Source organism: Corapipo altera, unplaced genomic scaffold, assembly GCF_003945725.1.
Source record: "Corapipo altera isolate COAL_440 unplaced genomic scaffold, ASM394572v1 113, whole genome shotgun sequence".
NCBI lineage: Eukaryota > Metazoa > Chordata > Aves > Passeriformes > Pipridae > Corapipo > Corapipo altera.
In genome coordinates this window covers 7,515,594-7,659,772 of record NW_020884895.1, presented here as the reverse complement: position 1 = coordinate 7,659,772, position 144,179 = coordinate 7,515,594, and the positions used below count along the sequence as shown (strand labels likewise).

Sequence of the window (144,179 nt, the reverse complement as noted above, 5' to 3'; positions counted from 1 at the left end):
CCACATACATCTGCCCCTTTTCAAGCTGTAGCCCACTGGGCATTATCTGACTAATCCTGCAGCAACGAAACCCCAAAAGTTCCCTTTTCCACAAACAGAAGTTTCTTATCGTCACAGTTCAATGACTTAAACAGCAAAAAAAGTCACAAGGAGTCACTGTTGAAAGTCCTTTCAGAAAGATGCCCAGTTAATTACCAAACTACCACAGAGTCTAAAGTCATCCCAAATGCATCAACATGGCAAGAGATGAGTCATCTCAGGAAATGCCAGGAGCTCCTCTGTCACCAGCCAGAAGGCAAGGCCAGTTTTTGCTCCAGACAGGAAGAAAAACACTAGATAATCTGAAATGGACCACATCAGTCACTGGACAGGAGGTAGCAGAACATTAGGATGGCCTGCAAAATCTGTTCCTATCCCTGAAAAAGAAGTGGAGATGTTTTTCAATGTGCTGTTGTGCAGGAGAAGCGTCCTACTTCCTTCCTCATCACTGCTCCAGAGAGCGCACAAAGAATGCTCCTCCAAGAGTAAATTATTTAGGGAGTCATCACAGCAAGTTATTTCTGCTCATTTCCGAGGAACAATACAGCTCAACCTGGAATTTAAACCAGTAGCAGTGAAATGGTGCCCAGTTGACTCCACCTCCAGAAAACAAGCAGAGGATGGACAGAGAACACCACAAAACCACCACTAGTAGAGGAGGATGCAGTGTACACCTGATGTGGGTTAAACACAGACACGTAGTCACAGGAGCTGTGGCACTCCATAAAAAACTGCTCCATCTTCACATCCTGTGAAGGAATGAAGGAATACACTTTCCCCCTAGAAGACAGCTGGGTTTTCTACTTTCACATGAATTACTCTAATCTTGTTGTGACAGTGCAGAGCAACCAGAGGATGCTGCGAGTTAAACGTCAGCATTTGTCTGTAAGTTTTAAGAGGGAATGGGGCTGCCAAATCAGACCACTGCAAAGCAGGAATGTGACAGCTGTAACTAGGGCAATTTCAGTCAGAGAAAGATCTAAAGAAAGAAAGAAATGGGAAAAAAAAAAAAAAAGAAAAAACCAGAGAAATTATTCATTACAAGAGGGAAGGGAAGCAAGAAATGTAAGTACTACGTAAGACAAAAGTTGGCCATTTGCCTATTTAATGCCCTCCTCAAACCATTATCATGTTCCTCACGTACCTGATGCACAATTGTTTAAGAGCAGCCTGGAAGAGACAGAAGAAAAGAAAGAAAATTGAGGTCCCAAGCTCAGCACCTGCTTGTCCAACTGCAGGCTTTTTAAAAGATGCAGAACTCCAGCTAAGACTTGGTCAAAGCCCCCAGCAGCGCTGATGGAAGCACACATATACCTTCCAATGTTTATTGAGATGGTTTCAAGTCTCAAGCATGAACCCTGCACAGAAAAAGTCTGTGCTGTGACGTGACAGCTAAGGCAGGCAACAGCCTGATACCCTGACCCTGATTCGCTCTGAATTCTAGGAGAATCAAATAGGTCCTGCAATTAAGGAAACACAGGAAAATTAGACCCACCTGAGCATTCTCCAAAACAAAGGCCAAGTGTCTCTGCTGCCACCAAACTCCCAATGGATTATAAAACATTAAGCCAGAGGAAAAAAAAATAAATTTGAAAAATCTCAGAATTGTCAGTAAATTTAGATGTGCAGCCATTAAAAAAAGTTGCAATTCTTTTCAAGGAATATTTTCTCAATAAAGACTCTGGGAATTAAAACTAGATTCCGAGTCCATCTAACTCCTTTATCCTTCAGTCTTTCTCAGCATTAAATCCAGAGTCCAGCTCAGGCAGTCAGGCACCAAGGCTGGCCCCCATCCACCAGAGGAAACAGCCCCATGACAGAGGCCCCTCTTCTTCAAGGTACCCAGCTGAGTGTCCAAGAGGGACTCTCTGCTGCTTCCTAAGAAGAGTATTCAAGAGACTGCATTCCCTATAAATCCTTTCCACTTTTATTTTCATCTCAGAGGCATCTACATTTAGAAGTTAAAAATGTAGAAAGATTCCATGCTCTGACTATTTTTTTCTTCTGAAAAAAAGGGAATCCAGCTTTAAAGCCGGAGAGCTCTTGGTGTACATGGATGGTCTGGAAACAGAGCTGATGCCTGGTGGCCAATAAGCCAATGCTAAGGAGTGTATTTTTAAAACCTGCATTTCACCAGGTTTTGGCAACAATTGTTTTTGCCTTTCTGCTCAAGACCAGCTCACCACAATGGTCCCCATCAGGACCTCCATTGTCCTGATAGATCTATGATTTCTAGAGTCAAGATCTCTCATAACCAGCCACCAAATAAACACCATCATGCAGCAGAGCCTCCTCCCTGGGGATGGCTTGGGCAGCAGAGCTGATGCCTCCAGCTGCATATCCTGAATCCAGAGAGACTCCACATTTGCCTTCCAGTAGCATCCACACTGGCCTAATGAAGACATATATCAAAGACAATTCCTGTCTGACCTCCTCATCTGCTGCACACACCAATCCCAGTTGTAGGACTGGCAGTGCCCATCAGGGTTGAACAGGAACAGCAGTTGAACATGACCTTGAGCTGTCTCTGGGCACTGGGGCTGCACCCACGGGCACATTCCCAGTCACAGGCAGCAGCGAAGCCTCCAACACGCATTCCTGCGCTTCCCCATGACCCAGTTCCACACTGCAGAATTAGATTATGGCTCCCATTGATCCACTCGGTTTTCCGCTTCAATTTTGCTGGTGAAGCAGTGAAAGAGGTCATCCCTCTCTGCCACTGCTGAGGCAGCTTCCTACCTACCAAAGAGCAGAGCTTATCTCCTTGGAGCTCCTTGCTAGTAACCAAGGGCCAGACAGCAAAAATATCTTGGAACTGTTAAAAAAAGAAAGTGTGAAAAACAAGATGTGTTCCTGGATACACAGAGCACCTTCCCAATCTGTACTCACAGGGCTTAAAAAAGGGCTGCCAGTACGTACTACAGACAGTATTTTATATTATCTTTACAGTGTAGTCCAGAGCATCCATCACCAAGATGCTGCTGATGTGCTGAAGGACAGACATTTATTGTCAGCAGGGGATACCCATCACAGCTGAAGTTTCTGTAATTACTGTTTCTTAAGAGAAAGTGGAAGATTTATTGTTCACATAATAGTCAATGAAAGTCTTTTCTGGTGTAGAATAGTGGTTTACTTACAGGCCTTCATCTGCGTGTCACATTGTATTATGCAAGATTAAATAATTTAATTTTTTCAAGCTGTGATTTTAGGTAATGTGTGGATTGTCCAGCAGTAATTATGAGGACAGAAGCTACTTGTAGTCTCTGCTGTGCCTCCCAAGGTAGCTGGTACAGGGGCACCAGCGGGGACTCTCTCTTCCTACCCAGATAGTTTCTGACTGTATTTCTTTAAGTCATGAAACCACAGGTAGAGAAGATTTATATTCTGTCATTAGATAAGGGTCTTCAGCTGAGATCAAAGCAGTTAGCTATAATTGCAGAGAAAAGGTTGCAAAACAAATCCTAATTTATCAGTAAGGATTTTTCACCCCCTAAAGTACATAGCATCTACAGCAGGCAGCAGAGATAGGAAAGCAGGAAAAAAAATCATCCATCATTAGAGAAGCTGCCCTCATTCACAGTTTTGCCATTAGCCACAAGAGAAACTCTAAACAATAGACAAAATCTCAGTGCTGTGTGCTATGACGTCTCCCTTAAAAAATGTTTTTTAAATGAACACTCCATGCACAAATCCCACCAATGTAACGTTTTTGCCTTCTCTCCATCTTCTTTCTCCCAGCTTCTTGATAAAGCCAAGACCAGATTGTTTAATTCCTGCAGAAACTTAAAGAGAAATCACAATTCCAGAAAGCGGCAGAAAATGGCAAAGACCACGAGAGCCACTGACTCCAAACTGAAGATGGACAAAGACTAATGGGAAATAAAGAGCATCATTTATAAGTGAGAGAGATTAATCACCAGCAGGGATTGATGAACAGTGGAACCGCTGATGCTTGAAGGGTTGACACCAAAATTAAAAGTTTGATCTGAGTAAGTTGCCCAAGCTGCAGCTGTGCCACATTGAATGAATTAACAGGTGGAGTCCATCATCTGCCAGTTGGTAAGGTAGGTCCAACCACCTTGAAATCTGGGATTTCTCACCAAAAGAGAGACTGGAAGCTGAGGACCATCCCCTCCCTGTTCTAATCCACACCACACCGTCCTGCTGCCCAGCAGCAGGGAGGAGATGTAGCGTAATCCATCTCCTGCAGACAGATACCACCCCATCACTTCAACCCTTCACCAAGTTTCAAGACTAATTTAAGTGTTACACAAACTTTTGGGACCAGGCTGACTTTCCACTCGTGGACATACTATGGGAGTTTGATCATCACTTAAGCCGTTCTTCAGTGCAGGAGAACAAAATAAAAAGAGAAAAGAGAAAGCACATCCATCGTACACTCAACCACCAGAAACATGTAAGGCAAAAGGGAGGGAATAAAGGACAGTATTCTCTCCTTTCACCTCAGCCTAGCATTAAAAAGACAAGATACATTCCCAACTATAAGCCTCTATGAATGAAAAACTGGCAGAGTCAATAAAATGTAAAGTAAACCTAATTCATTTTTACTATATGACCTACTTTCAGCAGGTTTTGATTCACATGAGCAGCTAGAGCTTCAAGGTGGTGATTCGGCAAGGTCTGTTCATTAAAGTCATTCTTTTCTTTATGGCTTTCAGCTTCAAGGGATAAGAAAACACATTTCTGTCAGAGGCATTCGCCAAAAAGGTCCCCTCGGCACAAACGCTGCAGCAGCCAGGGAAAAAAATGGATATGAATGTAAATGCTGCTTCAGAACTGAAAGATGATGGGAATGAAGAAAAATCTAATTGCTGGAGGTGATGCCTTCTCCATTGCCCTCAAACACCCACTGGGTCCCACTTGGAGCCCTGTAGGGTAGGCAGGGATGCTCGGGGGGGGGACCACAGTGACCCGCTCCCTCAGCATCCCCTTGTTGCAGCCATGACTCAGCCCCTGCCCTAGGAAGGAACAACATCATTGGTGCCTGTTTGCTCTGACAGGCCAGAACGAGGCCCCAGGGTACAGGACCAGGACCCCAGCAACACCACCCCGGCAGCAGCGAACCCCCTGGGGCTTCCCCACAGTGCTCTCTCCCACTCTCTCATACTTTGATAATTGATACAGCCCTGACAGCTTAAAAATCACTTCCCTTCCTCCCCCGTCCCTAGAGGGAAAAAAAAGGAATTTGAAATAATCTGCTGGCTCTGAGTTCTTCATCACATCCAACTAGTCCTGGAGCAGTAACTGGGACTGGATCTGAGATAAAATGCTGCAGAAAGTAATTTTCCATTTTGACTGGAGCACCCTCTCCCTCTGTGCTGCATTCTCTCTCCCTGGCCACCCCTTCTGCTGAAGGAGATGGTTTTCTTCTTTGTGGTACATCTATATCTATCTGTCCCTGGCCCCATGCAGTCTCGTGGAAGAAATATATAATTTTATCTAACAACCATGAGAGGGCCAGTAAAATAAAGGGGAACACAATTAACCTGGATCAGGCTCGTAGGCACCAAACACTTCCACAATACTCACCCAAGCATTTGATTCCAAAAGGGCTGTTTATATGCTTGGGCTGAGCATGTAAATAACCACATTAGGACTTAACATGGATGAGATTGAGCCAGTCATTGCTAAATAACCACAGAGGTGATCTCTCCTTACTGCCACACCAAGCAAGCTGGGTGCCTCATCTCTACACAGCCCAGATTTTGTAAATCTGTGGGGAGCTCAAGTTAACCAAAAGCAGTTGTTTGTTTTGTAAGAAGATACCTCACTCTGTTGAAAATAATATCTGTTTTGACATTTCCCAGGCTAATCCTGACATCAGGATAGCTATTCCAGAATAGCATCCCTATTACCTGCGCTGCCTGGGGCTGCCAGGGATCTCGGGGCCAGGAAGGATGGATGAACATAAGGATCTCTCCACTGCACTCTTCACTGGCTCTCAGTCCCAGCTTCAAGTACCTCCAACATTACACAAAATAGTAAGAAACAGTATTATGACAAAGGCTGTGAACACTGTACCAGGACAACAAGGCTCTGCAGGCGAGGTTGGAGTGAGCCACCCCTTGCCAAAGTCACCACAGCAGATATCAGTTACCCTTCAGAAGAATCTGGCAAAATAATAGTAATTAGAAAATAAATAGTTCATTTCTGTGCTCCTCTTGGGCCACTGGCTGACAGCTTTCCTCCAGCTGAAACCGGGGGCACCGTCACCTCGGCAGGCGCTGCCACAAGCTGCTCCCACAAAGGGCACTTCACATTCCTCCAGGAGCAGCCACACTACACCTCAGGCCAGGGTACAAAGGCAGGAAAAGGCATGTGGCTGAGAAAGTGGAGCCTTGGAAGACCTGTCATTAAATGTCTCCGTGTGGAGTAAGGAGAGCTGACTGGAACAGCAGCAGCTCCCGCTGCAGAGACACAGTAAAAACAAAGCAAAATCCCAGAATGGGAACCCAAGCTCAAAAATCCTGCATGTTCCCCAGGCAGGTATTATGTTATACACACATTTTACAGTGAAGGGGGGGGGGAAATTAATTTTTTCTACAGGGAAACCATCATTTGAATATTTTGGCTCAGAAGAGTTTCCTTCCCTCATCACCAAAGCAAAGGATCTGTGAGAAAATGTCCTTCCTCCAAAAAGGGGGAAAACAATTTCTGGCTCAAGCCTAGAGAATGAAGCAACGAACCCTCTAAAGCTCAACTGAATAAAATGCCATGAGAGCTTTTAGGCAGAGCTGAGCCTGACCTTAAGCCTGGCCTGGCTAACCCTGGCCTTCTCACGAGGGAGATTAAATAAAAAATCATGCCCTATGCCTTGGTGTTCTGACAGACACAAAAACCCTCCCGGCATCAGCCCTGGCTTGCCATCAGTCAGTACATTTGAGACTTAACTTACTTCTGTTCACCTTGAAGCAAAACATGCAGCTATACAAATGAGTATTTTCCATATTTTGAATGTAATTGGGGGATTATTAAAAAATAAGTTGCTCTCAGCCTCGTAGGAGACATGAAAAGGTCACGGAGCAGGCTGCAGAATATTTTCCCAGCCTTCCTCGGAAATATTTAAACTTACATGATTTCTCTATTTTAAGGCCTTCTCTGAGACTTTCCCCAAAAGTTCCAAAAATAATAAAATAAAATGAAAGCGCTCCACAAAAAGAGGACACATAAGGACACCAAGTGTGGGCAGGAAAATAGATTTCGGTACTTCTATGAACTCTGGCAGCAGAGACACGGGCAGATGGGAGCAGCAGCGAGGGAGCTCAGCTCAGCATATCATGTACCCAGCGGGAGGGTGCCCAGGAGTGCCACCCAGCAGCGGGCACCTCGCTCCAGCGCCACAATTCCCATTCCTCGATCTCGCTGGAGCAGAGGGCAGGCTCCCTGCGGAGGCAGGGGATGGGCTGGGCACTGCCCGCGGGCAGAGCAGCAGTGCCCGCGCCGCGGGTGGGAGACACCGGGCTGGAAACCAGAGCGGAGGAGGGACGAGGGGATGGGGAAAGCAGGGCAGCCCTCCGGCCTCGCTGCCTCCCTGGCTCCCGGGAAGCTGCCAAGCCTGTCAGCGGAGATGCTGCAGTATTGCGTTCGCTTGGCTCCGCACGCGTCGGGAGCAGAGCTGCCGGTGAGTCACAGCTCTGCACCACTCGGCCCGCTTCCCTCCCCTTCCAACTGGCTTGAGTATTATATGTATTATTAATCCTCTCTCCTTTCTTTGTTTTTCCCCCCCCTCCTCCTTTTTTGACTCACTGTCTGTTTCACTGCTAGCCAAAATACCTCCTGCTCAAGGGAGGGAGCTGCGGAGGGCGAAAGATGATGGGGAGCCTGCCAGCCCCAGCCCCAGCCAGCCCCCACGGCCTTCTCCAGTGGAGAAGCATGTGGGTTGTGGACTTTTATTTTCCACTCATTCAATCACAGAAACTCCTTGAAGGAGATCTGCTGGTTCACATAAAGCTGCAATAACAAAGCAGGTTTTCGGTGTTTGATTCACGACACTGACTTGGGCTCTAAAAGCTTCTAATTTTTCTGTGAGCTCCTGGCTAATAGGATATGTCTCCAATATTGCCAGTGGGTTCTTTTGTGCACAGCCTCAAGTAACCTCTGGCACAGCCTGAGGACATTCTTCTTCTCTCCTTTCACCTTAAAAAAATAAAATAAAATCTACAATAATTAATACTGAACTGAGTTTATAAAGCCAGGAAGACTAAGTGCCCCCACTGTAGCACTCCTGCTGATACCTACAGGAATGTTGGATACACCAACGTGCCAGGGTTTGAAAGGGCAAAGGAGTGTAAAATCATCTATGTTCAGTGTTCACCTGTGATCCACCATGTCCCAAGTTATGGAAAGAGCCCATGGGTGGTACCAAACGTTAAGTGATTATTGAGAATGCACCATAAAAAGGACTATTTGAAGCTACTTGAGAAGAGGAGATGCCACAACTCTGAGCAGCCAAGAGAAGCAGCCTAAGCAGGCACATACAAAGCCTTTAGGTCTTACTCCCAGCAGGAAGGCAGTACCTAAAGTCAGCTGGGTAATTCAGTCTTGTCTCCCCATCTCAGCTGCTGGCAGAGGGGTTGATGAGTTACCTTCAGAAAAAGAGATCTGTGCCATTCCAACAGCTTACAGAGGCCACACAAAGATGCCACCAGCAGAGTCAGGCCAGGCTCTGCAGAAAGAGGTTTGCTGCTCTGACTGGCAGCTATGGTTTCCATGGTTAAGCTTTCATTCAGAAGACAAAGCTACCCATATGCAAAGTGAAGTAAATCAGTTTAAACAGTGAACCCTGTAGCACTACACAGTCACTCTCCTCTTTTGAAAAAACACTGCTCTTCACAGATGCCTTCTACTTGTTGAGATCTAAGGTGTGTCTGCATCCTCTGTAAGAGATCACAGCCGGTGCCAGGCCCTCAGAATGCACAGATTGTGTGTGACGCCACCAGGAACCATCCTGGGTCCAGGTAATCTGTGTCCACAGCTGCCCTCTCACTCAGCTCCCTTTTATCCATTCTTCAAAGTCTCCCCTGATGCTGCTAAACGTGATCTCGTTCCTGTGCCAAGCCAATCAAATACAATTCACTGCCACCAACTCTGCACTCATGAAGGCTTTCTCCTCTGCTGCTGAAGACAGACCAGCATCTCTGTAGGACCTCAAGTCCTGCGGGGACCACAGCCAAATCTGCAGCTACCGAAAGAACTCCTTCCTTTGCACTCTTTTCACCAGCAAAAGGCTCTTTAGGTGATGGAGGAACTGTAAAGCTCATTCCCTGCAGCAAACAGCCTTCTCTGCGCTGAATGTTGAACTGAAGATGTGCTGAGACTCATCTATTTTTTTCTGCATCAGTTTTCCCTCAGTCCTGATCCCAAAGCCAGTTTCTCCTTCCTTGAGGACTCAAGGTCAGTGAGACCTTGGGAGAGGCAGAGGGTATCTGCTATAGGATGCTTTGTGTACACACAGGGCACATATCTCAGGTGAAAGGAGTGATCTGGAAACTTCCATAACTGAGTTGTGCTTACCCACACATATCCCACAACCCTCATACCTCAACCTCTTTGCTAAATCCAGTGTTTCCTGCTTCAGTTGCACCTCTGCTTTTCACTCTGGATGAATCCTTTTCTTTCACAGCATCCTCTGCACTTCCATTCCTTTTGCTAAACTCAGTAGTATATCTTGTGGTAGCCTTTAATGGTGAGCATCAATAAAACAGATCAGCCTTCCAAGTCTTTTGTTTTCCAGTCAAATACATATCTGCTTTCTCCCTCTCAGTACTATTTTCCTCTAAGCACTGGCTCAACTGAGGGACTTCTGCATCACTGCTTCTGGGCTGACATCATTTAGATGGATGCTGTGGGGCCAGTCACCCCCAAGAGCTGCCTCACTCCTCCATCATTTGGAAGTGCTCATCTATTACAAACATTTCCCTTCACATTTTCCTTCACCATTCTAACAAAATATTAACACCCCTATCAGACACATTATATTTGCTACACATTTCTAGGTACCTCTGTTCCAAACAGTTTTATTAGAAGCCTTTGTACCCATTAAGGCCTGAAAGAATGAATGCCAGCGGCCTTTTGTAGGTTAATCCAGAAGAGATCAAAAGAGTGCAAGACATTCTGTCTATTCAAATTACTCATTTTACAGTATAATAGTATGAATATTAATATTGTCCATTGAAAAAGTGTGTTAATTAGGATGCTGGCAGTTTTCTGGACCACTGCCACCCAAAGTAATCACTCGAGGGTATGTGACTATTCAAGCTGAGGTCCCAAATCGCCGTTAATGACAGTGGCACACTCAGCTCAAGAGCCAAATAACCAAAATAATTAACAAGGGAACAACCTACAGAGGGTTAATGTTATTTATTTCTTCTCTACTAATTTCAGTTATTCCCCTCCCTAGTAAAACAGTATTTAACCAGACCACAAATAATTTGCATAGCACACACGTGACAGCTGCTGGGAGGTTTTTCAGCAAACGGAACAAATGCCTCATTAATAACTAAGTGCCAAGAAATGCTGAAAGAATTTTGTACCAGACCATCGAAAACCATAGCAGTTTATTCTTCTGATGCTTGCCTTGGATTAAACACTACACTCCTTTGATAAGACTGGTTTGGACAGATGAGAAAATGGAGAAGGCAAGGTCCGCATATGTACAAGAAGGACACAAACTTGGGAAGTTCATCATAGTTCAGACACGACTTTTTTATGCAGGTAAAGGTTCCACAAGCTCAGGGAAAGGCCTGGTCTCTGGTACATTAATAGCACACAGATGATCTTTAGCAGATATGATATTCCCCCCTTTCCAGTTTCCGTGTCTATTTTTATCCTGCAGCATGGGTGTGCAACCTTCACTGTAGTCTGCTGATCTCAAGGCTAATCTTAATTTTCTGCCAGCAAAATGAAAGGTCAGCTACTGACCAGACACCAGGAAGGTCTCCCAGATGCCCGAGTATTTACAGACCTGACAATCCTGATGTCAGCAAGCATCTGCCACAGAGGAAGCAAGCAGATCTGCAACCCCAGGCACCACTGACCCCAAGACACCACCACTGTCCCCCAAAATGCTTGAGATTTGCAAACACACTTTTTTCCACTAAGGAAATAAACCCAAAAATTTTGGAAATTTTTGCAAAAATAAGATTTTCACCAAGGGGTCTGATTTGAATGAAAAACCCATAGATTTTGTTTGGCTGGGCTGTTTTCTCCAAGGTGGAAGAAAAGCCCACTAGGTCACTTGGACCTTGCTCGTTCTGCTTCAGGGGAGGAATTTTCCTTTGGGATCACTCTAAGTTGGAAACATGAATCCAGGTTTCCCACCTGTGAATCACTGCCATGGTTATAAAGGGCCAAAGTCCTTCTACTCCTCAAAGATGTTGTAGCCAAAACCTATTTTCACGAACTGGGGTTTCTCAGCATGGTGGGACTGATAAAATTTAGTGCCACGCTCTTCAGCATCTCAAGATATGCTAATTTTGGCTCATACCCATCAGTCGAGAGATCCGGTTTCTCCTGCAGGACCTCCAGCAAAGCCTCCCAGCCCCATTTATGAAAGTAGAGACTTGAAAACATCTGGCAAGGACATGAGTATTTCATTTTCAGAAGTTCTCAGCGCCTTGACCAGCAACACAAGTCAACAAAAGCCTGAGGTCCACCAGCATATCTGCAGGTCAGGTCCCTTTTTGCCTCGATGTAAACTAAGGCAAATTAAAGCAGACTCCTGCAAGCACAGACGACCAGGGCCTCTGGTTTTTGCATTCCCACCTGACCTATGGGCCAGGTGGGAATGCATAAAGATGCAGAGGAGACTTTGCATGTGCACATACACACCCAGGCTTGGGGTGAGAGAGAGGTTCAAACACAAAGAATTTCTGGCTGCTAAAGACCATTAGTTGGAAGCAGCTGCAGAAACCTTTGATAATTCCCCAGGTTACTGAGCACTGTGCTGCTTAAATCTCTCCCTGGCCAGAGCTATTGCTTGTCACCCACCAAAAGCTAATCCTCTTTTTTCTGATTTTGTCTCTATCTTCTCTTTTCCCCCCTCTCCATATGAGTGCAAAGAACCTTTAATCTTAATTTCAGATGTACTTTTCATGATGTTGCAGATGTGTTATCTGCCACTGACAGTATTTGCCACCTATTTCTCCTTAAAGGACACTGCTTGACCTTGTAACAGCTTCCATGCCTCCAGCTTTAGAGGCTGAGCCTTTCTATTTGAATGGATCACAAGTAATCACTTTTCTGTATCCATTATTAGCAGTGAACCAGCTACCCAGAGAGCTTCTGCTTTGTTGTTTTTTTTTCCCCTCCAAATGCAGCATTTTTCCCAGGCAGAGACATATTATGGCAATTCAGACACTGACAACTGTGTAAATCACACCCAGGCAAAAGTTATTGATGACCTCATTCCAGTAAAGCATGAGATGATCAGGCTGCCCCATGGTATTTTGATCATCTGAGAACCCTGAAATTGAAAGTTGCAGGCTCCATTTTGCTTGGAAACCTAACAAAAGGCATTAAGTGTGACAAAAAGGCACTTAGAACATCTCTTAAATTATCTCATTTCACACCAGCAGTAACAAATACTCGTTTTCCTCTATTAATACACTCTCCTTGCCCATAACTGTTCTCATTTTTCTAATTTTGAATTAAAATGCTTTCAAGTTATTGATCCCCTCTGCTAGAATCCTTTGCTTCTGTTTTTATTAGTTCTTGTACACGGCCTAATTTGAATGATATGAACAGTGCATCCAACACAACCACCTTTCTAGCAGACCTGTCTCCCAGGAGTCGACGTGATTAATCTCTCCTGTGCAAGACAAGTCACGTTCCGCAGTCTCAACTCCTCCACACTGCTGGCGTGCTTAGATTGGTACTCTCACATCTTTTATTAAATTATGTAATTAGCTTGTTTCTTCTCAAGTGCCTTCCCAAACAGGTTGTAAACGGTCACCAACGAGGGAACGAGAAAACCCAACACTCACAAGTGTATGCTGGAGCTTTCAAGAGCAGTTGCTCTTGCCCATCACTGGATTTCTCCCCGTGCCGACTCATCTGCGGGCTCACACAGCCCAAGAGACATTCCCTAGTATCAGAATAGTGCTGAAGGTAGTAATTAGCAGAGGCTATGGCACAGACTGCTGTAGCTATGCCAGGAGCTGCAACCCCTCCCAAGGGATGTAGGGTGCCCTCACAGCTGGCTGGGGCTTCTTGGACCCTTACTGGCAGGCACACCCCACCGCTAGGGGCTCAGCCAGCTGAGGGACAGGCCTCACATACTGCCCTGGCACCAGCTTCTTCCCTCACTGTATTTAAATCCAACTGGTGATATGCAGAGTCCTCCCTAAACACCACCCCAGGCACCTTATCACAGGTTTAGGACTCTTTTTGAAAGAAAGACAGCAGATTTGGAGAAAGGCTCATGGATTAACCCAAAATTGTGCTCTCACTGTCAGCCCTTTGGCTAATCCACGTCACTTGCTACATGCCCTCAGTGGCTGCTGGCATCTGGCTGCTCTGCATGCAAGCACCATCTCCTGCAGCACAGCATGGGAAAGGCACCAACCTTCCTTGGCCATGCCAAGCTTCAGCCAGTATAGGCAGATTAAAAAAAAACAAACAAACACCAAAACCAAACCAAATCCCCAAGTTAGTCACAAGGGAGAAAAAGGCTGTAAGATGGAGGTGGTGCTGTAGTGCTTAAGCTGGATAAACAAACGCGTAGTGCACAAACAAACTGCACAAAGCTAAATGCCAGTGATTCACAGAGCCCAAGTCAACCCAGGCCAAAGACCCATGAACAGCTTGAGAATAAGCTTCTCCCTGCCCCTGTGTCCTTCCTGAAGCAGAAAGCTGTAACCTGGCTCTCCCATGCCTGGACTGTCCGGCACTCCAGCACAGCAGCACATGTGCGAGTCCATTTGCTGTCCAAGGAGTCACATGGCAGCCAGCATGAAGGAACAATCTGCCCCATCCACATTGGCTTTCAAAGGCTGGATAGTGACAGATCTCAAATCCAGCTGTTCCTGTGGGGAATGAACCCCGTGGGCAGCATCACTTCTGGGGAATGGCCATGCTCTGGACCCACCGACCAGCTGAATGAGATCTCTGCAGTGCCTACCACTCCCCTAACCCACCAACTCTGTGTGGATGCTAAAGACTGAGGACCCCAAACTACACCACAACTGCCATGGCTCTTCTATCCCAACAGATGCTGGGGTTTGCCGGTTAAAAAACCATGATACTGGAGGAGCTTTTAGTAGGTATTTGAGGGCCCAGCTCACTGTTTGGCTGCTACAGGACTTCCAGCTGATGCCGAGTGTTTTCTGTGTGACCAGGAGGACTCACCCATCGGACGATGCCCTTCAGTGCCACAGATCAAGACTTTTCTGCATTTTGGGCAGCTTCATGACTACAGCAAACAATGTTTTTGCAAAGTCCAAAAATGTAATTCGATGTTGCATTTCAGAAGCCTGTTCCTCTAACACAAGATTTCCATTTTCTTTGGCAAACCACCCCTCGTGTTAGCCCTATTGGCATTCAGATACACAATTCACAATTCATCTGGAACAGGCTATTTACAGAAATTCTGCTGAACTGGCTGTCTTTCCATTAGTTATGTAGAGAAGAAAAGGTTTGGCCTCAATCCTCGACCTGCTGAATTAAAGTGTGAAAGAGAAAATCTCTGAAGCCCAGGAACGCAAAGGCATTTCCATTGGTGCTGCCCACTGCGGCTACAGCCATAATTGCTCTAAAAAAACCAAGAGACTAATGGCAACTCCAGCGAAATTTGGAATTTTTCCTAAGCCCTGATCGCTGCTTACATGTGAATTTTTACCTCTGTAAAACATAAAGATGCAGAGAGTTCAGCAGCAGAGATTCCCATCCCATCCCAATCTTGGGGCAACGACCAGATGGAGGAACCACCCTGAAGTTCACACACCAACAGTTATTTCAAGGAAAGCACAATGACAACCTTTGAGGAATGAATCACACCTTTTAAATAATAAGGACATATCCACAAGTTAATTTTTTTTTTTTTTAGTACAGCTGGTTTACCATACAATCCTGATCTCATTTGCTCTAGATACCATGCAGGCAAACACAAAATACATTTCTCCACACTGACCCTGTTAATAAGCATTTTTCAAGAGAGCAGAAGAACTGTAAGGAGCTAACACCCGTTTTTTATTTGTTTATTACAAGCTAGACTTATTGAAACAACATCCCACCCAGCACTAACTGGGAAAAAAAATAATTACATCAAGCTAAGGCCACATCCCCTGAAAGGAGATGAGATGGGAGCGTGGTGCATCGCCCGTTCCCTGGTGAAGCATCACCTCCAGGACGAGAAGCATGTCACACTAATGGGTCTTGCCCAGGTAAGGTGATCCTGCCTCTCCATCATTAGAGCCCATGGAGAGCTAACAAAGACAGCACAGCTTCCAGACCAGTCTTGTGGGCAGCTTTGTAAAATTAACTGTGGGCACCTGATACCCAATTCTGTCCTTCACACAACTCTCTCCCCCTCCAGCGCTACCATTTTTAAACACAGTGGGATGGATTACATCCCTGTCCCTTTCTGCCCCTGCACGTCCAGTTCATTTAAAGTATCATTTGCCATCAGGTTCAGTGGGTTAAAAAAAAAAAAAAAAAAAGGATGTGCAGAAGGCTATTCCTTTTGAAAACTCACTGCCATGGATCACAAGCACCCCTGTAAATATTAGAAACCAGAGCAGAGCAGCATCCCTTCCACCCCAGGGTGCTCCTCCTATTCATGCTGCTGAGACCCTTGGTGAAACCCCCAACCACACAACTGAAGTAGCCCAACAACCCAGGAAGTTCCTACAGCTCCCAAGTCCAAGCACCGCACTAAAGCAGAGATTCACACCAAGAGAAAACCCACTAGCCCCCACCTAGCACTTAAATTTCTCATCCTCATGCTAACAAAGGCTCAGGTTCCCCCACATCCCTCTCCAGCTGATTGCAGTCCTGTCTGCAGCCCAGACTCCTTCCCAGCCACCTACGCATGAGCCAAAGGAGATGGGCTGGGGGAAGAGCACAGCATGGTGGGGATGTGGGGATGGACTTGGGCTCCTAGCCATGCACTTCCATGTGCACATTCCAAGACAAGAATTTAGAGACCTAAAACACACACAAAAAATTTAAAGACTTAAACAAAACAGAAAAAAAAAAACTTTACACCAATCTGCCATTCTTATGCAAGGAGAGGAAAAAAATCCCACAACATTTGGAAGCAGGCTGTGTTTGCTTGGCACTTTCCATCTTTAGGTAATTAGTGTAAAGGGCTTCCCAGGTAAACCTAAGAATAAGCTGCAGATTTCAAGAGAAACACAATTCTCTGCAGTGAGCCTTCAAAGCATAACCAGAAGTTGCAGAGCTCCAACTGGCTCCCCGTAGGCATCGCTTGCCTTCAAGTCTTCAGGGTCAGCCACAAGTCAAACTGCATCAAAATTTGGAAAGACATAAAAAAATGACAAGCAAAAAAGTCTCTGAAGACAAACACTACAGCAGTAGAGAATGCCTCAAATCCACAGCCTGGACAACATTTACAGGCTGCTGCTCCTCCCATCCCCTTCTCTAAATCTTCTAAAAAGCACCCTCCTAGCTGAGAGTGGCACCTTCAGAGCTGGGAGGAACAAAACACCTCTCAGCTCTAAAACCTACTTTTCAGTGCTTCTCTCGGTTCTTTTCCTCAGCTGACCTATCAGCAGCTGCTGTATTTGCTCCTCTGGGAATCAGCCTCACTCCCAGCCTTTTGTTTTCTCAATGTTGGTGCAGGGGTACCAAACCCCATCTCCTCATAGATTGCTTTCCAATGCTGGTACCACCCAGCAGCTCCCAGTTCTGCCTCCCCAGACCACCCCAGCATTCCTCTGTTTCTGATTTCATGGGGAAAGGGGTGAGGACAGGGATGGGAAGGAAAGGAGAACAGAGCAGTCATTAAGCAAAGGTCACCAGAGAAGTCCACAGCAATGAGGACCTGGCCCCAGGCTTCCTGTGCAGTGCACCAGAGCTCCAGTTCACTAGACTATAACCTGTTACTCCTTAAATACTAGAGTTAACAAATACAAAAAAACAGCAGGTACCAGCTTCTACTCGGAGCAAGGAGCTCTTCACCTGCTGCCCTGCAGCCCAGGGTTATCATTAGAGTGACATATCTTAACAGCAAATGCTTTTTGTAACCCACCTGAGCCTTAGACCACCCTTACCGACCGGCCACAACCACACCCTTGTAACATAGTACAGGTAAGATACTACAGTAAGCAGAGCAATGCAAGCTTCAGCAGCACAAGAAGCCCCTTCTGAAAGGGAGAGTGATGCTTTCACATGCAATAATCCCAGTTCTAGAAGTTGCCTGTTTTCTAAACAGCTCCCCCACACTGCACTTCTACCTCTCAGTGTCCTCACACAAGACTTGAGAAAAGATGGGTCTGAGTTCCCAGTCCAGCCATTCCTATGGGATAGGAGAAGGTGGTACTGGACATGGGGCTTGCTCATATCATCTGCAGAGCAGGTGCTTGCACAGAGCATCTTCTAATCCCCACAAGTCAAGGACAGAACTCTCCCTCCATCCCTATCCATGCCTGGCACGCACACGAACAGCACTACAGGACCCACCATCATGTTCCCCATGCTTTTCATTACCACTGACTTTATTTGGCATCTTCAAAGGCAGCTTTTTAACCCTAAGCCATTGCAGATATCTTTTGTGCAATGTTTACAGAATCAGAGCATCCAGCAATGCAGGGGAAACTGGACGAATGTCACTTCACAGATGCAGTGGTCTGCTCCTGACCTCCCCCTGCCCTTTCCCTTCACAAACTCTGCAGGCAGGGAGAGGGAACATAGATTAACAGGGAGGCAACACAGGAACATTTCTAATCACCTTTTATAACCTGCATTCTATAGGACTGAAATGCAAAAAGTACCTTTCCCTTATATTATTCAGAAAGCAGCGAAGCTAATGCGACATATTGGTGCGTAGGTGTGTGTGGGCTGGTTTCTTGGGGGGAGGGAGGGCTGAGGGCTCGCTCTGTGTTTCAGAGAAATGAAGCAGCACAAGATGTACCAGTTGCTCTGGTAACAAAGCTTTTGCCTTTTTTTTTTTCTTTTTGGGTAAGAGTGAAACATCATTTTAAGCGTTTTCCAGTTCAGACTTCCTTGTCTGTATGGCAAAAACAAGTTCTCATTTCAGAAACACACACACACACTCCATTTGAGTCAGCAAGGAAAGGACCTTCTCTTCTCAAGATATTATAGCATCGTAGGGAAGCTGATAAATTGAGGTCGCCCGTTTCCCTCCTGATAATGCTCGCAGGCGTTATCACACACCAGAATGCCAGCCCAGCCCCTTCCTGCAACCCAGTACGAGCTGATAAAACCCCAGCATCTGTGAGCTGGTGCCTACAGAAGCAGGGGAGACACCAGCCCTGGTGAGGACCCTCACACGGCAGCACCACCACCCTCTCTGCCGGCACACGGAGCCACCACAGCGGAAACAATGGCTTAATATTTAATACCGTGCTTGTAATACGGAAGGATTATAAAGCAGCTTGTCAGGGTTTTAAATCCATTCACACTCACACAGACCATGTGCAACCTTGGAGGTGCCAAGCGGCTGGTGCCCACACACATGGGTCTGCGTCTGGATGGGGGTGTGAGCGCTCCAGCCACCACCAAAACCATCCCAGCAGAAGGAAAAGCCCTGATGGGACAGGATAACTGCTCTGCTGCCCCAGTGGGTCAGAGGCAAGGTGCTTCCCTGTCCAAGTCCCATGGAGCAGGCTCTTACTGCAGCACCAAACCCCAGAGAAAGCCAGAGAGCTTCCCAAACGCAAAGGGCCAACCCCTCATCTGCAGCAACCACCAGACCAGACGAGGGATGGCTACACACATTCACACATGTGGTTACACTAAGCCTGCCCTGCCATGCAGCAAAAGCAATCCCTGAAGACCTTGAAAACACAAAGAAGGACCCAAAACCGAGGACTTGATGCTAGAACCACCAATACAGCTCGAGTCACACCCAGCCTCACTGCGGGTGAACATCATGGTTCATTTTATAAACAAGGAGGTGGAAAAAGGCAAATGCTTGCAGTGGACCTTCAAATCAAAAGCTGGTTGTCTAGGGTTAGAGCTGCTTCTTTAGACTGCAACATGATGGAGCTCTGAATTCCTTCAGCAGCTGGCAAAAGCGAGCACCAGGTGTCCTTGGTGTGCTCAGGACCAGCACACAGCAGGCAGCACCACAGGACAGGTGTTTGGACGAGGGTGGGCAGCAGCACAACCTGGTCTGCAGGCACTGCACATGGTGTGCACACATTCAGTCCGGTCTCTCAAGCAAGGCACAGCAGTCAGTCTGCAGCTATAAAAGCTGTGTACGTAAACTAAGATTAATTCTTTACAGCAACAATCCCCAGGAAATATTAATTGTGTGCAGCATGGTAGCTTCTTCCACACGGCTAAAAGCAACAGTGATTAATTATCGAACTATTGACCATCAGCCTTTCAGAAAGGGAGACAATAAACCAACTGATTATTAAAAACAATTACTGTCATTCTTGACTCAGCCTAATTACCTGAGCTGCTAATAATGACCCAGGAACCTGCAGAGTCTCTGTTCTCACCAGGGCTGATGCAAGGGCTCAGTGCTTGATTGGTAGCAGCCACACCTCAGGCAGGCTAAACATGGCACAGATCCCACTTTATATTCTCATATCCCCCCTCAAAAAATGTAAAAGGAAAAAAGAGTCTTCTAAAAGCCTTTAGGATATTCACCTGCTACCCCACCAGCCTGCACTTCTGGAATGCCCAAAGATGCCAGGAGGAAGGATGCCACTGTGCAGGGAATGCACAAACAGAACCCAGGAGGGCAGGACACATCTTCTGTCTTCTTCTCTGGCATGTGCAAACTCTGGGACAACATTATCAGTAACTGGCTTGTGCCTGGGACATTCTCAGGGGTTTGACTCAGGGACCATATTGTCCCAGCAGTCCTGCTCCTCCCAGCCCTCCAGCAACAGGTGACCTTGGATTTCAAATATTTTATTCACTTTCTCATACCCACACATCTCAACATCTCCATCTACTGGGTCAAACCTGGGTGTTTGCCTCCAGGTGGATCAGTCCTGGCTTCTGGCAAATGCCAGGTTGGTAGTAAATAAGTTAAGTCGTGACTAAAGACCTTGGGATGCATTTATTTACACTTCTCCCCTATGTATTGTACCTCAGACAGACACACACAGTGCAACAAAGAGCAACTGCATAAACAGTGTCCTCTTCAAACAGCTGCCTAACTTGGGCTGGCAGGGGACAGGGACAGCCCATGGGCAGCCACCCTGCCTGGTGGCTGGTGGCACCCCAAGCTGCCTCCTGGGGTGACCCAACACTCTGCTCCATCCTGTGGTGATGGAGGAGCTCCCTGGAAGGCCACAGCTGAGAGTGGCGGCACGTGGATCCCACACACTCTAAATTAGAACACAGAATACTGCTGCATAATGGCTTAGTGATTATATGGCATTTACCAGATAATTAAACAATCAATAGTTATTGTGCAGTTACAGAGTTGCCCACATACTGTATCTTGTACCCTGTAAAATAAAACCTTGTTGAAGCTGTAAATGGAGAGCCACATCCCCAGGGCACAAGGCAAAGCAGGACTTGGCATTTATGACTGCTGTCCTCCTGGCACGGTTGGGAAGAAGCACGTGAGTACGTAATCTCAACATCATTTATTTCAATGTTGCAAAACTACACAAGATGAGAGGGGCAAAGGTTACCATCTGACCTATTTCCTGAATTTTTGTTTTCCTCTATTGCAAAGGCTTGTGTCAAAATCCTTCTTGGGTGATACCATACACAGGCCAGCATGTGATAGTCCATGGCTGAGCCCATAAAAACATCAGGGGAGTGCTCTGGTTTTCAGCATATTCAGTGCACAGTAAGTAGCCCACTGCATGTCTGCCCCAGCCTTGTAACCATCTGTTGGACAGGTATTTGAGTAACACAGTGTACTTTTGCTTTGAAGCCGCGTGTTTATTGGTGCTGGACAGCACAGCAGTTGTGGCCCTGATTTATCCAGGCAATCTAGGCATACAGAGTATTTTAAGGAGTATTTGTCTGCTCTCTTATGCAAATTAGAGATAAACAGTAATAATAATGTTCTGGAACATAAAAGCAGCATTTCTCTACACTTTGGATAATGCTTTGAAGGGTCTTAGTGAGCTTTGTGTCTACAGTTTTGCTTTCAGCCATCAGCTACCTGCTAAAAACCAGTGAGGCAAAAGCCCAGTTCCCCAAGTCCAATTCATTGTATTCCTGTTAGTCATTTCTTTAAACACCTTAAATTAAAAAAAAGGAAAATCCAAGGACACACTAAAATTCACTACTGCAATAATGTCTGGCACAGAAGCTAGCAAGCTTTCAGTCCTTTATCAAAACCAGTTTACAATCTGTAACATTAGATGCAGGATCATTAGAAAATAAAGAAAAGCTTCCGATTCAATTAGAGAGATAAATCATCACTGGTGCAGTCCCTCATTAAAATAAAAATCAAGCTATTCACAAGAGATCATTATGCAGCGAACAAGGAATGTTATTTCTCTCTGCATTTTTCTGAAGTGAAGAGCTTGTGGTCAGGGATAGAGAAGTGAGAGCAGAGCAGGTCGCTGCTGAGGGCTCCTGTGGCGCTGAGGTGTCACTGGGGTACGGCCAAAGCTGGGGAGGACCGAAGGGATATTTTAACCTGCCATCCTGAGCAAAGACTGACCTTTACTTGAAAACACAGAGGTCAAACCAAATCAGTCACCTTTGCCTTGAGCACAAGGCTCAGAGAACAAGGCTTTGATTCACAAAAGCACTCTGAACCACCTGAGAGGAACCTTCAAACCATGACCCAGAAAGCAGGATCAAAGTGACTTCTACAGTGGAGCTTCATCCCAGTGCCCGCACTCCAGCAGCCCTCCTTTTGGGGGATCTTAACGTGCACTGGGCTTGGCCAGCACATCTCATCTATGAGCAAGGAAAAGGCACTGGCAGGGGCTCCCCAACCTCTCCAACATAGCAGATCTGGAAGCTGGTTCCATGAATCCCTGCTCTCTGAGGGCTCCTCTTACTGTAGTACTACCAGACACTTCTCAGCCTGCTCCCCACTGTCAGGCTGCAACACCATTCAGTCATCAGAACAAGGTAACTGTGCACTTTATCCCACAGGATCAATGGGAACTTTGCATCCTGTACCTGCCCCTCTAGGTCCTGTGCAGGCCAGCTAGCTATCACCAGGACACCTGTAGTCTCTAACACAAACATGGCCATGTGGCAGTGTTAGACCTGGCTGCTAAATCAGGTTTTCTGGGGAAACATCAGGGCTGCAGTCCTCTTCCGGCAGTCTCACGGCACAAAAACAAGATGTTCTCCCCTGCCTAGAATAAACATCTCACTTCTGCCTCTTCCCAACAGGAAAGCTGCTTTTCTTGCCTCAAGAGAGGGATCAGCTGTGAGAAGAACAGGTGACGCTCACCAGGTGACCATTCCTGGCCACAGAGCTCGGGCTGGAAGCCAGCACCAGAACCTAAAAGCACAACCAGAGGCACATACAGCCTCTGTGAGGACATCGATGGTGCTCCCAGGGTAACACCACCACAGAGGGGAGGATCACCATTCCTGCAGGGATTTAAAAGACATGCAGATGTGGCAATTAGGGACATGGTTTAGTGGTGGACTTGGTAGTGCTGGGTTAATGGCTGGACTCGAGCTTAAAGATCTTTTCCAAACTAAACGATTCGGTGAACCCCAGCCCTGCCTCAGAGGGGTTTGAAATGGCAGTGGAACAATCTAATTAGGGGGGACAAGGCTCCTAGGTATGGATCACTTCTAAGGGCTGATTTAGAACGGAGCCAGAAGGTCTGTGTGTCTTGAAAGTTGATCCATTTGTTTTGCTGCAAGGGATAAATACAGCGGTGGTATCTGGAGAAAAAGAATCACAGAGATCTTATTTCCGCGCTGGGTTTTAGGGTGGGACACCATAAACATTTATGTATGTTTTATATCAAAGTCTCCTTTTGTTTACAGAGTGTGTGCTACTCCAAGACTTCAGTTTAAGAGAGCTGTGAAGTCAGCCTTAGCCTGAGCTCATACCTCAATACTTACTAATTTGGTTTGGACAGCAACATTTTCCCCTCCACCCCCGTCACCATCCCGTCTGGCACCGGCACCACGTGAATCACACCGGGGACAATCCAGTTACTCCAGCAAGTTAAAAACAGTTCAGAGGAGGATTTTCCCCGTGTACAGCAGGGGAAAAAGGAACACAGAAGTGTTCACCTCCCAGAAAGCCTGCACATGGACACTTCTGGGTGGTTTTTTCCCCCCTCTGAGGTAACACACAGACACACTGAAAGAATCAAACACAGCAAGAGGAAACTCGATCAGCTGAGCCGCGCGACCAGCAGCGCCAGCACCAGCTTATTTCCCTTTTCTGCTCTCCACAAAAACATGACGCTTTCAAAAGGCCGTTACAGGCGCATAGTTTCCACTGATTGTTAGAAATATGCACCACTTAAAATTAGGTCACCTTCTACCATTATTTCAGCAGCTGAGAAGAAAAACAGTTCAGAAGGGAGCTCCGGCGGTGGGGAACACATGGTGAGAAAACAATGAATGCCAGAAGGGAAGGCTCCCTGGAATATAACCTTGATAAGAACAGTTTTGGGGTGGGGTAGTTTTTCCTTTGTTTTTGTATTTTTTAAAAGCACTTATTTCAGTTCAAAATTTCATACATTTAAAACTCCAGAAGTTCCAGTTCATCTCTGGTTCACTTCAATCCCTTGATCCCTTCTACCGATGGATTAGCCTACAGCTGCAGGAGGAGGATGGGGTAACTGCAGCTCTTTAAAACCTTTCTCTTCTCTTCAGCAGGGGCAGCTCACTGTCTTTTAGAGCATGACAAGCAAGAGCTGTGCCTCCAAAGCTACAGAGTAAGAGCACATGGCTATATTCCTTTCTACAGTCAAAGGATAATACGTGCATGATGGGTAAACAGGATCTCTGTGTACCCACACACACACAAGTACATGTGTATACAGCACTTATGCCCACACATACAGAAGTTTTTTGGAGAATGAGGCCCAGGGGAACTATTGACTCCCAGTAGAATCAAAATATTTAGCAAAATCCTCATACAACCATGCCAGAAAACATCTCCCCACCACATATTAAGTGCAGATAAACCCAGACTTTGAAATAATTCTATCGCTCCCCAACCGCACAAGAATCATCCAGAAGACTCCACCAAGATGACAAATTCTGGAAATCCTCCAAGCTAAGATGTGCTTGAGACAGGTGATATAATTTAGCAGAGGGTGGACATTTTCAATATCATTATAAAGGAGTTCATGGGTGTAAAATCCTGCTCTCCACAGCCCTTCACTATTGCTGCATCCCGATGTTTACAGAAATTTAAAGCAATCCTACTGCCTTTAACAGGCGCTTTAACAAAAACATTTTAATAGTGTTTTTAATCCTGCAGCAGGTTTCTGCCAGTGGAAAGGACAGCAGCCAGCCCATGTGCAAGCAGAGCACTAGACTGTAGCAAACTCATTTGGCAGCCTATTGCAGCCGTAAACTCAGCGCTTAGGAGAGATCGAGATTTAGCTATTAAAGCACAGACTTTTCACTCCCTCCTCATCATCTAATCAATAAAAAGCGACTGGGGGGGAGAGGGGAAAAAAAAAAGCTATTTATATTTTTGTGGCAGTATCAGAACTAATATGAATTGCTTATTACAAGAGCTGTGTGTTACACAGTACTTGCACACAAAAGGCCAGAGATCAGAAATGCTGCTCTTCAGGCCTGAAAAAGTTGAAAACCTAACCAAGGTGATGTGTTGGGATGCTCTATGTTCAACACACAGCCAAGGCAAACTGGATTACTTCAGGAGGAGCCCTTACCTTATAGACCTGCCCGTAGGTACCATTGCCAACAAGCTCCACCAATTCAAAGATTCCTGCAGGATCCTAGGAGAAATGAAAAGAATATAATTAATAAGCAATACTTACAGATCTCTGAAAAAATTAACATTCTATGAAGATCAGCATCTCACTGACAAATGTTTTGAGCAGTTTAGGTTTTCAGGCAGATCTGGGATCAGAATTACAGCGACAATGAGCAGAAGTATGGCACCATCCCAGTGACAGCCCTGCCAAGGCTCAAGCTCTGCCCAGCACTGCCCATCTCCAGCATCTGGGCTGGGAGATGCCAGGCAGGTGAGTGATCATCAGTCCATTATAATGTAATCTGCTCAATGCATGAACACTCAGTTTATGTTTTAAATTCAACTGCAAGTGTTTGCTATTAAAACTTAGGTTTTCTTATGCATCCATTGGCTTTGGAATAAAACAAGCTCATTGGCAGGATGTCATGGGGCTCAAAACAGGGTTTTTCAGGTCTATTCCTGATGTCAGTAGAATTAGTGTTACTTGGTCTAAAGGTCATTTTTTGCTTGGTGCCTCCTGGTTGTTGACATCCTGGTTTGTCATCCGAGATGAGCAGACCTAGGGCAGTGCTATATGAGGACACAATGACTTGGAGGGTGGCAACGAAGCACCAAACTCTGTCCCCAGATCCCCCTCCACCAGGCATGTGCCCAACCAGGGGAAGGACAGTCACGTGAGCCCGCTGGCACAGTTAAAGGATGATATGAGCAGTGAGGTACGAGGGAGGGTGGGGAAAGAATACACCAGCGCTGCTATTTTCTCCTCTCGGTGGGTTTTCCCCTTACAGAGGCTTTATTTATACTCTCCTGCTCCTCCTCCTTTTCCTGTACTCATCACTCCAATTTTGGATAGTGCAATCCCCCTGGAAGTCGGCGGATGCGGAGGCATCCTGGCATCCCGAGGGCCTGTGTACCCCTGTGCCCACCCAGCCGCCACAGGGGTGACCCTGGCTCCTGTACCACCCCCATCCTCATCCTCCCTGCTGGGTTTGGAGTCACTTGAGCTATCAGACAACTTGGCATCCCAGTGAGAAAAGGGATGCCAGCTGCAATCCCAGAGGCTGCAGACAGGTCAATTGCCAGCTGTAACAGGCAAAAGAGATCAGCCAGCAGCACTCCTTGGGAGAGAGGAGATGGACACCCACCACTCTGTTATGGACACAGAGGTTTCATTCATTATAAGGCTGCATCAGCTCAAGATGCTTCTGGGTCCAAAAGTCAAACACTGGGTCTTTGTGAGCAGCTGAGCAGCAAGGTTTAACCCAGTAATAATGTCCCAAGTAAATTAATCCAAATCTTGACGTGACTGGAGCAGCTTTCCACCCATCCCAGAACACACACTGCCGTGGGTCTGCTGGGGTTCGGCACCTCTCTGCAACAGCGTCACAGCCACCCCTCTGATCATTCAGAAATGCCACATCCCCCTTCTGCCTGTTTCTGCATCATATGCAAGCAGCTTCCTCAAGCTGCCTGGAAAACCCTGGGGTGCTCCAAGAGGGGAAGCGTGACTCAGTCTTCAGTGGGACCATCCACAGCAAAGGGCATGGAAGCTGTGCTGGAGGAGGCTCAGAGACCACTGAGGACACACCTGCCCTGGTGCACACACACCTTCAGCTGGACACTTGGGCTGGACACAGGTGAAGCTGCAGCACAACAGGTTTCTACCATGCAGCAAGTCAGCCAAGTGTGGACAGCCTGTGGCTTTGCTGCCTTGGTATCAGGCAGGGAAAAGCCATGAATGGATGGGAAAGGGAACCGGGACCAGGTTTCCACACTGGGTGAGGAGGCGGAGGAGAGGGAAACATGGCAGCAGCTGCTGTTTATTTTTTGAGTTTCTTTCCTAAGGGTTGTTCTCTGCAGTGCTGAAACAACTCAGAAAGAGGCTTTTCCAGTGCTACAAGTATATCTATTTTTGAATATTCACTAGGAGATTAAGGCAGAAGAAAACTGTGCCTAGGGCACATGCTCAGGAGGTTTGGAGAAACATCTAGGGATGCAGCTGGCCATTTCTGATAAAAGGAACTCCTCCTTGCAATGTGATTTCCAACTTCATTCTGCAAATCCTGAAACTGAAGAGCACCCCCTCCCACCATCCCATGTCACTTCTCGCTCCTCTAATGTGTGTAAATGTCAGAGGTTGTGTGGCTCCAACAGGTTTCTCTGAGTCCATCTATCACCTGGTTGCAGATCTGACAGCTCCACACCTGCCTCTGCAGCCAGGGGAGCTTTGTGCCAGCCAGAGACAGCTGTGCACACCAGGAGGGCTTTCCCCCATTGCTCCCATCACCCACTCCTTCCACTACAGCTCCAACCCACCAAGCAGTTTCTCTGCCGCACTGTCCCCTCTCCACCCCGTTTCCTCTTCACATTTTTCCAGAAGCATCGCCAAGGTAACTGGGCATCTCACAGCACAGCAATGAGTGACGCTTCTCCCCTGACTGCTGGCACAGGCAGCTCCAACTCAGCACAGCCCTGATAACACTCTGGGAGCACCAGCAATGTCAGGGAGCAGAGGGGGCTGATCTCTCCTCCCAGCCACACTGCCGTCCTCAGCTGGGCTTCTTCCCGTGCAGCAGGCATGGGACAAGCTTCTCCTCAAGAGCCACAGTTCGAACTCAGGAACAATGTGCTGTTAATGGCCTTTCCAGAAAATACACAGCGAAGGATGGGGCAGGGCAGGGGAAAAAAATCCTGCTTCTCACTGGCCTCCCCTGGATGGGTTCCTACACAAAACAGAGCTTTGCATCTTAACAGCTGCTTTGGAATAGGGTGTCCCTGGTACCCAGGGCACATCCTGCACATGCCACAAAGCCCCAGCTGAGATGCTTCAGGAGGGTACCAGTGAGCAGGGACAGCATCTCAGGCAGGCTGGAGTGGGCAGCAAGGGAATAAAATACAGAGGCATGTTAGCCAGGGGAATAAGAAATCCACCCTGCAGAGCCCAGACTGGGACCAATCCAGGCCAAGCAGGGAGTAATCTCAGACCAAATATAGCCTGTGCTGCAGATCAGGGCTCACAGCAGTGCTGGGCTGCACTTGGCTGGGGGTGGCTGCAAAGCTCATCACACACGGGTGCCTCCAGCCTGGCTCCTACCACCTTCTGCTGATGCTTTCTCCCCGATCCAGGAGGGACACATGGGTGGTGCGGCTGCTGCAGACTCTTCTTCCCACACCCCACAATGCCTTCACAAGCACTACTGTGTTTTTTATAACTGAAAACATCTGCACTAAATAACAAGCACACAAATAAAAGGAAAAGAAAATGAGGTGAGTTTTGCTTACTTTAGGCAAAGAAGATGCACTGTTTAAAATGGGGAGAGAGAACGAGCATTTAAGACAAATGCACAAATAATTTTCAGCTCTAGATTAGCTTCACACAGAAAAGGATTTGTGTGGTTGTAGTAGCAGCAGGACCTAAGGTAGGGTCCCTGCCTCTTCGTTGCTACTGCTTAACAAAGGAGGGGAGCAGAAGGGCAGGGGCAAGGGAAGAGGTACTCACACACTGCAGTAAGGCAGGGATCATTTCAGACCACATTAACTACAAGCACCAGAAATTAAAACACTGTCCCAAGTCTGTAGAGGCCAGCAGCACCCATTACCCCCACACCAGCTCCAGGAGGGGTGGACAGGGCAGGGGCAGCCCCACAAGCCCAGGCAGGTGCCTGCAGAGCTGCAGGGACACTGGTGGACACTTGCACATCACCCACTACCAGCTATTCCTGTTTCAGACCAGCACTGATGCACAGCTCAATCAATTCCTGCTAAGGAAAGAATGGGCTTATTTCTAGTTTAAGCTTTCTGGGGTGGTGCTGGCTCACCACCCCACTCCCAGAAGAGCCCAGCTGTAGCTTTCTCCATAGGAAGGTGCTACTGGTCGCAACGTGACTGCTCACACACAAAGCCTCATTGAGGAGGATGAGTTACTTGGAATTTGTGCCAGAAGACACAGGAGCAAACTCAGGCTCTCCATAAAGTAGGCTCTCCATAAAGCAATGAAACACTGAATAGGATCTTTCAGCTGCTCATGGAATGGGAAATGTTAGTAGCACCTGTGGCAAGGGCTGTGCAGACCCAGTGGTCCTTCAGGCAGGGACAGGCTGGCAGCTGAGCTCTCCCGTGCCAGGATCTGACCCTGCTTCCACAGCTGCAGCCACAACAGGCTCAAATTCAAGTGGGAAATCGTTATGTTCCTCACTCACCTTTCAGGAAAATCAGTGTTACTAAAGTCTCAGTGGCTAAAACCAGTCTGAAGCACAGAAAAAGGCAGGAACATCTCCCTTTCCAGCAATTATCATGGGGGGTGGAAAAAAAGTCCACTATATTTCAATGAACAGTATATTTAAAACTGGTACATTATCAGAAAAGGGACTTCTGTATGTGGATGATAAAGCAGGATATATTCAAATTTCAGCAACAAAACAGGCATCCCTTTTGAAAGACTTATCGGCGTGGAGCATGCAGCAGGCTCGCAGCAGGAGCACATTCCTGGTTAAAACCACTCCACTCTGCCCAATCCAGACCCTGCAGAACTAAAGCTGAAAGACGTCCTTGCCTACACCATGATGTCTCGACAAGTCCAAGGCACAAAAGAGCAGTACTTTTGTTTGAGGAGACTATTCAGAGAGCAGTATCCATACTCAGGGATAGGTCAGTTAGGGCTGCAGGTGTGTATCAGTGCTGGCTGTGGTGACCACCAGGTTATCAGAACACAAGTTAAATATGGCCATGCAGGTGTCCATAAACACAAGAGGCATTTATACACAGTCTATACACCAAACTTGATTGTTTTCCTTGAAGGAGCCTCATTTTTCTCCCTTCTAGCCCACACAAAAGGATGTAACAGGAAAGGTTACATGAGGAGACAGTGGAGAGACACTCGGGAGAGGGGAACCAAGGGGCACACCAATTAAACCACGACTGCCGTGGATGCACAGGAGGGGAAACGGGAGATTGGAGTCTCTGTAATCATTGTGCACTTAGTCCCCCAATTCTAGCAGCTAATGACAACTTCCAGCCAAAAATCATGGAGCTACCCAGTCATTAAGCAAATGTTATAAACCCAGAGAAGGAAACGCGCTGTGTAGCTGGAGGCAGAGCTCAGTTACGGGTCAGTAACAGAGGAGTGTCCCCAGGCACTTGTCAGCTAAAGCAACTCCATGGCACTAGGAGAGTTTTTTTAATCTCCATAGAGAACAAAGTCTGTGCAACTAATGCTCCCAAACATCAGGATTTTATGAGCCTTTGCCTTCCAGCTCCGTAATAAAACAGCCTCAACGGGAGATCCCATTAAACTGATCAGGCACCCAACAAGAACCAAAGCAGGCTTCCAAAGCTGTTTACTCACCATTCCAAACAGGAGGCCCAATGAGCTCTGTCTGTGTGCGATTGCCTCTGCCTAGAGAAGTCCTGACAGTCACAGGAAGAGATTTTGGCACTGGGAAGCACCAAACAGTTTGCTCTTTTAAATTAATGGCAAGGCCATGGCACACAGACAGCCCAGGAGAGCTGCAATCCCACCCAGTATCACATAGCTTGGCATGACAGCACCCTCAACCCAAGTGGTTGTGTTAAGTCGTCAGCTGCCTGGAAAAGTCTTCCAATCCCAGCGAGCTCCAACCAAGAGAGGAAGACCATTAATTCAGAGTGTGAGGAAGACTTAGAGAGGAATGAAGCAGAGACAGAAAAGCCCTTCAGCAGTACAGTCTGATATGTAAAACTGTCATCAGGGCAACGTATTTCTGATTATGCAAAACGTCACTAGAAGGAACAAGTATAAGGATAAAGCCTTTAGTTCCCATACTATACACCTGCTCAGATTTTAATTCCCCAAGGCCAAATGCCCAAGCTGGCTCTTTGAAGCCATCCTTCACATTAGCCAAGTCAGAAGCTCTGTAGACAGCCCTGCACCTCTCAAGCATTGGGACCTGAGTAACCTCAAGCTCTACAGAGTCAACTGCTATTCCTTCTGAAGGCACATCAAGTCACTTATTTTGCCATACATTCCACCCAGGTTTCTAGAGCAGGAATTGAGGCACTTTATGATTTGACAAAACAAGGTCCAGATAACCTTGGGGAAGTTACCCCAAATGACATGCAGCTCAGAGAAAAACAGAGGGGTTTGAAGAGTACTTGAAGATACAGCTGCTTTTTAGTAATCAGCTGGCTGCCTCCATCTCCAAGGCACTTCTAGTTAACAGTTATGTGAGTAATATGAAGATGGACTGCACAAGCCAGAAGAGGATTGCTAATACAGCTGCAGACAACAGCAAACGAAGCAGGAAGGCAGAGTCCAAGGCAAAAAATACTGATGGAGTTACTTGGAACTTCCCCAAAAAGAGGCTGCAGGCATTACCTTTCTGAGCTTCAATCACACAGGCATAGCCCTAAGTTCGTTCATTACTTAAAGCAATACCAAAAATCTAACAGGTTGCACAGGTATTTTTGAGGTAGATTTGAGATACAGGTCAAGCAATAAAGCAGAACCATGGACTAGTGGATGCTATTCAGCCCTCAGAGGGATTGCTTAATCTTCTCCTCCTAGCTTTGGTACCTTCCCCTCCTTCACCCACCCATGCAGAGACTCACAAGACAAGCTATCATTAATGCCATCTACCACTGCACCTCCTGCCTACTCAAGCAATACAAGCTGCTCTACTTAGAAGAGTAATAATGAACTCCCCGAGGGCTTTGTTTTCATTTTAAAGAAGTTGTTTGTCCTCCCTCACCCCTAAACACCCAGCTCCATAACTTAAATGAAGATGTTAGTCAAGAAACAGCATTACTACACAGTGTAAGAAAAACTGTTGTCAAGGCTAAGCTGTTAACAGAAGAAAAATTCCCCCCCTTGACAGCTGAGAGAAGTCTGTTTATAAATCTATTTGAACCTCTCCTCTTCAGCATCTCACCAGGAGCTTGTTCCTCTAGGCCCTACCAAGAGCCACTTTTGTGGTCTGTCCACCTCCCCTTTCTAAACCATAAATCCACTTTTGCAAGTTTCCAACACTCCTCTCCCCAGCTTCTCACTGCAGTAAAGCTCCAGTCACCACATGTGAGTCTCTTTCCTTTCCAGAATATTAAGACCTGCCAATAGTTGGCAGCAGCAAAATTAAATAAGAACTAATCACCACACTGGGCTTTTCAGTCAATAAAGCCGGATTATTTCTTCAACTATTACCTGTTCAATTTAGGATATAAGTGCGGATTTGTAGCCCCCAGCCAGCAAAGGAATAGCCAACACCAGTGCTGAGAGAAGAAAAGTAAAAAATTCCCCATGCACATATGCAGTCCAGTCCCACTTGGTCCTGTTGAGGCAAAGCCATTAAAGCTACATTAAATTGACTATTCCAGATTTCCTGCTCACAGACTCACACTTGCACATACAAAATTAGAGTTCTTCTGACCTAGTTTCTCCTTCCTAGTATGTCAAAAGAAAAAGCAGCCATTCTGTACCCTCTCCACAAATATGAAATATGGGAGCTCCAGGCTAGTAACATACGGACCTGGAAATAAGGCTTTTTTTCAAACCAAAATGATGCATTTGTACCACTGCAGAAGGTGAGTCCCACAGCACAAGATGCAGTAGCAATACCAGCAGAGGACAACAATGACAGCTAACCTTCCCCCAGCACTGCACACTGAAGCAGCCCGGTCCAAAGAAAAGCTATCCACAAGCTACACACATTCACCAAAGCAAGAAGGGTCCAAGCCTACTCCCCATTCCTTCAGAAGCATTGCTAGCAACACGTTGACTCCAGCTCATCCTGATGTCATTCAAGGAAGGGACAATGAGTCTTGACTTAAAGCTAATGAAGATCAACATCTGGCCTCCATGAGTCTCACCACGGTAAGAAAATGCTGAGATATTCAATAACCCTTAAGACAACACAATTGTACATATCCTTCATTGGAAGTTATTCTCCCTCCAAATCAGACAACCCTCTCATTTTTAAAGCTCTACAGCACATTTCATAGATCCCCAGGACAGATTGCACAAATTATTTGCAGTTGTATGACAAGCCCTCCTTCCAGTCCACAGAAGACTGTTCATCTAGAAGAGTCAGAAGTCAATCAGTCCACAAGCATCAGCAAAAGCACTACTGCCAAGCGAATCCCGAGGTTTTCAATGCCATGTTAGATGAATGCAGCCTCAGCACAATCAGCCACTTCAACATATGCCTAATTCAAGCACACAGCTTCAACAGGACGATATATAAAAGGCTTGGCTAAGCTCAGTGTCTCTAAAAAGCTACAGTGCCAATTATAAATCATATCTATAGTCCCCAGAAGATCTAAAGTCACTACCAGCATTGTACCATGTTTCTTCAGATGCAGACATCAATTAGAGCACAGCAGCTGGACGCTCTCCTCACTGGAAGTCACTTATCTGCCATTTCAGACCAATAAGATATTACTCCTAAATGTTTAGATCTCAATCGTCCGAAAAATACAGAGTTTCAACCTTGGCCAGCAAATGCTTGTGTCAAGATGAAATTGTTACCCTACTACTAAATGCTGTCAACGGTTTATGGGGTCTTGGAGGAGTTGGTTTAATTACTTACGAAGGCAGCTGTTTCGGGAACCACGGCCTCTTAACATCCCACTCCTAGAGATACCCTGTGTAAAGCAGGGCTGCTGCCAGGCTCACACCAAAAGCAGAGGGAACCCTCTCACACACAGGCAAACATTCAGCCTCCAACAGCAGGTCACGGTTGTGGCTTTGTCTGTGGATGTCTGCAGGGGTGACAGCTCAGAAGCCAGGCTGCACCTTTCCGACTCACTGCAGACTGGACACCCCGACTTCTGCAGCCCTCACAGGAGGCTGCTGGGGTCAGTTATCTGGGATTGCCTTTGTCAAGAAATGACAGCCTTGCTCCCTCCTTGCCGCGAGAGTTGTGGCCAGAGGGACGCCTTTAAAATGGGAGAACATCTCACTCCCAGATGCATTTTGGAGCAAAAAAAAAAGAAAAGCAATCTTAAAACTCTTTGCTTTTTAAAACTAGAATAGTTTTGTACCTCTATGTCTGTTTTTAAACTATAGTTGCTGAGCTGACCAGAAGAGTTATCAGGGATTAAAGCATTGTGTCATTGTGACACCAACAACCCAAAGACTACAGCCTTCAACAGCAGGGATCTGTGCAACAACCAACACACAGGCTGGGCATGTAGACAGGCATTCCAAGGAGCCTCAGGGAGACTCAAAGCCAAGTGAGAGATGAGAAGGCATCTGGGCCAGAGCTGTGACCATTCCTGTTCACCCAGCAGCAGATAAGCATCACAGCCAAAGACATTGCACTTGGGAGGGCTTGGTCTCGTGGGGCTGCTGGAAACCCTGCACACCACCTGAATAGAGGAGTTACAGGTGGGCCTTGAGAGAGACAACTCTGGTGGAGAGCCTTCCCCATCAGAAATCCCTACATCCCAGTTTTAAACAGCTGCCATTACTTTTTAATATTTTCTTGTCCCTGTATACGTGTCTGGAGAAACAACACCTCCCTACTGGATTCAGTCAAGTTTCTCACATCAGCCCAATTTTCACGATCATCTGGAGATGGAGTTTTCTCCTGGTTTGGTGCTTTTTGAAGAGTTAACTCACAGCTTGTCATCAGCTCCTCATGCTTGGCTCTACAAGGCTCTTGGTTAGGAGGAGAGGATCAGATAACTGTCCAGCAGCAAGAGTTTCAAGAAAGGACAATGGGGAGACCAAATCACTTCAAATTATTGAGCAGAACTCTGCAAGAGAGGCTGTAAAAAAACCAAAATCCACAACTATACCAACAATCTGCCAAAACCATGTACTATAAACTCATTTTTACTTTGAATTGTCTTGACAAAGCTGCAAAATTATTTAAAAGAATATCGAAAACATGTTAATTTGCACATTTCTTATCTAGAAATACCTTTCTCACCCAACAGTTAACGAGCTGTGGGGAAGGGGAGGAAAGGCTTCTCACCTTTTTTCCTACATTTCACAGACTGTCTCCAGTAATGCCAGACCCAGCGGGGAGTCTGAAGGTTTGGTCTTGACAGACACTCAAACTGGGTAGAAAACAAGGACCCACAGCAAAAAGCAAGCTCCTGCCTGATGCATGCCAAAAAACCAGCCTGGAAGTCAGGGACAATCCACAGTTGCTGAAATGATTTGCAAGAATTTTTTGCCAGGGCGTAAAGCATTTCCCATAGCAAGACTTCTGTATTTCTTGGTGGCTTCTTACACTGTGAAACAATCCCATAAATTCAAGGAGATGCTTTTTATTTCAAATCCCAACGTCCAAAATTACTAAACACGGAGGGTGGGGACAAGAATTATTTTAGTTCTTTTCATATATGCATTATATAATTTTGATATAAGCATTTTGGATAAGACAAAGCAGAGGGACCTTTCTCACACAGACATCCCAGGAAGATGTTGCTGGTCTTGCTTCGCAAGTCACCACGATGCCCCGTAAACCCAACCACCACCTTTTGCTTTCCGCAATCAGCTGTGTTCCCTGTCAAATTACAGCCCCATGACACCTCCCTGCCTTGGGAGTTCTCTGCTAGCTCTGGTCCCTGGAGCCAGCCATGACATTATCTGGCTCTTTGCAGAGCTCCAGGGTTTTTTATTAGCCCACACGAGCAGGCTGGAAATGTTAACACAACATGCGCACAGCAGCTAAGCAAGCCCTGCAGGACCACGGGGACCAGCACGCTGAAGGCCAGTACAAAACAGGAAAATAAAGCAGGTAGGAAAGTCTGGACTTTGAATTGTCAACTGAGAAATCCCATCCAGCAGCAGTCCAAGCCCTCCTGCAGGCACAGGGTACCCCAAGAGCCCAGCATCCACCAACCACCCATCTCACCCCTGCCCACAATCCTTCCCCATACTCAGGAATCGGGTCAGCTCTTCAGGTCCACCTTATCCAGCCCAAGCGAGACACTGCACATCCCCACACGGGATTTGGCCTGCAGTCATAAACTGTGAGATTAATCAAGTGGGTGTAGGGATGTGAGAAGGGGATGGGAAACATTCGTAACTGCTTCTAAATTAATTGCCGTTATTGTTATTTGATTTGCTAAACTCTCCGGGGCTAGATTTTATTTTAGAAAACTATGAACATATCAGATTAATCAACTTAAAATAAATGGGCTTGATTTATTTATTTCTGCTGTATCTACTCCTCTTTAAGCTTGGCAAGTCACTGCATTCTTTCCACCCTGTGAAAAGAAAAAGAGCAGGGGCTTTGCTTTATTATTATTTTAAAGCAACCTCTATGAAGCTCAGCAGTTCCATGAGTTTAAATCACGGCAGAGGTATGTTGTGAAGGAGGACAAGTGCAAGGCTGGAGCTGGTTTCCATATGTTGCAGATGCTGGCTTTGCACTGGGAGCCCACCAGCAGTCACATCCCACAGATTTATTCCCCAATACTTTACACATCCAGAGAGTTGAAAAAGACACCCTACCAGATTTCAACAGGGGCCATCCCAGTGGCAACACCCTGTCCAGCCACACTTCTTGCAGAAAGTCCTGCCGGAGAGGGAGAAGTTTAATCTCCTCTAGCCAGACTGCACTGTTCCTGAATCCTCTGGAAGTTGGGTCAGCATCCTTCCCCCCTCCTAATCCCCTGCCCTCAGCTTTAGCAATGCAGCAATGCCTCTGCCAGCAAACTAAAAAGAAAAGCCCTCACATATATTATGCTGAAGAATATTAATCTCATGTTCCACAGAATATTAAGTGGATTACATCTGCAGCCTCCAAGGAGAAAAACATTGATTTCCATGTATCTTGTGCTATTATTCACCCCTATTAGTTTTTCTACCAGCCTAACGTTAGTCATGACAATTTCCTGTTAATCAGTGCAGAGCTCAACTGGCTCAACAGACCAAGAAAGGACAGCAAGTGTGACCTCTCTGTGGGCACAAGGAACATCAGACCACTGTGGCACTGTTGATTCACAAGACAACATTCAAGGTGAAAAACAACGTCAGCTTCTTTTTTTTTTTTTTATGACTTCCTGGTGTGATTGCCCGTGAACATTAACATGTCTTTGTAAAGGTAACAGAATAGCACAGATCCTTCAAAAGAAAATTGCTGACATCACTTGAAATTTTTCCTTAATTGAGATATAGCAAACATGAAGAGATGGACATTTCTGGCCTGGAAAAAATGGCGAGGAGGGGACTCAACAAAAACTTGAGGTTCCTGTTCTCATACCCATGGGCACTGCAGCCACCACCAGCACCTTCCCTAAACACCCCCTCCAGCTCAGGAAACCCAGCCCTTCACTGGGTAACCATTCAAACCATTGCAAAGTGCCACCAGCTGACTTAACTAGAGTTTTACACTTTCTTTGCAGAGGTGTTAATGACTCTAAAAAAGCACAAGACTCAAATAAGCAGCTTTAATACCATTTAAATGCTTATGATTAGGAGAAACTGAGAGAGCCTGCAAGGGCCAGACTCTCAGAGGGCGGCACATCCATTGAAGCTGCTGCTCATGTGAGAGGAGTGTAAATTACTCAGCATGGAGTAAGCAAGATCAAAGCCACTCCAAAAGGATTCAACCCACTGACAGCCATGCAAACTCAGCCCAAGCTTTTCTGAATATTTCACAAGCAGGCTGATGAGTTTAAAAGGCCAAAAGGGGTGTTTTGATGATGCTGCACAAAGCAAGGAAGGAAACAAAATCTCAGGACATATGTTTCTCTCTAGACACGTTACACGACCAAGAACTCAGCTCCAGCTTGATACATGGAGATATTCATACTTTCTGTTGACATCCTGCTGGTCTGTGCGGGGAAGAGGCACACAGCTTTCCTGCTGTAATTCCCAGGCTCCCTCCCCTTTTTTATAGGTCTTACAGTAATTTCAATTCTACACAATAAACATCAGAACTGATAAGAAAATCCTTATCAGATGAAGTAACTTACAGCTTCCCACATGGGCGAGACAGAGAGCTAATGGCTAGAAAAACAGATAAGGGTGCTCACAACCAGGAATCAAATCCACATATTCCAGCAACAATACACCGTCTCAGAAAGTAAAATAAACAGTAAAATGAACTCTGCTAGGCCACCCTAAATCCTCAGAGAGCATCACCTCACCCCAGCTAGCAGACCCAGCTGGCCCATCACCACCTCTGTTGGTCAGAAAGAGGGCAGCTGCTGTCGTTTTATTGTAAGCCAACTGCAGTGCGTGCCCAGCTGAGCTCCAGTCCACCTCACAGCCCCAGGGTACAGCAGGAAGATAAATTACTGCAAAACCAAGAGTCTTCTGCAATTCTTCTCTCCTCTGAAGACCTGATGTATTGAAAAGGAATAATTCACTATGCAGGGACACCATTTCAGCTATCAGTTTCCCCAGACTCAAAGTGCTCTAAAGTCAGGATGGACTTTTTGTTCGGGGTAACACCGACTACCATGATACTGCAATCCCTTCAGCATCTATCCTGAGGCGCAAACAAACTCCAATGCTCCATCTCATCCCTGCCAGAGATCCAGACTGTTCAGCAGTATTCAAACTCATAGCAAACTGCTGGCAGCACAGTTGCACCTTGGGTTCCCCATATCACTTCGTCTAAACCAGAGACGCAGGATGTGACCCTCACCACTGAGTCTTTCCGAGAGCTCTAATCTAATGGGTATTATCTCTCCATCTGCTTCATCTCCTGAAAATTGACGCCTGCAAGTTATTTCCCTTCCCTCATGTCCCAAACATCACTGTATTGGCAAGTATACAAGAAAAGCATTTATCCAGAGGAATTTGCTCATCAAGCCTTGCAGACGCTAAAACCACAGGTTATCTAATCTTAGGAGAGCATAGTTCAATGGCTACAGCACAGGATGAGAGGCCAATTTGACTTCTACTCTCAGCTCTGCCAGAGCTTCGTGGCTTGTGAGGGAGTCTAGGGAAGATGCTTGACCCCTCCTCACCTTGATTTCCCCTGCTATGAGACTCTCCTAGAGCTCCTTTCCTCACAGGGGATCTTATCTACAAAGTCCTCATTAGCATGTGAAAAGAGTTACCAATCTCCGGATGTGTATGTAAAGCAAAGTCTGAAGGAGTGGAGAAGCAGCACTGGCCAGGGAGCCTGGAGACACATCCTCTTCAGTGCTCAACAGACTGAGCACACTGCACTCCACATCTGTGCTTAGAGGAACGTTTGAATCCTTTCCCTCTACTGGGAAGGGAAACCCCAGCAATTCCCTTTTTCTTGAGAAAAGAGGAAAGATTAAATTCCATGTCTCTATAAGTCAAGGAAATCATGTGAGATTCTTCCCATGAAGTACTGAGAGAACCCCATCACCTCTAGTCAGTCACCTGCAGAACTACCCCACAGGCTACCCTGCCACAGAACAGGATAACCCTCCCAGGCATAACCCTTGCTCTGGATGCCAATGAGTGGCAGAACCAGACTGATCAGAAGAAAAATTAGAAGTCTGCTCTCAGTGTTCAGCAAAATCTGGATGAGGAGGTGAGGAAATCCAGAACCAGTACAGATGATCCCACAGGTATGACCAGAGCCTCACTCCTAAGGGTCTTGCTTACAGCTCAACTCCTGCTGGGGTACAGAAAGGGCTTTTTTGGTATTAAACAGAAACTTCTAGATGAAAACCAACTGATTATCAACAAGTAAGCTAATATTTCAGTTCTGTTGCGGAGGATGTAGAATTACTCCACTGGGCCTGTTCCCATCTTTCCCAGTTGCCTCAGTTAACCTTGAAGGCAGATCACATCAACCACACCAGTGCCAGCAACCAGCTGGGACTGCTCCAGTTCAGCAAGACCTTTGCCCCTAAGATACATCCACAAACTTCCTGCTTCCTCCCAAGTGGTAAAAGACAGTGCAGTGTCCACCCTGGTCAAGCCACATGGAACAGAAAGGTCTCAGACCAGCAGCTGGCTCAAGAACTTGAAGAAAAAATAAAAAAGGCTCACGCTCTTTAAGCAAAAAATGTCCTATTGTTCCATAACTAATAGAAAGCAGAAGAGGTTTTTATGGACTTACTGAGAAATGAGGGTGAGCATTAGAAAGCACATTTTGGTATTTCATGATCACAAGGTGAGCTGCTTGCATAATACTGACAAAGAACATGAATGCTGATATCACAAGGCAGTTATGAAACTTGGGTTTTAAATGCTGGATAACAATAACACAGCAATTAAGTCTCATAAGTGATTTTTTTTCCTTCCTTTTTTCTCCTTAACTGCTAAGGCTGGTTTCCCAAAGATTGGTAGATGCTGCAACCTCCAACTGTGGTATGACTGTCCTCTCTGAGGAGGTGCACACGTGATGGATGCCCTCTGCTCCCACCTTCTCACAGCACCAGGGATCCATCCCACCCCACAGCCTCACCACCAGTCACATCTCTTTTTCAGACCTACCCCAGGGGAGGCTTCAAGCTCACAGCAAGAGACAGGCTCTGACCTTGTGAGGAGCAGAATGAGGGAATAAACCTGAATAACTGCATTCTGTGAGTTAACTGCTGAACCCCCAGTGAGCTCCTCAGTCTTCCTCCCTGATGGTTTTTGACACAAGCACGTGCTCTTGTGAATTGCTCCGGTGTGACCAGGGCACACCACCTCCCCTACAAGAAGCATAATATAGAGCAGCAAAATGCCATGAAAATCAAGGGCAAATGAACACAGAAGACAATCCCTCCCCCTAACACCACTTCTATTTTTAGGCAGCCATATTAGCTTGGAGCAGTTTTACTCGTTTCTGATAATGAGCAGAGCTTTTGCATCTTCTCTCGAGGACACTTCCTCCGTGCAGGCACTTTGCTTTACACCACAGCACGGAAGAGGTCACGTCAGCTGGCGAAAGCAAACCCACGGTTTACTGTGAAAGGGCCCTGGGAAAGCAACTTCAGCTTTGAACTTATGCCCCTTCTCCCCTGTCAACCACACTGCTCCCTTTTTTAAGCAGTGCAGCCCATCCACCTGCCTTTCAGTCACATGATACAGCCTTTGCCTATTCAAACCTGTAATGCTTTCACTCCACCCAACCCAGGTGGGATCCATCTGCTCAGTGAAAACCAACAGCTCTGGTTTGCTTTATCAAAGAGCAAAATCCCTCCTTAGTGTGGGTCCCCTCTGGTGCTGAAGGTGACAAGGACGGCCACAGGCATGACAAGAGCTACCAAGAGCTGCCATGGTGGCAGGACCACTGGGCTAAAGTGGGAACTTGCTAAAGAATAGGATGATAATCATCAAATGAGCAAGACAAAATGAAGATGTGTACAAGATCTGTGTCCCACTGCACTGGCAGGTTCTTTTCAGGAAGTGATGTTCCTCTGACCCTCAGAGAGCTATTCCTAACTACACACCAATTTTCTGCAATGCAACCAGTTGTACATTCAATGTCCTTTAGTTGCTTCAGATTGCCTTGACAGGAATATCTGTCCTTCAAGTCCATCCCTTCTCATCTCTTCAAACCTCAGCCTTCCTCCACAGCCCTTCACCACTACCCTCCTGTCTCCTTGTGCCCACACTGGTGCTGCAAAAGGCAGTAGGATCTGTCAGTCCTGTCTGGACTGCCAACAGGTAAAGTCCAGAGGGCAACAGACACCGTGGTACAGGTGGCAGAGATGAGGGGCAGTGGAGGTAGGCAGCTTCTCCCCCAGAAAATGAAAGTGTGGCAGCCCGGGGGTCTCTGGCTGTTGTGATGCATCACTTGGGGGAAGAGGGAAGGCAAGACCTCACATATTTATCACCTTTTTTTTTTTTCCTGAATTTTCAATAAACTACTTGAAGTTATTTGCCTTTGGGATAATGAACTTTCAGGAAGGCCTTTTTCCATGCTTCTCTACAATTATGAGATCTAAGGAAAAATACTCCTCTCTCAAGTTAACGACTTGTGTCAGCACTTCAGAGGATTGCACGACCACAGACAAAACCATCAGACTTTTGACAAGTGAGAAAGCCTTCCCCATGAGCAAGGTGCCCCTGTGCAACGTGAAAGGGCACCGAGCCACAGGCTGAGCCCAGGAGTCAGTCACTTCTTGGTGAGCTCTCGCCCCTGGTCACAGGCACCTTCACACCAGCTCTCACTTTCTTCTGTGGATTGTGAAATCTCATTTATAGAGGAAAAGTACTAGTTCAATAAGAGGAAGCATTTAAGACAGGTAGTAGATGATTAACAAGTGAGTCCTCAAGTGAATTGCTGCAGGAGCACCACTGGTTCCTTAAGGCCATAAAAAACTTCTCATCCTGTACCCACTTGGCAGACATCAGAGGAGCTCATGGAGGGACAGTATCTGGCAAACCCCTGCTGCAGGGGCTGACACAGCCACAGACTACAGTTCTTCACCTTCTTCCCCCCACCCCAGGCCCCAGACTTTTAACTTTAAGTGTCCAGCCCAGGGCTCCTTACCATGGGTATCCCAGGAGGGGATTCCCACAGAGGATCCGTTCCTACCTTCCTGCTCTGCCAGCAGCCAGGCTGCCTTAAAGACCTCCCTCCTCATGCTGAGCCTTTGCTGAGGTGGCCATGGTTTTCCAGGCCCATCGCACAGCTGAGCACCCACCCACCTCCCTCCCACCAGCAGGCACTTGCCCTCCAGCCAGCTCAGCCATCTGGCAGGAAGGAGAGTTATCAGGGTCCCCACCCTTGGGCAACATCACATCAAGGCAGCAGCTTGGGGAGGAGAGGTACAGAGTGCTGTGTGGCTCTTTTAAACCGAGGCCAAAGAAGAAGCAGCATTTTTGCTCAGAGCCTTTGCCTTTTCATGCTGGAGTCCCACAGAGCCAAGTAAAGGTGCTTCAGTGCTCTTAAGTATCAGCTGCTTTTAGGCAATAATACCCTGAACATCCTTCTTCACCCTGGCTTTTATAGCACACCGTGAAGAAGTTACAGGGATTTGGCACTTTCTCCTTACCAGGTCATCACTAACAAGTGACTCATATTATATTGCAAGAGTGAGTCATCTTGGCAGAGGTCACAATCCTAAGTGACAACTACTCTTCAATTATTTCCTTCAAGTTGAATTAAAGGTATATTGTTATGCTAATTTTACATCTGTTCCATCCCATCTTTCCTTCCACTGTCTCCAGAGCAACCTGGGATTTCAGCTCATGGTCAAAACCACCTCTGGAAGAGCTCTTTCACCACGGTGGAGTTACAGGTTGTCACAAAACGTGGATATGCCAATGGGAGGTGATCTGGATGGGCTTCCAGTTATAGCATTTAATAGCTAAAGGAGCTCCCCATCCATCACTTCTCCCACTGCTGCTCCACGGGGACAATGAGCTGCTGTCCCTGCCATCTTCCTGCCCTGTTCATGCTTTATTGTAGCAATTGCTCAAGGATCCAGGGCTTGCCCAGAGCTCAAACACAACCACCTTCAGGCTGACACATCACATCGTTGCCTCCACGAGGCAGGGGCAAAGCTCAACAAGCAAAATCACTTTGAACTATGCCCAGCATCACATGAATATTGAAGAAATTATCACAAGCCATGAACAGGGCTGGTATAAAGAGGGGCATTTTCCATTTGCTAGCCAAGCAGCCCCACATTTCAACAGGACTTCAGCTTCTCCTCTCCACTCCCCCTTCTCTCACCCCACACACAACACCAAGCTCATCACACCCATTACAGCTCCCCAGTCAGTGAACCAGAACAGACAGCATCCTTGCCAGGGCAGGGCACAAGTCACTGCAGGACACTTGGCTCAGGGAACACGGTTTTGCCCATTAGAAAACACAGTCATTACCAGGCTGGTCACCAGTGGAGCACTCTGTTTACATTTACAGCAGTCAAACACAGTCACACTGGCTGCGATGATCACTTTGGAGAGCATTTGTAAACTGCTCTCACTACTGGAATCCCATTTAGCTATTACAGCCTCTTCAGCCACACTAACACACCGATCCCCACAGAATAGCAATGGGAAGAGCAGAGTCATCGCACTATTTACTGAAGCTAATCAATACATAAAGGCTGAAGATTTATTGCACTGAAGACAGCCTGTCTGCATGGCCAGAAAACACATTTAAAGTCCTTTTCATTTTGTTGCTTTGGCCTCTGGTTTTATTCCAAGAACAGCTTCCTGGCACACCCATCTTTCTTCCCTCCCAAAATGGTGACATCTGCAGGCACACTAGAGAAGCCCCCTCACCCCAAACACCTACTCTGAGTTTTCAGTGGGAGGGTAAAACACAAACCCCACAAGTTTAAAGCCATTACACCTTCCCTTCCAACCACATTTCATGTGCAGTAACAGGTCCATGGCTATTTTGGCATCTCCCATCAAAGTGAGTAGCTTGGAGAATTCTGGCCTGCATTTTGAAGAAGGTCTACGTGCCAGTGACAGGGACACAGGCTGTGCCAGTCATAGCTACACCACGCTGTCCTACTGCACTCCAGAGGGAACAGTTAGGTCCATGCTTATTTTTGTATACATTTATATATGTAAATATTTTTATATATAAATAAATAAAATAACTTTGTAAGTGCCCCACAAAGTCCACAGCAATATCTGACTTGCTGTGTTTTGGGGGTGACGGCCCACAGTGCTGAGATACCCCATGAGTATCATGACTAATGAGCCACAACTGGGGAGATTCACTGAGCTGCACCATCAGTGCTCATTCTCTGTTTTCATCTTGGCTCATGTTTTGGGGAGCAGAAGCAGTTAGGCAACAGCCATCAGGCTTAGTGTTCCTGGAGCACCAACATGAATTAGAACAATGAACAGCTACCAGGTAAACACTTTTTTTTTTTTGTCATTATATCAGCTATATGGCCGTCAGTGTAAAAGAATCAAAGAATGGTTTGGGTTGGAAGGGGCCTTAGAGTTCATGCCCTACCACAGGCAGGGATGCCACCCACCAGACCAGGTTGCTCAAAACCCTATTCAGGCTGGCCCTGAACACTTCCAGGGATGGGTCATCCACCATTTCTCTGGGCGATCTGTTCCAGTGCCTCACCACCCTCTTAACACATCTAAGAAAGATGGCAGTGAGGGAGGAGATCTGCACCTTCACTTCTGCCAGTTTATCTCAAAATCACACTAAGCTTTTATGCTTGTGTATGAAAGAGAAAGGAAGAGGCAAATATATTCTGATTTAAAGAGAGATTTCTATTGTTGCCTGGACATCAAACAGCAACCAATTAGTCCTGCGAGGATCTGACCCACAAATTATGAAAATAAATGCCTCTGAAGCTTTGATCTCTTGTATTTCTATAGCATGCTACAGAGGTTATTAGACACATTTATTAGATTCAAGCTGTGCGATCTTTTCCTCAGCAAATGCTCTACCACCTCCAATGCATCCTACAGTCACCATCCAGCAGATTAAGGGCATGGTCCCAAACAGTCACTTCTGTCATGCACTAAACACATGACTCAGCTGGCAGCAGGCTTTTTCCTGCTGAGTTTCAAAATTAGGAGAAAAGGGAATTTTTAAAAGGAAGTGCGGGGAAACTGTCAGCCACCTAAATTTTTTTTTTTTGTTAGTTTATAAAGGAATATGTATCTGAGGCAAAAATCCCTGGCTTCTAAAGAGTGTTGCTTTCAGAACAACAAACTGTTCTAAAAGCACCACTAGAAGCAACGCTTTTTGCACCCCAAAATGCCACTGCTGGAGGGACCGAGCAAAAGCTGTAACAAAAGGTTCCGAGCACTGTGAAGCTGAAAACCACACGTGCACACACGTGAAGAGAAACACCCACCCTCGCTGCAGCAGCAGCAACGAAAACCGAGAGGATGTTCCACTCGCATTGCTAAGGCTTTACTCAGAAGAGCAACTCACTGCTCACAGCAGCTGCACAAACCCAGCAGCGCCTGCGCTCGCCAGAGGCTATGGCTGTTTTCAGCCTGAGTGCACCCGTGGGAAGGATGGGACTGTGTCACCCGCTCAGGCCTCACTCGCTGACAGGAGGGTGGTGTTTGCACAAAGCTGTTAATATCTGACAGGGTTCCTGTGGCAGAGCAGAGTTGGTTCCCTGCAGCAGCAGAGCGAAGTGCTCACACCTTTTGCTGCTCAGGGTAACTCAGCACCTGAGTACAGGGCAGTAAATGCTGCTTGCTCACCTCGGATGGAAGGAGGAGGTGCTGGTATCCAATCTGGATACTCTTGTGCTGCCCATCTGATTACCATCATCCATCATTTACTACCAACACACAACCTTGAACTTCTGCCAAGCGCAGCAGCAAATTAACATGGAAAAGCAACATTCTCGATCAAACGGAAAGGTTTTCTGATTTGCCATTACAAAATAAAATCAGGCGTGCAGAGAGTTATAACTGAGTGCCAACTCAACTTCTTATCAGTGTTTTCCAACCTTGGTGGCTTTTCCTCTCCTTTCACTAATGACCCATTGCGGGAGCTCCCCAGGGCTGGGGCCCTACGTGCTGAGCATCCTCATCCCACTGCAGGAAGGGGATGTTCGGCCCCTTGCAGGGCTGATCTAGAAACAACCATGGAGGAGGAGTGCAGAGAGAGGGGGAGTATCCATTTCTCAAGGACCATGCTCCTTAGACAATCCTCCTTTAGAAATCATAAACAATTTATACGGAAAACATCAAATCTCAACTTACACGAATAATTTTCCTGAGCCCGGAGCAGACAGCCCATCAGAGTCAATGTGCACTCACAGTTCAAGGTGAAACAACAGGACAGGAGGCATGGAGTGGGGAGAAGGAAATTAAACCCACTGGCCTTGTAAGTGGGAAATACCACCTCCCACTTCATGGAGTTATCAATGACAGACCGGTGGTTTTCAACCTGCAGCCTGTTTTAATGGCTGCGTGAAAAGTAACAAAGAGCATCAGCAAATGGAAACCTCATGTGATGGAAGCTGTACACTTCCTACAGGTGAGCAGAGCAGCCAGGGCTAAAATGGACGCCAAGAGGGAGAACAAGTCAGCCAAAGCCTCAGGAGAGGCTCAGGAGAGAATGTGGGTCTGCATTTCACTCCATAATGCTCCAGGTCTCTTCTGCAGCTGGCAGCAAAGGCAAACAACATGTATGGTCCTCAGGTACCCCAGGGTGAGCAGCTGCCTTCAGGTGGTAGGTCCTGAACCCTCAACACCATCCTTGCCACCCCAAGGCACAACAGTTTCTACCAATGCTGTTTCTCCACACCACGCACCCTTTTGCCTGGTGGTAGCTTTTCACTGGGGGGAAGCACGGGAAATCTAGCAGGATTCTCCCCCCTTTACGTCTGAGGCATGAAGAAATGAGACAGGGATCAATACTCTGTCCTTGGTCTGCAGGTCAGAGGCAGAGAACTCCCACTGGTGTCTATAATTACCCTCGCAAAGTGTAAGGGTGCATTAGAAGGAGTCGGGCAAGGGTTTGCAGGAGCAGCTCAGAGCCCAAGCCCAAGAGGTGCTAGCAGCTTTTGTCTGACATGGCCCCAAGTGAATGATGCCTTCCAAGGACACCTCTTCCACAGCTGGGTGATTCATTTCTGGAGATTTACATACAGATCAAATGCAAACCACTTCCCCCCTCACCCCACACAAACTGTACCACTACATCTGTGCGCCTGGCAGATAAAAACTACCTTCACATTGCAAGGACAAAAACCTCCTCTAACTCCTCCTTCTTGCATGGATTAAAAATCAGACCCTTTATTTTAAATATGCACACCAATCAAATGCTCTTTGTTGTTTCAAACCTTGACTCAACAAAGTGCTTGCGCTCAAACTTCAGCCTGCTCAAGGCATATGCTTTGCTACAAATTCACTCCAAAATATTAATTTTTATGGCTACCCAGTAGTGAGAACAGAGAGACTCTCCATCCCTTTAAAAACACCATACACTTTTGCATTGTGGAAGAACTCCAAAAGAAGAGGAAGAGTAACCACAGCATCTGTGCTGAAGGACACACGGAAAACTGCAGAAGAGAAGCATCTGGGCTGCACAACTCCAGAAGGCAGGGAAAAAACTAAAATCAACCCTAGAGAGATTAGGCAGAAGACAGGCCTGTTTCTGTTGTAACTTTTCACAAGCACACTCAAGAATAAACATGCATGTGTAGAGGATAAATGTTTGCACCACTATCAGCACTCCTGGCTCAAGGAATGGAAGCAAGATGCAGAAAAGTGGCTTAGAGTTGGACACCGCCATGCCTTTGGATGATTTAAACCAAAAGAGGAAAGATTTAGATTAGATGTTAGGAATAAATTATTTACTCAGAGGGGAGCAAGGCACTGCAACCCTGAGAAGCTGTGGCTGTCCTGTCCCAGGGAGTGTTCAAGGCTAGGTTGGATGGGGCTTGGAACAACCTGGTCTAGTGAAATGTGTCCCTGTCCATGGCAGGAGAGTTGGAACTAGATGAGCTCTAAGGTCCCTTTGAACCCAAACCATTTCATGATTCTGTGGTTCAGAGACCAGTATTCTAATGCCAAGATTTTATGGTTAAAAACCTAAAAGGCTCAAAAACACACTAAATATGTGGACACTGTCATGGTCCATAACTTACACGTGCACTGAATGACACTGGAATAGGACAGATGAAGTCCCTGATGGAAGATTCCTGAAAGTGTTTATCCCCAGCAATTGTGACCATATATATTTATTTGCTGAAGATCTGTCCCAAATTTTGCACGGTAGCATACAATGAAAAACATAGCACAGATAGGCTTTTCATGTCTTTTTTAATCTCCAGAAGCCATCCCTAGTCAAATTTGTTCCTCTTTCTATTTAGGAAGAAGGTGACCTTTACAAAAGCTGCCCAAATTCTGTTGAGCTTCAGAGCTTTTTTTAAAAGGTGCTGAAAGAAGAAAACTAACATAATGCTGCCAGGATAATGCTCCTGAGTGGTGGCTTGCAGTGCTTATCCCCCATTAAAATTTCTTCTAAATCTTTAATGATGCAGAAATATGCCATAAACTGACAAAGTTCTGGAAACAGGACAATGCCAGCATGTTTGTTTGAGTTTTGTGGGTTTTTAAACATGCCAGCTTTTATCTACACTTGACAGTGACCAACTAATGCAAACAAACGGCCACAAACTTCACTTCTATACAAAGCAAAGCTAAAGGAAGAGTAGTGACATTTTTGGGTTTCATCTAATTCTTCCCAGCAACAGCTAATACCCACTGGCTCCTTAATTCTGTGCTGTCTCCTCTCCAAGACTGAGCATTAAAGGCCAGGCTTTTCCAAAACAGCTAATGATTTTAGGATCCAGTTTCCAGAAAGTGCACAATCAGCACTTCACTAGAGTAAATAACTAAAGCTTGGGTTTTGTTAATGAGTTCAAAACAAAATCAACATTCAGGTACATGAAGAAAACAATTACTTCTTCCCCAAAAAGGATCTTCTTAAAAAAATTCCCAGCCCTGTAGGAAACCCTCAGCCAAGCCGTACATCCCAGGTGAGCTTGGTGACCTATGCCCAGGATGAGCCCCTCATCTAGAAGACAAGAAGCAATTATGAGCAGAAGGGTTGTTGGCCCTAGGCCAGTGCCAACCTAGGGGTTATCAGCTCTCTGAGAAAAGTTTTCCTTCCTTAGAGCTCTTATAACCTCCCACACACCTTGCAAAGCACCCCAGATGAATTCAGCTGTGGCAGCTACTGCAGAACAGCCCAGTGCCACCACTGGCACATCAGCCAGAGGCTCGGCCCTGCAGATGGATGCAGCAGAGGAAAAGCTATTGACCTGAATATTTGAGAAGGATCAAGGCCACTGCCTTCAGCAAGAGATGACAGGCTCTTGCATTTGCTAAGATAAAAAAAAAAAAAAAAAAAAAAAGACGGGGGAAAAAAGCCAAACCCAGCCCCATCTTTCTGCTCTCTCCTATTGGGATCAGCTGTGGATTTAGCACCAGAGAGCACGGCACACTGCATCCCTCCTCACGCTCATTCCCATTTTATGGCAAAAATCTGCTTCTCAAACATGCCTGTCAACAGCCTGTGCGAACCCCCATGTTAATCATTATTCTGCTAATAACATTGCCAGGTCACCTGGCTATTAAACATGCTGAGTGGACTAGCAAAAATATCTCCTTCCCCATACAAAAGAACATTATAATGTAGTTTATCTTATCCCCTTGTCAGTATAATATGCAGCACTACCTGTTAAATGGCCTCATCACTTTAAATTACAGTTTTCTGCAACATTAACAATACTCATTACCAGCACCACCACCAGAACATCTCTGTTTCAAGAATCCTTCTGATGTCGAGGGCTTTACACTGCCCTTTCCTGGCACGCTCAGCCCTCTGCACCCACACAGGGACACCCGGGTACCACGGCAGCGAGCACAGTGCACAGTGATGGATAGGAACATGTCACGAAGGAGGCAGGAGTCGGCCTGAACTGAGCTTACTCGATGCATCAGGCCGTGCATTTTAATCAGAATTCAGCGCTTTGTTCCTGGCCCAGCCGCCAGCACGTCAAACAGATGCACTGCTGTGGTGGAGCCCAACTGCGTGGCCAAAATAAACTCCAGAGTGGCAAAACCAGGAGGTCCTGCTACCTCCTATGTCACCTTTCAGCCCAGCCCTACAAATCCCACCCCGTAAGCCAGCGGGGAAAGATAAGCTGAAATGAATGATGGTGTGCAAGGTTCTGCTCGTGCCATGCTCAGCCTTCAACAGCATACTGCTGTCCTGCAAATCCACCTCCCTCTCTTGGGACAGGGGTAGGGAAGCCAAAGTAAAGGACAGGGCAAACTGGCAGTCAAAGGTCCACCTTTCTTGCACACATTTGCTTACTGCTTATAAACCCCAGCCTCTTGGAACATTTCAGTGACTCAAACTTGGAGATAAGTGGCCTGAACGTTTCCTTTCGCCCCTGCTGGGAACAAATCATCCCCTTCACCAGATTTTTGAGTCACTACCTGCTCCCAGCTTTTCACATTGCCCTCCCTCACCCCTTCAAACATGCAGACAGCACAAGAGCAACATCTCCTCCACCCAGACTCACCAACAAACCCGCAGCAATGTGACACTTCTTTTCTAATAAATAAAAATTTTGCAAGGCTTGGGGAATTACTCCTCCCTGCCATGTTTTGTGCTCAGGCAGCAAATTTACTATCGATTTCTGATTCAGACCCCATGGAATGATTCATGCTTCGTGCCCTATCTGCTGAATTTATGACCTTTAACAATTATTCTAAGTGCTAGAAGAGCTTAGTTTAGAAGAAGATCTATTCCTTGGCAAATTAAGCTCCTATTCTTGTCTCGCTTGCAAACCACCCCATCCCTCATCGTTTACAGGAAAGTGTCAGAGCAGGTCTCTCCCCCGGAGAGGGGCAGAGGTCCAAGTGGTAGGAGCCCTGTGCTGCCAGACTGGCCACTTCTGGGCAGGGGGACGAGGCTGGACAGGGGGACATGGTTTTGCACTCCCACCCTGCTGTTGGTCCTCTTGTTTCAGGTCCCCTTATTACCCTGAAATGCCAGCACAGCTCTGCTGACAGACCAGGCACTGCCGGTGGGTCTCCGGGGGAGGCAGGGAATATACATTTCCTCCCAAAGTGAAAAAAAAACCCTGACTGTATCTGGTGTGCATTGTTATTAAAAAGCCACAAACACAGGGAGAAAAAAAAAAACTAAGCATGTGTGCATACAGTTTTTAAAAGAAATTTTACCCTAGTTCAAATGCACTTCCCAACACAGATGTTAAAAAAAGAATATTAAAATAAAAAAACCATTTTCAGAGGGCGGGGAAGAAACGATACCCCTCCCCCACAAACGATACTGCTCTCCTGGATTAACTCCACTGAATTCAGCAACCTTTCTCCCAAGACACCTTCCACCTACGAGGGCAAATGAGCTCCAGGTCTGTTTTTAAGCTGGATGGGTCCCCCAGTCCAATCTCATCTACAGTGTGTATCGCTGAGCAATCATTTACACTATTAATCATCTAGAAACTCACCAGGAAGAAAGTAGGGCAACTGAATAAAGATAGATTTCTCTTTTTTTTCTTGCACTGAAGCAAATAATATTTCTAAAAATACACTTGTGCAAGTCTTCAGCGGATTCTGCTTAATTTTATTTATTTGTCTATGCCAGCAGGCTGCGAGAAGCAGCCTCGCTGTTGCCTCCCGCATAAACGCTGCTTTCCTCAATGACTCCCCATGCTCGTTCCTTCCCAACGAGCTGTTCTTACGGCCAGAAGGATGGGGAAAGGGGGAAAAGGAAGAAAGTTACAGGAAAAAACGGACCGGGGGGACATCAGGCCACAGCCCACGCCGAGGCTGACACGTCTGACGAGTCTGACATTTCAAGGGTACACGCTGGGCTTCTTTTTCCAGGGGGGCGAGGAGGAGGCAGCACGCAGGGACACAGCGGGAGAGGGATGGAGACAGGCTGCGGGGCCGGGAGAGCGGGGCGAGTGCGGGCTCTGGGGCGCAGCCCCGCACCCCGGAGATGTCCGACCCCATCATTCCCATGGGGGGCTCCGGGAGGGGGGACCGACCCCGCAACACCCGGTCCCCCGGCGCGGGGACCCGCCCGGGCGCGTCCCCGCAGCGCGGCGCGGGCGCACACACACACAGACACGCACACACCTGCCGTGCCCGCAGCCCTGCACGGCGCCTACATACACACACATGTGTACGTACACACACGCGTGCACACACATGTGTACACACACACACGTGGGTGCACACGCACACGCGGCGGCGGGCACGCACATGCACGCGCACACGGTTACCCACCCGCATTCACATACGTGCGGGCGCGCATCACACACACGGAGCCCCACCGCCCCCCCCCCACCGGGGCACGGATGGAGGGATGGAGCGATGGATGGCGGCGGTGCCTCTCCCGCATCCCCTCCCCGCGAGCCCCGGCCCTGCGCCTCACCCGCAGCGCCGAGAGGTCGATCTCGTCCAGGCTCCGCGCCGGGGAGTCGCTCGCCATGTTTCCGCCGCCGGCCAGGCGGCCCCGCCGCCACCGAGCGGGCAGTGGCGGCCGCCGCGGCGCTGGCGCTATTTAACGCCTCTCCTCATGCGGGGCGCCGGGGAAGGAGAAGCCGCCGCCGCCGCCCCTGCCCCTTCCGCCCGCAGCGGGGCTCGAGCTACGGGCGGCCAGGCAGGCAGGGCTCGCCGCGGGCTGCGCCGGGATGGCGGCGGCGGCGGCGCATCGCCGCGCCCGCCCCGCACCGCGCCCGCACGGCCCCGGCCCTGTCTGTCACCGCGGGGGCGGTGCCGCCCCGCCGGCAGGGGGCGGTGCCGCGCGGGGGCGGGCTGAGCCCCCCTGAGGGACGGGCGGGGGCTGCGCCGGGACCGCCGCGCTGCGCGGGGAAGGAGCCGGGATGGAGCCCGGGGGGCTTCGGGACCCTCGGTGGTGCGCCCGCGGTGCCCCACAAACGGGGTTTTTCGGTACCCAGACACCCCTGACTAGAAGCGGGAGGGAAGGATCCAGGCTGGACCTGGGCAGAAGGGTCCAGGGATCCAGGCTGGACCTGGGCAGAAAGGTTCAGGGATCCAGGCTGGACCTGGGCAGAAGGGTCCAGGGATCCAGGCTGGACCTGGGCAGAAGGGTCCAGGGATCCAGGCTGGACCTGGGCAGAAAGGTTCAGGGATGCAGGCTGGACCTGGGTCCCCCCACCCCAGGAGACCAGGGGTGCCTGACAGCTTTGGTGGGAAAAGCTGCCCCGCTTCAGGCGCTGAACCCAAATTCTGCCAGGCAGGAGTGTGGGAAACACCAGGGCCTCTCCAGCAGCCACCTGCCTGCCCTGTGCTCCTCGGGATGCTCAGCTCCAGTGCTGGCCCTTCTGCAGCTGGATCCACATGTCACACCTGGATTTGGCAGCCTCTTGCCGACCTGTTCCCTCCACACTCAGGAGCCACCCCAACCCCACCGACTCCCGTTCTTGACCTCAGCAGGATTGATGCTGTGTTTGGAATTGGCCAAACCCCTTCCAAAGCCAGCAATAGCTAGGTAGAGTCAGCTTTTAGTTTTCCTTATTTCCCTTTTTCGGATGTGGTTCCTGCCAAACCAGGTGCCGTATATAAATATATATGTATAAAAAATCTGTTGCCTTTGAGAGAACCGTATGGAAGCTGCACTTACAACATCAACTTGTGTCAGGAGCTTACAATATGCAGATCTGGGAAGCGGAAACCCTACACATGAGTCAATTGGCAGGCAGATGGGATTTTCTTACACTTTCTGATTGGAGATGTGCTTTAAAAGTAATAATAAATGGTTTTACAAACAGTTGTGCAGTTTTTAGGGGGTGTGTGTGCTGCTGCTGGTGCCGGAGGTGCAGCCTCTCTGGGCAGGACTGGGGGACACAGTCAGACCAAAGGACAGAAGGAGATGATGAAATCTCCCCAGGAGCAGCAGGATCGGTGCCATCGGTGCCTCCGCCCTAGGCAGCAGGCAGCAGGGGGCTGGCATCCCTGGCTTATCAGCATTATTTGTCCTGATGGCAGGAGGGGTGACAGGAACTGGGGATGGCAGCACCGGTGTTTCAGCTTGCAGGGCTGTGAGGGTGCAGCAGAATGTGATTTTTTTTGGTAATGAACTGCCCAAGTGGCAGGCAGCGGAAGCCGCGCAGGGCTGCACATCACCTGCAGCGACAGCAGCCTGCCTGGATTTATCCCCTTTTCCCAAGCTACAAATCATCACTGCTCGATATCATGCACAGTCATTAGCCCTCACTTGTATATAAAGAGGCAAATTTCATCAAAATGCTGAATTCAATAAAATAAACACCCAGGACTCTCTAAGCACCCTCCTGAATCTTTCGTGGTGGTTTTTTTTTTAAACCAGATGTTGTCTGTGTCTGTTTCAGCCTAGGGATTGCAATGCTGCGCTTGTAGTTGGGAAGCTGGAAGCAAAACTGCCTGGAAACTAGTAACAAACCAATGCGAGACTTCCTCCTGCTGTCATTGTTCTCTAGGAGAGAAGGGAGGAACAAACAGGATGAGAGAGGACACTGGTTTGCTCTAATGTGCTTTCCATCTGAGAACACACAGGATTATTTGTGAAAAACATTAGGATTAATACATATATATATATAAATATACATATCTATATATATTTCTGGTCCTGCAGACTGACAGATTGCCCTGATCCTCAGCATGAAAGCAAAGTCCCAAGCTAAGCTGTTATTTTATTATGACCTACCCACTGCCTGTCAAGATGGGGAAAATGTAGAGGACCCTCCTGTTACCACTGACACAAGAATTGCATAAAGTGATAGAGGGAAGTGACAGGAGAATCCTGGAGAGGGCTGCTGTTTCCAGGCTGTCTGGGGAAAGGAGCAGCCTTGGTGGGGAGATGTGTGCCTGCTGACCTCTGGAGATACCAGGACTGCTGCACAGTCTGTACTGGTGCCCAGCCAGGCTCCAGGAAAACCTAGAACTGGGCAGTTCTTTTTTGCAGGAGACCTTTTCCATAAAAAGTTAAGTTTCCAATGTGTTACTCTTTTATTTATTTACTTACTGGTATATCTGTGTCTCTCTCTACACTGTTTTTCTGCCAGGAGCATCTAAACAAAACCTTTCAGTTACAGTCACGGTGACTCAAAACAGAGTAGTCAGTCGAACTGGCTCAAAATATTTTGCTGTGAGTCAGTTCAGCAGGAAATTGTGTTTCCACCTGACAGGTCCCCCTGGTCATGGTGGCTGGACCCCGCTGTGTCACACCGTGGCCCCTCTTCCCACATGGTGCCCTGTGTTCCAGTGGGTGCTGGCACAGCTATAGGTGGGATGCAGCATGGGCAGGTCACCGACAAGACAAACAAAGGCGTTGAGCTGCTACATCCCATCCTCCATGTGGGAAGTGAGGAAATGTGAAAATACCATATTTCCTACAGGCCTTGGTCAGCCCAGTGAGCAATGAGCACCTTAATGACCCAAAGCTCTGCTGTCAGCAGTGGAGGGCCAATGTCAGTGACCCTGAGATCACCATTTTTGATTTACTCATTGAAGGGCATCAGCTCATATATAAACTACCTGGGTCACTTGACCTCTGCATGAAACTAAATTTAATTAACTAACAGTTAATTATATCGTGAGGGGATGTGTGTAGAATGAGTAAATCTAAGTGACACATAAGCCCTTGTCCAATTAGCAACAGCTTCAGGTGCCTTGGGCTTTGGATCATTATCCAAAATACGATCAAGAAAATGAAAGAAACAAATAAGGAAACACATTTGGGCCCTGACACATGATTTATTGCACCAGCACATGTGGATGACTTGCTCACAATAATTCTGTGACCACTTGCCCCACATTTTCTGGTTCCCTAAGTCCAGGCAGGTTTACCCCAGTGTTGGGCCATGTAAGACAATACTTGAAGGACTCTGCACAAACTGAAATGAGGACTCTAAAAAACTAATACTCTATAAAATGCATAACAATTGGGCTTTAGGCTAACATGATAACATGCAGCTGTGTTAAAAGGCACTCAGAAATGACTGGCTACATGTGCCCTAACCTGTATCTATTGATCTTCTGAAATGCACTTTTAACTGATTCATTATCACTTACTGATTGCTGGTCCTCCTGCTGATATGGGTTCCTCTCCACGGAGAGAAGTGTTTTTCTATTGCATCCTTGGAGCTGAGCAGGACTACATGAGGGAACCCTGCTGCCAGGATTCCTCCTGTAGCTCTATAAAAAAAAAAAATCCCCTGTAAACAGTTCATTGCTCCCTCACTTAAGCATTGTTCAAGTACAAACCCCTGTAATCACTATGATGGGGGAATAAATGGAAAATCAGCAAGGGCTCTTTGGAAAACCCTTCCTCCACAGATTTATACCCAGGGAACACCAGGGTGCACTTAAATAGCAAAGTCCTGGGGCACCACAGAGAAAGAGATGGTGGATAGTTCACTTCCAGTAGCTTCACTTGCGCACAGCGTCCCTCCAAGCTGCTGTTCTTCCCCAAAATATTTGACACCAAGGACCAGCAAAAGGTTTCCTTTATGCCTCTTCCACTGCTCTTGCATTTGCCTTCTCTTGAGTGCTGTCACCAAGAGCCAAGGCCACCAAGGAGACACCAGCCTAGAAGCAACACCCAGCCAGGTGCTGATAGCAGCAGGAGTGTTTGCTGTGCCTTCGCCTGGTTTACATAGCTCAGACTCACCCCTTGACTTCCCTAAGCTAAGAGAGGCTTCTCTGGGGTGGCAAGGGCCTGCACCCTTTGAAGCACCACTATTATTTACCAGAATGTTAAAATTTAAATGTAAAGTTGCAATTTTTAGGTAAAGCAGAGCTGTAACTAATAATACACGTGCCTCCCCAGCAGATGCAGCAGGCACTGATGTTGATCTCCCATCAGCCTGGCTGTAGCACTGGAGGTCTAACATGTCCTTTTGGCAATACATTTCCATGTCGCTTTTTGGGAACATGCCACACTAGTGATGCAGGGCTTGGTTTTGTCAATTAACCTCTTTTCTTTTGTGCCGCCTATGCAAAGGAAAAAAAAAACATTAAAGGGTAACCCTGCTCTTCAGGAGGGTGTCAAGTCTGTTATAGTCATTTAAAATGTGCCAATTGTGACTGGTTAAAAACCAATCAAAATCCCATTTTTGCACTGCTTGCAGAAAACCTAAGGTGGCCTTGCTCCCAGCAAACCACGTCCCCAAAGTCCTGCTGAGGAATACTAATTTATCCCTTCTTTGCTGAGATCTGAGGGATAATATCAGTATGTGTAAGGTCCAGAATGTGTGAGCTGCCGGAATAGGGACGTTGCCCAGGACCCAACCCGACGCAGCAGGAAAGTCCTCGGGGAGCCCCTGCCCATAAATACTGGATTTACAGCCCCGTCCATGGGGCAGAGCAGCTGCTCTGTTTGTCAAATGCCTTTTATCAAAATTATTTATCATCCCAATATGTTTCTTATGTGGATCAGTCTGGAGCTGAGCTACCCTAAGCCAACCAGTATTTGTATTCCCTCTTTCTCTTTTCTTTCCTGGTTTGCCTTGCATCCCAAAGGCAGCCCCAGGCCTGGGAAACACCTGACCTGAAGCCACCCCCCATCTGGCGTGAAGCACAGATCAGCAGAACAAGAGAAACTGGCTCTATCTTTTGTCAAATGCAAATTGCTGCGAGTTAATTAAGACACATTTCAGGAACAGTGAGGTGGTTTTTTTTAAAATTGTAATCTATCCTGAGGTGTGGGCAGGGTTCGACATCTCTCCTCGGGAAAGGGCTTACAAAACTGGAACTGAGCACTGCAGTTGGCAAAGGTCCTGACAACAAAGGTCCCACAGAGCTGCAGTGGCAGCCAAGCACACAAGGTGCTCAGGGACGAGTGAGGTTGGAGGCTATCCAGGTCCCAAACCTCCTTGGCATATATATTTTTCCAGATTTTCATTTATTTTTGATGATCAGTGTTGTCACCATGGCTTGTGAGTTGTGTTGTTCTGCAAAGAAGGTGAGGCCACAAAGGCACGATGCTTCTGCCTTGTTGGAAGCATGTTGAAGACTTGTCATTTCCCCCTGCAAAAGGCGAAAGTCTTTTATACGCACACACACAACAAAAAGAATAAAAGAAAGGTTCAACCACAGAGTAGACTTTACAAGTCTGATATTTCAGGCTTCCCACTCATCATCAATGCCCAAAGCAGAAGTGAATCAGAAAACAACTGGAGGTAGTTAAAGCAACTTAAAGTAATCGTCTGAGTAGTGCTTAAAGTGTGAGTGAGTAGGAAGACGGGGTTTGAGCCAACTGCTGTTGCCTTTCTGGGGAGGCTTCGCTCAGAGGTGTTTACTTCCTCATGCCTTCGTGGAGATGTGGCAGTCTATGAAAGCACTCCTCCTGGAATTAGATGAAAATGGTTTAAAAAAAAAAAAAAAAAGAGGAAGGGGGTGTTCTAGGTCCTGTCATAACAAGGAAAAGCTTAAAAAAGCTCACCCAAATGTTCGCCAAAGGTAAGATACGCTGCTTGCTTAGGAAACGTATGGAGAATATCAAGGCATGGGCTTTCTGACTTGCTGAAAGAGAAAATCATAACCAGAGCACCCAAAAATATCACTTCACCATCTCAAAAAGGAGCCAGAGCCACTTGAGTCTGGATTTATGCATGGAAAGTCTTCTGCAGCAGTGATGTGGATGGAGGCTGGCTTCAGGCCCAGGAGGTCGTGTAGAGTTTACATACTCAGATTTATACATCCTTACCCATGGGAGGCAAACCCATTAGGAAGAGACAAGGGTTCTCCTAGCTGTGCAGCATCCCACTGGTCAGCTGAGCCCTGGGAATGAAGGGACATCCAGGATGGGAAAAGCACAGTCAACACTTGGTTCAGCACGAGGATATAGAGACCGAAAGCAAATGGGTATATTAAAACTAGCTGATGATCTTACTGTTAACATGTGATTTCTGAGAAACTACCAAAACACCCGGCAGGAAACTGAGTGGTTTTGAAAATATCTGTTGAAGGCGTTCTGCATGTTCAGTGGAGTGACTCCATCTTCAGTTGAGAGAGCAGAAAAGAGTGGGCTGATCCTTGGAGCAGGAGGAAACCCTGCCCACATCTGAGCCTGCAGTTTGGGTTCTCACAAGTAGGTTACTACAGGGGAGCCATCAGCTGGGAACTAAATAGGGCACTCAGGAGAACCTTGGGAAGAAACTTAACATCAACCCCAAACAACAAAGACATGACCGAGACCCAGTTCCCCTGTGCACCAGTGCTGAGTGGGAGGGATGAACTGGAAAATTTCCTTTGAAATTCTGTCCCCTACAGGCTCAAAGCAGGCAGAGTATTAGAGAGACTTTTAAAAGTGTCGTTATATATTTAATTAATTCAGAAATTTATGATTCTGAGTTTATGGCTCCTGGCACAGGCAGTACTGCAGCCTGCACTGAGCTGGCTGAGAGCTTTGACCTCCCCAAGGGTTGCAACATCAGACCCTTGAAAGCATGTGATGATGAGTGGAAAGAGACACACCACAGACAACAGCAATTGGAGAGTGACTTTTTAGCCATCACTGCTGACACTGTCAAAGCAGTGCTCCAGCCATGCCCAGTGCAGGGCTCTGGGGAACTGAGGCATCAGCTCTACAAATATGTGTCTGTCCATGCACTGCACTGTTTGTGGTCCTTATCTAACCCAACCTCTGCCGTGGAGCCAGCTGGAAGGCCTGGGGCAGTGGCAAAGGCAAGGGATGCCAAGGGAGCTGTAAAAATAAGGCAGTGGCTCAGTCGACTTCCAAGTCCTACTTGAGCAAAGCAAACTGCACTGTCGTGTTCTGTTGTCCTCTTCCACCATGTGCTTGGAAAGAAGGGTTAAATCCACTCCATACCACACTCATCAAAGTGCACAGAGGGAAGGTGCCAACAGCCCCATGAGAAAACTCTCTGCAAAATTTCTCTGAATTATTTAGTCGTTAAAGGATTTCAGTGCTTTACACAACATCTCAAGAAGCAAGTTAGCCATAGCCTAACAGAAAATCCACCATCCTCCATACAAGCAGGTGGTGGGTTTAGCCCTTTGTGAGCTCTCAGAAGCACCAAATGACAAGTACAGCAAAGTCTGAGTTTTGCATTTGCAGTAGCTGACACAGGCTGTTCACTGAAAGAGAATTAGCCTTTTTCTCTGCAAAACTGAGCATTAAGAGCTAGTCCAGCTGCTAGTAAATGGCAATTAAGCTGCTAAAAGCCCAGGTTGCTTTTGAAAAATAGGAGTTGATCTCCTTAAATATGCAGGCCCTCTTTCAGTATGTTATTATTTTTTTTCCTCTCTTTTCTGTCTCTAACTTGAGCTACTCTAAGAGCTGAGATGCAGCTTGCCTGAGATTACCCATTAAAATAATGAAAAAACCTGTAAGGCAACTGTAAGACAACAATTTCTTCCAGGCATGCAAAACAGCCATGTTTGCCCTTACCAGAACTGCCTGTGTTTTGTTTCAGGTCCTGGCTTTACAGATTAAGCAACTGGGGAACATAACAAGCACATCAGCCTAATACTGAGTTCAGATTAAGCACAGCAAAACCACCAAGGCAGCAGCCGTTTAGTCAGAAAGAAAGAAGCATACAGGGTCAAAGTGACATTACCTCACATGGCACTGGGAAATGTCCCTTCAGCTTTATCACAAGATGCTGGGCACCTGCTAAACACACCCAGGTGGGGAGATGTGCCACACCAGAAACAAACACAAAAAAGTCTGTGTATGAGTAAATCCCCTGCTAAATTCTCTTTGCAGAGGTTAGTACGAACATAAGTTACGCTGAACAAAAGGAGGGTGCACAAGCCTGCTCTGTAAGGATGGGTGTTCAAATAGCATGTGTGGGTGTTTCTGTGGAGACATGTTGCTTGATTTTTGTCCCAGCTCTCACAATATTCGGCACTTTTGAAGATCCTGGAACCACACGTCCACATGTGACTTTCAGTCCTTATTTAAAAATAAATAAACAACTGAAAGTTGTAGCCTTAGGAAAGTAATAGAATATGTTTCTTGAGAGGGTTAAAGAAATTAAGGGTAAGTTCAGGTGACCTGAGGATGAAGGCGATGCGATTGGTGAGGTCCTGGGTCGAAGAGATCATCCATCCTGTGTGAGGAGGGCTTTCCAGCACCTCAGCTCCATTCCAGCCTCGCTGTAGCCTTGCCAGAAGTAAAATATTGGAAATGTGGGTGACAGCTTAGATTACACATCGTTAGAAACAGCCAGGATAATCTGCCTCCAGCTCCCTAAAAGGAAATCTTTAGCTAACAAATATCCTCCAGCCTTTTGAGCTGGCAGATAACGATGGAACAGTGGATAAAACATAGCTGGATACCAGGGAAGGGGTGGATGTGGTGCTGCGTGGGGGGGTGATTCACCAGGCCAGGGTGAGCAGTGCAGGCCAGAAGAGCTGCTCCTGGAGTGGCTTGGCCAGGAAGGGGAAGAGGAAGGTGGGGGTTAGGCTTTGTTGGGTGTTGCAATGTGCCACGCTGCAGCCCTGGAACCATGGCCATGCCAGCTCCCTGCTCTCAGGGACTGTCAGCACAGCTTGATGGGCTTCATGCTCCTCACCAGGGGGTTCATCGTGTCCATGTGTCACCTCTATGTTTCTCCCATGACACCACAGCACATGGGTTTACTAGACAGATCCAAGAAAAGCATCAGTTTACTTACGTTTATAGAAAAACTCTGCCCATCTCAAGGGCAAGCAGCATCTCCATGTTTCCAGTTGGCTCTGTCCTATATATAAAGCTGTGAGATTTCCAGGGCAGGAAAATGCTGGAGTGTTAGGTCCCTTGGCATCACAGGATGCTGGGAAGGTGCCCCATGGTGCTGCAAAGCAAATGCATCACAGTGCTGCTGCCACTGCCATCACCACCAGTAATACAGGATACTGGTCTGGGTCTGTTGTGAAGACAGGAACATTGTGGACATGGACAACTTGATTTTGTTCCTGCTGAGAAAGCCTCTGTTTGGAACAGTGTGTCTCAGCTCATGGAGGCTTATCCTGCTGAGACATTGAATAAATTCTGCATTAAATCTTTCTAGTATGGTAAAAATAATAATAATGAAATGGCAAGACACAGAAAGCCTACACACAGTGGGAACCAAATTTGGAATGATTTAGGTGGTTCAGGCTTTTTTTTAGGGCAATAAGCAGCTAGTGCAGCTCACCACATGCTCACACAACCCAAGAGCTTGAAGTCAGCGTGGAGGTTTGAATGAATGATTCATTATTCCACACACGCTCCGGCTCCTCTGCCACTCCAGCCTGTACCCAGCTGGATCTCAGGAGAAATTCCTAGAGTGTGTAATTGCGTATAATGTGATCATCCTGCAGCAGGAAATAGGTTTGTAAGCATTCTTAGCCAGTACAATCGATGTCGTACAGATATGGTCTGCAAGGAAACAAAGTGGAGATACATATTGCAGCGAATCATTGGAGAGCCAGTGCAGCCTTCTGGGAAGGACATTTTAGGCAGGGAAATGTGTTTAGGCTCAAACAGTCACGGTACACATAGTATTTAATTTTAAAATGTGTCAGTGTGACCGTGCTCAGAGGGAAGGAGGAGACACTGACCTGCCATGCCCCAGCAGCAAGGCCAGATGTGGGGGGCACCCCTTTGAGGGAGGAAGGACCACCCTCTAACGGGACCCCACAACTGGGGAGGGTGCCCAGGGGTTACGTGCTGTGACTGCAGCTTCCTGCAGCACAGCTGTGGCTGTAGGGTCCTGCAGGCACAGCGGGACCCAGCACAGTGGGGTCAGGGCTCGCAGGCACCCAGCAAAGTGGGCACCCCCTTTCTGGGGTTGCGCAGGCTGAGCCCGCAGCACCCTCTAGAGGAACGCGGCCACCCAGCCCTCGATTTCAGGGAGGATTTGGATCCACGGGAAAGCATCTTCCCAGCAATGCTTTCTCACGTGGATTTAACATATTGCTGTGCACCAGCTTATCTTGGAGACACATCACTCGTGACCCCTGTGTGTCTCTGATGAGTGGCATCAGGCCTCCAGCTTGTCCCTCCAGCTGGAGGGGGTGGAGATGGGCACTGCTGCAGGCAAGGACTGTGATGGAGAGGGTGAGGTGGATCAGAGGCTCCCCACCAAACCAGGAAGAAGCACCCAGGGAAAAGTCCTCTGAGCTCCCGCCTTGCAGGGCTCCAGGTTCCCCCTGTGTCCCCAGCTGCCGCCAACATTGTCAGGATGCCAGGTTTAACACAAACTGGAAGTGGAGCTCTAGCAGGTGTGGAGATGGACATTTCACTCATAACATCTGGTCCCCAGAAGGCTGTAGACTGCAGCTCAGTTTAACCTAGGATCCCTCAGCCATGGGCACTGCATCCCTACACCCACCTTGACAGAGCAGTTGTGTCAAGTCAAGAAGAGTTTGGTGGATTGTTACCTAAGAGTGATCTATCAGTAAAATCTCGCTGTAGTGTGATCCCTATAGGGATCCTACAAGGAAAAACAACTTAAATTCCTATGTGTGATTAAATGCCCTGGTTACATCTGCATTACTCTTTCCAGTCAGGATGTGCTGGCCAACACAGTCTTAAAAGATATGTGGGGTTCAGCTGGTACTCACTGTGTAGGAGATGTGAGACACCCAAGGACAAACATCCTTCAACTGCTGTGCTTGTGGCTACAGTTGTATTTATTTCTGGAGTTTCCCAGTTCCACGTCTCATGCTGGCCAAATGAGGCTTTTCTGTATAAAGAAAACCATTAACTCTGCCTCAAATTAATTCTGTATACAGTACCTAGTTCATATTTCTGCAGTTACAGTGCTTCGTATTTTATTTCATAAACCACGTATAAATTTCTAGGAGAAGCATGTCTGAAATGTGAAATCCTAAAATGTAAAAAAAAAAAAAAAAAAAAATATCAAAAGTCTCAAACCCATGTTTCAAGTCGAAATTAAAAAATGCTGGGCAAGCAGCCGGAGTCCTCTCCTGAAGGATCCATTTTCCTTGGATGTACAACATGCAGGTTCCAGCCTGTGAGTCTGCTGGGCTTGGCTGGGGTCCCTTAATGTGCATTTGGCTGGTAAAGAATGAAATAAGGAAGGCAACCCAGGGAAGAGAATAGAAATACTTTTCTTCCTGTTTTGTGAGATAAACTGGAGGAATCAGATAAATGCCTAAGCCAGGAAACCAGGAGCAGGATGGAGCTACAAGATGGGATAGAGGGGTGGAGCACCTCACCCATGAGAAAGAGATGAGAGAATTGGAATTGTTCAGCCTGGAGAGAGGGTGGCTTTGGGGTGACCTAATTGCAGCCTTCCAGTACCTGAAAGGAGCCTGAGCAAAGATGGAGAGAGACTATTTATAAGAGTATGTAGTGACAGGACAAGGAGGGATGGCTTCACACTGACAGAGAGCAGGTTTAGATTAGATATCAGGAAAAAATCCTTTACTGTGAGGGTGATGAGGTCCAGGCACAGGGTGCCCAGAGAAGCTGTGGCTGCCCTATCCCTGGAAGTGCTCAAGACCATGTTGGATGGGGCTTGGAGCAACCTGGGCTAGTGGAAGGTGTCCTGGCCCATGGCAGGGGGTGGAACAAGACCTTTAAGTTCCCTTCCAACCCAAACCAATCTGTGATTCTAAGACTGGTGTCTTGCTGGGTGACAGCCCAGCCTGACTGTCCCCTCTCTCCCAGGTGGCCCCAGCTCTCCCACCCCAGGAAGGACCTGGAGTGAGAGAGCAGCTGTCTGTCTGGAGACACTGGAGCATCCATGTGACACACTTGCTTTTAAGCTGTGCCTTTATCAGGAATGTAAGGGAGTGCACACTGGTCTGGCCAGAACAAGAGAGGCTGCAGACCACGGTGGTGGGATTGCACCTGCCTGGACAGCATGATGCTCCCAGGTGTGCAACCACCACACAGCTTGGCTCTGGTGGATCCTCCAGCTGGACAGGTGGGTCCAGCTCTTACCTGAACTTCCCTTGTGCCCACACCACCTTCAGCATCCCTCAGCTTCCCGATGGGTGACCTCCAGCTCACCTGCCCTGGCAGGACTCCAGTGAAACGCCCAACCCTTGGCCCAGGGCAGGTTTCCTAGTCAGGATATTCCATAAGGACAGGTCATCCACAGGGCACTGCAGAGCTCCTGAATAGCATGCAGGCAGCACCCTGCTGCCACTGGGCACCAGAATCTCCAGGTTAATAGTCACCTGTGAAGCCACTTCAACACTATCTCCCTGTTTTCCTTCCCTTTGTCCTCAAATGGGAACTCATGGGATGTTTAATTACCAAAATCAGGCTGAATATGGAGAGATTCCTCATCACTGAATCTGGGGATAAACAGTGTCCTTTGCAGAATAATTTCTTTTTTAACAACTCCCCTCCCCCTTTCTCCAAATTAATTTCCATCCCAGCCACGAGCCTCTGTAGAAAATCTTGCCATAATCATTTTGAGCTAAATATTCTGACTAATCAATCAAAGCAGTGGAACCAATTTTGAAGCTGTCACTTTTAATTTTTCCAATAAAAGAAAAATCGAGCATTTCACTCACAGTGCTGTTGTGATTCAAGCTCTTCAAACCTTCGCTCCACTGCATCAGCGCTTTGGAGAAGTACTTGAAAATGTGAAGAACTGGCACAATTGCAGAGAAACAAAAATAAATTGATTTTTAGCAGTGAGAAGAAACCTGTTTCTTCATGTACCTTTAGACCTGGTTCACAAAACCTTTTCTTTCTTTCTTCCCTGCTTTCCTCCTCTACACAAAAATAACTACAGCTTATTAGTGATTTCACACACACAAAGGGCTGGCACTCATTAAAAAGTCGACATGTTATTGAGAGCTTGGTGCATAAATGCTAATGAAGGGCCAGAAAGTAGATGTGCCGGGTGCTGGGGTGGAGGAGAGGATTCCTCCTGCCTCCAGCACTGGATGCCTGCATCAGTGATGCAGGAGCTGACCTGTGGGATGAGGCAGGAACGGCCTAGGCGTAAAAGTGGCTGGAGAAATCCATCCTGGAAAGGACAGGTTGTTAAATGCACTGGCAAGGGCACGTTGTGCTCGGGGTATGCATGGGCTGCGTTCCTGCTCAGCGAGGAGCCATCAGATAAATTAGAGGCTTTGCAAGTTGTTCAGCGAGCGAGTGCTCTGGCTGTGGGAAAGTCAAGGGGAGTTTTGCCATCGCGTTCCTGCCTCCCTGCAGTCGGTGCCAGCCACAGCCATAAGCTGGTGTTCACTTCTGCCTTTATGGATGGATGGGGATGAAGTCATGCCCTGTGAAAGCACTGTGTCCCTGTGTGTAGGAGAGGGAAGACAGCAAAAACAGCAACAGCGCCCTCAAGTTGGGCCCCTACTTGAATCCAAAACAGAGCACTGCACCAGCTACTAAAAATGAACTCTATCCCAGCCCAAACCAGGACAATCACATAGAAGAAGGAAAGGAGCCTTCCTACAAAGTGATACCTGAACTCTCTAGATTCAGGACCACTTCCAGTTTCACATTAATTTTACACCAAGATAAGCTCACGCTATGATCCCACAGCTCTCCTGCACTGCTCACACAGAAACCAAGCTGGCAAGACAGAGCCAGCAACACCACCAGCCTCTGTTGTGGCTGCCCTGTGCGAGCCCATTGCCCACCCTGGTGCCAGCCAGCACCCCTGCACCCAGCACCCCTGCACCCAGCACCCCTGCACCCAGCAGTGCCTGTCAGGTCCCACAATGCTCCCACTCATCACTATCTCCACTTCAAGAGAGGTGAGCAGGATGCAGAAGGCACAAAATCAGCAGGGAGATGCCAGAGTGGCAGCCCAAGCCGATGGTGTCACTCAGCCTGATGCCTCCTACTGACCTCCTGCCTGACCCTCTGGCTCTCTTGTCTTGGTTTATTGTGTTTATTGAGGGCACAGATTGGGTTTGGAAGTTCTGAAGATGCAGAGAGCCCTCTGGCATCTGAGGAAAGAGATGAAACCTAAGAAACGGAGAAGTTAATATGTTTTCAGCTCACAAGAGAGCTTGGAAATGCCACTGATGCTTTATTAATCTCTTCTGCCCCTGGAGGACAACAGGCAGCTGCTTCTTCCTCTGTCTCTGCTGAATTTCCTTCACTGGAAGTTAAAAGAGACAGTGGCAAGTTAATTCTATTTTGGAGACAGAGCATTTTTGTCTGTGCCTTTCATAATGCTCTTGGATTATTAAAACTCCTCTAAAACAGGATTTTTTAATCTATTTAAGAAGTCCAATTTTCTTTTTATGCTGCTTCACCCCGGCAATTTCTCTCTCCCAGGAAAACCCAAAATACTCAAGTCTAGCTGTTTTTATTGCAATTCTAGGCCTTTTCCCATCACATCTCAGCTGCTGGGGCAGCACTGCCGATGCACAGCAAGGGCAGAACTCAGCCCAAAGCAGTTTGAGGCTACAGCCCCCAAAACAGGCAGAAACAACACCAAAGCCAAATGTTCCAACATGATGCTCAGTTGTATTTTCAGTCCATTAATACACATTCATTTACCAGATACAAATGGAGTGGAAAGGAAAGCGATCATTAGCAGGAACAAGGATACAAAACTCAATTCCAGCAGCCTTCACAGAAGGGATATTCAGTGTCACAGCGGCACTGTCGGAAGGGAGGGACGCACGGAGACTGCACTCACATCCCAAGTGGAAGCTCTCCTTGTGTGGATTAGTGTAGCTAGAGACATGATTTAAAAAAACCCCGAACAACAACATTCCAAAACTGACTTTGACACTTTTTGTCATTTCCCTAGTGTCAGGACTAGGGAAAGATGGAATTATTAAAGAGGAGATTTTATGGAAAGACACTGGAAGGTTAAAAATAGAATAATCACAAATACTGGAAAATACAACAAGAAAGCAGGCAGGGAAAGGAAAATAGGAAAAAAAAGTGACACCCCAAGAGGATCATTGCATTCAGTGGTCGATGTGCAGTTGGTGGGGCTGTTCTACTTTGTTACACTTAGATTTACAGGCTGGCCTTGATTCACTGCCATGACATTATGCTCCCGGTTTAAACTGGGATTCTGCAAAGCTCCTGGTTTCAGCAGGATCTCAGCAGTGCAGAGGAGACTGCTTGTTTGAAACCATCTGCAGTACAAGTGCCACAAACTGTGACAGTGTGTTCACATCTCGTGGGGCACCCAAGAGATGCCAACCTCTGCCCATATCCTGGTCTGGAGACCACTGGCTTTCTTCCCCCTGGCCACCACAGCATCCTACCATGAAAGGCTCTGCTGCTGGTGGAGAGGTGTCAGCTTAGACCAGCATGGATTTGGGTCTCTACATTCTGCAGGAGAGGGAAATGGCATTATCCTACAGGACTATTCAGACTTACATATCAATGTCTCCACAAATGCAGCTCTGTGCCCAGACAAACCCCCTGACTGTCCTTGCTACAAGTGCACAAGACTCATTACGCTGAAATAACAACAGCAAACCACATCTGGGCTTGATTGTACAGGGATGTTCCCTTGGAAGGAATACAGATACAGTAAATTATTCATGGCAGGGTCCCAGGTGGGCAACACCTGCACCGAGGTCCTCCCAGGGACAGCACCAGGACTGCAAAATCATGCTGTGAAACCTGATCAAAAGAAAGGAAAAGGGGACCATTGGGGGTTTAATCCAGCAAAGTTCACACCAAGTCAGGGGACAAACTGAGACCGACAAACCAAAAACTGAGCCCAGCACCTTGCAACTGCCATGGAGCACTGGAGTGGTTCTCCTACAAATTATTTTTTAGTACAGTTCTTGCATACGATGACATTTTATCCCTCATTTTTTAAACCATGCATTAACTCCACAATGAAACATTTATCCAGTCCAACATCTACACAACAAAACATGTATTTTAAAATATCAGACCATTAAAAAAATAAGGAAAGGAGTGTGAGTTCTCAAAGTGGCACATGTTAAAGAATAAATTAAAGGGAAAAGAAGTGTTGTACTTGGGTTGAACTACAAAATAAAGTCTGAACCTGGGAGAAGTTCTCATTTCCTATAGTTCTAACAAATAAATGTCACAAAAAACAGCTGATGTTTCTGGGGTTGCTAGTGCTGGAATCCACAGCACTTGTTACAGCACTGGGTATCTGTGGGTGACCCTCTCTGGTTTGAAGGTGTTGAGCCCACGCTGGTATGATGGACTAAAGTAGTGATTGTTCAGGTGCAGAAATCAACTCTCTCAAGGTGTTCAACCTCGCAGGCTTCTTAATGTAAGAAACAAACCTGTAGCTGACAGGACCCACGGAGCCAGCTCCGGACAGCACAGCCCGTGGTGTGAACGAGTGGGGCCTCCAATGGGAATGGCTCCAGCCCCATCATCTGTTTGGGGCGAGCAGTGCTGCATCTATGGGGGATTTGGTGGCCCCACGAGCCCCTAGGAATGTTGGGCTCTCTGCTCCATGCTGAGGCTGCTGTGCACACCCTGCTTGCATTTGAACGTTACTAAATTCCCAGTATCAGGAATTTAGCACCAACACAGGGAAGGGATGCTCAGCATGGTGCCTCTGTTCCTAAAAACCGAAGCCTCCTCCCAGACAGAGAACCAATGTCAGGCTCTCTGCTACCTCAGTAATGAAAGACCGTCTTAATTAGCACCTTTCCATGCAGAATCAGTCAATTAAATCTCCCTCCATGGCTCTGCTGTGTCACTGGGGACCAGCAGCCATCACATGGTGGGCTGAGTGTTGCAGAACCTGGGTGGTTTTTCCCAACAGCAGCCTGGAAGAGGGGGGAACTTAACACCCCTGGAGTTAGGAAGCCCCAGTAATTAGCTACCTACCACTTTAAAAGACAATGTAAGGATTATTTAACAATTACAAAAACCTTTGCTAATATGAGGACGGGTACAATAAGAGCACTTGGAAGATGACAGGAGTCTTACACTTCAAGGTTCAGTGCACGGGTGGCAGGCTTGAACGCTTCCTTCTCTACTCTGAACACAGATCTGTATGACTGACAGGGACTCTCTGACAGGCTGTAATTGTTTGAAGTCAGCAGCTTTGTTCAAACTAAAACACCTAAAAACATCAGGGGAGAAAAGCTCCGAACCTGATGTGAAATAAGAAGACACCTTTGATCTTTCTTGATCGCAAATGGTCAGGGCACATATTGCTCTGGCTCTCCAGGGGGTGAACCCAGGTCAGTATTTTTAAGAGAAAAAAAGTCAAGGGAACGTACTTCTGTGCTTACAGCATGCCAGGTAAAAGCATCAACCCCCTGGACTCCAGTTCATCACATAAAATGCTGCACATGCACTTCTAACAGGTGAACCAGACCACAGATGCACCAACGTAAAAGGAGTGTAACAGGCAACTGCATCTACGAAACACAAGCATAAAACTGGAAACTGAAGGAAGGGGCTGAGACTGGGCTGCCCTGGAAGAACATCTGGGGTTGTTCCTTACTCGGGTGATGCAGCAGGTACAGAATTAGCTGGTGCCTCTTTACAGGTCTGAATGCAGGAGGGAGTCAGCTAAAATGTGATGCCAGCTGTTTTGGGGATAGGTAGGTGACTGTTGGGATTCTTTTCCAGTTAAAAGCAGATGAAACTGTTGGAAGAGCCAGAAAAGGAAAAAATAAACTTGCCTGTGAACTAAAACATGGTTTCACCTGGCCTTTTGTCTAAGGAGTGTTGGGCACAGGTATAATCCAGCTAGGGAAGGGATCCCTGGATGCAGGGGCAGCAGAGGAGCTCAGCCTCACAATCCTCCAGATCCAAGTTTCCTCAGGCATTTCTCATGTTCTCTCAGTGTTTGACACAGCACTGCTGACTGCCAGGAACACCTCTAGTTGGAGCTGGACATGAAATCGGGAGACATGGCTCATTGCAGGATGGGGATAGAGATAAGGGCCAGGATGGTGCCCACCACATGAGGTCCTAACCCAGGAACAGTAGTGTTTTTCCCAGGGATGCTGTATTGAACAGCTGTTGTGCTGCACAGGGAGATGCAAAAGAGCTTTGAAAACCATTTTACAGAAATGGAAAACAGGACTGGGCATGAGGAGTTTTACCTCTGCTTGGGAAGTCATGTCCTGCGTGACTGAGCTCAAGATTGTGGCTGGTCTAATAACAAAGCAGAGCAGGAACAAGGCTTTGCCAACTGCTCCCCTTCCCCCTTGCATTCACCCCATCTACGAAACCACATCAGCTCAGTTTGAGCATGGTGTCAGCTTAATGGCCTTTCTCTTCTTTTAAATAGGGAGGAAAGGGATGGAAATGAAAATCTACCATAAACTGCCAGAAAAATGCATGAACGGAGGGCCCTGAGTGCAGAGCTTGGTTTGTCTCACGCCAGCTTTTGAGTCTCTGTCCCATTACACACGGTGCCTTGCTTTCCTGTGGCTCCAGAGACCTCAGGATTGAGCTGGAACCTTGATCCTCTCCTCAGGAAAGCCATCTCGCACAGTGGGACCAAACTGACATGCTGTGTGTCTGCAAAGGCCAGCAAATTCCACTGATTTCCAGCGCCTCTGGCTCCGTTGAGACTGCCCTTTGCCAAGCCTGAGGGCTGCTGATTGCTCCAGTTGCAATAGGAAAAGGGTTTTTTTCTCCCAAAGGGAAGAAGAGACCGAAATTCTGATTCTGATACAAGATTGTTAGTCCGTTTCCACTTAAGAAGGGAAACACCTACACTTGGAAAGCTGTAGGACAGCCCAAGGCAGCAGCAAGGGGCACTTCCCAACAACACCAGGGCTGCACAACATGCTCCGACAGTGTGTGAACGGGGTGAGATGGGGGGACTCCAGTGAGCCACGGTGCAGATACCCAAAAGCCTTAAAAGCACACACAGCCCACGACTCCTGCGCATCCACAGCACGATCACAGTACGTTTGCAACCACAGGATACAGCTGGCAGTGGTAACAACATCGATTGGGATTGAGTTCCTGTCCTAGGAAGTGGCCTGTGTCCTTTAGATGCCCAGAACGTGCCTGAAGAAGTAACTCCTTCAGAGGTTAAACTTCTCATTTGCCATCGTCTCCAAGTCTTTCTGCTCCTTTCCTTTGCTAGTGTCAATTTGCTTCGTGTTCCTCCACCAAAATCCCTAAGAAAGGCACGTTAGCTTGGTGGAGATGTTTTTCGCAATAAAAAGCTTCCCGAAATCCCATATTGTTCATCAGCTCTCCTGAGAACAAGACTTTAAAAGGAAAAGCAGTCTGCATCTTCTTATGTCCAAACCTCCATGGGTACCATGGACTCCTTTGTTCCGACAGAGGGAAGCAAGTACTCTTCCTCCAGAAAACGAAAGGGGAATTGTACTAAAAACCCACGAATCTTTTTTAATTCTTCTGCTGCTTTTGCAGGATCATCATTTGCTAATTTGGGCTTGCTGATGAAATCACGCAGTTGGGTTAAATTATTCACCTGGTCACTGGGAAGGCATCGAAACACCTGATCAAAACAGAAAGGAAGAATGGCCTGTTAGAGTGGGGGAAATGCCGCAATGCAGAGTTCCTGAGAAACACCAAAACATCCAGTACAAATTCCCCAGAATGGGAGTGATTTAACAGCCCAAAGAACGGGGAGGGAAGAGGTGTGTGCCTATCCACTAGAGCAAGCAGAGGGGAAGCTCCAAGACTTTTTCTGATCATTGCAAAAGTTCATTAAAAGACAGAAGTAAAATTTGCTCCTGCCCCAGTTACATTGTGGCTGACTACAATAAGTACTGATACAAACAGAAGGACAAATCAGATCTCCTGCCTCCATGGGTGCCACCACATTCTGAGGATGCACAAACTCCAGTTTCTTGTTCACAGCTCTTGCATCCAAATTTACTCGTTCCCTCAAAGCGTCTCTGAAGGTCCAACCCCAGGAGCTGGACCTGCTTGCCCTTGCCCTCTCTGTGCTGCTTTTCCCATTGGCATCTGCTGCCTCCATGTGGGATGGAGAGAGGGGAGAGGCACCACGTTCTTCACCTTATCAAAGATGGTGGCATTGCGAGCTGCTGTGGAAATCCACACCTCCTTGAAGAATTTGTCACATACAGGATCCTGGTGTTCCGGATTGAGATCGGAGCCGCCAAGGACAACCCTGAGAAGACAAGGGGATGGATGCTCAGAGAGGCTGAAGCATTGGGCACTCCCCCTCTTGAGAAATGCCAGGAGATTAGAAGTTTCCTTGGGACCTGCCAAACCCTCCCAGCACCCTCCCACTCCCATCCCCTGTGACAGTCTGCCAACTGAAATGCTGCTCCATTTTCTTCTTTTTTTTTCTGCGCAGTAACTGTCCAGATGGGAAATAGGATGAGGGGAAAAAAAGGAAAAAGAAAAAGGTCTTAGAGAAAAAATGGCAGTATTGTGGGCCAGATGGCTGCTCCCAGTGAAGAAACTTCCATTAGAAAGTGACATTGCCACCCAAGATTGAGAGACTGTGAAAACGGGACGTGGAGGGGAAATACCACTTGTTTATGAGCTCTGCTAGAGAAATCCTGGAGAAAAACAATCTGTGATGCCAAGGTGCCGAGCTGAGGACAGGAGCAGCATGAGGACGGCCAGTGAAAGAGCACCAAACCTGGGCTAAATCCAGGCCAGGCAGTGCTAAAATTGTTGATTTGAAAGGCTGGGGGCACATGTCACCCTGAGCGAGCCCTGCCTGTATCCCCACGCCCTGCAGCATTGGGCCAGCCCCACGCGTCCCACCTGAAGCAGCGCAGCCGCAGGGACTGGGCAAACTTCCCAGCGCTGTATTCCTCCCCGTCCATCACGGAGGGGACGGTCTCCGTGTCCTGCACGATGATGGCCATCTCGCTGTCCCGCTTCCCCAGCATGCTGCGGTCGTTGATGTTGGCAGAGCCTGGGCAGGGGGAAGAGGGAGCACAGGCAATGCCCCACTGCTGCACGAGAGCTCCCACACACCCTCCATCACCACCCGCCACCCCTGGGCCCTCCACAACCCTCAGCTCCATGGGGACCATCCATCACTAGGGAAAATCCCAACCAGAGGGCTTCCTTCTGGAAACACAAACCCTGAGTGATGGGATTTGGTGGAGAGGGAAAAAAAAAAACAAACCACTAATTTTTGCAGGATTCAACAGCTCCAGGCTGGGCAGAAGGTTAAATCACAGCCATGCCCAGGCCAACACTTTCAAAAGTTTACTCTCTCTGTAACTTCCCAGATGCTTCTGCTGAAGGAGCCACAGCTTTAAATGTCTTAACTGCATTTGGTTTGGATGCCAAGTTACCTGAGACAGGATGGGCTCTGTGGGTAAATCACAGAATCCCAGAATGGTTTGAGTTGGAAGGTACCTTAAGACCATCTCATTCCAAACCCCCTTCCATGGGCAGGGACACCTTCCACTACACCAGGTTGCTGTGGAAGGCTGTGCCTTTCAGGGGGGTTCTGCTCAAGACCAGCTAAGCCTTTGTCCCCCAAAGAGGTTTCTCTCTCCCACACAGCCAGGAGAAGGCAGGGGGTGGGGGAAAAGATCTCCAGACAGTCGTAAGAGACCCTCGTGGCAGCAGTTAGCCATTAAGCCTTCCCAGGGACTGGATTAATTCCAGGGGAGCTAACACCTCCAGAGGAAAAACAAGCTAAGCTCCTCTCCTTCTTTTCACCTCCTGCACAGTAGCCCCAAGAACATCTAATTTCTGTGCACTCTCTTATGAGAAAAAGGGATGACACTGGCGCCCTATCCCCTCACCACCCAGATGGATGCAAATGCTGTGTAAAAATCCATCCTCAGGCTTATAGGTATAGAAAATAGAAATTCAGAGCTGTCCCAGGCCCCCAGACCACCCCATTAGGAACAACACTTCTCCTGTTTTAATATCAAACCACCTCTGAGCTGTTGTGCACACTGGAGATGGGATCCAGCCCCTGAGAGGGTGCCAGAGCAGCAAACCTCACCACAGGTCATCTGAGACCACAGGCTGGATCACTGCTTTGAAGTGGGGGAGTATTTTGAGTCTTGCAAAATCTGGTATTAAATTATTTGTTGGCAAAGTTTTCGTTGCTGATATAACAGCTCAAAAAGGGCTTCTTTAAAGAAACAGGCTGAAATTCTGCTTTTCTGCTGCAGTGTGGAACTCTGAGCCTGAACACTCTTGTCTTTGCTTCATGTTCTCATAATAAATACGGTAAGAGAAATGGATGAAATAATATCTATTACTCCTTATAGCATATTGCCCCATTCTTAGGAAACAGAGCTGATACATGACACATGTTGTCCAAACCTTCCAAATTTTACGGCACATTCTGTTCTTTCAGGAACAGATGACAAGTCTCACAAATCTTCCTGCTCGAGCAGAGTTTGATACAAGACAGATGGACAATATTCCCTGCACTGGGATTCTCTTCACGGTTACACACAGATTTAAAACCATTTTAGAAAAACAAATTAAATGACAGCCCTCTGAATCCCTTCCTCTCTCGTGATGAATTTATGAGGTTGGGTTTTGGGTTTGTTTTTTTTTAACAGAAAAATATTTCTCAGCAAAGAAACGACAACATAGAAAAGCCCATGGAACCACAGCCTGCACTGTGCATGGGGATGGGAAGGGATTGATCCAGGTACAACCCAGTGGTCCAAATCCCTCCTGCAAGCTCCTGCTCACCGATTATAACCGTGTTGTCATCAGCAATGAGCAGTTTGCTGTGCACATAGATGAGCTCTGTGACTAGTTTTCCTTCCAGCTCTGCATATGTTCGAAGTCCACAGAATGATATGTAGTTTATCCACTTATCTCCAACTGAAAATTAAAAGACAAAAAAAACCGATGGGATGAGGGAGGTGGAAGAGAAAAGGAAGACCCTCTTTACATAAAGACCCACATAAATAACAGTTCACTTTTCACTTAAAAAAAAAAACAAACAAACAGATAATGGAAATAAGTTTCTTTAAAAATAGACTTCAAAAGCTGCCTGTGGGCTCTCAGTGCTGCTCTGATCTGCTGCCTGCTCAGAGACTTCCACTTCAGCGAGAATGACCCCAATCTCCCTGGCACAGCACACAAGGGTCCGAACATCTTAAAATAACTGGACTCTGCAACTGTTTTTCTGCAGATCCTGCAGAAAGGAGGCCGGAAGCAGGTGTTTTGTCCATGCACAGTATGGAAAATGTGTCCTACTTGTGTGCAGGTCAGATTTACACCAAGACCTAGAACGAATGAGGCATTATGCACGCTCCTAGAGTTTGTGATACGTGGGTTTTCATGGTACTCTGATTCCCAACAGAGCAAATTCCAGCAGGCATCCTCGTGGCAAGGAAGAAACTCAGCGTCCTGCTTAGGCAGGTTTTTCCTCTAAGTGTTTCACAACTGCCAGAAGCAAACCCTGGGTGGGATTCACAGGGGATGCTGAGGGCTCATCGCTCCCAGAAGCGTGACCCCTCTCAGGACATTTTCCAAACAACACAATCCCGAGCAGCTGCAACTGTGCCGTGCTCCTCCCTGGGGTGCTCCCCTCCTCCGGATTGGGGCTGCATCCAGGCGTGAAGTCTGACAAGTGGCCATGGCTCACATGACCCAACAGACCTCGCCATGGGATGACGGTTTGGAAGGAGGTGGTTCACAGCCCCATGAGTCCAGAGCATGTGTTGTATTACGTGTTACAGCAGTAACAAGACTAAACAACACAGAGGAGAGGAATAAAGTTCTTACCACCCTCTGCCTTCAGCTGAGCCAGGATTGAGTTTTCTCCTCGGCACATGGTCCTGGAAAGAAAGTAGGCAGCCATCAGCATCACTGCGACTCGAGGCAGCAGCATAGGCTGGAGCAGAACCAGGCAAGGTAAAACACAAACACAGATGCCTCTCAAATACCCCATGCAAGCAGGAGAAACAGGGTGCTTCCAGAGCACATATTTTTCCCAAATAACTGTTGATACATCAAAGACTGCTCATTTTCTAATGGAGCTCGTACCAACCCAGCATAGAAGCTGGGGAGCATTTTTGCAATGATGGTAAATGTGTGACAAACAGAGCTGCTACCCTGTGTGCCACTGGATGTGCCTCTGTGTTCAGAATGTGAAATCATGTTAAGAAAAAACATCAACATGTGCAAAATGCTGGGTCAGGGAGTTTGTGGGATAGTGGTTGGGCTGGAAAAGTCACAGCTGGCATCTCACTGAGAAACAACCAACCCATGGGCAATTTCTCAAGACTAATGGTTGTCCTTGCAGAAAAAAGCTTAGGCAGAAGGGTCTGGTTAGAAGGACATTTCCCCCTTCTGGTTAGGGGGACATGCTGCTTCCTTCCTGCCCCACTCATCCTTCTGGAGGTGCTGCAGAACACCTGCAGACCAGAGAGAATTCACTCTGGGGGGAGCAGTAGTCTCCATAGGCTGACTGTGCCCTGGCCATACCATAACACAGCAGTTTTCCAGTAAAAACATTTTGCCTTGGGTCATTTTGCTTTCCTCTACAGCCTGTTCCCAGCACAAGGGCTACCTGGCACTGCTGCTTTTCAGTCCTTGCCATGAGATCAGATGGGTTGCAAGTGCCCCCCCCAAACATCCATCCCAGAGCAGGGGAATCGCAGTGGGGAAGATGCCACTTCCTTCATGGGGCCAGTGGGCAGAGCCAGGCCAAGTATTGGCCAAAAAGACAGATCTGGAGACAAATCCTGGTCAGCAAGTCCTGGCTGGATCAGCTAAATCATAGAATGATTTAGGTTGGAAGGGACCTTAAAGGTCATCTTCTTCCAACTCCCCTGCCATAGGTTGCCCAAAGACCCATCCAACTTGGACACGCTGATGGCAGATGGGGTCTTGAGGACCCCCCACAGCAGGGGGAGGTGTCCAGGGAGGTCTCCAACAGCCCTGCAGTACCTGTAGTTGAAGTGCATGATGGCCTGCAGTGCGTTCCCCCCACCAGTCGAAATGTCTCCTTCAAACCCAGGCAGCAGCGGGATCACCACGTACACTCGGAAACGTTTGTTTTCCCTGAAACGATAGTTCGGGGGAGTAACAGCCTGGAAATGTTACAGCTTCATACAAGATGAAATCCCCTTGGTTTCACTTCCCCATGGTGACTTTTAAGGGAGCAAAGTGTCAAGTGGATTTCCAGTTTCAGGTCTTCATCACCCACCATCAGTACTTCCATAAGTGCTCCTTCAGGAGGAGAAGGAATAATTTACTCTCAGCGGACAACAAAAGAAGCTAAAGGAAAAGAACCACATTTTCATGGATGTTCGAGGGAAGGCTAAGTATTTTACAGATTGCATCTGCCACTACAGAAGTTTGTTTGAGAACCTCAATAGCCCAGTCCTGCTGACACTGGTGCAGACTGGACCACACAACTGCCTGGCATGGCATAGTGAAGGTCACAGAGCTATCAGGCAGAAATCCACAATCTAACCTGACATTCCACTGCCTCCTGGTTTTCAGAAATTAAGAAACATCACACACAAAAGGTGGAAAAAACTCAGGGCACAAGCGAAACATTGATCATTCGTGGAAGGCGAGTATGTCACTGATACATCAAATGCCACAAAAACTCAGTTCCAGAGTTCCCCCAAACTAATCCGTATCCTAATCGTGATCCCATTTGGAATAAAAGCTACAACTACGGCACTGCTTGGGGCTTTTCTCAAAGTTGACCCCTGGGTTTTCTCCACTGACCAAAGCCAGATGCATCTGCTCTGCCAGCACTTTCTGTCCTACACCCAGAAGGAGGAGGAGGATGCTCCATGGAAAGGTGCTGCCACTAGATGGCAAACACAGTTTAAGCAGCACAAAATCGCTTCGGGAGCAGCAGTCTGAGGATAAGCCAGTCCGAAGTGTTTGTTAGAAGTATTCCTTCCCAGAGCAAGCCGTGCCTGTGAATTTAAGGGTGTGGCAAATGTGAAGCACTGGGGTCCCATCTGAGCTGTGAGGGAGAGAGTGAGGACCCGAGTCTCTTTAATTTCAACCAACGCTTTCTGCTATCTGTGCTGTGCACTGCAGACTGGCTTTAGTTTGCCAGCAGAGCTCAGAAACAGTTAGTGAGGACTTACCCATACACAAGAGACTGTGAAACCAAGTCTGTTTATATCATGAAAGAGATCTACCAACAAAAGCATTCCCCAAAAAGCAACTTGTTTGTCTAAGGCCAGTGTTTATGAAACTGGTTAGAGAGCCACCCATGAAAAAAAGAAGAAACCAAGAAAAGAACATTATTAATAACATCAGTAAAAAATATTTAGTCTAGAAGAGTGAGAAGTATACAGGCTTCACTAGAGACTTTAATTTACAGTTAAACATCTGTGTGTCACCTATGCTGTTTTCCTGGGGCAGTTTGGAACATGAGCATTATGATACAAACCATTTAGGTCTGAATTTACTTCTAATCTTAGGCAATGCCAAGCACTCTGGAGTGTGAAGAATTTGAACTTATATTCAGTGAGGAATCACCAACATTAGGTTGGCATAAAATTGGAGTAATACAGAAGTGAGCGCCACATCTGGAAATGGGTCACTGAAGAATCTGTGTTAGACTTTTTAGTATCTGGACAGAATGACACCCGTTACATAAACTTTATATAACAGGAAAATCTTAACAGATTACTCGGAGAATTTGCTGCTACCTCAGCAGCATTGCTAATAGCAGGCAACTGATGCAAAGGTCCCCAAAGGCAGGAAAGGCAATCCAGAGTGGCTTCCCAGGGGAATGCTGATCAGCACAGAGATCATCGAATCCTAGAATGGTTTGGGTGGAAGGGACCTTAAAGCTCATCTAGTCTCAACTCCCCTGCCATGGGCAGGACACATTCTCTGGGCAACCTGTGCCAGTGCCTCACCACTCTCACAGTATAGAATTTCTTCCCAATATCCAATCTAACCGTGCCCTTTTTAACTTAAAGCCATTCCCCCTTGTCCTATCACACATGCCCTTGTCCGAAGTCCCTCTCCAGCTCTCCTGTAGCCCCTTTAGGCACTGGAAGGTGCTCCAAGGTGTCCAGCTGCCTGAGAGCCTTGAGGTTGCAATGCAAACACCAGCAACACCATTTTCAGCAGCACTGGCACCACTCCTCATTTACCCTGGGTGAGAAAATCCATCCCATATTTTCATCCTTAGCTAATTTCAATTAATTTGGGCTATGAATTGCAGCTCACACGGGTCACAGGAAACTCCACCCTGTTGTTAATGGCACAGCAGATAATACCCAGGCCCTCCCAGTTTGAATAGTGCTCCTCTTTCCATAGAGCCTCCAAACAAAGCCTGGCTCGTAGGAGCTCCAGAGACCTTGCAGATACCTCCCACACCTCAGTGGCTGACTCTATCAGGTTGAGTGCTTCTACCCAAGTAAGGAATTTCCACGCTCAAGTGCCAAAAAAAGCAAAAATTCTGTGACCCTGGAGAGAGCACATCTGGGAAAGCAGCCCCTTCAAAGCTCTGGACAACTACAATATGGAAAAAATAATTAATGCAAGAAATATCTTCCTTTGTGCATGGTGAAAAAGCATATGAGAGATGAAAGGAAGAAATTTAGGAATTTTTCTGTATATCAGCACAGCAAAATCAGGATACAGTTTTAGACCACGAAATATTTGTCTCTAAAAGAGAGATTCCAGGGGAGCAACCTTAAGCAGGGCTGCCTAGGATCAAAGTGAAGACAAGCTACTACTTGTGGCATTAATGTTATCACAGGTTTAGGTGTGCTGAAGCAAAAAAAAATGCCTAAAATGTGGTTGGATTTGATCCATTCAGGAACAAATGATGGTCCCCTTGCAATGGCTGGAGGTTGTGAACACCCTCTAGTGTGTACTAGAAAGAGTTACTCAAACAATAGCTGAACTCTGCAGTTAAATCCTCAAAATGTCTTTGCTTCCTCCATTTGAAGCCAATCCTCTCTATAGATGATTTAAATAAACCACAAATCCCAGTTCACTGTTCCCACCCATTCACTTGCCTGACCACCCAGTTGAAGGCAGGTTGGCTGTGGAGCAAAGGTGTCACTGAACCAGATCTTAAAGGACTTGACTTTAAACAAGTTCCATAGTTAAAAATACATTTGCATCAGGCTAAGTCCAGAAAACCACTTTCTGGCTGGAAAGAAACCACTAAGGAGTCTCACTGCTGTGAACGCAAGCAGATGTTCGACTGCATCAGTTCTGCATTGGCACAGCTATTGTACAGCTGTGTCCATTAAGGTGTTATTTTGCACCACACCATGGAAATGCATCTGGAAGACTTCCACTGCCTTGTTAAGAACAGGTTACCTGTGAGCTTTAAGAATCCTCTGAGCAATCGCATCGCCGATCTTGTTCCAGACAACTTTGTCATCAGCACAGCTAATAAAAAACTGGTTCTGCAGGAAAAGCAAGCAAAGCTACTGTCAGATGCTGCCAGCAACCAACCAAAAATACTTGCATGCTTTGTTTCAGACCAAGAGCAACTAAAGATAGCTGGGTTTGTGTGCCACTGGAGTGGAGGCTTTTTTAAATTATGATTAAATGATATGTGTGTCTGTGCTTGTTTAAGGAATGAATTGGTCCTTATTAATCACACTCCTTAGAAAGTTCATGTAAAGAGCAACCTAAAAAGAGGCTAAAAAAAAAATAAAAGAAGAGAATAAGCATCTCCATTCAGCCAGCACTGAGTGTCACTCTGACACAAGAGATTCCTGCAGCTGAAGGCTGAATGGATGAAGAGCAGCCCTGTGAGTGGGAGGTTTGGGCATGCACAGGGGACACTGCAAAGCCACAGAGGGGACAGGAACACTATTGCACAGGCCATGAAAGCTGCTGGCAATTTTGCAAATAGCCTTATAAAGGAGAGGTCTATTTTTTCCACCTCGTGGTCAGAAGGCTGTCCGGGTAAAACCCATCAGTTTGGGCTGAAGACCACTGAAGTTGATGGAGCTCTCTAAATTCATAAAAAATTAAGACCAAACTTCAAGAAGCAGAATGACCCTCCTGATGGAGGCAAGCCATGCCCAGAGGATCAGGACCCTCCTGCTTTCCTCCACTGCCACTCACTTCTATGTAGATGTAGTGCTTGCTGTTCTCTATCACGCTGATGTAGGCTTTGTGGATGGACTCCTCGTGGTATTTGATGCCAGCTGACCAGTCAGCAGCAGAGCGGATCACCTGGAGAGCAAGAGAATAACACCTTCAGCTCAGCCTACCCAGAACAGCACCACAGCACAGCAGCTGAATTACTCAAGAGGCAATGCTCTGCCCTGGTAGTGTTCACCCGTCAGGATTTCACTAAATAAGGTAATATATGCAACATTCGTGCTGCATTTGTAATCAGGAGAAAGAACATTCAAAAATTGTATTAATGCTTAATCTTTTGATTAAAGACATCAGTGCCCTGTTCTGTTGCTGTGTTCCTGCCCTCTCCCACCTGAGCACGTCCAGATGCAACAGAAGCAGCACAATGAAATTTTGTTCTTGCTTAAGGGCTTATGATAAACTGCTTTTAAAACAATCTGAATTTCCAAGCTTTAGGTGTGCACATCCCATCAGTGACCTCCTGTCCAGCACTTCAAAGCTGGCCTCCAGCTGGGTCAGTGTGTTTTTCCCACAAACAGCCTGTACACAATTGTACACTCAGTCTGATAACACAGGCCGTGTATCTTTGTCCTCAGCACTCCAGATCATTTGTTTCTTCTGCCAAATTCTTGCACAAGCCAACCCATTTGTGATTATATGACTTTTAAAATTTACAGTTCAGCTGCCCACATTCATTTATTAGTTTTTACTGGAAATCCACTTTTAAAGTGGATCCTGCAAAATGCCCTGGGCATGTTCTGCCCCTCCCTCCTGCAGTTTTTGTGCCAGAGAGCCAAACCAATATGAGAAACAACCTTTGTTCGTGCTCTATGCCAGGCTGAGCAAGCCCCACAGTGACCAGCATCCTATTCCCCCCAGCCAGATATGCTGTGGCACCTCCTCCTCCTGAACTTTGAGTCAAGAGGAAGCCACACTATGCCCCAAGTGATGTCTTCCTAGATGGAAATGTAGTTTTTAATTAAGTGTTGGCAGAGTATGTGCTTGGGGGAAACAATTACTCATGATTAGCCTCTGTCTTTAAACATTGTCAAGACAAAACCATAGAAACAATAGCCTTAAAAATATCTCAATACAGCCATTATACCAGCACTCGGGGCCAGTCCCAGACAGGACAAGATCCAAGTGCTGAGGATCTGTGAAATGTGTGTGTCAGAACACGCAAAATCCTGATCTCTTGGGATCAACCACATGTGGGGATCAACCACTTCTTTCCTTGGAAATCCCTCCTATGGATTTCTTCTAATTCTCTATGTCCAGCTTCTGCCTTGCTCCATGTTACTCCCCCTGTTCCCCCAACATCCCTGATACCCGGTCCCTGAGCTCTGCTGGCTGTGGCATGGCTGACGACTCTCAAGGGCTAATTAATTACCAGTAAGAAGCAGCAGGTAAGGATTTGGCCCTTTGGTCCAGGTGCTGCTTTCCTGAATTAAATCAATCCTCTTGTCTCTGGAGCACCTCTGGAAGTGGCACTAATGGGCATTGCTGTTAAGGAGCACACGACTCCTGAGCTAATTCCTTCACCTGGACAGAAGGAGTTTTCTCCCAGAGGTCACTGAAAAACAGACCCTGCAACTCTCCTATTTGGCTGCTCTCTTGGCCAACAGGAGGGAGCACTCCTTTCCAGCACCATGGCTTCCCAGCACATCATCCACCTGCCCTTCCCTGCCTTCCTCTTCACTCCTCCCCAACCCAGGCTGCCTGCTGTTACAGAGCCATCATCCCTCTGCCTCATCCTAAAACAATGTCATGGCTCATTCCAAAAAGCTGGCACAGCATCACTCAAAAAGCTTATGTCAGGTGCAACCTCAAATCCACGCGTGGAGGGAAGAAGAGGTGTCAGAAGGTGCTGGCTGGGACAGCAGAATGGGTGTAAAGTGTTCCAGCTTGGACTTCAAAGCTATTTTTAATAATTTTAAAAGGTCTGCAGCCATAGGGCAGGTGAGGAGGTGGCAGGACAAGACCACCAACAGCAGCATTGCATGGGTGCAGCATGCATCCCAAGAACCAAAGCTGTGGCACTCACAGACACATACACACACCTGGAAAGTTTCTTAAACAGGTCTTCCCATACCACTGATGTTCCATCTCACACTTCTGGGCATCTCCCCTTCCCTGTCAAGGTATTTAAAGTGAGCTAGTTCAAACCCAACCTATCTCCTAGGGAGAAAAGGCCTCACACTGCCCAGCAGAGCACCTCCCATCCAGAGCTGGCGTCTTTATGCTCCTGCCTCTCCCCTCCCCTCCCTTAAGCCTCTCAATAGGTTGTCATCCCTTTAACTTCTCTAACCGATACAGGGATAATAAATGCGATGTTTGCTGAGGGTTAGTGCTTAAACCCCAAACAATCTGAGCTCTCACACAGACTTCAAAGAGGTAAGGGCGTTAGCTGCTGCCAGAGCATTAAATTTTCATTGCATTTCCATCAGGAACGGGATGTTGCCTCACCACGTCACATCTTTTGCAACGCTGGCTTTGGCAGATAACTGCAAACTCTGGAGTGGAAATAGAGAGATGGAAAAAAACCTGGCACTGCCTCTGGCAAATGGCTATTTGACTCCTGCAAGAATCAATGTACTCTTGCAAAAAGCACATTGCTGTTGCTAGCAAAGCCCAGAAGTTCAAATGAAAAAAGATGAGAGACCATTTCTGACTCCTTTTCTTCCTTCCCAGACTGTATCTCCACAGCCTTTCCCACGCACACTGCATTCATCCTCCCTGCCTAGGGGAAAGCCCTTGTCAGTGCTGCTCCTGCTATCCCCACCCTCCAAATATCCTGCTCCTCTCCTCTGACAAAGGAGAGCAAAACCAGATGGTACAACGAGGTTGGAATCTGTTGCTGACAGGTCAGTGGTTCAGGCTTGCAGCAACATTGCAATCCCCATGGATCTTTTGTGTTCTCCCTTCCTCTGATCTGCCCACAATTGAAGACAGATTTGCAAACAAGGCTCAGAAACAAGAAACCCAGCAGCCAGGCTTTCCTCAATCACCTCACAGCCAAGGACAGTCCTGGGATGATGGATCTTACCTTAGGGCAGTAACTTCTGCCTATAAAGTCCCTATACAGCATCAAAATGAAGATAATATGAGTTTGGTTGTTGGCCAGTCACAGGATATAATATCAGAATAGGAACAATATTGCTCTAGTTTTTCTGGATTAAAAAGCTGGTGAAAGATTTTAGGATATCTGCTTATTTCTGCACTGGACTGTACCAGTGAAAGGAGATGTGAGCACCTACAACCCTCAGCTGTGAAACTAATAAAGGACAGGCAAGAGGTTGATATTCCCATGACCAGAGGAAAGAAGCCACACAAGGGTGCCTTGATGCACACCCTGGAAGCTCCACAGGAAGGCAACTGGGAAGGGGAGTTCACATCCAGGCTGCAGGTGTCCTGTCTCCCCACCTACTGCATCAACCAAATCTGAAACCTCCATCTGGAGGAGAGCCTGAGCCACTCATGGTCCCACAGCGCGACTTCAGGGATGTTCATCTGGGGGCTGATGGAAACCAGGCCAGTGTGGGCATTATGGAGTAGACAGTCAAAATTTCATGCAAATCCCTGCCTCTGAGCTCGAGGAGGTCACCCAGAAACCATAACCCAGCTGCAAGCAGCCTGGGGACCTACAGCCAGGCAGGGCAGATAAACCCCCCTCACTGCTTCCATGGGGCTTGGTGCTCCAAGTGCTCTTCCCCACCAGTTTTCTCTCATACCAGGAAGGCTGGTACATAGCAGGACAACATGTTTTCACCCTAATATCATTTAGTTTTATTTATCTGGCTACATGCAGGGCTGGGCTACTCTGACAGATCTCTAAAAGCTGCAATTTGACATAAATTAGCAATGAGCAAGGTAGCTTCAAATGAATAATTTACAAGACAAACCTGCTCCTTTTTTGCTGTTTATGGCATCACTGAGAACAGCCCCTCATTTCCTGGATGTATCAGTTATTTGCAATGCCCCAGAAATGTGCTGGCCAGGCTAGTTTTCCAACAGCTCCCCCATCACTCAGCACCAGCATCTGGGGCATTCCACAGTCATCATTTGAGCTTCATCCTCCTCCACCATGGGCTGATGCCCTGAGCCAGCAGCTCTGCAGTATGGACTGAAGTGAAGTTGATTCTATGCTGTTCTCAGTCTAATTTCTCCTTTGGGAACTGCTTCCAGTTCTGTAATCAGCAGAGCTTAACTTTTTGCTACAGCAAATCCCATGATTTAAAAGTTGCAGCTTATCTTGTGGTTAGAATGTGCTCAAGGGACACAAGCCCCATCACTTCCATGAGAACAAAATTTCCCAAGAAGCTGGTGTCACAAACACAGCCAGGGAGGCATTTACAGCCACAAGGAAGCACACTGATTCCTGAAAGAGGCTATTTCCCAACAAGCTGCAAGCATTGCTTTGGAGGCTGATGTAAAACACCCCAGACTCCTGAAACAAGATCCCTGTGCTGGCCAGCCCTCACACCATGCAGGGAGGAGCAGACAATGCCCTGGCAACCCACAAACCCAGAAAAAAGCATCTTATTTCACTAAGTTTTCCCAAATGTTGCTGTTTTCTGGGCAGACCACTCCTTACAAAGAGCAAAAGCATGCATTTTTCCTGGTTTTGGTCTAACTACTCTTACTTCATACATCTTTTATCCACACAATGGTTTTGCTGCTTCAGCATAACTATTTTGACTTTGTACTCTTCAACAAGTTCATATTTCTGCTGGGTAGCAGGAGTATTTAATACATGCACTCAATAGAGGTAATTGGGTTTTAAATAGAAGTATCTTGGCAATTCTGACTGTGAGGATGATTGTCACAAATAAGACTGTGGGCTGACTGTGTGGAACTGCACAGGACCCACAGGGGTGCCTGGCTGCATAATAAAATGCAGATGAAGTTCAAGGCAGAAAACAACAGCCCCAAGACTCCACTTAATGCTGGGCTCTTGCTGACCACTGCCCATCTCAGTGAGGGCAGGGTCTGGTATACTGCTCTGAGATAAATACTCAGTGACTCAGTAACCTTAACCCATCAGGCCTTCCCAAATCATAAAAAACAAATGTTAGGTGCTAGACGAAGAGCAGCAGAAAACAAACCAGAAAACCACACAGCTATATGAAGTCATGGTGTTCCCACAACTTGAGTACTGAATACAGCTTAGTCCTCTTATCTCAAAGGTGGAGGTATAAATTAATGCTTCTCTACTGAAGGAGTTGCATTATTTTATTGTAATTGAGGATCTGAGCACCTAATCTGTGAGTTAAATGAAATAAGAGGTTTGCATTTTATAATTCAAGTTTTGCAGAGGGTCTGTCAGGAATCAACACTTCCTTCTAGGATGATGCAGAACAAGCTCTCACAAGAGTATATGAGCAGAAGACCATCAACACCCACCTGGACTGTGGCAGGAACAGCATCAGGCACCTGATACTTCAACTCATTAGCAGTTTGCTGAGATTTTGGCAACAGGAATGGGTAGGACAGGGATCGATATTTGGGCTTCATAATCTGCGCAGGGGAAAAAACAGATAAAAAAAATCCTTGAAGAGATTGCAACTTATCACAGTAACATAAGAAATAAAATGCATGCCTACAGAGGGTATGTGGATGATGCAGGGTTGTGTTTATCTCCATGCCCCCAGCAGTGATGCCCACATCCCACCTTGGTGAAGTTCCAGCGCTGGATGAAATGCCGGGCGACGTCACGAGCAGCTTTGCCGTGCACCACGGAGGAGATGTCGTGCCAGGGCATCCTTGGGGTGGTGTATCTGTCAATGAAGTCTACAGGAAAGGAAAGCACATTTCAACTTCTTCAGACAAAGGGCAGGAATGTGGAAAATCACAGTATCCCCTTCCTCTAACTAAAGTTTCTGGGACACAGCACCGAGAGCCAGGCAGGTGACTTTTGCAGCCACCTGCATTCATGGGCATGGACCATAACTTCATAACTGGCCCTAGAACCTCTCAAAGTGAGTTTTGCTGCTTCTTCCTGGCAGCCAAACCAAATCAGCCTCATTATCTCTGGCTTAGAAGCACGAAAAATATGGTTTGAGACTGAAAAGATATGAAAGGGAGTTTGGGGGAATGCCAAGTAAAAAGACTTCCAGGGTGCAAAGGCACTTACCAGCAAAAGGCTTGTCAAGTTGAACCCAGTCTTTAAAGACAAAGTTGCAATAGTCTTTTCCATGCCAGAACCTGGTTTCCCCAAGCAGTTCACCAACACCTGTCTTCAGGCTGCGGATGGATCCCTTATCTGTCCCAGGCAAACAAAAAAACAAAGACATGCTCCAAAGTCACGGCCGACCCTCACACAGGGCTGGTGAGAGACTCACCACCGCAGAACAGCACTGGTGGGACCTGCCAGTCCCAGGCAGCTGAAGCTGATTTCTCCCTAGTCTTCCTGTTGCTTTCAATGGATGCATATTAATATTTTTTCTTCCCTATTTTAATATTTGTTATACAACCAGAACAGGTTATATATATAAGAGTCTGCTACAGAAACAAAAAGCAGATGCTGAATTCTTTATACACTGGACAAAAAAATCACCCTATAATCATTTGTCTTTCTCCAGTCTTATAACACCTAGATATTCCCATCGGGCAGAATCCACATCATTCATATAACCTACTACATATATTTTAAAATACTAATGAACTAATTCCACCTTCTCTGCTAGAGGATTTATTACTTTGCCTCTCTAGCAGGGTGTATCTCCTCTAACACAACTAGTCTTTATTAACTAGAATGAGATGTTCATGTTCCCTCATTAAGTATTGTGGTTTTTCTCTGTTTTATTTTGCTTTTTCCAAATAAAAATGTCATCTTTTGATACAAATTTACATGTTGAACAAATGGATCCCAGGTTCCAAAATTCACCATGATTAAAAATGGTCTAAAATTTTGTAGGCAGGGATACTCCCTCCTAATAGGATCCCTTTTACAAAGGACATATTTTTATGCAGTAAACTCTTTTTCCTCACTCTTTTAAAACCCAAAAATGTTGGCCTAGACCATAAAAAGTTAGCTGGTATTATCTCCTGACCCTGAGAGCAGCCTTCACCTACAGTACCAAATACCAGTGCAGTAATTTTATAACAACATGCCAGGAGCACATTAACCTGACCACATCACCAGGCAACCATAAAACAAACAAACCATAGAACCCCTTAGCACAAAAAAAAAACCTTTCAACACTCAACAAAATATACACTGGCAGCAGCACAAGACTGGGTTACACAAAGCAAGCCCTGCCAGCGCTGCTGTGACCCCACCGAGCCGAGCTGAGCCAAGCCATGCCAAAAATGCCATGCAACAGGTATGCACCACAGCTGCCCTGGGGAGCTTGAGCTTCTAGTGAGAGTCCAGGTGGAGCTGGGGAATTGCTGACTCAACATGCTCGAGTGGGACTGGGTGGGATACACCATCCAGCCAACACACACTCCATGTGCCGAGCTCCGATGACTGTACAGTGACTCATGAGTGAGCACGACTGACCACAGGGGAGACTGCACATCGCTGCCATGAAGCAATGGAAAGCCCTGGTTACCTGCCACTACTTTGTAACCAATACTTCATAATTGGCAATAAATGCCAGAGAGGAAGGCATTTGAAGGAGGAAGATATTGAAGAACTGCTCCTCAATCTGTACCAGAACCCAGGGATCTCGGTGAGGTACCACACTTGGAACAGGGCCTTCCAACACCCGTCTGGAGATGGGAACAGCTCAGTGCTCACAACCATCCAGCTCCCATCTCAGCTAGGTGTGCTCTCCTTGATTTTAGTTAGGGGCAAAAGAAGGAACCCATTTTTTGTCGGAGCATAGGTCTGACAGCAGCCACTCTGCTGTTTCCTCTCTCTGTTTGCATGTCTTCCTGCATCAGGCTTACTTTTAGAATATCCAGTGCAGAAGTTCCCAGTTCCAGTAACAAGCCCTTTCCTCTGCAGAATGAGAGCTGCTGAAATCATCATATATCAGAGCTATTTCCTCAACCGTTCCCTGCTGCTATTACTGCAAATTTTTTGTTTGTTTATTTGTTTGGGTTTTTGTTTGGATTTGGGTTTGTTGTTGTTTTGGTTTGGGTTTTTTGATTATTACTCATTTATGCTGCAGTACTTGTAGTTTCTGGAGAAGGCTCTTCTGCCAGGATGCCCGCAGAGGAGGGATAAGGATGCTGGGAGAACAACAAGCAGCAAAGGGTGATCCTGGCACCCAACCTAACTCTCACCATAGTTATAATGCAAAACTAAACAGCAGCTAAAGCCTGAAGGGATCTGCCTTCCTCCACTTACCCTCCCGAGGCTCAGCGAGCCCCTGTTTGGATTCACTGTGGTGATGGAACATTTTCAGGTGGGGCCTTAGACTCTGGATTATATTCGGTTGACTTCTAGTGGGGCTAGGGATACCTGCAGAAAGTCAAGATGCTCTATTCACAGCAAAAACACACGTCCACTTCTGCTACCCTGGTGCCTGCTCCTGTCGGAGGACACCTGGCAAGGCAGGAGCTCAAATGAGACATCACTTTGCTGGAGCTACAAGTGACCAACAAGCAAAAGACCAAATTCAAGACTCAGCTGGTTTTAAACCAAACAGATGTAATGAAGTACAAAGCCATGGCTGTGTCCTGAGTTGGCTGCAGCCAACACTCCAGCAAGCCTTCCTCCAGCCAGAGGCAGGAGTAAGATCTGCAGGGAGGGATGGGAGTTCCAGTAAATTCCCCCTGTGAGCAACATACAGCTTCAGGAGCTGAGGACTTTTTCAGGAAGGACTCCATGCTGGAACAAATGTCAAGCTGATCTTTGTAATTTTAGCACTGAAGCTATTTTTAATTGGAGAATTGAAAGCTGCATTTCAGTATTCAACTGTTGAATAGTCTCTCCTCTCTAGCAAGTAGGTAAATTGGGAATATTACCATTTAAATGAACTGATTTAAACCTAGGTTAACACTAGCCTATGTGAGGGGGGATAACCCCACTGAGAAACTGTTTAGCTTGCAATAATAAATGCAAGCTGAAAAATTAAAGATTCAATTTTCTCTTGCAGAACAAACACTTTCCAACAATATAAACATTAAGAATCATGTATCATGTCATCTGATGGCTCATGATGGTTGCTAAATAAAAAATCCACGTAAAACTTTTCCCGTGTATTTTGCAGTGACACAAATTTCTATACGCAGCCAATATTCTGATGGTTTAGAAACTCATCAACTTTCCTTCCTTAAGAAAAACACATTACCCTAGAAATCATGTGAATGTGCACATACACCCACCCACCCACCTCCACACATGCTTTATATACATTGTTTAGTTGAACATCATCACTTACTTGAGTCACTGTCGATGCTGCTGACGCTGTCAGCATGGTGCATGCCATGTTTGTGGAGATGCTTGTAAATACTGAACCTTGAAAACTTTCTGGATTTTCCTACTCCTTTCATTTTTGACATGTCTGGGGCATCATCAGTGTTTCTGTCGAACAAGTGGCTTTCTGGGGACAGAGTTTGAGGCTGCAGTGGGACATGTTCAGACAACTCCGCTGCAGACTTAAGAGACAGAAGACATGGCTGTAGGTGATGCTCAGGTTGCCCTTTAACTACAGATTCTCATGCTTATCAACGCTCAGAAACAACCATGAGACAAATTTTGCTCTGTGACAGACACACCTTGGTGGCAGGCTTTTTGGGGAGAGCCTGTACTGAGGAGGCACTCAACAGGAAAACCCGGTAATACTAGCAGCATTTGATTCCATGAATTTACTCTGAATTATTACTCCCCTTCAAATTCTCTTCAACCTAAACCTCTCAAATTTTTAGAGATATGTGTTTGCATACAGACCTTGCATACAGATCCAGTTTAGCAGAAAGCTCAGCAAACAAGGCAGCTGCTGAAGGTGCGAGTATTGAGAATTTATAGCACTCTGTGAGTGCCTACTGTGCATTTCTAGCTAAGTTTTATTAAGAAAAGAAATGCTGCTCAGAGAGGTTGTAGATACCTCATATCCCCGGAAGTGTTCAAGCCAGGGTGGATGGGGCTTCAAGCAACCTGGTTTAGTGGAAGGTGTCCCTGCCCCATGGGAGGGGGTTGACTCTACATGATCTTTAAGGTCCCTTCCAACCAAAAACATTCTAAGATTCTGTGATTCTAAGAACACAGACTTCAAATTGTGAATGCTGCTCCAAGTTGCAGCAGGGAATCCAGTTGTCTATCTCCGTGCCCTAACAAGGGCTGGTCAGCACCCAGCCTTGGAGAGTCATTCAGTGCTCAGATACTCCCTCCTTCTGACCACTGTGTGTCTCTGAACCTCCCAAATCCAACCCCGTGCTCAGAAGGGGACACAGCCTGTTCAGCCCCAGTGCACACCTGCACAACCTCTCTGGGCACAGGTGCTGACCGTGGCCACTTACTGCCAGGTTGGCCGTTGACACCGACTTCACGGCCGTCATTCGCTTCACGCTGCCCACGTCGGTCAGACGGTGCTCGTCGTCATCCCACCGGCCGTACGCCAGGTCGATGCCGCCCACAAACGCCACTGACTGGTCCACGATGACCAGCTTCTCGTGGTGGGCCCAGAGGTACACGGAGGAGGACACGTGGTCTGGGTGTCTCATCACCTGCGGACAAAACCAGCACTCCAGCTCAGCATCGCTGACACATTTAAATCCCTCCCGGCAGAGAGCTGTCCAGCTTTTTTTTTTGGCTGCTCGGGGTGACGGGGGAACACTGGAGTTGTTAATGGGTGCATTCACACAGACTGCTTGATTACTGAAGCTACTTAATTCCCCACTGGCTGGGTCTGCCATACTGGCAGGCAGGTGCTTCCCCACAACACAGGTCTTCCCAAGCAGCAAGGGTTACTGATGTTGGGATAGGTCACACCTATGACAACAGTTTCATAAGAGGACCATAGTCAAGGAAACTTTCAACAAACCATGCTTTCAGTAGAGCTGTAATAGCTGAGCTTTCAAACACAGAGCCTGCTCTAAAAGAAAACAACATATTGGTGATCTGAGTCACTTCTTTGGTTGTTGCCACCACACAAGTGAAATGAGAAGTTGGCTGGGTTTTTTTTCCCCATTTAAAATCGGCAAGTTGTTTGCCATTTTTTTATGAGATTCTTTTTGACATGTGTTTATGGCACAGAAATTCCTATATCTGAGCATACAGCATATAGGTTTTTTTTTTTTATGTTAGAGCCACTGGACCAGCTTCCTGGAAAAAAAGCTATAGGATTTCCACCTGGCTGCTCCCAAAACCTAGAGTGTATCTTATATATAGCTAGAGTGTATCTTCCAGTTAGACCTTCTGGTCTTGCTGGGAAGATGATGGTAAACAGATGCTTCCCTTCACTGTGACAACTGATCAAGTGACAATAAATCAATTTTTCTAGCATAACATATATCTTATTGCTCTTTAAGATGTATGTGTCTCCAATTTTAAGAGACTGGATCTAGCCTTATCCACTGGTTTGACTGCCACAGCTCATTTTCTGCTTGGTGCCAAAACAGCAGCGTAACAGCACAGGACAGTGCAATGCTGTTCATCTGTGATGGAAACATTAACATATCCAGTGTTGACTCTCATCATTCATGTTTGAAGAGAAATGCTGAAATGAGGCAACATTCTCAAAGTGTAATTTTCCATCTGATGTAACCCCATTAAGTTGTCACATGAAATATGCTTCTTGTGAATTAGATAAATAGTTGCTTTGGCAAATATAAACTAAGCAATTTTATGTTCCACTAAAATCTATAGAAATTAAGTTGTAGTCACTACACGGGCATGTCTTCTCAGACTATTCCCACTGCAATGGTGGGAAACACCCTTCCAGTTCACACCCAAATACACCGGGGTCAGCACTAGCCATCAGGAACAAGTAAATGCAAACATCCTCCTTACAGCAGTGTGCACTTACCTTGATGTTTGGATGGAGGTGCATGAGCGTCCGCTTGCTGTATTCACTGTTGATCCCTAGGGCAAGCTCCACCTCTTTGTACAGCATAACAAAAATTCTCACTCCTTGTTGCTGTCAGAAATAAAAAGGAACACATGCTACATAGGCACGTCAATGGATACAGTTCATTTCCGAAGCGAGGAAAAGCTAAGAGGCAGCAAGGATGATGGAAATGCGGATTGATGTTACCTGCTCTTGACTATGCCCTTTCAGACCCACCATAGTGACCCCACAGCCTGGAAGGACCTGCACTGCTCAGGAAAGCTCTTCAGCTTCCTGAGGAGGGCTCGGTTTGTGTGTGAAGAGTTGAGCTATGACAAAGCTCACCAACAGGTCATTTCTACAGTAGCTACTTTTACACACCCTTTGAGGTGATTTTGCAAACATGATTCACCCCCTATATAATCATGCTGCACACCTGAAGTTCAGTGTTCTGCTGCCTTGTGTTGCCCTGAGGTTTGCTCACAGTTAACTGTCTCTGCAGGACAATGAGACCCATGTGGTCATATGGACATCCCTCACCTAAAGGGGACGCTGCCAACTCAAAACCAGCAAAGAAGTTCTTTCTGCTGGTAGAGGTAAACAAGCTCCTGGAATACAATGAGCAGTGCTAAAAAGATGGTGCTTTTTGTGACCAGCATGGTATCCGTGGGAGGGTTTCTAAGAACACTGTTAAAGTACCTTCAAAGGTGCCAAGTACACCCCAAATCTTGGAAAATACTGGTCACACACTGAGACACCTTCACTTGCCACAAATCAGCATGGATTAAAAATCTGTACTGGAGTTTGACCAAAGTTTTGACCCAAATATAAACTTGGGACCTAAACATTCCACAGCCTTTTAAGTTCCTGTTACCATAAAGCAGCTACTGAGAGCTTAGGCAGTCCCTAAACTGTGGATGATATTCTGCTACCCACTGCACCCAGAGAAGTCCCAGTCAGCACTGAGCACACAGAAAGGACAGTCTTATCCCAGTACCTCAACATTTGTATGCTGACTGCCCTGTCGAGTTAAGGAAATAATACCACACGTGACAGAGCAAGCATTTCCAAGAACTGACCTTAAAACACTCCTCACTCTTACAAGGTATTTATGTCCATAGGAAAATGCATGACAAAGGCAAATTCTTCTATTGAGTGAGCATGTTCTGTGGCCAGGTTTCATTTGCCAGAAAATAAGACTACTTCCAAGTCAACAACAGTCAGACACAAAGAACTCTTATATTTGCAGGTATATGGAGGGGTGACGACTGTGATGACAAATAGTTTGCAAAGGGAAGGAGTCAAAGACTATTTCAGCATGTCACAGAATTATAGAATGGTTTGGGTTGGAAGGGAACTTAAAGACCATCTTGTTCCCACTGCAGAGATCAAGTTGTTTAAGTCCCATTCAGCCTGGCCTTTAACACTTCCAGGGATGGGGCACCAACAACTTCTCTGGACAACCTGTGCCAGGGCTTCATCACCCTCACAGTGAAGAATTTCTTAATAATACCTAATCTAAACCTGCCCTCTTTTAGTTTAAAGTCATTCAAAGTTAAAGTCCATGTCCATATGGACTCCTGCCCTTCTACTACAGCAAGAGTTCAAGAGATTTCCCAGCCATGCTTTACCTTCTGACTCACTGATCACATGGGACAAACTCTTTTGAGCACTGGTGTTATTATCAGTCAAGTTACAGCCCATACTCATAAACACACCACAAAGTTCTCAGCCTTTCCCTTACTTCTAAATTACATATATCACATGGAGAGCACGAGACAGCAATAGGTCTTTGACCCCACCAGGAACTGGGCAGTCATAATGCAAGGCCGAAGTGACCCAAACTTGGGGCAATCAGAGGATCACAGAATCATAGAATGACCTGCAAACTGCAAACACTGCAGTCCCAGTACGACCCTGTAACTGGGTGGGTGCACAGGGCTCTCTGCAGGGTGAGGGTTGCAGTTGGAGCTCACTTACTGCCTTCCTCTTGAGGATGCAGTCCAGCCGCCAGCGATTTCCTTCCACAACCGGTCGTTTCATGAAGATTTCTGGGCTCAGCCTAAGAAGATAAATGAGTGGAAAAAACATAGCATATGTAGCTTGCAAACAAAGCACTGGCCTAAATAATCAACTTGGGAAGCAAAGAAATCAAAGTTTAAATAAAGTGGATGTGAAGGCTCATGTCCCAGAGTGATGCATTCTCCAATTCTCTTTGTTCTTTAATAATAGAGCATTACAGAAGGCAGGGGACGTGACCAGCACATTCATCTCAGTATTTAACAACCCACGAGACCAAGTTTAACAGTGATGTGTAAATAGGGAAATTTGGACTCTATTTATGAAAGAAAGATGCAACAAAAGAAAACCCCAAGGTAGATTTGAAAGAAATGTGCAGATATAAAAAATAAATAAGAGTGGGATTTCAGTTCGCCTGGTACTTGGGCTATCTGAGCAGCACAGATTTGTACTGAATTTTCCTTGCTGCTTAAAGACAAAGCAAAGGATCTCTCAACAGGACGTTTTATTGATTGATAGCTTTAAGGATTACAAGAAATAATTAAGCAATCTCATCTAACTCCTGCAGAGCAAGGTGACAGAATTTCATTCCTTTACTTTTGTATCAAGCATGGGAACTTCTGCTTAAACAAAGCATATTGCTACATCCTAAAAACATGCTTTTGACAACAGCACTTTTATCTTATACTCTAAGTTTCAGATAAGTTTTGGAATTCCACGGTACATTAACAATGGTCTGAATAAAACACTAGGTAAAAGACAATGGGTCTGAAATCAGATGCTTTTGAATTGCCACTTGATGTTGCATGTGGGGATCCAGGAGCTTTGGGTTTAATTGTGGTCATGGTAGGAAAAAGATTTATCCCAGTAAATGCTAACATCATATGTAGATTTCTTATAATAATTTCTGCCTAAGAACTAATTCTCCCAGTTCCTAGAGGCAGTGGATAAGTAGCAAGAAGTTCATTTTACAGATGGAGAAAGATAAGCACAGAGATATGCCCAAGGTGAAGGGGACATCTGAGTCATGTCTTGGGATCCTCCCATCCCCACGGTCCAGGCTGGCTCAGGCAGATTAATCTCCACAAAGGTAAGACATGGGCAGTCACAACCAGTACCCAGCCAGGAAACTCTCACAGAGGCTGTGAGAACACCCTGTCCTGCCTCAAACAGGAATCAGAGCACTGCCTAAACACATTGAATCACTAGTTAAGTAGTGGGCAGAGCCAGGTCCTTTGGCAGCCACACAGCTCAGAAAGGGCAACAAAACTCCCCTCACCCATTATCTTAATCATTTAAGAGCAGACCAAAATCACAGCCCCACAGGATGCTTTCATTGCTGGCATGAGGCTTCCCAAGACAGTGAGGAGCTGAAAGGAGGATCCCATGGCAAGAGCACTGTTGGAGGTGTTTGAGCATCCCTGTTCCCTCGTACACTGAAAGCCATGTGCGGTCCTCGGGTCTGCAGCGATTTACACTCCCGACGAGCACCTCACACGGCAACATTTGCAATTCAGGTGGTGCCTCCACGCAATTTGAGGCATTTCCATGGAAGGAGACAACCAAGCTGTTGATGTGAAGCATGCGCTTTTGCTGCCAACCCTCCTGAAAAGGCCTTTGAATGCAACACAAGGAGAGGTTTGGGTGTGCTGCCAAACCATCTGGCCACACGGCTCGCTGCCATACTGTAGGGCCCCTGAACAGTGCTGCATTGTCGGCAACGCCCCGAGACAGACAGCTGGTCAACACCCAAGTATGCGAGTACGAACCACCAATCTGTGATGAAAATCTCCTCCTTAGCAGCTTCCATGGCATTGGCGACGTCCTCAAAGTACCACTTCGCATTTACATACCTGCAAAGGGAAACACAGTGTGAAGGTTTACGTTTCCTCCCCTTCGTTAATCAAAGTACACGGCTGAAGAGAGATGAGGTTCTGTGTCGGTGCTGTTTATATTCTCTTCTCAAAAGCAAACACAAACCTAGTATCAAGAATCAGGACAACACGCAGGGAGAATTCAGTGCCGCTGTTAGTAGCTTGGTGAAACAGCACAAATAAGAGGTTATTAAGTGCCACTTGGCACTTCTGCCAACCAGACACAATATTCCTGGATTTTGCTCGAGGTTCAAGACAGGTTTGTCACTCAGGAAAGGATGGTGGGGTGGTGTTTTCTCTGATTTACAGAAACTACTCGGTCAGTGGTTGCTGCAAGGCAGAAGTTGCAGCAAAAGCACCATAAGGATTTGCTTCCAGCTAGAATCCAGCTTTTGAGGTGCTTCTGGGCATGCCTTAGTGCAATCAGGTTGCGCTGCAGACAGAAGGATTACTCACAGGACTGCTGCGTGCATAACGCCCAGTCACCCTCTGACTATACCCAAATTTGCATTTGTTGATTCTCTTTTATTCCCTTTATCCTTACAATGACAAATACCAAACCTGTTCAAATTCCAGTGAAACTTAACGTTACAAAATGCTATTAGCTGTGACGTGAACAGAAGCAAAGTGCTCCTGTCACCAGCCCTGCTATTTCCTCCCTGGTGGAGAAAACCTCGTTTTTTTGCAACTTCTCTAATTACCATCAGTCCCCACAGCTACCAAAGGCCGCCAGCATTTCCCATCAGAGCTGGGGTGATGCCAGCAGGTGACAGCACCCACAGCACCGAGTCTCCTATGGCCTCGCCGCGCTCCTCACCACTTGGCCAGCGTGTTCTCCTGCACGGCCGCGTACGAGCCGAAGCGATGCTCCGTGAGGAAGTCCTTGCCGTGCTTCCGAACGAACTCGTCTATGCCCTGCCTCCACCACTGGGCATGTCTGTAGCTGTTACACTTCAAAATCAGCGACCTGTAAAACAGAGGAGGCGCAGGGCAGGATGTTGGAGCCACTCGTGCTTAATTGGGCTACTCCTCGCCATCTATCCGTGTTGGTAAATGCATCTGCATCAGTCATGTTTTATTTAAGCAAAAAGTATGGGCTTTGCTTTGCTGTTTTGCTTGCAAAAGAATACACAGCACTGAGCTGTTCCGAGTGACTAACAGTAAGGCACTGCCAAGCATAAAATACCCAGATTTAAATTAATAGCATCAGCTTTGGAGCTGCAGCCAGCTAATGTTGTATTTTTTAAGAGATGAATTTACACTGTGCGTTAACATAAAAATATTTAATATCTCTTTATCCCAACTGGCATGGCTTTTGGGTAATGCCTCATTGGGATGCAGAAGAAAACATCCCTGCTTGCAGCATAAAAGGAACAGAGCACCTAGAAAATTACCTAAGCAGTTGGTGCCAAATGAGGCTGCAAAACTTAACGTGCACCGTGCCCTCAGGTCCCAGCAATAACCACAGGGATGGACAAACAGCAGCTGAGGCTCCAAATGTCTCATTAAGATATTGGACATGATCAGCATTAGAGGCCAAATCCCCACAGGTCTGAGCTCACCAGGAGCAGCAGCCCAGCCCCAGCCCTGCAGGAAGCGGAGCTGCACCATCAGCCCAGCGCCTTGTTAATCCCTCCTGCAGAGGAACATCGATTCCTCCTCAAGAAAGCAAAAGCAGACTAAGAGGGGCTAAACAAAGCCTGTTTTCTTACCTAGAGAGATTGTCAATCTGCAACCCATATTTAGTTTCTGTTTCCTTCTGGCCTATCTTGATGTTGAATTCCTTATCGACCAGCAGGACAAAGGAAATGGCCCCCGAGTCGGGCTTCATGTACAGCAGGAACGAGTCCTTCACCACCAGCCACCTGTATGGGCACAGCAACCACGTCACCTGGCGTTCACGGCCATGCCAGTTGTTAAAACATAAGTCATAAAAAAAGCTAATAATAAAAGGGGAAAGTGTTTCCATCAAAACAAGGCCAAATCATTTATCAAGGAAAGGAAAACATTCCCTAAATAAACATACTCCTAACTAAATGGTAAAATTTCTTCTCAGGGGCTAGACCAGGGATGATTTTCTTGAGCAGAAAAGTGTCTATTTTATGAACTCATGTAATGAGTTTGAATTCAGTGTAAGACTTAGAGTTATTTACACAACTCCCTTTTACAGAGTCTTTGAAAATACAGGTTTGCTTGTTTAACAAAACCCATAAGAAACTCCCTGTTTATAAACCTGCCAGCACCAGGCAAGGTGCAACAAGGATGTCTCCATCCCAGATTTTAATTCAGTTTGCATACTGTACGGGAGTTATTTGACATTTCTAACATTAATTCTGATACTAGGATCACTTTCACTCCTATCAAAATATATGAACGAGGCATTTTGGAAAGCTTTCATTGCCAAGCAACAGGCACCCTGTTAGAAACACAAGAGGAGAGATGACCGGCAGGTTTTACATAAATACTGTAGCCTGAAGGCAACTCTGGAAAAAACACATTTTTTACCGTGAATGGTATTTCTAATTTTTTCTCCCCCTGTGGCGTAGCTGGGGTAACCAGCCCCCTCTGTCCCACACAGGTCTCCATCACCAGCCCTTCGCCTCATTCTTCTGCACACTCAGAAATACACAAAGCAACACCAAACACTGCAAAAATCTGTTCATTCTTGTATCTTTAGTAACAGCCTCAAGCTCATCTACTTCCAGATCCCATAATTTTTTCTTTCTTTCAGGGCTCTGAGAGTTACCCGGCATCACCTCTCATTTGGTGGTAAAATACCTGCCCTCCCTATCTGGCCCATAGTTCCACTCTTAAACACCCCACAGAGTACATTTCCAAGCACTCCCCTTTCTGTTTTTCCCCAGGCAGCTCTACAAGCCCGAGAAGTCCTGCCTGTGCCCTTTCACAGCATCACCCCACTGTTCGCCTCCATGTCCTAAAATCCTTCATTTAAATAACCTTTTCTGGGAAATATTGCTGTTATTTGCTTCATTATTGATGCATAAGATGTCAGTCCCCATGGGCCATGATGGGAATTTGGTGTCCCTCTTGTGATACTGTGTACACAATCCCACTCAAACACTTTTCCCACCCCATTTTTAGGCTCTAAAGGAAAATGAAGATCCATTGGAGATGGATGTGCTACTGTCCCTCCTAAAGCCTGAGCTCTGCATAACACAGAGATGAGTTAACTAAGGAGTATCAAGAGGAAAAGGCTTTTTTTCTCCATAAAAGAGAAAAAGAATTGGTGACAATTTAGCAATTCGACCTGAAGGAAAGTCACATCTTTATCTCCTTACGCACTCACTATAGAGATCTGTAAAATTACATTAAGAAATCTTGGAAAGACTACGAAGAAATAGGACCATTTGTTCACAAGAACGCAGAGAGGTTTTGTTAGAAAAGAGAATTACTGAAGATAAAATTCATGACAGCCCATGGGTGATGCTAAAATCCAACGGTAGGAAATGGTTGGGGAAGCTCTATTGACCAAGAAACTATTGCTGTAAGGCAGATATGGGCTATTTGGATTTTCAAAAGGGAAGACTTGCAGGGGAAGGCCATGCTCCAGGAAATGCTCCCTGTATTTTTTGGGTAGTTGGTAACACATATACTCCCCCACAGCACATGTCTCCCTGTGCTGTGGCCCCAGGCAATACCAAGACCTAACACAGAAGGTAAAGGGATGGGGACAATAAATTTTGTCTGTCTGCAGCAGGAAAGGACATGGGAACAGCATGACTTGTGAAAACTCCCATGAAAACACTAGGTTTTAACTACCTGCAGTAATAAGGAAGAGGGAACATATTTAATGCCAAGGTTAATTGCACCGAACAGCTCCTTACTGCTGCAGGTCACGTCTGATTTAATGCTGCTCTGCACTGGTCCAGAGATTGTTTCAATTAATTGATTTTCATTTTGTACACCGAGGAAGGAAAGCTCAGAAAACAAAGCTGGAATATGCCCAGGGCAGTGTCACCAGCCACATCCCCTTCAGAAGGTATGAAGCCACCGGTGCTCCCACAACAGGGAAAGCTGGGAACAGACTGGGGGGTTATTGCCATTTCTGCCAGCTTGAGGCTGTAAGAAAACCCACTTTTCCTCTGGAGTAACATGACTCTTCTGTTACTCCAAAGCAGAAGAAAAAAACCTACCACACAGGAGTGTGAGGGGGGAACACCCTACAGACCCTTTCAGCCTGAAAATCTGTGGTTTTTATAAAAAAGCGAGAATCTCCCTCATGGATTTTATTGCAGAAAAAGACAAATGAGCATTTCTGTGTGCCCAAGGAGCACGTGGCAGCCCCACCTTCACCACCCCAGCAGTACCTCTTGGACCAGCGGTAGCACATCCTCCCCTGGCCGCAGCAGTTCAGGCCAGGGATGCGGTGGCCCCCGGAGCGTTTCATGATGAATCCTTCTCTGTGAGGACAGAAACAGGGTCAGGGTGGGTGACACGGCTCACCTGGAGGTGCAGGGGGGCTTTTGGGTGGAGGGTGCTTGCTGAACTCCCCCCCGTCTCTGTGCCCAGGGATGGCTCCTGCCACCTCCAGCTGCGCCCAAGCAGCCTCTGTGCTATGACCTGAAAGCTGGACAAAGGGCAAAAATAATACCCCCCAGAAGGAAATAAAGGAGATTTAAGAAATGCAGCGTGCTGGTTTATGGCACAGGAAGCAGAAAAACAAGGGGCTCAACAGGCTGCAGGGAGGGAAGGGGAGAAACCCTGTAAGCCAACCCATGTCTCGCAAAGCAGCCTGCTCTCAAAACTATTTCCCCAAATTGTACCATTTCTGTCTGAACAGTAATAAATTTTGCTATCTGGATGACAAAATATTCTCCAGTCACTTACTGGTGAGAAAGGAAAGCTATTAATGTGAACAGTATTTATTTATAAAGCCATGCTCTTAGTGAATCATAACTCACAAAGACACAGCTCACAACTCACATGCCCTTTGGTCCCAGGTCGTGGATGAATGACAGCTGGCTTACTCCAACAAACTCCATCTAGGAAAGAGAAAGAGATTCCCCCATCCTTCAAACTCTGAAATCCACAAAATACTTTGCTTCATTGAAGTGACTTGTCATAAAGACAGAACCTACAAGATCCTGAGCAGAAGTTACCCACCACTGCCTAAGCATCTTCAAGAAGACCAAGAAAAGTAGTGTGGTTGGGTTTTCAGTTTGTCTATTTTGGATGTGCTTTGGAGAACACACTTCAGGCAACCAGGACAATCAAGCTCAAATGTATTATAGGGACCTACTCGTATCCTCCCTTCTGGATCATTGGCTGAACTCAGGACTCAAGTCTGACACTGTTTTGGGGGTCTATGTGATATTGGCTGGCTGCCTGAATCCTCTCCTCCCTCCAGTGACCATCACAGAAAGACTGGAAAGAGAATGAGGACATGTCCCCAGGTCTGGGAGCACCCTATTCCCTTTGATTCTCCCACCCTATGGACACACACCACATGGGGGTTCAGCCCCTCAGCCCATAAGCATCCTCCAAAACAGTTGCTCCCACTCAGTGCTGCACACACACCACTGCCCATCTGGCTCCAGGAGCCAAAAATCCACAGGAAAGCCACATTAGGTCAGGAGGAGAGCAAGACCAAATCCCAAAGACAAGCAACCTGCCTCCTCGTGGCTCCTCCTGCTTCAGCAGGAATGGCAGAGGAACATAGCAGCGAGCAAAGTTGGTGAGAAAGCACAGCATGATTACATTCACCTCTAAAAATAGGACACTGGGCCATTTCGACTGAGCAGGATTTTCTTGGCACAGCAGGACATTCCTGGCAGTCTGCTGGTTATTAGCCCTGGGCCCCATTAGCAGGAACAAACACCTGCCCTGGGTGTCCTGTGCAGGACAGGGTTTGGGCAGGAGTAGCCTTGCGTGGCAGAAGCTTGTCTGCACCCAGGAACTTTTAATTTATTATCAGATAAAGTTGTCCAAGTGCAGAGTGGTGCTCAGGGTAGGGTGAGGGCAGGTGTCATTGTCCCTTTAGCCAGGCAATAAAGCCAGAGGGAACCCTCTAACCACGGTAGGACAGAAGATCCTTCCACCTCCTCATGCTCTGCTGCTCCTGGGACCTTCCCAAACTTCTCATATCAATAAGGTCATGGAGAAGAACAAAAGACACTATCACTTTCCTCTGAGTATCTCAAGGACATAAAGTAACATCTATTCTGTAGAGGCAAATTTAATGCCCTGATTTTGGGGTCATTTCAGTCTGTTTTCAGAAAGTGGTTAGAACAAGTTATTCCATGCTTTTACTAACCATCTTGCTATCTCTGCTCTATCTACATGTTCTGGAAAAGTACCAGGTCTGACCTATGAACGTTTCAGCTGTTTCTGCAGTGATGCTTAGACCAGGGTGGGAAGCACCTGAAAACCCAGTGTACTCTACAAGGTCTTATCAGAGGTCCCTAGTGAAGTCTCAGGCCACTTCTTTGCCTGGACCCCATCTTAACTTCTTCAGAAAATGGCTGGCATTCCCCACCAGACAAATCAGAAACCCAGACATCTCTCACAGTGGGCACATGCACAAAAAAAGCAAATGAATGTCAAAACCCTTTGAAAACGCTGGCTGGGACCAGAAAACTGGCAGCAACTTGAGGAGCACTGCATGCAGAGAAATAAAAGAAGCAAAAAGGAAAACCAGGAGGAAAAATTACTTGCAGAAACAGAACTACCACCACATAAAAAAGAAAGAGAGATTGTCTGGCAGCGCAGCAACCTCCTCTGCAGCCAAGGAGTCTTTGGAACAGCAATGACGGTTACAGGAGCCCATCCAACACGTTGATCAAGTGCTGGTTTGTAAAATAAACCCTTAAATAAATTCCTCCAGTTAGAAGGAAAATTCCTCAGTGCAGTGCGAAATATCTGATCGAATGATTTATTGTTATTATTATTGCTGCATTAGCTATTTTTACGGTTACAGAGCCTTTCATCCGAAGTGCTCGTCATTCACGGAGGGACTGAGAGAGGCAGGCAGAGCAGTCCAGGCACTTTCATCTCCGTCACACTGGAATTCCTGTGCTGCCCAGCTGCCTCCCTGGGGAGCTGGAATCCCACTCTGGTTTCAGAGCGATCCGCAGCAGAATGTTTTAAGTATGAGATAAAGGCCCAGAGAACGCAGCTTCAATGACATTGTTGTAGCAATAAAAAGCAAAATAAGAAAAGCAGATGGGAGTGATCAGCTGCAGAAGGACTGGCTATGGAAGGCAGAGAACCAGCTGCAAGGTGCATGAGCCACAGGTTCAAACCATCCCATTCTGCCAGCAATGCTGAGCATCCACCATTTATGTGAGTAAAAATTTCATAGAGCATCTGCATTTCAGAAAGAATTCAGCAGCTCTACACTGCGTTTTCATTTTGACTCTTGTTCTAAATTTAGTGAGTTAAAAAAGTGGTTTGATTAGCACTGATGGCCAACAATAAAATGGAATTACACGCTCTTCAGAATAGTATTGTTCAGCAAAATTTCTTACACAAAAAAAATTGCTCATACAAACCCCAAATTTAAAAAGAAAACTGGAATGTGCTGTATTTCAAGGGTTTTTTTACAAACCAGCGCTTGATCACTGTATTTCAAATGTGCTGTATTTCAATTATTGTATATAACTAAAAATAACTAAATATATAATAAATAACTAAAAGCCTAAATAAGTAATAATAACTATTTATTTAGAAGTAAATAACTAAAAATACTAGAAGGTTGGGTAGGGACCTTTGCAGAGGTCTGCAGATCCAAGTGCAGTATCAGAGGTAAACCAGCAGCCACTCACATATCTGAGCTGATCTTACATTGTACTGTTTTCACTTCAAATGAGGTTTTTACTCTCACTTACTAAAGCTCATGCAAAACATTACACACACACTCCAGTTCAATCAAATCTTATTTTTCATTTTGCTTAGGCATCTTTCAAGTATGGTCCAATTGATAGAATTTTTATGTGGAACTCAATCAAGCCCTAACACCAATTTCCATTTTCCAGAAAAAGAGTGTGGACAATTAACAGACTGAGATTCCCACAACATTCATTTTAATGGTGATTGTCTTGAAGCACTTCAGCCCAGAGGTACTATAAAAATGTTTTGGAAAGGACAAGAAGGCATGAGATTTAATCATAAATCATATAACAAAAAGAAAATAAAAATATAAAAAGTTGGGGGATGTACAAGCTCTACAATGCCGTGTGGTCACTGTGGACCTGATCCTCAATCCACTGGGGATTCCAGGTCTGCAAAATCACTACAAGCTTCAACTTGCAGGCTTGACTGTCCCAGTGCATGGCACATCCTCCAGACAGTGTATAAAGCTATTTGCTCTCACTGGGAAATAACAAAATTACCACGAATGCAAAATAAAAGAAGCAAAAAAGTGAATTCATTAAATTGTGCAGCTCAGATGTAAAAAACATATCCTTGTAGATACAACTGAGCCAAGCAAGCCCTTCACACGGACTAAGGGCTACAATCCCTTAGGGCAGGACACAGTTTGCCTTTGCAACTCCATGTCTCACTTTAAAAAGAGTTCAGAATTTTAAAAAAAACCACCTCAGCGCACCAATTTGCTGAAAGGAACACACAGGAGTCAAAATGTGCTCCAAGATTAAGACAGTTACAGCATTTGTCAGCGTCCAGGCAAAAGACTTCTCAATCACAGGAAGAGCAAAGCCCTCATTTTGTTCTCAGGAGGACAAATACAGTTCTGGGAAAAGTGCCAGAAATCTTCACTTTAGTCTCTATAGAGTAAGAGAATGGTGGGGGTTGTTTTGGTGGTTTTTTTTTTAAAGGAAGCACTTTTCTCCCTGTGCTTTCTTCCAGCATCGCCTGCAGGACCCGCGCTGCCACCGTGAGCAGCAGAGTCCTCACTGAATGCTTCACTGCAGCCAAATCCAGTGGGAGCCAACAATAAACTGAGAATTTATGTGCAAAGTGACATCTGGGGCCGGGGGCCGGGGACAGAAGGGCGATTCAGCACAGGAGAGTAGCACGCCACAGCTGCCTGGGCAAGGCAGGACCGCTCGTCTCCTCACCCGGCCCCCACTGCAGCCTGGCCAAAGGATTACCCACATTCTCACAGAGGCAGAAATGCTCCGAAGTATTTGAAAAAAGAAACGCCTGCCTGAAAGTGACAAGATGGATCCACATTGTAAAATAACTCTCCCCCGCTCTGCATATGCTGCTGATCAAAATTGCCAAGTTATCCCAACCTTGCTTTAAGAACAAAACATGACTCTTTTCCACATGCAGACTAATACAGCTCTTGACTGCATTGGAATCAAGCTCCACTGCCTGTCCCCAAAAGAAGCACTCTAAGGAATACAGTTGCCTCAGACTAGTCTGAAGGTTTCTGGTTAACCCCAATGAGCACTTTGGTCCATACAACAAGCAGTGCTTAACACACTGAGCTCTGCAACAGAGCACAAACAGTTTTTGGGCATGACATCCATCTATGAGCTGCCCAACATCTCTACACAACTGATATCCTGCAAAAGAGAAGAATATCTACCAAACAACAACAAAAGTGGAAGGGAAGAACTGGCTGCTACAGAAACCCTAAGTTCAGTCTATATTTCTGGCTTGTTTGAAAACCAAGTGCTCCCAGTTATCACCCTTGGCTCAAAAATGTCACTAAGCTCGGCAGCTACTCAGAGCGTGCATCAGGTTTTGCTGATAATACAAATGATGGAATAATAAAGTCATTATGCAGCCAAAAAAGGGGAAATAAATTACCATACCTGGGAGATGTTACAGCTGCAACTGACAGGTGAGGAGCACTGAAGAAACATTCGAGGATGGATTTCAAAAGAAATATTTTTACTTAAAATAGCCCTGAAGCTGGATTTGACATCTCTCCTCATTACAAAAAGAGGGTTGACTTGGGGAAATAAGCTAACTACCATCTCCCTTTGGAACTGCCAAAATACCTGGGGAGGTGAAGGGGTAGTACAAAAACAAACTCAGCATCACTGATGTCCAGTGAAAGTGCAGAGAATAGAAACCTGATACAAAACTGCACCCAGGACCACACACAAAGCCCAAACTGAAGGAGCAATTACAAATGTGGTTTGGATTCCAACTGTTTAAGTACTTAAACTTATACTTATCATCTTAAACACTGCAGAATTAAACAGAAATCATTATACATGTACAACGAACTGCCTGGACTGGACTTCCTTGAGGAGATTATCCCTGTGTTATACCAGCAACATCCAAGACTGAGTCATTCACTCTCCTCCGGTTTTCATCATATGACATCATGTTGGAGAAATCAGCTAAGCCAAAATGGTCACAAAACAGCTGTAAAATGTTTCATCCATAAGCTGTATGTCTTCTTCCAATGAATTCAGCATTTGTAAAGTGAATATTCTTGAGGTAAGCAAACTAATTTCTACTTACTGTTCCATGGTAGTTCTTGTACATTGGCATTTTCAGGATATTTGACAAGTAGTCCTCCAGTTGTTTCTACAATTAAAATATTGACACTTTAGATAAGATGTGGAGGGTTTTCTTGAAAATTCCTGCAATCCAACTGTCCAGCATTAGGAAGCAACCAAGAAATCAGACACACTTTTCAGTGTGAGTGGATAAATAAATACATTATTATGTTGTCACGGGATATTACGGCTCAGTACCATAAACAGTTTGGTCACAGGTTGTTTACTGTTCACATATATGTGTTTATTCTTTCCACCAGCAAACCTGTTCCTTGGCAGTGTCACTTTGGAGGTCAACTTTCTTGACTGAGCCCAAATTTCAGAACAATTGTAAATGCAAAATCAGTCTCCACTGTTTCTGACCCATGTGAATTAGCTTTGTGAGAAAACACTGCCTGAGAGGCAACTGAGAGAGCCTGTTTAACCAAAACATCAGGTTCATGGGGTGAGGAGCATCATGATGATGCTGCCCTGTCCCAAAAGGCACGGAGAGGGCAGTGATTGGGCCTGTCCTCCCCAGCCAGGAGGGGAGAAGAGAAGAAACCATTATGGGAGAATTAATCTCTTCCTATCCTCACGGTAAATGGGCAAAGAAGAAATCCGACTGTCACAGCATAGGAAACTGGACAGAGTCCTACAGGACACAATACAAACCAAAAAGAAACAAATGCCATCAGGACCTTTATCCTTCTCAGCACTGACATCACAGCACTGAGCTCCCCAGCTGGGCAGCAAGGGTGTACATCCCCCTGGCGAGAGTGGTGGGATTCCCACAAGGAAACCAAGGTGAATTCAGAAAAAAGGATCTAGAACACATTTTTCTTCCTCTTTTAAACCAGCATCTCTCCCCTGAAACTTCCCGCACACAAGTGGAGCCGTGCACAGCAGGGAGGGTTATCTGCACGTCACAGCCACGAGACACAGTCTTTTGGGATGTGAAGCTCCAGTGGCAGAAAGCCCAGGGAAGGAGGGAGCAGCAGAAAGAGAACGATAAGCACAAGTTGAACAAACATGGGTTTTTACAGACTTTTTTTTTTTCCCTTGCAAACAGCAAAGCTGCAGTGAGGAGGTAGGAAGACATCCACCCTCTCCACGGAAGGGCCCATCTGTTAACATCTGATGAAGTTACACAGAACACGTGTGCCTCAGCTAAAATTACCCATGACAGCACAGAGAGCCCGACTGTCAGCTCCTCTTTCAGAGGGGGACAGGACTGAAATCTCTCAGATTTTGATGGCCTCGGGGCTGCCTCCATCACGCAACTTGACTCTGCAAACTGCCTCTCCTATCTTTAAATCAGAGCAGGTGGGAGGAGGGGAACCACCACTCCCAGCATCCCGGTTTTCCTCAACTGCAGAGGAAAACTTTGCCCATATAAACCCCAAGAGAAGCATCCTCATCACTGCACAGGGGAGAACATGGCATTAAAGCCGGGCTTGTCAAAGCGTAAGTTTGTCAAACAAAATACTTTAACGGTAATAAACAAAGGGTTTGATAGTGTGTGGCTTTGCAAGCAACCTGCCTGGCACCTCTGCACCTCAGAAGCCCTCCCAAAGCACCCCCCTGGCCCCCAGGCTGAGCTGGGCACTCACCCTCCTGCTGGAGAAGTGCTCCTCCCGCACCGTGCTCTCCGCGGTGTGCGGCAGACTCGGCATCTGCCTCGGTTCTCCCCTTTTGATGGATTGTCTTCTCACCGTGTGACTGGAAGGAAAAACAAACCCCAGCATCAAGTCTCAGTGCTGCGAGTGTGTGAGTGTGTGTGTGCCTCGATATGTAACCCCCCCATCCACAGTGCTTTTATTTTTCCTACCCAAACTCTTAAAAATTGAGATGGGTGGGCAGGACGGCAAAAAACAAACAAAAAAAAAGCCAGAGTGGATTCATTTAAGAAGCCAGTGTGCTCCAACTGGCTCACAAAAACACAGCACAGAAATATCAATTTCATTTTTTGAAGGCCACTTTTCTTTTTGCCCTCAAGTAGAGAGCCTACACCCTATTTTTAGGGCATTAAGTTCCTCCAGCACTTAACCACTCATAATTTCACCTTTATTACCATATTCCAATGTTTCTCCACATCAGGAGGTTCTTGCTGACCTAGAGCACTTCTCTTCCTACTTATTTTCTCTTTATGTTTCTAGCCACCCTGAGCACCAAGGCCAACCTGGGCAGGGCTGACCACCCATGCCAGGGACCCCCATACTTTCAATATCCAGCCCACCCTGTCAGAAAGCCACAGCACACCAGCAATTGCCACTAGCTTTAGCACAACCAATCCCCAAGTTCAAGGCAAATTCAGCTCAAAAGTTGGTGATCCCGGAGACAACGTTTTCTGTGTCAGCAGAGACATGTTTGCATTACTCAGATTATAGCTACTAAACACATAGATTAAATATTTTCATTACAGCTTTAAGTATTTATAAAGACTGAATTCTTCTGCCCTCTCAGCAAAGCAAATGGGACCAGCAAAATCAAACAGATTTACTAAAAGATCCCATCCTCCAAAAGCCCACCATGCCCTCAGGGATCCACACTCACCTCCTGGTAGGGATAGGGATGCGCACGAAGGCTTTGTATCTCAGCAGCTCCCTGTGAAACTCCTGGAAGTGCTTGAACTTCCTTTTCACCTGCCAGGTGAACTCTCCATGGGTCAGCTCGATGGTGTAAACATTGGGGCTTGGTACCTGCAGAGGAGAACATCACTACAAGGGATGAAGCTCTGAAACAAGAAATTTTCCTGCAGCTGCTCATCTGAAGAGCCTTTATTCAATTTTACTTAAGGATCATTCTGTCTTATGATTTCTGCTTTATTAGACTTTATACAGACAGGTAACCTTCTCTCTTAAGTGTTCCCTGAGGCACAGGCATTCCTCCTTCCTCAGCCCGTGAACAAGCACGCGCAAAATCAACCCACAAGCAGCACTGTAACACAGTTCTAACGAAAGGAAACGAAATTTCTGGAGGTTCTGACCTTCTTAGTGGAAGTGAAGCGTTCAACTTCCAACACACGCACTCGGACAGGACATCCCGTGAGGTACGTCTGCGCGCCCGGCTCCTTGAACCCATGGGTGTGATAGATGGCAGAGAAGGGAATGCACACTGCAAGGACCACAGACCCTGTTAGCTCAACAGCCTTGTAATGATCCACAAGGGTGTGAAAGCCAGCAGACAGTTGCAATGCTTTAACACAGGAGCATTTACACAGCAGCATTAATTCCACTAAAATATGCCAGGTTTTATTTAAGAGAGCTCGAAGACAAGCTTTCACAGAAGGGGCTTGACTTGAAAAGCTCAAGTTTTAAGAGCCTCCTGGTTCTAAACAGGGGTCAGTGGCTGGGCTTGGGAAAACCCCTGAGGCTGTACCCCATCTGTCAACAGATTATTAAATCCAGGCATGACATAGGGTGAGAAGGTGCAGGTGTCAACTCACCGGTGCCTTTCGGGTCATTTAGCACCTCTGAGTCGACCTCCTCCCCCTCCACATGGAGCTCCCTGGTGTCCAGGCTCTCAATGATGTTGCTCATGTCTGCAGCGATCTTCTTCAGCGTCGATGTGGCTGCATGGCTTTGGGCTCTCAGTGACATCTCCGGGGCCCACGCTCTGGAGCCGCGGGGCGCTGGGGACAGAAAGGGGCAGGGCTGTCATCACCCCCTCTGCAACACAGAGCAGGGCTCAGGGAAACCACTGGCAGCACAAGGCCCCCTAATCCCTTCAGCCCCTCACCCACATTCATCCCAACTATCCTCATCCTACGCACCTGATGCAAACAGCCAGCCCTGCAGCCACAGGAAACCACTGCCCAGAGCAGTGAAAAAATACAGGCAGCTTCAGGCTGCAAGAGAAAATTTCCCCCCATGCCAGTGACCACAGGACTCACAAGCTCTAGTTGTATTTTTAAAAGCAAGAAAAATAATATTTCATTTTCCAGCTAAAAACACCTGCAGGGGGTTGATTGTTGCTTAGGATTACCTTCATGGATTGATTACAAAAGGAAAGCAAGGAAGTTTCTGCATCAGCTCACCTGATCATCTCAACAAGCTCTGCAATAATGACCATACACCAGAAAAAGCACAACCCATATCAATTCCCAGCCAAATCCCAGACTTAATTCACAGGGCTCTGTGTTTCCCAGGTCAGGCTGCACGGAGGAACAGCTCACTCCAAAAATCAGTAGGTGTTTTTGTTACATGTTCTTCCTTTGATTGAACTAGTGATACAAACTCCAGGCATTATTAAGATTTCCTCTATTTCTCTGCACCTTAAACAATTGCCTGTGGCATCTGCATGTCTTGTGCTCTCCCACGGCTCCCTCCTCTCAGCAGGCTCAGATGTTACAGCTGTAAATGTTCCTCTCCGGGGAGCAGACTGGGGTTGGAGGCATCCTGATGCCCACAGAAGGCCTGGGAGCAACAGGGTGGACACTCCAGCTCGTCCTTGTGTCACCCCTTGAACAGCACAGGTGGCTGCAGGACCAGCCCATGGCCCCTTAGTGATGGGGACATGGGCAGGGGGAAGGCTGCTGCCTGCTTGGGGTGCTCAGGCAGTGGCACTTGGAGGTGTTTAAGCACTGATGACTACAGCACTTCCCACCTTTACTCCCACCCAGCCATGCCAGGAGCCTGAGTCAGGACAAAAATGGGGAAGGAAGAAGAAAAAAAATAAAGAAACAAAAATAAATCAATATGTGATGCATGTCCACTTGGACTGGCACAAGCCTTTGGCACCTGTGTGTATTTGCAAACCCTCCTCTTCCTCCTCCTTTTCCAGGCTCTGCAACTCACTGTGGGGCTGAGGAACTGGTTGCTGGTTCTTGCACGCAGCCAAGCTCCAGCTCTTGGGCATCCCCATGATAAATAAGTCCCTTCAGTCTTTGCCCTGCTCTGCAATAAATGTCACAGCTCCACAGCTTCACTAAAAAAATACGTACGGGACAAACTGGCAACATTTTAAAGCAGTCAATACAAGGATGCCCATTTATACTGGTGGAAGCTCTTACACTGTGTTAAAGAATGATTTTTAAAAGAAGTGTGACATTTCTGATGTCAAATTCTGCAAAGAATACTGTGCCATTATTGTTGAGTGAGCTCCATAGCAAGAGCTGGGTATGCTGTAACTTGGAAATAATTTAACATTTTAATAAATCATGTGTTTAGCTGCTTTTGAAAGGACATTCTTTATTATTGTTTCCTCTTGAAACAAGTACATTATTTTATTACTACAGAAGGCTGATATCACGTAAGCCCAAAAACACGTTAAAAGCAGCTGCCTTCAGAAAAAAAAAAAATCCATTTGCACGCAGACTTGAATCAAGAAAAAATGGGTCAGTCTCTTCTCTTATTCCAAAGCAAATGCAGAACCAACAGCTCCATCTTGGGAGCGAGGGCTCTGAGGGCCTTGGTGGCTCTGTCACCTTCCACCAGTGGCAGGGAATGCCACCACAGCACAGAGGCTTTAGGACCAGATGGGGGGATTGTTGGGCCTCCAGGTCACTTCAAGAGGTGCACCTGAATAATTCAAACATAAACCCACACACGTACACTCCTGGGTAGCTCCTTCCCCCCTGATACACTGAACCATGGGACAATGTCCTGGGTTTGGCTAGGACAGAGTTAGTTTTCTTCTCATTAGCTGGTACAGTGCTGTGTTTTGGGTTTAGGGTGAGAAAAAGGTTGATAACATACTGATGTTGTTGCTGAGTCCTTCCCCTAAACCATGACTTCCCAGTTTCCCATGCTCTGCCAGTGGTGAGGTGCACAAGAAGCTGGGGGTCAGAAAGGCCAGGACAGCTGACCTGAACTGTCCAAAGGGATATTCCACTCCACAGAACATCATGCCCAGTATATAAACTGTGTTGGCTGGAAAGGGCTGATTGCTATTGGGGAACAGGCTGGGCAGCAGGTGGTGAGCAATTATTGGATTGTGCATCACTTGTTTCCCTCGGGTGTTATTCCTTTCTGTCTCTCTTTCATTACAATTATTATCATTACTAATAGTAGTAGCATAATATTTTATTTTGTTTCAATTATTAAACTGTTCTCACCCCAACTGCTGTTACCCACTTCCCTACCCAGCCCACACAGCTTCCCCACAGCAGGAACCTGGCACTCACACTGCCCCACACCTCCCTCACTGCCACTCCATGGAAAGCCAGTTCTCCCTGTCGGAAGCTTTACACTTTTCCTATTCTAACAACACGCTGCAGGGGAATTGAATTATTCAGAGAGCATAAGGTACATTTTCATTTTCCTCTAGCAGTGAAGTCATTCCACCTGATATAGACTGGCTTTGGATGCTTGATTTTCTCCCTGGAAAGCAGGCATACACAAATATCATTCCCAAGGGAGGCCACAGAGGTTATATCTCCCAAATAACCCTGGGGGTGGCAGAGGGGAGCCCAGAGCCCCACTCTGCACTGACAGATACAATAAAATCCTATTTCCCACTCAGCATTTCAGGCAAAGAGGTTTTTTTGACCATTTCTAGATGGAAATAAAGCAGCATCTTGCTTTGTATTTCTTCTGTCTGTATTCATGTTTAGAAACAAAACCCAGTTTGTTTTTTTCTTAGTCTGAAGAAGCTTTTGCTTCATGGAAACTTAATGCCCTTTCCAAAAGAAGTTTTCCACAGTTCAAGAGAACACAAGCCCAAACACACTCTGTACATGCCATGCCAGCAATTACACTTGAAGGAAAGAAGCAGACAAATACCACATCAGGAGGGCTGGAGGAAGAGCACACAGAGAAGAGCCAACAGGGAGAGGATGCACATCCTCCCTCCTCCTCCTCCTCCTCCCCTCCCTGCTGTGCCAGGTACAGCTGGGCTCCTCGTCACATTAATTGACGCAGCCAGTTAATGGATAAACAATTAACCAGTGTATGCAGTGATTATTTGCCAGGGATCACAGCAGGGCTGCATAGCTCAGAATTTTTGAAGTTGAAGCTGTTTTCACAGCTGGCACAGGCAAGTCCTGGGATAATGCAGGGTCCAAACTCAGATGGACCTGAGTCAGTCCCAGCAGCAAGATTTCCCCCCTACAGATTAGAGCAAGATTTTGGGGTTGAGAGGGAAAGCGTGACATGTCCAGCAGCCCCATGAAGTTGGGCAGAGGCCAAGTTCCCCATCACAATCAGCTGCTGCAGAGCCAGAGGGCACAGGACAAACCCAGCCCTGGGCAGGGAGGACAGCACTGAGGTCAGCTGGAAAGACAGGACATAACACATCCCTCTGAAAGCTTCTGCAAATTGCTTTATACGGCTCTGCTCTGTAAGAGCAATTTAACCTCTTGGCCAGAGTTTCCATGTGGACACTGCCTGCATTCCCACAGGCAAGCTGAGAAATGCTCCCGGGTTAATCTGCAACAGGCTGGGTGCAAATAGGCACCATACACGGATATCCAGGATTTAACCACAAACCAGATGGGCTACATCAAGAAGGCCCTGTCTTTCCAGTGCCACTCACTGCTCACACTAGTGATGGACCAGAGAACGTAATTACAAACCTGCTAATACTGTCAGCTTTGGAGGCTGCAATTACGTGCAGGTCAGAGAAAACTCAAGCAGCAGGAGAGTGGAAATAATAAGATAAATTCATGAGAAACAAGTGCTGCATTTTAGTATTTGTCTGTTGCCATTCAGGATAGAAAATAAGCAGCGTTTGTTTAAGGAAAAATAAACCCCAAACAACCAAAACCAAAGAGAAAGACCAGGGTTTGACTGAATCAAGAACCGGCAATCCGAACAAAGGCAAAACCTGTGCCAAGATGCACAAACAGGGATACTCCCTGCGTGCCAAAAAGGAAGATACGGTGCAGAAGACAGAAGAGTCAGATCTAAAGCATTTGACCTGTGAGAACAGTGTCAGTACTGAGAGCAGGAAGAGAAACGTGACACAGTCTGCAAGCCTACAGAAGGCTGCTGTGAGCAAGGATGGACGAGGGAGAAGTGCTCTGAATTAGAATCACAGAATCATTGGATTCGGGTTGGAAAGGACCTTAAAGACCATCCAGTTCCATGGGCAGGGACACCTTCCACTAGACCAGGATGTTCCAAGCCCTGTCCAACCTGGCCTTGAACACTTTCAGGGAACAGCTTCTCTGGGCAACCTGTGCCAGGGCCTCATCACTTTCACAGGGAAGAATTTCTTCCTAATATCTAATTTAAATCTGCTCTCTTTCTGATTAATTTCTGGCTTAAAGCAGAGACTAGGGAGAAAGCTCTGTCTACTGGCAAAGGCACGGGAGGGGTTTGCAGACTCCCAGGGCTGGAGGAGGCAGGGGCAGGGGAGAGGGAACAGTTGTACCATCTCCTTTTTGAGACCCTCAGATACCACAAATCCAAACCTGCTGGCCTGGGCAGCCAGGAGCTGGCACAGCACCCTTCATCTGAACAGAGGGAAAGGTGCTGCTCCAGCTTTATCCAGCTTGAAATCTTCCTGGGCAAAAGCAGCAAGAAGGAAAAATCAACCCATAAAGTCAGTAGTAAAGGAAAACTTCAGAAACAACTAACAGACAAGGAAGAAGGGAGATGGTAAGAAACTGAAAGAGGCAAAAAAAACCCCACAAGCACTGCTGACACCGCCTTTGTTCAGCCTAGTTCTCAGATTAATTATTTCTTCTTTCAAGCACCACTTAAGCTCTCTGCCTCCCTTCGCCAGGCTGTCCCCACAGCACTGGAGCCCCAAGCCTCTTGAACTACTAAAATATATACACTGGAATTAGTGACTGCACCAAGAATCAGCCAAGATTTCAACTACAGGGACAGTGACTATTAAAGTAAAAATTAACTACATTAATCCCTGAGCCCTTGTGAATACATTGTAAACCTGTAGCTCAATCCTGCAACTTTGCAAGCTTGGTATCTACTTCTGCTATTTGCCATTTTGGTTATGCTTTAACCCCAAGTTATTACTTCAGGGATCATATGACAGTCTCAGCTAAATAAAATGCTTTTCTACTTGTTGCACAGGACAACAAAAGCACAGCTTTAAAGGCATGGAAACTGGAAGGCAGAAAATACACATTTTAGTAAATATTCATGAACAGTTCTGTGTTTTGAAGTTATTCACGTCCTGATGTGAAAATGTATGCAGCTGGTAATAGCACCGATTACCTAAAATTTGGTCAGCCTAAGTTTATTCTGTATCGTGGCAGATCTGCAACAAGCTCAGATAAGCCCTGTTCCTTAATGAGGCTCTGATGCTGATGAGCACCACGAAGAGCTATGAAACCCAGAAAGCCTTCATCTGAAAAACAGGGGAGGAGGGAAGAGAAAGTACATCCAGGAAAAACAGACATTTCCTGCTAATGCCTCACAGGGTTTGATGCTCAACATCAACTCCCATCCTTATGGTGAAAATTATCCCTGAAAATTACCCTCATTCCAGTTCTCATGACATCTCTCTCAGTACAGTGACCTTTTGGCAAGGGCTGTGACAAGTGACCTCTGTTCCCACAGTTGGTTTTGTCCCGCAGGCAGCAGTGCCGGTGGTGGGACACACACAAACCTCCTGGGCTGCATAGACAGAATGAGACAGGCTCAGCCTAAAACTGGGCAATGAGATGACGTTACTAAAAAGAAAAAAGAAAAAAACCCAACAGTCAAAACAAAGCCCAAAGAATAGAGCCATGAATTCTCTCTCTCCTGCTGCTCCTGCCAGGAGCCTGGGTGCCATACAGGCACCAGCAGCCCTGATGAGATGCCAAGGAAATCCCATGCATGATGCCCCTCAACAGCTATTTGCTCTGTCTAGTGGTGATGAACATTTTCCATGTAAATATTTCCTAATTTATCCCCTTTGAAACCTAAAATTAGCTTTGGACCACTCCTACATGAAGAAATACCCTCAGTTGACAAGGTGGGGTGTTATTTGCATCCACCAGGAGAAACTGGGGTTGTCAGCACCTCAGATTAATACCCTGGCACATCTTCCTTCTACAGCCCTGGGCAGGAGTCAGCCCTACCCAAACCCAGAGATGTCCCAGGCTCAGGTCCCAGTCAGCACCTCCAAAGGGGGTCCTGCTTTTTCAGACCAAGAAACCCAGTATCCACGACAAAGCAAGAGAAACATGCACTGATTTTATTTTTCCCCCACTACTTAATCAAAATCTCAGGGATCCTATGTTACATTTCCTAAGTATGAAATTAAAGACAGAGGGGTTGAAAAATGCTCAGCAATGCCTTAACCTTGTTCTTCAGTTCAGTACATGGAAACTATTCAGCCAGAGGAGGAAGCAGCCAGCACAGCACACACAGATGCCTCCTGAAAATCTGCCCTTCTGGATGCTCACACTGTAGGGACAGTGCAAGAGGATTAGGGTTTGTTTTTTAAAACACACAAAACAACCCTTGAAAAAGAACCAAAGCATTGCTCCAGCCCTGGAGCTGAGGAACTGAAATACAAATCCAAATCAACAATAAACACTATGTTCAAACATCATCCTGACCTAATTTTCTTATCTTTAGCCCAATCCTGATAAAAATCCAAAATATTTCAAAACACTGTTTCCAAAACAATCATTCCCACAAAGTGGCTACATTTAATAGTAATACCTCTAAAAGCAGAAACCAATTAGTGCTTCCTGCAGCACAGTTCCCTGGTTCTGCATTATTGATTTCCACAGTCCCTGCCATGTGAGGCTTACTGCCAAGCACCAGCCTGCCCAGAGGAAAAGCAAAGTCATGGGAATCCACATGGCCTGTTTGCAACCGGGGTCGACATGCTTCAAGACTGGAATTTCCTGGAAATAACAGGTTAATCGTTGGAAGTCCCTGCTGCATTATTCATACTGAGCAGAGCTCCTCATCCCTCTGTACAGGTCTCTGCAGCATTCATCCCACAGCGCTCTTGCTAGAGAAAAGGGAACAGAAAAACCAGGCAGGTCAAGGGAAATGATGAGGAAAGGCACCAGTCAGCGCTGTGGTGACCAAACCATGGCTGCATCAGAAAACCCCCCTGTGTTGCATTTTTCCCCACACCCAGGCCCAGCCCAAGCGTCAGGGGCCTCCCAAGGACTCATTTTATTTGCTTTACCGAACAGCAAAGGGAAAACATAAACATCCTTGGGTGAGCAGTGGCTGCTGATCTCATGCTGATGCACTGGTTGCTCTGGCTCCTGCTCCCCCAGCACAAGGCTCCTGCTTCCCCTGCCCAGCAGCACCCCAGGAGTACAGTCCCCACTCCCTGGGGTGCCACGGGAAGTGCAGCCTCCCCAGGAAGCCGATCATTAGCTATTTATTGGTAATTAATGCTGGCCCTTCACATACTAATTCGTCACCACGTTTTGGATTCCTCAGGCGGGGACAAGAGGTTTTAAGCACAGTGCTTGCAACTCGGGCTGTGCATCCTCCAGGGATCATCATGAGCCCTGCACTGCCTGATGTGGTCAGGGCACACACCCTGCACCCCTAAACTCAGGAGTACTGTGCATAACACCCTTGAAGCCAGAACAGGGGATGCCCAGAGCCTCTGGCACCTGGTTACCTACTCTACTAGCACTGTAGTTACAGGCAGGCAAAGGGAATCAGGCGGCAGCACCTTGGGTATCAGCTCCACCTCAGCATCCCCAAACCATGCAATGGAGATGTGATAGGAGTGGCCAAGGGAGTCCTGGGCTGAGGCAAAAGAGGGGCTGGGAAAAGTATCTGCTGCAAAGAGCACAAACAGCAGCAAGGCCAAAGGATGCAGCACTTCGGGGTGCTGACAGACATGCAGAGCTTGGCAAGAGGCAGAGACTACAAAAGCTTTATATAAAATCCTAAAAGGGAGTAGCTTGCCAGAGTGATAGTGTAATGCACAGGACTGTTGGAGTGGCCATCTATCTTCACAATCATCAGGGATGACAAGGAGCACCGCAGCGCTCCTGGGATGGTGCACATTGCTGCCGCTCTTATATACAGCTGGACACGTCATATAAATACAGGACATATTTTCATGACCTAAACATATAGATGCCTACAGGGCTGATGTCCTGTACATCACTCAAAGCTATTCTGGTATCTCCCAGTGCCAAGTCTTCTCCAGCAACCGGCACCTGCCAAGCCACATTTCCGCAAGGAATTCTGGTGGCTCAGAGACAAGAGGGCACGCTGGAAGGCAGCCCAACACCTCCATCCCACAGCAGGGTTACGTGGCAGCTGATAAATGCAAACACAGAGCTTCACATAACTCCTTCCAGCCAAGCTAATCCCAGGGAAAGCACTGCAGCCTGTGCTCGGAAGGGACTCAGCGACTGGAACAGGATCTCAGCCATTGCTCCCCAGCCCTGCACGGGCACTCACTCCTGGCATCAGCTCTAGATGATGACAGAGTGCAGGTATGTGTCAGGATGTCACCATCCCTGCCCCTGCTGCAACCTGCTGCTTACTGAACAGATCTCATTAAGTGGGAACTTGACTTTTCTCTCTCCTCCTGCTTTTTCCATGTGAAAGCACATGGAGGTGCTTTTTGTTGACCCTTTCTGTCACTTGCTCAAAGAAGTAAAAAATTTCTGTGGGTATCACAGCAACAAGGAGTAGCAGATTGAGACCATGTATTTTTACTAATAGTTAATTGCTTCAATAAAATGCCATTTCTGTTGTCATGACTTTTGGGGGTTTTTTTTGGTCTAAACAGAACTCTTCAAATAATTTCCACTGGGGGAAAAAAAAAAAGTTGGCATGAACACAAGGCCATGATGGAGCAGGAAGGCAACCCTTTAGTTAGTACTACTAAGTAGTACACTGCTGGTGTAGCCCCCACCACAGTGCAGGACTTGAGTGTTCCCGTGCGAGCAGCAGCCAAGTCCAACTCCCTCCTGTGCCTGCAGGGTCCAAGGCACAGGCTCATCTCCCAGGGCACCACTGACTTCAAGGACGCAGGGTGACTACCACCACGGTCTTACTGATGCTTTTGTCCCCCTCAGAGGCAGCCCCAAGCACAGGGTGCAGGGCTGGGACCCACATGCAGCACTGGCGGCTGCTGCACATTTGCAGTGCTGGGTCCACGCCGGTGTCTGTGTGGTGTCATCCCACACTGACCCTTCCTGGCAGTGGGAATCGACCCTGCTCACGATGAACATTAACCACTGCCAAGCTGTTTGCTCACTGTGCACACAGAATGCCAGGGGTGTACTTTGGTAAACGCAAACTACTGGATGAACTCGTGTTCACAGGCGTGAGAGGAGCTGCAGCACCTCGGGGACACCGTGTACCTCTGGCTGTCCCAGCAAGGGTATGTCCCAGCTCCTCTCGGCTCCTCAGCCAGCACCCCACTGCCTCCCCATCTCAAATGGGACCCTGCACCACCCTGAGAGCACTGTCACACACTGCCCCTACCCAGGGACAAGCTGGAACCACTGGTGCAAAGTCACACAACACAATGCAGCCACTCTCATCACCCCAAAATACACTCAGTACTCTCACCTGCAAACCTGGATTCAGCACCTTTCCAAACTGAAGCTCCCTATGGATTTTTATTTTTTTTTAGCAATGCTTTTAAAGGCATTTGATGCATTCTGGCTAATAAACTCCACAAGAATCTGATCTCTCCATCCTCCTTTGACTCTCATTCTCCAGTCTACCCCCAAAGCTGCAGCACTCGGGGGCTGCAGCTCCCACCATCGAGCTGGGACACCCAGCACCACATGCCTGTTGCACAATCAGGCATCATGCCCAAAGAGCCAGCAGCAACACGTGCCAGAGGTAACAGGCAGGTGCATGCCTGATCCTGATCCACATTTCCAACAGCAGCTGCTTTTCCTCACCCACAGCCAGCCCAAGCACCAACATGGGCAAACATCAGCCCTCAGCCTCCCTTTCACGCCCAGAAATCTCCTACCAGCTCATGAACAACTTCATCTGTGGATCTAGGATAACATTAAGACCTCCCAAGAACTGCATTTTCTTTCTCCCTGGCCAGCTAAAACAAATATTTGAGAACTTCTAATTTACAAGAAGAAAACAGTTGGCTTGGGGAAGTCTCAGAGGTAATTGCAAGAGAAGCTGTGAGCAGAGCTCAGAGGGTAAAGGCAATGTTGTCCCTGAGACTTCAGAGGCCAAACCAACCTCTCCCAAGGAGACCCTCCATGGGCTCCCTGTATGACTCTCCACAGAATCACAACAGAACTCAGGCCACAGAGTACTGGAGTTACTGAAAAGCTAATTTCTCTATACCTTGAAGTGTTTGATCCATTATCAAAATTAAGTATTAGCAAATTATTACATAAGTTGGGTTATGACTTCTCATATAACTCTGCAATGATGGTTGAGGTTTCAGACCAGTACCTGTCAAACTGAGCTCAAATTCAGACAAATTCAACGAAAAATTGCTCATTATAAGGAAAAAACTTGCAGAAACAGACCAGATTCCTTCTGTTTCTTTCCTAAATACAACTCAATACCTGCAAATTTATGCAAAATAGCTCATTTACACACATTGGCAATACCGACAGCTTGTTTAGAACAAAATAGATGCCTCAGAAAAAAAAAATTTAACCCTTTTCCCAGAGGGGAAAAACAATGCCTCATCCAAGCCGGCACAGAAGGCCACTGAGGGTAGGCAGGGAAAGGTGATGCTCATCTCTGAGCTCAAATCAAACCTCATCTGCCTCCTCATCCCCCTCCCTTACCCTCACCCAGAGCTCCAGCCCTTTACAAGCAATGCGGGTGCCTGGACAAGGCAGAGACACCCTGCAGCTCTTTCTCCTTTTGTGAAAACTCCCCTACAGTACTTTTCCCACACATTCCTAGCAGAAATCAGAGCATCAAGATTAAGACTTACAAGCTGAACCCTCCAGACCTCAGCATACAACAAGCCAAAAATTAAAGACAATTTTTCCCTCAACTGCCATGACCTTCTGGAGCAGTGCTGCTCAGAAAGGTGTCCGCAGAGTGTTTGTCACATGTACAAAAAAAGCTGTTTGGCAGAAAGAAAATGCAATAGAGGGGGAAAAACAAACAAACAAACAGGCTCAGAGAGCAGTTCCCACCTCGCCAGTTCTTTCTCCCAGTAAACAAAATGGCTCAGTTGCCATAATTGCTGCCAAAACTCAGCAGGATCAGGTCTAATCACAGAGATTTCAAAGCCACTGTGAGTCATCTACTATTCTTTTTTGGTAAGATTTAGTGATGGGTGGGACACTCAGAGAAAAAAAAGTCAATTTGCAGGAAACTTCACTCATGGAAAAATATACTTCAGAACATCTCATGGGGACTACATAAATAGCAAAGAGGAAAGGAGAAACTAAAGCACTTCTTTCTGAAAAGACTATGATGCACTGCCTTGCTCTCCAAATTGTTTCAGCAGCCCTTGAGCTGTGACAGAGAGAGGACAGCTGAGCTTCCTGGGAGACCTCAGCACCCACGAGTGCTTCTCACTGCACCCAAGAGAACCCCAAGCAAGGCAGATTTGTGTTCTTCATGTGAAGTCAACTGTATCATGTAATGGTATCTTACTTGAAATGAAAGGGAAAATGCAATCACAAAACCTACAACTGTTTCACCTCTTGTGTGCAACATTCAAAGTTGGTTGGGAGTGAGAACACTTATTTTTTTAAATAATAATAAAAAAAAAAACAACAGAGAGGTTGTCTTTAGTCAGGTAGTGGGTTACAAGGTTCTGCCATGGCCACAAGACCCCAGGTTACTGAAAATGTTGGAAATATGCAACTAATTACTCTTGCAGGTTTGTTTTTCCCCTGGAGATTCCTGGAGGCTGAAAGGAGGACTCAGCCCAGCTGATGGTGAGAGAAGCCTGTGCTGTGAAGCGCATCTGACCTGAGAGCAATGCAGCTGTGTTCACGAGAGGGTGTGTTCTGGGTGGGGCAAACACAGATGGGGGAGGAAGAAGAAATTACTATTTCTGATTGAAAAAAATCTTCCCAGAAGTCCAGCTGGTAAAATGGGAGAAGTTTCTAGGAAGTGGCTCAGAGGTGAGTCAGTGCCGGTGGCACGGAAGAGCCCTGGGACACACCACTGGCAGGACCCTGATGGGAGAAGAGTCGAGAAGCAAGATCTTGCACAGCAAGACAACCAGAAACTGCAAGTGGCTGTGAATCAACCACTTGCACAAGCTGGGACAGAGGCTGTCAGAGCACTGCTCTGTGGGACATTGTCTGCCTGGCACTGCCCTTTGTCTCTGCACACTGGAACGCTCGTCCCGGAGAAGAGCGGTCCCTCTGTGCTCAGACCACCTTCTCTGGCCCTGGGGACGGAGCTGTAAACAGCCCCCAGAGCTACTGGGATCCTGCTGCTGGCCCTGGGAGAGCCAGGGAAGCGTCAGGTGTTTATTGGCAGATTTATCTTATTTCACCCAGAGAAAGAGCCCTGCACATAGGAAAACTCACTGCACCAGCAGAAATAAAAATCTGAGACAGGAATAAGGCCCACTCACAGTCTGACCTGAAAAATGCAATCGAGGAAATACAATTTAATTCTTCTTTCACCAACAGAGGTGTAAGCCAGGAAAATAAATCTCAACTACATGACTATATTTGCTGCTGTCAGTATAGCATGCACAGGACTCCACACCCAGAGTGAAAATCTCCTTCTGTTGAGTATATCTGCAATAGCAACGAGGTTTTTCATCCTCAGCCCTGCAAGTCCCTTCTCAGAGGCTTTCCATGGGTGGGCAATGCAGGGCTGCTCTTTCTCTTCTGCAAAATATCCACCCCATCGCTATTCACACTGCCTCTTATTACAGCCTTTCTTCCTAGAGAGTCAGTTCCTTAAGGCAGAAGATCATTTCTTATTTTATATATGCCTCCTCTGCCAGAAAAAAGGGGATAGAGGAGGAAGGGGCAATGTCATTACACTGAGGTAACTAATGCAAACTGGCTACTTTGCTGTTAAATCCTACTGGAGGTGTAGCACCATTTTATTTGCTGGAGCTCAACATGCACCCCGTCGCCAGGGAGCAAAGGGGAAAGTTTAATTAAGGAAAACAGTCGCAGAAACACAACCAACCAAGGAGTACAAAGGTACGAACACCACACGTGGCCAGCACCGGCTTTGGTGTGGACTCGGCACAGGTGGGCAGACACGTGCCAAGGCAACACTGCCGGGTTCATTCCCAGCCAGCCCCACTCTCACACATATTTTCTTGGCATCCAATCGAGCACAGTAGCCTGATAAGATTATCTCAAGGTGATTACCCCAATATTAGAAACCTGCATCCCATTTTGGCAATGACCCCTCAGCACACGCTGTGCTGTCACCCTGCCTGCCAAGTTGACACTCTACCACACCCACTGCCAGAGCGGTGGCAGGTCCTCTGGCAGTTGCTCCATTGCCCTCCCTGATCCCTTTTCAGCGAGACTTCCCTGACCTGTGCCTATTTAGACCCGCACAAGCCGCAACTTTTTAAATTATAAGTTCTTATTCTCTGAGGCAAAACTCGTCTCCCTGCTGGGGTGAGTGGCTTCCTCTCTGCTGGGGGGATGCCTGGCACCATCCCAGCTCCTTTTGGGGCCCCAGCTCTCCAGCGTGGGAGCAGCAGCCACCAGACGGCTTCTCCCCCTCTCCCCACACCAGCAGATGGGTGCCGGGGGCCGGGCGCTGTCTGACAGATATGATTCCCGCTCCCACTTTGTTATGTAAACCCCCAGGTTTCGGTGTTTATATGCTTCAAGGATCCAGAAAGCACTAAATGCCATCGCAGCGTGTGGGCACGAGGAGCGAGGGATGTGCGAAGCGCTCAGGGCAGTGGCGATGGCACGCGATGCCGACCCCAGTGATGCCTCCCACTAGTATTGCGTGGAAACAGAGAAAACTCTGAATTCCAAGGACAAAAATATATATAACATAAATTTCATGATCTGCAAATACACATTTTACCCCGGCACAGGAGCCAGGGTAATGGTACGTGTCCCCTGCACAAGCTCCATGACAGACTCATGCCACCCTGAACACCCTGGGCCAAACAGGTGAGGGAGCAACATGGCAAATATTTTATAAAGAAAACCAGGCAAACAGAGCTCTTTTTCCACCAGTCCCTCCACCACCCACTATTTTCCAGGGTGTCTGCACGTGCAGAGCTAGTACGTAAATCTAGCAGGTGATCATGAGTCCACGAAACCCAGTGGCACAGGAGGGCACCTGGCTAAATAACTGTTTAAAACTTATTTATATATATAAACAAACAAACAAATTAAATGGGTAATATATATGTAACTGCATCAGCCTCCCTGCTAGGGAGTTTCCAGGGTACAAGGCATGTGAGAGCAAGCTAAAAACACATCATCAATTAATTGTCAGCCAGACAATGGGAGGAAAAGGCAGGAAGGGTTCGCTCTCACCCTCATCCTTCCTCATCCGACAAGACCAAGTGCCTTATTTACATAAGACACTCCAGCAACTCAACACCAAGAAGAAAATCAAATTGCCTTCCTTAGCTGTTATAGACTAATTTAGGGCCACTGGACAGTGCTCGTTCTCACTCAAGCTTTATTATTATTATTTTTAAAATCGCTTGCTGCAAAATAGCTGTGAAATTAAGGAACCACCTGTTTGCAGCAAAGGCATCAGAAAGGACCTGCTCCTCACGGAGTGCAATGGCTTCCTGCAGTACTCCAGCAATTTCAGAGACTGAGTTTCTCCTCTGGTGTGTTCATTGGGCAGAGAGATACAAGATTAAACTAGAAACCTGTACGAACATAAATAACTGATATCTTCCTTAGTATATCATTTCAAGGGAATAACACTTGCGGTAACACCACCAGTTAAGTACACTCCCCTGACATTTCTTTCCCTGAAGGTTTGACAACTTGCTTTAAATCTATTTCCAGAGAAGGAATAACTGTAAAAACCCAAGTTCAACTGGCTGAACTTGCGCTCGGATGCATGGTTTATCTTGTAAGAGATTTCTCAAATCACTGCTGAAGATCAGACTCACTCCTGCAAAACATGGGATCTTTCCTTCACTGCAGACACACCTGAAGTCTAAAGAGCACTTCACAAATTACAGGAATAACAATGACATGAGCCTTTACACTTTGTTACTTCTAAGAGTAATAAAATTTCTAGGTGAGGCACGAGCTTTCAGCCCGCTTTATGAAAGAATGATTTCACCAGCAAAGATCACCTACCTAGCCCTTATAATTTCATTTATACACATGTAAAACAGCATCTTCAGCAGTTTAAAGCAGCAGCAATTCTGATACCAGCAAACTCTTCCCAAGCTGTGAGAGCTCAGGAGACACCTGCCAGCAAGAGCATTTTTTTGTGTCAGGAGTTCAAGCCTCTCAAAATAAAAAGAGCATCATGGCCTGCAGGAGAAGTCACTTTATTAAAGTCTTTTCCAGTAAGACTAGAGCTTCAACACTAATTTTTAATAATCCTGAAAAGGATAATGTTATATATTGGGACAAAACTAAATGTGCAAATGAGTATTTAAGTGAGAACCTTCAATCTTATCTACTTAGGAAAGCTAAATCTTGACAAAAACAAATTAAATAGATATACCTCTCATAAACTTTCATTTAATCAGCTGAAGCACAGTCTACAGGAATCTCTGTAAATTTTAACAGGTCTTTGCAGAGGTTTGGGTTTTTCCCCCAGACCTCAACCCTCACCCTGAGGGAGCTCTGACCAAGACTGGGACTGAGGACATGGGCTTAGCCCCCACCCAGCCAGCTAAACCCTGCTCCAAGATGGGCAATTGAGACACTGTGGGAGGTCACCTGTGTGCTGCACTCTCAGCCCTGGGGGAGACCTGACACACTTTCCCAGACACACTTTCCCACTGTAAAAAAACAGATTTGACAGATTTGGTGGCATCTCGCAGCAGAAGGATGGAAGGAAAAGCCCGTTTCAGCCGCAGGCAAGTGCAGGGCAGGGCAGTTGCACAAGTGTGGCTGGTGGCTACCATCCCATCCCAGTGCCCATCTCTGAGCAGGGATCAGGGATCCCAGCATCCCTGGGGAGTGCTCAGCATCACACAGTAACACCAACCATGAAGGAAGGGGCTTTCTGCATATTCACAGAAAATACAGTGCAGACTGATGACAAGCTGTAAAGGAAAGGTAGGCCAGGGATTAAACTTGAAACTTCCCAACTTCTGGCAAAGCTGGACAGAATTTGCACACGAGACCCAAGCCACAGAGCTAACACTCATGAGAAGAGGTGGTTGGAAATTAAGTTCCTGGGTTACCTGCAAGCCTTTCGCATGAGCTCACACTACCAAATGCCAGAGAAGGCACAGGAGGGAAAACACAAATTCTTGAGTTAATTTAAAGGCACTCAAGAGTTCCCACCCCTCGAGCTGCAAACACAGGCAGCTTGAAACACAATGCCCCAGGAAAACAGAGAGCTCTTGTCCCAACAGCCATGGACGCACCGGCCTGACCATGACATCCATTACTTACAGTGTCAAATCAGCAGAGCTTCATCAACCCAGTTCAACTGTCACTGCCTGTCCCCAAACAGCCACGTAACGCTGCTGGCTGGAGAGGCATCGTGCAGATTTACTTAAAGGAGGGATGTGGGGATCACGCAGACCTGGGCACACAATGTGCATTGTCCCGCTGTGTGCGGGGGAAACACTTTCCAAAGCCAAAGGAGCTGCACCAGCTTGAACCACAGTCCAGGTCGGACACGAGGCACTTCGGGCTTGAAGATTTCCAGAGAGCATCATGCCAAATAAACAGCAACAGGCTTTCACTGCGAGAAACCCAGCCGGCAGCTCGGCAGAGTGGGTTGTGTCAGCGTGTCGGGAAACTCTCAAGGTTTTCCCCTGTCCAAAAACTGCGGGCGTGGAAAGGACGTGGCAGGGACACGACTTCACCGGCACTGGGGACACACCAGCCTCTCTGAAGTTCACCCCAAAAGGGAAGCTGCCCTCGCTGAGTTCCCCAACCCAGACCCCCGCGCTGACCCCAGGGCAGGACTCACATCCCACCCAAACCCACCCATCTCGCGGCACGGAAAACGAGCAAAAAAGAGTTACGTCCGACAGGCTGACAAACACCTCCCAGCGGCAAAGCTGGCCGCAGCACAGAGCCCGAGCAGGGAATTAACTTGAAAACAGGCGCCCCGAGCCGAAGCAGCCGCGCTCCCCCCGGGGCAGGGTGCCCACCCCGCGAACCGCCCGCACCGACCTGCGGCCCCCGCGGCCGCGGGTGCCCCATGGTGCCCTCAGAGCCTGCCGGGTCCCGTCCCTCTCCCGGGGCAGCGGCGGCCGGAGAAGCCGCTCGGAGGAGCCGGAGGAGCCTCCCCGCAGCCGGCACCGCCCGCTCGGTCCCGCCGGTCCCGCCCCGCCGCCCGGCCCCGCCCTTGGGCACCGCGCCCCGCCCGCGGGGAGAGCCCGGGACGCGGCGGAGCGCAGGGGAAGGAGCCCTGCCCCTTCCCGGCCTGGGCGTGCTCGGCCGGGGGAAAACCGTAACGAGAGAGAGAGGGGAAACTCGGTTTTTTTATTCCAACTTCGCGCAGGGACTCAGGGGTTCCTGCACGCTCCAGGTGCCGCTTCCACAGGGAGCGCAGTTCTGCCCTTCGTGCTGTCCTCGCAGTGACTCCAGCAGGGAGAGGACAGTTCCCCGTCGCCACCGAGGAAATACGTTTGGCCAGGGAGACCAAACGTATTAATTAAAAAGTCTGTGCAAATTAACAATTTTTAATTGCACATGCAATGCTATTTTTAGCGTAAGACAACCCAATAATTACAGTCCCGTACTGTTTGCATCCGATCTGTCCTCCTCTGCATATGCTGCATTTTCCATGTTACTTCCCATACATCCTTTCTAATATGCAAAGAAGCAGATTTCTCAGCGAGAGAAAATTTTTGTGCTTACAGAAACATTGAACTGACAAGCGAAGAATCAAAACCCCTGGTATGTTACGGCTATAACCCAGCCATGTGTGCTGGTGAAACGCCTAAAACCTGTCTGCAGCACTGCAGCTCCCACCACCACAGGGATATCTTGGTGATTTCTTCCAGGGGAGAAAACCTCAGTGTTCCCACTTCCATCTCTACAGCAAGACATCAATATGGTTGTTAGGTTATTTTTCTTCCTGAAAGGATTTTAATTTTTATTTCTTTAAATCATGAGGGATTGAACAATGGTCCTCAAATCTACATGAGATAAATAACCCAACTTTGGTTACTACTGATGCAGAGACAGCCTCTAACCCCTGCTCTTGCAGTGCAATATTGAATCATCTCCATGTTCTCCACCAGAACAGTACCTGACTTGTTTATGGGCACACTTGCAGCACATTGGCTTAGCTTGTATATAGTGGGTTTACTATGACTTGTCTTACCAACAACTTAATAAAAACAGTGTGAATTATGTGCTTCACATTTAAAATCAAATTTGGAAATCTAAGGTGGGTTCCCAATAGCATTGCAACACAGCTTCCTTTGGCTCACGTTGTTGGGCTCAAACACTCACACTCAGCACTTATGGAGAGCTCTGAGTCAAGGTGGCTCAGCAGTGCCAGCTGCATTGAGCAAGAAAAAAGACAGCACAGGCATTTGTAACACTCAGTGTCAGGAGAGAACAAAGCATCAGAGAAAACCAGGGTGGAACTCTGCAGCAAAGAATAGGGGTGATGGGAAATACAGAAAGTCACCCTATATCTGCCATTTCCACCCCAAAGAGCAGGCAGAGCCATGCTCAAGAAGGGCACGTTACCCTACACTGCAGAGAGGTTTCATGCTAAACATATGGAATAGAAATCAGAGGAGAGATGGCACAGGGAGCAGTGTCCTTCAGGGAACTCACCTGCCCAGGATGCCCCATCTCTGCCATCCTCTCCAGACACGCCTCTGCTCACCCCACAGCTTCCTCAGGCAGGAGGCCAGCAAGTTGCAGGGGACCTCTGCCATCTCACATCTCTGAACACCTCTCCACATGTGTTGATGCACACAGGGACATCTCAGACACAGAGAAAAACAACTCTGCAGACAAACCCCTATCCTCCCATCCAGAGCTCATTTCAATGCTCATCACCTATGCAACTGGCTGATTTCTGGCAAAGCTTTCCAAATCCATAAACCTTAGCTCACTTAATGCGTATTTAATCTCTCTGCTGCTAGGTTCATGTTGGCAGCCACTGTGAGCAGGGCTAGATCAGCAGCAGAAGAGAGCAGACACTGTTGATGAGCATTTTGGCCTCTACATAGCACAATCCCCCTCTCCCCTGCACCACAACAGATCAGGTTCTCCACCCACAGTTATCATCTCTTCCAGCAGAAGCACCACTGTGTCCATGTCCATTAGTGATTTTCTACATTTCCCATAATGTTCCCTGTCCCTGAGGCATTCATAAAGTGGATAATTGGCATATACCTTCAAAAATATCTTGTACTCTGAAGAAGCAGAGAATTGTCTCTTGTGGGTTTCTTTGGTTCCCTGTTCCCACCTGTTTTTCGATCTTCAGGAACTTCCACACATCCCCCAGAGGACACTTAGGGTTGTCACAGAGGGTGTGAAGTTTTCTTATTTAATGTGAAGTGCTGGTGCAAAGAGTGCACTGAGTGACAGTCACACAGGGGTCGAGGTCACTGCAATCTGTAAAAAGAAGGGGCTAATATTAGGAATCTTTTTTTAATTACTGTTTAGTTTTACTTATTTCATATTTTTTCTTTTGGAGTACTAAGAGCCTGTGCTGCTGCACACCAAACCCAATCTACCAACTGAAAGATAATACAGGAAAAGAAAAAGGGATTTTTTTTTTTTTTTAAGAAGGACATTGTCCTCAATCTTGGTCACCACTTGGCATCACAAACAGGGAGAAAGGGGAGGAGCAGAGGGACAGTGGCTGCTGGACACTAGAGAAACGCTCTCTCAGCAGATGGGAGAGAGCATGTAGGAGCACAAAGAAGACATCAAGTTCTCCAAGCCTCTCAAAACTTTTTCTCACACCCAGAAAAGCATTCTCCCCTTCCCTTAGGGCAAAGGGCAGTTTTGTCCAAGGGTTGGAGCACAGGAAGGCCCTCAGCGAAGACACAGCATTGCTGACACGTTGAACACAGGTATCATCTAAAACCAGGGGTTTACCCATAGAGGTTTTTCTCACCAATTTGCTTTTCCTTTGTTAAATGAGCCCAGCTCCTCCAGTACAAACCCTAGCCCTGTGTTATTCACAGTGTTACAAACAACAGGCTATTCCCCAGCCTGGTGCTGCTGAACTGGTGACACCATTCACAGCAACTGACACATCCCTGCTCAGGTGAAATATCAAAGATGTCAAAACCAAAAAAAAAAAACCATCAAATGCTTGAGTGGAGCACTTTTCTGCCTGTCTTTCATATGTGCAGACATTAAAAGGACCTTTTTCTTCCTTGTATTTCCGCTTTAGCCACACAGATGGTCCCTGGCCCCAAGCGTGGGTCGTGTCGGTGCCTCTGCAAAGCCATGGGTTCCAGAGGGCAACTACAGGGATAACTGGGTAGTAGTTCTTCCCTCAGCTGGGTCCCATTTGGGAAGGAGCCTGCAGAGCCCCAGAGGAGGGAGGAATCAGCTTCATCACCCACAGTGAGATGAGGGCTGGCTTTGGCACCGTGTAAAGCCTGACTCCAGCATGGGACACCACTGTGCCTCCTGCTCCTGCACCATGTCCTCAACCTCTGCTGACGCCATCCTGACTGTAGAGCAAAGGGTTGTCTGCCCCATAGCACAGTGACTCTGCAGCTCTTTAGGACAACAGGGCTGTTACACCCTGGATAGCAGTGTCACCTCACCAGGGACTGGAAATGTGTCTTGCTGTAGCCATTTCAGAGCAGTGCAACGAGAAAGGGAGTTGAACATGCTCCCATGAGGGGCACAAGGGAGGGGGCAAAGCAGTGCTCAGCTCTGACTGCCAATGCCACCACAACACCCACAGCTGGCGATGGAACCACGTGGATGTATACACCAGGCATCCCAGGAAAACCCCGCAGGTCCACGCTGGGGCAGCCACGGGTGACACTGCCAAGGATGGAGCAGCCCAGAGATAGCCTAACATGGGCCAGCTGGCATTAAGCTCCATACGTGTGCAAAAAAAGAGTGATTTTTATTGTTTTATCCCATGAGACCTGCATTCCAGATGGAAATGAGGGGGGATGCTTTGCAGAAACCACATTGTCAAGTACCTCTTTTATTCCTCCCGCCTTCAAGGACCACAATTGTCCTCCTAACTTTGAAGGAAGAGTCAGGGGAGGAAGTTTTGATGAAAGGCACTTCAACATGACGCCTGACTTGGCCATGAGGCCTCCTAGGAGTTGTAGTCAGATCTTTTCCCACCCAAATCGCTTTTTCTGGCACAGCTCCACAGCACTGTCATGACCCCCATGGCACAGCAGCAACCCCCCCTCTGCATGGCCAGGAGACAAGCGGGACCCCTGGACTTTAGTTGCTACATGATAACCCAGGGGCTGCTCAGGATCCAGACCTTATCAGATCTGGCCAGAATATTTCAGTTTTCTTTCACACCCTTCCCCTCTCACAGAATTCCCATGGAAACAAAAACAAAGCTCTGCTGTTTGGGTTTAGTTGAGCTTTTTTAACTTCTCTCTCGGGGGTGTGGATGAAATTGGTAAATGAAAAGCTAAAAAAAATAACATCTAATGGGTGCGGAATAATACATGAGATACCACTTCTAGCTCGATTTTTCCCTGCAGCAATGCATCTCCCATCTATGTCACCCCTTCAGAGCCTCAGGGGACAGAAATGGACCTCAGAGCTAAAATAATACAGTATTTCTTGCATCACAAACTTCCTTTTGGGCAGGAAATGCCCAAATCCAAGCTCTCCCACCCTTTTCCTCATTGGTGCATCGTTCAGCAGATACCTGGATGCCACCGTGTGGCAGCTGCCCTGTGCAGCGGTGGAGGGACAAGGATAGGGACAGGGAAAGGCAAGGCCTTAAGGGGAAAAAAGGCAAAAGATAAAATAAAAAGGTGGGAGGGGTTGCAGCAATTCACAAAATTTAAAGGAATGCCAAGCACGTCAGTGCATGAAGCACAGGATCTGGAGGAAGGAGAGAGTGCAAACCATCTCCTTATGGTGTTAAGCTAAGACACACGCTGTCTTTCTATTTAAAGCCCTGCATTAACATGAATGCCAGGTTTGAGGGAGCTCAATAAGTCCATCTGAAAACAATTTACATGGTCCTCTCTACCACAGGGTCTGAGCAACTAAGAGCTTTCAATGCCTTGGTATTCTCACACAGCAGGACACAACCCACCTTTTCTTGATGGAAAACTGCAGCCCAGATCTGGCTAGTTAACCAATGGGCTAGAGACCAGTGGGACCTCCCTGGGGTCCAAAGCAGCTTTGGGATGGGGACACTGGCTGTAGGGTGCTCAGTGCTACTGCCCGCCCCCCCCTTTCCCTCCAGCTGGGAAATGATGCTGGGTGGAACCCTGATGATGAGGGTTGTCCTACCAACACTGGATACCCAGGCATGTCCTGCAAACCAAGCTATCTGGGCAAGGTCAAACCATCCTGCCTCCTCTACCAGCATCCCCAAACTGTCTTGTAGCAGGAGGGTGCAAGAAGAAAGCAAGACACAACCCAGGGTCACAGTCTCAGTTGTGTCTCAGCTTTCCCTCATCTACCTCCAGGGTATGCTTCATTCTTCCATTGTCTACGTTTGGGAATGCCTTATTTCCCCATCAAGTACCTCTGGGGTATGCCTCAGTTTCCCCTCATCTGCCTCAACAGCACTGTTTCTCATTTGTTCCATGGTGCAGTTCATTAAATGGTGAATTACACGTTTTACCATTTGTCCATAACAGGTTGTTGAGTTGCTGCGTTATTATTAGCAACGGGAAAGGAACTAAGTAAATTATTCCTAAAGTATGTAATGAGCGCTTGAGTAAGAGTTAAGTAACGAGCACTTCTTTAGCGAGAAATCCAAACGAGACACACTCCACCCATTTTGTTAACAGACAAAAGCTTATATAAGCTGGATGTTACATAAAATCCTAAAATAGGGAGACGGAGCACTCCCCCATCTTTGGGTGAGAGCATGAGTGCAGCCCACGGATACCTGAGCTGACACTGAACTAGCTCCGAGGTAACAGGCCTGGAGCTGGCAGGAGGCAGCAGCACAGACAAGAGGTGTCCTGGGTGTGCTGAGACCAGCCCTGAGAAGAGCTCAGGCTGCGAGTCTGGATTTGCCCTCACACTCCTCCGGAAACAGCCTGTACAGTAACGCACTCCAAGCAGCTTTATCATGGCTGTGATGATCAAAGAACGAGTCTCCATGTGGCAGGTCAGGCTGAACACTATCCAATCCCAGAGTGTCATCCCAAGGGAATTATAACCGGTGCTTAGGAAGGAGTACACAAGCGGGCATGGTTATGGGGAGACTTCTCTGTGACTCTCCCAGTCTCCAGGGATTTGCGAGCAAAGGACTTTCCAGCCCAGAAGTTCTATCTCTGTAGTTTCACAGCTCCTGGCAGCTGATTGTTCCAATAAACTGACTGGTCAGTTTTCAAGTTCTCGTGAACTTTCAACTTCCACAATATCACGCAAAAAACCCCACCAAAATTTACCATAATTTATCTGCAGAGGAAAGGGAATCCATGTCTTGCAACATCAACTACTAGAGCTAAAAAAAAGCAGGCTGGTGGGGGTAGAGCCTCTTCATCAGGTCTTTTGTGCCTGGAAGCCTGTCTGTCTGTAGATAAATTGTCTGTCTCCATAAAGAAATATTTTTTCTTCCTAGACAACTTGCATCCCATCTTAAAATGCACAATTCCAACACTCAGACAGTAGATTCAGCTGACAGCAATGGTTGCTTCCTAGACACAAGGTTAAAAAAAACCCCACACACCTCAGAGAAGAGGATTTGCAATTCTCGTCACAACCAGGACACCAAATCCGCCTTCAAATGCAGGTATCAGATGCAGCTGTATGAGAAGTCAGGGATACTTCTCTGGCTGGGGGGAGAAAAGGGGGAAGAAAGATCTTTAGACACAGGATTGTTGGTCAGGCAGAGCAAAACGTGTCAGGAGTTACTCTGTGGACTACAAGGGAGCTATTCATTGCTGTAATCAGTTTGCTCTGCGGTACTTGCAGAAACATGCCAAGGCTTTCCGTGATTCTGCCCAACTGACTTAGTGTTTGTGATTTTCCTAACCTTTGCTCTAAATTAATGGGAGCCATGCAGAGAGAATTTTGATGCAAGTCCCTCGCTTCTTCTGCATCCTCCCTGCCTGCATCCCACAGGCTTCCCGGGGCTTTGTTTTAAGGGAGAGACAGACAGAAGGCAGGCAGGAGGAGAAAATGATGAAATGAAATGCAAGCTGTCTGGCCCACACAATTAAAAAAAAAAAAATCAGAATAGCCTGGCTTTGGTTTCTGTCATGTAATTTTTCTTACTTCAGAATTAAATCCAGATGACATAGATAAGACATGGGTGACCCCTAGTGCCCTTTCCAGCTGCAGCTTCCACTGTTATTCCCTGTATGAATATCAGAGGACAAGCAGAGGGAAGAAGCAGCACCTTTCAGATTTGTTCTTCATTCACAAAGCCTCACTCTCTCTCCCCTTTCAGAAACAGGATCTCATTTCCTTTCCCTACTCAAACTCTATCCCTGCGAGGCGTTCGCTGCAGGATCCCTTTGTCACTGTTGTCTGGGAACAAAATTAAACACATTTACTTGTGTAAGAACTCATTATATTCCACTGACTCTTTATCATAGTACATTTATATTTATTATGCTTACGGAAAAGAAAGAAGAGCCTATTTTGCCAACTCCAGGCTCATCAATAGCTAAGAACAGCCATTCAAACTCCTCAGAAGAGACCTTTGTCTTGTATAAAATGTATTTTGCAGCACCAAGGCGTTGAAAGGAGCAAGTCTTTCCTGTGACAGCCATCAGCATGCACCACTTTTTTTGTCTTCTAGCAATGTCAAAACTCTCTGTTCCTGTGATTCAGCCTGTACCAGACATACCCTGCTTGCTGTGCTGGGGAATGCTCATCAGGGGCTTTTCCTGGTGCTGTTGTGGGGGAACAGCACCTCTTTCACAAAAATCTTGAGACACCTCCTCGCAGATTACTTTGGGATGCAGGATTTTCCTTGAGGAAATAAACGATCTCAGCACAAGCCTGAAAGATTTTTAGCTTCCTGTAATAGGGGGGCTTTGGGCATCTCTCCTCTTGCACAGGTTTCCTGCCCTGCTGGGGTCAGGTGCCCACCAGCACCCCTTGTGTGTGGTACCACCCCAGTGCAGGGTTCTGGGGGACAGGGCTGTGCTTCTCATCAGTTGACATCTCAGAATTTCATATATTTAATAGGATCTTGCCAGGCAAAGAAGCCACCTGCTGACAGTCTCCACGGTGACACTTCTATTCTCAAGAGAGCAGCCAACACCCCTGTGCAGCCTCACACCCTGCCACAAACTTGTGTGATGCCTCTTCAGCTCTGTATTTCTTCTCTGCCTGTTGCAGAGAGGTCTTAGCACTGGCAGCCAGCACTCCTGCACCCCTCCTGCTGCATCACACAGGCTGCACCACAGCTCCTCTGCAGAGCCCTGGTCCCCAGAGCTGGCACCCTCGCTGCTTGAGCCCTGCTTGGCACTTCCAAAACCAAAAGTAACTCCCAGCTCAGCACTGGGGAGCCCCTCCTGGAGCTACAGTTAAACACCCAAGCTCTGCATAGGGCATGATGTGTGGCTTTCACCCCACACACAGCCCAAGCTCACTCCATCAACCTCACTCCCTGGCAGATATTCTCAGTGCCACCCCAGCTCGTGGCACCATCACCACCCAGCTGGCACCTCCTTCCCCTTTTGCCACCTGCCAGCCCATTTTTTCATCAGAAACAACTTCCAGGTCTTGACCAGGATTTCCTCCCCAGTATCTTTTCACTTTCATACAGACTCCAAGCTCACTGGTCCCCAGAGTTCCTTCCCCTAAAGCCTCCAGGCTTCCTGCAGCCCTCTTCAACCCCCCAAGCAAACAAGCATCATCTTACCACCCATCTCCCCAAATTAGCCTTTTGCTGGCATTTGTGACTCAGCCCAGCTGAGGATGGATCAGCCACAGATGAGGCTGGTTGAGGCCTCTGTAGCAAGAGTTTTACTCACTGCAGGGCTGGGTGGGCACACTGCAGCTAAAGCAAATGCATTTTTCCAGTTTTAGTACAAGTTCTTTATCTGTTCTGGATATAGAATCATGGAATAGTTTGGGTTCCACTAGACCAGGTTGCTCCAAGCACTGTCCAACCTGGCCTTGGACATTTCCAGGAATGGGGCAGCCACAGCTTCTCTGGGCAACCTGTGCCAGGGTCTCACCACCCTCACAGGGAACAATTTCTTCCTCACATCCAATCTGAACCCACTCTCTGTCAATTTGAAGCCATTTTCCCCCTTGTCCTGTCACTCCAAGCCCTTGTCCCAAGTCCGTCTCCAGCTTTCTTGGAGCCCCTTTAGGCACTGGAATGGGCTCTAAGGTCTCCCTGAAGCCTTCTCCAGGCTGAACACTTCCAGCTCTCCCAGCCTGTCTCCAGCCCCTGATTATCAAGGACATAATACTGCTCTATTTATGTATCTATTCTCTGAAAAATTTTTCCCTGGTCTTAAATCTCTAGTTTCACATGTTCACTTCTTCAAATGAAAAGCAACAGTTTCCGAATTGAAGTTCCTCCTAATGTTTTATTTTTGAAGTAGGTTTCAAGGAGAGTAGGAAGCGGGCCAGTTATTGCATAATTTTGGTTTTATCTGGTATAAATCTCACTTGCTTTGGTTGTATAGTGTTGGGATATCCTGTTCTTCCCAGCATGACACCAACTCTGCATTGCTCTCGTGTCTCTGGATCCAGCACCGCTCTAACCTTCCCACTTTATTTCTTTTTCCCCTCTGTTTTAGTTAAGGATATGCAAAAATCTTATCCTCAGAGCTACTGTTTGCTTTGTTCACAATGTTCCATGTTCTTCCTCCTGAGTTTATTTACCTTGTTTGCTTCAGGAAACACCATTTTTTTCTTTATTGCTATTCTGACTGTATATGATCCCATATAGAGGAGACACTAGAAAATCTCTCTCTATAGCACACATATCTTTCTATAGGTGCATTTTTCTCTCTATTGTTTTTTTTGCTTGTTGCTATCTCTGTATTCCAGTTATGGTCTGCATCTAAAAGAACTTTGTCATGCTTACGTGTGCCTATAACTACTTGGAATATTAGTTTTTAATATTTTTATTTAATCTGGCTTCATTCACTCACTCTACTAAAATGCTCAAAATTAGCTCATCACTTTGATTTTTGATTATGACATGAATCAGCTTTTTTGCATGCTTTTGCAATATGCCACTTTTCAGGTTCCTCAGATCCTTGTCCATACTGTTGGAAAGTTACTCTTGTGAAGTGAAAATGCTTTCTTGAATGTCAGTGTCACCTGAATGTCAGAAACTGAACCAGGCAATGCTGGATTTGACACAAATCTAGCCAGTGAATCAGTCCTTCATCAGGTGAAGTAGAATCATCATCATTAATAATACTTTCAATAAAGACCGGAGGGTTTTTTCCTTCCAAAGGCTACACTTTTTCAAGGAAACTATAAATCCATGGTTTGCCTGACACTGCAGGTCAGACCAGGTGATCAGAATAGGCTGTTCTGGTATTCATACTGAAAAACTTACAAATATCTAGACAAACTGCAACTTGTGGAGAGATGGTCAGACAAGATAAAGAAGATGTGGCTTCTGATCTTAAATGCTCTGAATTCACTTCAGTCCTGCTGAGACACCCTCTTCTTCCCCAGAAATCAGTAAGGCAGTTGCTTTTACTTGTTTTACCTCTTATCTTATAACTATCTTATAACTATCTTATAACTTTTAAAACCTTCCTGTTAAAAATTTAGCCAGAAAACTGGCCTAATGCATCTTATACCACTTCACTTGATCCTCCTGCTGATGGAGAGCCAGTGTTTTATCATGATTATTGGTGCATTAGTGTCTCCCCAGCTCCTGACTCCTGTAAATCAGAAGATGACTCCTTTGGAGGAGTTTGGAGAGCTGGAGGCAGCTCTCAGACCTTGCTCCTTCACACGCTCAGCAGTGAGTGCTTCTGCTGAAGTCCCTGTGCCGGGGCCATGGAGTTGAGCAGCCAAGATGGCTGGAGGAAAGAGGATTTTTGTGTTGTGGCCTATTGGATGGATCTCAACAGGAAAAAATGGGGTTGTATGAGTAATGAAAGTTTTGAGACACCATGAGCTGGAAAAACCCCCCAGACACTCTGTGGCACTGCCCAAAACAGGAAGCAGAACACAGGCTGGGGCAGATCCTACCCCCCAACACAAGGCACATGAGAAAGGTTTTATTTTTCCTTCAGAAAATCCATCAGGAAGCATAAAGTTAGTCTCAAAAATGTAATTTTACTCTTTAACCAGCACATATGCAAAAAGGCTTTGTGCTACCTTCCCAGAGTTTAGACCAAACTAAAAGCTGCCATCAGTCCCAGTTTCCCAGCTCAATCCCAGTTTGCTCAATCCCTCCACTAAAACCAGTAGCATAATTCTCTATTCCTCTTTTTTTCCCCCAACTTCCAGTCATTTTGCACAGTTCAAGTAAAACATGTGAAACCAGGCTTTGCCATAGGGTAAAAACTGAAAAAGGAAGGACAAGTGAAAAATCCACAAAACAATTAAAGAAAGACCAAACCTGAAGTACAAAACCCCAGCAGAGTCCAGCCAATTGTTTCTGTTTATACTCATCAGCACAGGAGCTGCACAGCCCTCAGAAGAGCACGGCTGGGGGTATATTCCCACCTTCTTTTAATTGTATCCATAAATCTGGGAAGAGCAGAGTATTACAAATCTCAGCATGCTCAGCAGATAAAAATATCCAGGTGTACAGCATGGGATGAGTCGCCTTCACCTGGAAGTTGTGAAGGCAGTAACTGGACACAAGTGTTTATCCGAGCTGGGATCAGCATGTGGAGCAGGACAATGTTTACCAGTGTGTGCACAACGCCCATTTGCCCATCTGAGAAATCAGGTACTCCCGAAACAGAGGAAAATGTTAAAGAAAAAAGCACTGAAAATTTTTGCGTTTCACCCCATTTTTACAATCCCTTAGCTGGCCATTGGTGTTCCACTATTAGAGTTCTGAAAATGATTGATTAACAAAAACATAAAGAACACTAACAGACAGCAGCCAGCAGCACACAGCCTCAGAAGTGCCAGTCTTTATTAAACCTTCAAATGAGAGTGGCCCTGAAGTGCCAAATTCCTGTTTTACCCTCTGTCACACTTACTGAGGGAACGTAAACCTGACCCAGAACCGGTTCTTCAGCAATTTAATTGTATCACGTTCAGCAGCTGGTAACACACACCCAGAGATGGGCCACTTAGGTTTTACTTTATTTTTTTCACTGTCTTTAGTTTTTAACTTTCTACCAGTCCATAATGGATACCTGGTTACTCAATTATCTCGGCAAAGTCAGAGGAAGGTCATTGCTGGGAGTTTTCTGCCTCTCCCACATGACATGAATGAGACGAGTTTGGTTGGCATCTGCTCCACAGCTCTTGGTTTCCAGCTGAGGACACCGGAGGTTTCTGCGCTCATAAAAGGGCTGGCATTTATTTGGGGTCCCAGCACCTTTCCTGGCATCTCTCCAGACAGGTCCTCATGCAAATGACCAGCATTTACTTGGAATTTGCATTAATGCGTAACTGAAGAGCTGCTTCAGAGGACACCTGTTTCCAAATCTTTGGGTTCTCCCCATAACCAAACATCTCCAGGATGGTTTTCGGGAGTGGAGGCTGTAGCTGGGTGTGATTCAGAGCTGCACCTCAGTGTTTAGTATTGCCTTAATTAACCAAGGACTGCCTTGAGCAAACTGCCCATCCCAGATCCAAACACCCTTATCTCCTTGGCAGGACGTTCCTCCTGCATTTAAAGTAAAACTATGCTTTGGAGTCAGGAGTGGAGTTAAGCTGACAAGGCAGAGGATGGCTTCACATAACTTTCTCCTGCTGTTTGTGAAATTCCCAAAATTAAACCTCAAGACAACAAGTACCCTACCAATCCAGCCCTGGCAAATTCCTGCTCCAACCAGCTGGCACTCACCTGGATCTGAAATGAAGTCCCCAGGAATGATGTGACAGGCTGTCCGTGGGACCCAGCCAGCAGCATGAAATCCCAGCACTGTGCCGTGGATGCAGCAGCTCTGGAGCCCTTCAGAGAGGACCTCTGAGGCAGCACCTCTGCTCTGGGAGGCAGATACCCCAAAAGTGGGTGAAGTGAAGAGATAAATGTGTGACGTTACACCAGCAGCAGCGCAGGATCGCCCGGCACGGCTCCAGCTCTGAGTCGCTTCCTCCTTCCGTCACTTTAGAGTTACACGGAAGGGCCCAATAGCCAGCAGCTCGTGGCCTTTTTTTTTTTCTTCTTTTTGAATAAGTAGTTCAATATTTAAGGTAGGAAGAAGTGACTCCTTAGAGCAGTGGGAAAAAAATTCTTGCATCTAACCTTATTATGTAGAAAGGTAAAATCTGCAGTTTTCAGAAAACCAGGCTAAACCAGGGCTCTGGCCAGCCACTCTTCATTGTTTTTAACTGATCTGTGCTATGAGGGTATCCACATTGCTTTAAAAGTGGGTGAATAGAGGCAGGGAAGTCAGAGGCTGCATAGTGAAGGCAGAGGAGAAGGTGCTCCAGGATTGCAAGTGCTGGCTCAGAACACCACACAGTGTGCTCGTCCGGTATGAAACCACTGGGCTATTTCAAATTTGTTAAAATATCTTAACAGAGTGGTTCTGCTTTTCTTTTGCTGCCTCTGGTGCCTGTCTGGTCCCAGGGGAGCCATGTGCTCATGCACACAGCATCATGCTCCCACAGGGACACAGCTGGGCCCAGGAGGCTTTCTAAGAACTAACTGGGTCGGGAGCACACTCCTACCCCACAGTCACCAAGCACTATAGTTGTGGCATATTCAGGTGTCCAAATACTGGCATATTTAGGTGTCCAAATCTAAATTTTTGTGCACAAAAGTGGCAAGTGGGGATATTTCTTATAAACTCTTCAGAAGTACTTCAATCAAGGTTTTTGCAAGGTCATCTCATTTTTACTCTGAATCACTTTTCCATCTTCTAGTTCCTGACACTGCCGCTTTTGTCAGGCTGAACCCACAGAGCAAAGCTCTCCTGAAGCTCCATTAAGGATGAAAAGGGATGCAGAAGTTTCCTGGGAGAGATCCAAGTGAAAAAACCACCAGCATAGTGGAGAAAAAAAAAAGTGCAAGGGTTAGGTTTATTGTATTTAGGCTATTATTTACATTAGCGATAGCAGTTGTTTGAAGGTCAGTATTTATTTCAACAAACTACTGCTATCAGTGAGCAGCTGAGTCATCCTGCCTTGTGCACAGGGGCAAAAGCGTGCTACTTGTGAAACACCAGCCTGACTTTTTCCCGTTTCCACCCCAAGTCCCACTGCATTTTTAAAGCACTGAACACATGATGCTGCTCATTACCCAACTCCTTTGGCTTGCTGGAAACCCGTCCTAAGCTCTCTGCACTGCAAACACCAGCCTCACACCTTTAAGCTGCCGATGATATCCTCCACTGATTGCTGGGAGGCTCCTCGTGACTCCATACAAAGTCATGAGTTTTCAGTGGTTTGAGAGGCAGACTTTAGAAGGATGTTGTAAAAGGAAGACCTTTGCATTCTGATTGCAAAAACCAAGGATCCCTTCAGGAGATTACAGCTCCCCCCCCAAACAGGTTTGCAGCACCACCAAGACACTTTAGTGACC

General features: G+C 46.8%; 2 protein-coding genes across 13 annotated transcripts in view; both read right to left on the bottom strand.

Annotated features, from left to right (window-relative positions):
* The window catches only part of TNIK (TRAF2 and NCK interacting kinase), a 153,590-nt gene extending 100,543 nt beyond the window's left edge, over nt 1-53,047 (bottom strand). For 6 of the 10 annotated variants that reach the window (XM_027647169.1, XM_027647168.1, XM_027647176.1 and 3 more), the window contains exons 1-2: nt 52,816-53,047; nt 25,029-25,094 (exon numbers count right to left, since the gene is read on the bottom strand). In XM_027647169.1, coding sequence (XP_027502970.1) covers nt 25,029-25,094; nt 52,816-52,872 — 123 coding nt within the window. In that variant the 5' untranslated portion in view covers nt 52,873-53,047. The remainder of the gene's footprint in view (nt 1-25,028; nt 25,095-52,815) is intronic. The other 4 variants (XM_027647172.1, XM_027647177.1, XM_027647174.1 and 1 more) reach the window with 1 other exon arrangement.
* A 14,723-nt stretch (nt 53,048-67,770) lies between these two features.
* PLD1 (phospholipase D1) lies at nt 67,771-129,693 on the bottom strand. 3 transcript variants are annotated; one of them, XM_027647277.1, is made up of 27 exons: nt 129,590-129,693; nt 111,953-112,138; nt 111,494-111,621; nt 111,061-111,206; nt 110,118-110,226; nt 108,488-108,553; nt 103,028-103,086; nt 102,412-102,504; nt 99,796-99,948; nt 98,901-99,050; nt 97,979-98,062; nt 96,171-96,252; nt 94,170-94,280; nt 92,662-92,868; nt 91,584-91,800; nt 90,548-90,661; nt 88,382-88,510; nt 87,920-88,038; nt 87,652-87,765; nt 82,231-82,341; nt 81,472-81,560; nt 78,100-78,213; nt 76,933-76,985; nt 75,889-76,023; nt 73,975-74,128; nt 73,252-73,366; nt 72,503-72,727 (listed from the first exon to the last, which is right to left on the bottom strand). In XM_027647277.1, exons 2-27 carry the CDS (start codon nt 112,104-112,106, stop codon nt 72,503-72,505), a joined length of 3,231 nt encoding a protein of 1,076 aa, XP_027503078.1. In that variant the 5' UTR covers nt 112,107-112,138; nt 129,590-129,693. The 3 variants fall into 3 exon arrangements, with proteins under 3 accessions (XP_027503079.1, XP_027503080.1, XP_027503078.1); XM_027647278.1 differs by lacking the exon at nt 129,590-129,693 and having other exon boundaries at nt 67,771-72,727; nt 111,953-112,106; XM_027647279.1 differs by lacking the exons at nt 90,548-90,661; nt 129,590-129,693 and having other exon boundaries at nt 67,771-72,727; nt 111,953-112,106.
* Between the last annotated feature and the right edge of the window lie 14,486 nt (nt 129,694-144,179).

Excerpts from the sequence above, each read along its gene's own strand:
- PLD1 (XM_027647277.1), bottom strand. The coding sequence starts at position 112,106 with ATGTCACTGAGAGCCCAAAGCCATGCAGCCACATCGACGCTGAAGAAG. Across the intron at positions 78,214-81,471 it reads AGGATTCTTAAAGCTCACAG|GGAAAACAAACGTTTCCGAG; the intron begins GTAACCTGTTCT and ends CTATCGTTTCAG. Across the intron at positions 76,024-76,932 it reads TCAGCTGAAGGCAGAGGGTG|TTGGAGATAAGTGGATAAAC; the intron begins GTAAGAACTTTA and ends TTTAATTTTCAG.